The sequence below is a fragment of the Erpetoichthys calabaricus genome, chromosome 3 (assembly GCF_900747795.2).
Source record: "Erpetoichthys calabaricus chromosome 3, fErpCal1.3, whole genome shotgun sequence".
NCBI lineage: Eukaryota > Metazoa > Chordata > Cladistia > Polypteriformes > Polypteridae > Erpetoichthys > Erpetoichthys calabaricus.
In genome coordinates this window covers 79,049,377-79,193,555 of record NC_041396.2, presented here as the reverse complement: position 1 = coordinate 79,193,555, position 144,179 = coordinate 79,049,377, and the positions used below count along the sequence as shown (strand labels likewise).

The 144,179-nt window shown below is 38.2% G+C and overlaps 2 protein-coding genes across 2 annotated transcripts in view; one reads left to right on the top strand and one right to left on the bottom strand.

Moving 5' to 3' along the window:
• The first annotated feature begins 26,810 nt into the window (after window positions 1–26,810).
• slc22a2 (solute carrier family 22 member 2) lies at window positions 26,811–98,802 on the top strand. Its single transcript, XM_028796961.2, has 11 exons — window positions 26,811–27,230; window positions 44,481–44,584; window positions 44,938–45,092; window positions 48,671–48,839; window positions 53,673–53,790; window positions 67,479–67,585; window positions 68,365–68,579; window positions 69,764–69,872; window positions 89,141–89,253; window positions 96,930–97,029; window positions 97,803–98,802. Exons 1-11 carry the CDS (start codon window positions 26,832–26,834, stop codon window positions 97,858–97,860), a joined length of 1,647 nt encoding a protein of 548 aa, XP_028652794.2. The 5' UTR covers window positions 26,811–26,831; the 3' UTR covers window positions 97,861–98,802.
• Window positions 98,803–137,805: 39,003 nt separating this feature from the next.
• plg (plasminogen) overlaps window positions 137,806–144,179 on the bottom strand; it is a 63,498-nt gene continuing 57,124 nt past the window's right edge. Inside the window, exons 18-19 of the mRNA XM_028796960.2 lie at window positions 142,868–143,013; window positions 137,806–138,601 (exon numbers count right to left, since the gene is read on the bottom strand). Coding sequence (XP_028652793.1) covers window positions 138,440–138,601; window positions 142,868–143,013 — 308 coding nt within the window. The 3' untranslated portion in view covers window positions 137,806–138,439. The remainder of the gene's footprint in view (window positions 138,602–142,867; window positions 143,014–144,179) is intronic.

The following is a 144,179-nucleotide window of genomic DNA, read 5'->3' as shown; positions in this document are numbered from 1 at the left end:
GATGGGCGGGTACAGCTGGGCGGATGACAGAAGTAATGTCAGAGATGGAACAGTCGTCAATCTTCCATTCTGCTGGGGAAGGAAGAGAGAATTCATTACCACACAGCACCAGTCCCTGGTTCGACGGGTAACTACCATCACCAGAACTCTTAAGCTGCCTCTCAAATGCCTATATATATAGTATCAGCCATTTCTGGCAACGGCTTGGTCAACTGCTCTCAAGTGTTCTTATACAAAACTAAATGTTTTTTCCAAGGTTGAATCTTACATTCTAACTAACTGGTATTGGCCAATGAGGGGTAAAGGTGTATAGTAAGAAGGCCTACCAGCCTCAATTTCAAACTGGCTTCCTGAACATAACAATGAGTTCACTGTACTCAAATGGCCTCCACAGTCACCAGATCTCAATCCTATTGAGCACCTTTGGGATTTGTGGAATGGGAGATTCACATCATTGATGTGCAGTTGACAAGTCTGCAGCAACTGTGTGATGCTATCAAGTCAATATGGAAATTCCTCGAGGAATATTTGCAGCACCTTGTTGAATCTATGCCACGAAGAATTACCGCAGTTCTGATGGCAAAAGGAAGTCCAACCCTGTACTAGCAAGGTGTACCTAATAAAGTGGCCGGTGAGTGTATATTTGTCATTTATGAAAGGTGCACAGGTGGAAAATGGTTAAGCTTAAATTTCAAACTAAGGTGCTTCAGTGAACAAAGGATACCTAGGTGTATTTGAAAGTAACAGGTTGAGAATTTTTGTAATATTGTCATATTATGAATGTATTAAATGATTAGGAGTGGCCCAGCAGAGTTCCAAGAAAAACACTTAGACATAGAATATTTCTTATGTTTTCCTCAGACAATGGAGAAAGGTTATGCCAATAAGTATTCTCCTTTAAAACGAAATAGAAAACCACTTTCAGCAGGGCCTCATACTATCAGAGGTCTTGGGGTTAAGTCTTTAGAAGTCTGTGAATGCATCACTGCGAGGCCAGCAGTGAACAAACATACAGTAAGTGGAAATTTCAATTAACTCATCTGACATCTCAGTCTATATAGCATTGGCTTTTATCCTGTCAATTTACCCACCACAATAAATAATTAGTCTTGCATAAATCTTTATAGTTTGCTACAAAATTCAGAGCAACTTTATTTACTAGATATTTTCTTTTGTAACAGTACCTGGTTGAAATATATTTCCAATAATATGGACATACAGGGTGAGCCAAAATGAAGTAACACATTTCTCAAGGTCATTGCGTGAGGTAGAGACAGCCAAGTGGGTTGCGATGGGGGTCCTTTGATAGACAATCCCTTGTAGTTTTCAGTTGGCAACATGCCTTGGTCCAGTGCGCATCGTGCTTTGCTGTTGAAGCGTTCTTCAAAAACAACGAATCCATCATCACAATGCAACGCGCCTTCCGAACGCACTTCAGCATTCCTCCTAACGGTGACATCCCAAATTGGAAAACAATTCTTCAGTGGGTGGCTAAATTTAGACAGACGGGTACAACATTGAACAGAAAATCTCCAGAAATCATCTCGAAGAGTGTATCACTAATGATAGCCACCACCTTGAAGACATAATTTTTAAAACACAGTGAAAACAATCTATTTTGTATACCCTTTCTTGTGTTGTAATTGAATTTATTTTATCTTGTAATGTTTTTGTAGAATAAACATGGTGGCTCTGAGGCTAGGGATCGTTAATGCCAATAGTGACTCTGCTCTGTTGAGCCCTTGATTGGGCCTTTAACTTGCAATTCCTCAGTGCTATGAATATATATAAATATATAATCTCTATATAAATGCAAAGAATTATTATTATTAAACGTTTGAAATATGGTACTTCTTTTTCACTCACCCTGTGTTTAGTGTGAAAGCTTTAACATCGCTTAACAGACCTCCTGTCTAATTCCTGAATTACCTGTAAGAAGTGTCCAGCAATCGGAGTATATGAAACAGTGACACAGCCTGCAAACCATTTAAGGAAACGAGTCTGAGCCATTAGCACCAAAAATGTCACCAGCTCACTGTGAAATCACAATCACACTAATCTTTCTGTTTTTATTCTTTCTCAGGATTTCAAAGGCACTGTTTAAAGAAAAACAGAAAAGCTAAACTGTTTCTCAAACTCCAGTCACAGATTACTGCAGTACTGAACTTTGTAATCTCTATCTTATTTTCCCTTTTAGCTACTTTTCCAACTCACTCAGGTCATCACTTTTGTCCTGTTTGGTTTTGCTTTCCTATCCCCATTGCAGCTGCATTTACCCCAAATTAGCAAAGTTCTGCAGCTTTAGTCTGCTTCATGGGATTCTGGCAATAGCTTGACGCATTGAAATTATTCCACAGACAAAGTATCTTCGATTTTAAAAGCTTTGGTAAAAATTCAAAGTAAAGCAATTCACATAAAAATAGAAAAAAAGTTGGCATTGCAAAGTAAAGAAAAGTTCTGGTTTAAGAAAAGTTCTGTTTAAGGCGTATATATCTTGCTTGTTTCTTTAAATTTTCTAAAACAGTTGAACCATTTCTAAATGGTCAGAAAACTGTATGACTATCCCATTTACAAACTGCTGATAGGTCTTACAGTCCATGCAAGTAATGGGACTAATTCCAAAAAAACGATTTAATGAACACACTATATAACAGATATAACTAAGAAGGTTGTATCTCATGTTAACGTACAGGGGGTAAAAGGCAATACCATAATCTATATCTATGAGAGAAAATTATATTCTATTCAAATTAAGCAAGCACTAATATGAGTTTATCTTAAAGCATTAACTTTCTAAGATTGGCTCTTACACCAATCTTCATATTTTATTTGTGTTTTCTTTTTCATGCACAATACTGATGAAGTCTAAATGGGTGAAATATCATATCTCTGACTTGCTTTTTAATTTTTCAGGGTGGAAATAACCTTTTCCTTTCTTTCTCTACAGGAATCCTCCTATATGTTGTTTGCTCTGTATAAACCTTTAAGTCAGCAATGTGCCTATAGACATTTTGAGAAAAATAAAACTTCATGTCACATGGCTAGGATAACCGAGCAGTAGTTCTAAGAACATGATAATGACTGATCTTCAGATCCTAATCTAGTGGAATAAGCTATTTGTAGTTGACATCCAGCACCATTTAACTTACAGTAAACAGCAGTGTGACTAAAAGAGTCGACATAAGTAGCATCTTACGAGAGTCCAAACCAACACAAGCCTTACATGGTTGCTAGTACAACAAATTAAAAGTTCTCTTTAATGCAGGCAGGATTAGCCTATGACCTGATTAATTTGGCTGTTCTGGTGTAAAGTGAAAGAACAGCAGAATAATTTAGGTGAACTAATAAAGCAGCCAGTTAGTGTAAAGTGCCTTGTGACACTGCTCATAGTGAAAGGTGTAATATAAAATAAAGATTGATTGAATAGTTCATTTATTGATTACATGCTGCTTAAGTTAATTAGCAACTCTGAATATGCCTGCTTTGAGTGAACATGGATGTGGCTCCAGTTCTGCAATGGTTTGATTATTGCTTTGTGATCAGGACAGACACTGTCTTCTTGAATCCCCAACTGGAAAAGCAAGGATCAGTGACGTATTGTGGATGCTAGCCAACTGAATTCACTCCAACACAAGCCTTTGCTCTAATCAACGTCTCCAGTGATGCAGATGAGAGACTATGTTATTCAAGCAGGTCAACATTAAAACTGACATTTATTCTCATTGTGTCCTTTATGTAGCCACATAAGTCCACAACAAATGTTGATTGCTTATATGTGTGCCACAGCCACACATTCAAGGTAGTTTATTTATTATTAATTATACCGTAGTTCAGGCGTGTCAGTTACTCTTTGTGAAATGACACTTTCTAAAAATGCAATATAAACTAAAATCTGTAATTTGGTAATTCACTTGAACCTTTGCTTAACAGGCAAAAAGGTCAATGAAAAGATTTTCAGTGTGTTCACTGACAAACTTAATTCTATTTGTTAAACATAAACACATTTGGACACTGTATTTTAATAATCCATCCATCCATTTTCCAACCCGCTGAATCCAAACACAGGGTCACTGGGGTCTGCTGGAGCCTATCCCAGCCAACACAGGGCACAAGGCAGGAACCAATCCCGGGCAGGGTGCCAACCCACCGCAGTATTTTAATAATGTTTTAGGTATATGTTTTGTGGATGCATGTGTCTTTTGTTTTTTGGAAATGCTTGTTTTTATGATGCCCAGGATATAGTTAAACTTCAACATGATAAATGCAAGCAGTGCTATTGGGGTTGGTCGAGACACCTCCTAAAAAGGTTGATCAAATCTATAAAGGTTCCACCTATCTGCTGCACTATAAATTACATTTTACCAGTTTGTTCTACAAAGAATAATAAAAAAATCTGACAAATTGTATTTTCAAGGATTGCAGTCCCTGAGTACTTCTGAACCAGTAATGAGTATTGAATGAAATTATGAGACACCTTTTAGAAAAAAGGATGAAATGTAAATGACCTATACCAGCAGGAAAATGATTAACTTATATCAAACAACATTTATTTATGTACTTGTAGCATATTCTCATACAAAAAGTATAGTGGAAAGTGCTTTTCAACAAGTAAAAACAATTACAATCACAAATAGAAAAAAATAAATGGATGAAATAGGCCGGGGTGGGCAATGTCGGTCCTGTAGAGCCGCAGTGGCTGCAGGTTTTTCTTCCAGCCCAGTTTCTTAATGAGAAGTTAATTATTGCTGATAAAGCACTTATTGCTTAAGTGACATTTTGTTGCTTCATTTCAGTGGTGTTACTTGTTAAGGTTCTCCACCCTTAATTGCTTATTTCAATCTTAAACCGCTGCATTCGCTGTTTTAATGGCTCCTTATTAGCAATAAGATGTAAATGACAAAGCAGTCAGCAGTTCTCCATCTAGCTTTTTTCCAATTACACCTGTGTGTGTTCATCATCTGATTTAACAAAACACTTAATAGGAAAATGTGAAAGACTGAAAATTATCCATTGTAGGCTTCAAATCATTTGGATGATATCCTTGGAAAGAAGAAAAATCTACGATATAAGAGCCTTACACTGCACAGACTAACAAGCCATAAAATTAAATAAAGTCTGAGACGGGCAAGGATTGGGATGGAATAAAAACCTGTAGCCACTGATGCTCTCCAGGACCCACATTGCCCACCCCTAAAATAGGCAATACAAATACTGTAAATAAATAAATAGAAGAGTCCCAGATGAAATTAAGCATAACTTAAATTATTAATTATAAACGGTTTTTAAGCCTATAATAGCATTAATGCCAGTGCTATGGTGAGATGGTCAAGAAGTACAGGAAAGCTAAAACTCCAATATACAGAATGTTGGAGAAAATACATCTGTAGGGTTTCTAAGGTCAAAAGACTACACAGCACCCCAGACAAATAAAATAAATATAAAACAAAGGTCTTATAACTAAAGAATTAAAGAATAAAAAAGAAGTACCATATACAGTCATATGAAAAAGTTTGGGAACCCCTCTCAGCCTGCATAATAATTTACTCTACTTTCAATAAAAAGGATAACAGTGGTATGTCTTTCATTTCCTAGGAACATCTGAGTACTGAGGTGTTTTCCGAACAAAGATTTTTAGTGAAGCAGAATTTAGTTGTATGAAATTAAATCAAATGTGAAAAACTGGCTGTGCAAAAATTTGGGTCCCCTTGTAATTTTGCTGATTTGAATGCATGTAACTGCTCAATACTGATTACTGGCAACACCAAATTGATTGGCTTAGCTCGTTAAGCCTTGAACCTCATAGACAAGTGTGTCCGATCATGAGAAGAGGTATTTAAGCTGGTCAATTGCAAGTTGTGCTTCCCTTTGACTCTCCTCTGAAGAGTGACAGCATGGGATCCTCAAAGCAACTTGCAAAAGATCTGAAAACCAAGATTATTCAGTATCATGGTTTAGGGGAAGGCTACAAAAAGCTATCTCAGAGGTTACGTCAGTCAGTTTCAACTGTAAGGAATGTAATCAGGAAATGGAAGGCCACAGGCACAGTTGCTGTTAAACCCAGCAGGTCTGGCAGGCCAAGAAAAATACAGGAGCGGTATATGCACAGGATTGTGAGAATGGTTACAGACAACCCACAAATCACCTCCAAAGACCTAAAAGAACACCTTACTGCAGATGGTGTACCTGTACATCGTTCTACAATTCAGGCAGAATTTGCACAAAGAACATCTGTATGGCAGGGTAATGAGAAAGAGGCCCTTTCTGCACTCACGCCACAGTGTTGCTTGTTGTATGCAAATGCTCATTTAGACAAGCCAGATTCATTTTGGAACAAAGTGCTTTGGACTGATGAGATAAAAATTGAGTTATTTGGTCATAACAAAAAGCACTTTGAATGGCGGAAGAACAACACCTGCTACCTACTGTCAAATTTAGTGGAGGTTCCATCATGCTGTGGGGCTGTGTGGCTAGCTCAGGGACTGGGGCCCTTGTTAAAGTCGAGGGTCGGATGAATTCAACCCAATATCAACAAATTCTTCAGGATAATGTTCAAGCATCAGTCACAAAGTTGAAGTTACGCAGTGGTTGGATATTCCAACAAGACAATGACCCAAAACACAGTTTGAAATCTACAAAGGCATTCATGCAGAGGGAGAAGAACAATGTTCTGGAATGACTGTCACAGTCCCATGACTTGAATATCATCGAAAATCTATGGGATGATTTGAAGCAGGCTGTCCATGCTCAGCAGCAATCAAATTTAACTGAACTGGAGAGATTTTGTATGAAAGAATATTCAAAAATACCTCCATCCAGAATCCAGACACTAATCAAAGGCTATAGAAGGCGTCTAGAGGCTGTTAGATTTGCAAAAGGAGGCTCAACTAAGTATTGATGTAATATCTCTGTTGGGGTGCCCAAATTTATGCACCTGTCTAATTTTCTTATGATGCATATTGAATATTTTCTGTTAATCCTATAAACTTAATGTCACTGCTGAAATACTACTGTTTGCATAAGGCATGTCATATATTAAAAGGAAGTTGCTACTTTGAAAGGTCACCCAATGATAAACAAAAATCCAAAGAATTAAGAGGGGTTCCCAAACTTTTTCATATGACTGTAAGTTTGACTAGAAACAAGACTCCTGTTAAAGCACAGACTCTTGCCAATGAATGCCCTTTTATATTCACAAATTTTCATAAAGCAGAGAATCTGCAGCGACAGAAGTTAGTTTGCAAAAAGGACAGAAACATCATCAATTCACATTTTGTGAAAGCTTTATTAATTATGAAAGAAAGACGCATTACAGAGAAAGTCGAAACAAAAGTCTAAAATAAGGATACTGAGATCTTTTTCTGTCTTGTAAAGGACAAAAGGAAAATCACAAAAGTTACAGGTATACACTAATTTGCATATCTTTTATAATTACTAACCAAATTAGGAAAAATGTTTGGAATTTTAATGTTACCTGTAAACGGTGGTGTTGAATTTTACTGAAGGCATATTAAGATGTAAATAAGGTCCACACATCCTCATCAGTTTGAAAAAGCAAAGAGACAGGCTGCATGTAGATACAAATTTTGTACAATGGATGACCCTGCGCTCTGACTCCCAGTGCGATCCAGACATTGAAATGTAGTCCGAGTTTGTCCATGTTGCCAACTAGGAGGGGGCTCCATCATCCTTTTGATGCCTATATTTAAACTTGACAACAGAAATGATTCACTCCGTTGTGAACACTCTAAAGAATGTTTGAATGCTGGTGTCTTCAATCAGGCAACTCTGGAACTAACGGTGAGCTTCGTTTATAGACACAGCAAGCCAGACTTGCTGTATACAAATATCAATGCATGCAAAAAGACAGTTTTCACTCAGGGATTAGTAAATTATATCAAAATTAAAAAGAAAAGAATATTAGTTGAAAACTAAATACATTGATGCTCAAGAAGCCTGAGAAGCCAGATGTTTGTTAAGTATAAGAAACATAACTAACAGCAGCTTGCACATAATTCGCAAAATTGTTTTTCTGATCTCCCATCTAAAATTTTACATTCTGTTATGGAACACATCAGAAGTGTATTCATTTTCAGTTGTTGTTGCAACCAAACTTCAACTTTGAAATAATTGCCTGAAGTAAAATTAGAAACTCACCTCATTATTTATAAAAGGACTTAATTCTGTTCTCTACAGTCATAAAGATTTGGGTTACATTTCCTGTGTTTACTAGATAGCATTCCTTTTTTGTTGATACTGTTTCTATTGTTTTAATTTTGACAAACACAAAAGTAATTTTTCAGCCAAGAATTCATTCCCCCTTCATCTGTCCTACTTCCTCTTTTGATTCCACCACCGTAAGATATCTAGAATTATTTGATCAGTTTGTATATTAAACAAAGCTTTACATAAGGCACATCATCACAGTGCACTTTAGAAAACACATACATTTCATACCAGAAGAGTGCAATACAAAATAGTTCCGTTTCATGACAAAGCATGTGGAAAAAATACTTGAATGAGCCTGCAAAACAAACTGAATACACAAAGACATAAACAACAAAGAAGAATGAAAATCAGTATGGTGGACTCCAAGAGTCATTTCAAAAATCTAAACAAACACACAAAACTAAAGCTATGCAAATAATCCACAGAAACTTTCGATCCTGACTCAGTAACAGTACAGTAAACTTGGTAAAACTAGTCAAAAGGGGCCAACAGCAACATCCTAGATTCAGGGCTTGCTTCTGTCTAAAACCTCATGCTCCTGGGATAACCTTTTGTTGTATTAAGCAGCTTTAAAAATGAATGTATTTTGTTGTTCCCTTGTTGCCTATTCATTTTGGTAATACTGTCCCTTTGATTTTTCAGATGAAAATTAAATATCTGAAAGCCCATAAAGTCCTACTCTCTACCACATTACTTGGTAACTTACTCCATGTGTCCATAGTTCTCTGGGTAAGAAAAAAAAATTCTAACATTTGTACAAAACTTACCCTTAACAATTTTCCATTAGAATCTTTATATTCTTGGAGAACTGATTTTAAAGAACGGCCTGGATCCATCATACTAATACCACTGATAATTAAAAACACTCTACTAGCTTAAACTGAAAAGGTTCAGCTCCTCAGCCTAACGTTGAAAATAACTACTTATTTTTGTTATTAATTTTCATAATAATGCAAATTAAAATGTATTATTTTAATTATAAGGCAACATATCTGATATTTAATAAATTTATTTACACAGTATGGCACATTGACCATTTTAAAAAACACTGAGGAAAAGAAATAAAAATAGGCTTATTACCTTGGACTTCATTCTTTTCTTTAACGTGGCACCCAGCAAACAGTAGGCAGCAACAAGAATCTTACGCACTTAGACATTCATCTTTGTTTATAAAGCAGCGCACCCCTGGTTACCCATCTTGGGCAAACAAGTTCCCTCAGCTTACTAAGCAGCACCATTGGATATCTCACGCAGATTTATTATCCAAGCGTTGAACCTTACTGTGCTGTTGAGGTACAACAAGCTTCCTGATGTGCGTGTCACATGGGGATAATATTGAGAGATTCAGTCACTACATCACAGGGTATATTAACTTCTGAGATTATTTGATCTCAAAAACAGACCCTGAAACATTAAGGAGTTAAAAAGTCTGCGGAATGAGAAGAAGATAGCATTCAAATCTGGTAATAAAGAGGCTCTGGATGGCATACAGAAAGTTTACAGAGTTAAAACAGAAAGCAAACTCACTCAGAATAATATTAAAGATTTTTGGAATGTACTGGGTTTAACAATTAGACTAAGGCAGTCCAGGACTCAAACGTTAGAATGAAATTTGGACAAAGCTACCTCCCTGAGCCATTTTTTTTATACAATTTCCCTACTGTCAATGGCCAGTCCTTCCACACGATTCAACTGGTATGGCCAGTAATTAGTCCACCTCTGATGATCATTATATGTTTTTGTCCATAACTAATGAGCAAGTGAAGGGACAACTATGGACAAGAAAAGCAGCAGGTCCAGACTTAATCAGTTCTCAGGCTCTTAAGGCCTTTACTATACAACTTTGTGGTATAATCTGTTACCTGTTTAGTCTACTGTTAAGGTTTCAAAAAGTGTGGAAAACATCTTGCATTGCTCCCGTCTCCAAGAAGACAGGCACCTTCTCTAATGTATACAGACCAGTGGTTCTTACATCCCACATCATGAAGACCTTCAAGAGGTTCATCCTGGGCCATATAAATCATCACTTGCCCCATTGGAGTTTGCCTATCAGAAAAGGGTTGGAGTAAAAGCTGCAATGATCTACTCCAAAAGGTTTATTCTCACCAGGATGAAGCTGACAGCACTATGAGGATTATGTTTTTTGATTTTTCTGGTTCCTTCAAAATCTTCCAGCCAACCCTGAAAACCTGTGGGTTAAGGCTAGTTCTTCAGGTGTGTTCAGTCTAAGTACTTTGATTCAGTGTTGGGGTTTTGAAAAGTAATGTAACCCGGTCAAGAAGAGTTTATCTGGTCACAATGAATTCACATGCATTGCAGCCGGTTGATTCAGGCATTTTGGCTGTCTAGTCATGTGTCTTGGAGGTCCTGGTCTTTGAATGTTCTTTATGAAGGGAGCTCTCAAAAGGCAGTACAAATGAAGAAGTGTATTTTGCAGTTGCTTAAGGGAAATTCTGATCTTGTGACATTGGTATTTGTTGTTTATACCCCTTGGTTGTAAACCTATTTAGAATATTTTTAAAAACATGAAAGTCTGCCAATACACATGCTTGTATATGTGCTGTATTTTGCTTTCCCTGAAGAATTCACTTTCACTTCAATCTGCTTGAACCAACAAACTAGTTGACTCAAGCAGAGGATTCACACCACCAGAGTTACACTGAACAGGATTCAGAAGGCTTAAAATATTCTTAGCTAGATGCTTATTTAATGCTTTTTTGCACATCTGTGGCTAAGGATTTGCATTGGTATCTGGAAGGTTGCTGGTTCAAACCCCGTTACTATCGGAAGGGATCTGCTCTGTTGGACCCTTGAGCAAAGCCCTTAACCTGGAAATTGTCAATGTCAGTGTCAATGTCAATTTATTTATATAGCACATTTAAAACAACATAGTAATGCTGTGGCCAAAGTACTTTACAATAATAGAATAAAAGAAAAACAAAACAATTAACATAAAACAAAAATAGAAATAAAATATATGAACATAAAATAAAATATATAATAAATAGAAGTAATGTTATTTACATAAAAAATAAAAGTAATTTTATATAATCACAAAGAGGAAACCATCAGTATTACTGAAGGTCACAGAATGCAAGTGAATAGAAAGGAGTCTTTAATCTTGTTTTGAACAGTTCAATTGTAGACGACTCCTTTATATGATGCGGTAAAGAGTTCCACAGGCGAGGCGCAGCAACTGCAAAAGCCCTGTCCCCCTTGGTTTTACACTTGGTACGAGGGACAACCAGAGACAGCTGACCAGAAGATCTAAGCACTCTAGATGGCTGATGTAAAACACACAGTTCAGATAAATAGGCAGGAGCAAGCAAATGTAAAGATTTAAAAACTAGCAGCAAGATTTTGCACTCTGACCCCCAAAGATCATGCAAAAAGACAATTTTCCCATCCATCCATCCATCCATCCATCCATCCATCCATCCATCCATCCATCCATCCATCCTCTTCTGCTTATCCGAGGTCGGGTCGCGGGAGCAGCAGCTTGAGCAGAGATGCCCAGACTTCCCTCTCCCCGGCCACTTCTTCTAGCTCTTCCGGGGGAATCCCAAGGCATTCCCAGGCCAGCCGGGAGACATAGTCCCTCCAGCGTGGCCTGGGTCTTCCCCGTAGCCTCCTCCCGGTTGGACGTGCCCGGAACACCTCACCATGGAGGCGTCCAGGAGGCATCCTGATCAGATGCCCGAGCCACCTCATCTGATTCTTCTCGATGCGGAGGAGCAGCGGCTCTACTCTGAGCCCCTCCCGGATGATTGAGCTTCTCACCCTATCTTTAAGGGAGAGCCCAGACACCCTGCGTAGGAAACTCATTTCAGCCGCTTGTATTCGCGATCTCGTTCTTTTGGTCACTACCCATAGCTCATGACCATAGGTGAGGGTAGGAACATAGATCGACTGGTAAATTGAGAGCTTTGCCTTATGGCTCAGCTCCTTTTTCACCACGACAGACCGAGGCAGAGCCCACATCACTGCGGACACCGCACCGATCCGCCTGTCGATCTCACGCACAATTTTCCCCTCAGGGATTAATATAATATATCAGTTAAAATCAAATAAAAAATGCTATTTAAGGCACCCTTAATGGTGTTAGTGAGCGCTGCAGCAGCATACATTTTCCAAGGAAAGAAGGTTAAAGGTTATTTCTATCATTAAAAGGAAAGAAGGTTAAAGACACAACGTTACAGCAGTATAGCTTTCATCAGGTGTGCAACTAAAGGTGAGGAAAAGCTGCAATTACAGTAGATGAACAGAGAAATTAAAAAGTTAGTCAGTCATTAGGAAATTAAGAAATATGTCATCCCAGGGTGAGAATCAGCTTAGTTGATGTCTTCTGTTTTCTTTGAAAAGTATCTTTGAAGCCCTATGAATGAACACAAACAGTAAGATCAGCAATGCTATAATCAGGAGATGTGAAGTGTTCTACAATAGCCTGTGTGAGGTCTTTAATTTTAATGGCTCTAATATGCTCCCTGGAATGGTCCGCTAGCTTTCTCCCTTTAGATGGCTGGACACTTCATACAACAAATGCAGTAAATAAGATTTTTAGATGGGTAATAGGCCTGTTGTTTTATTAAAATTTACCTGAGAGAGCAGGGTATCATTGATGACATATTTGTAAGTCATACAGAGGCTCCTGTTACAGCTTAAAGTGCCTGGTAAGGAATGTGAGTCTTCTCTGTGAATCCATCTGAGGGATGACACAGGCTGGGGCTGTCTATCTATTTATACATCACTGCCATTGATGTCACAGATGTGATGGATGGAACCACGTCATGCAAAATCTGGACGTAAAAACAGGAAAATTAAGAAATAAACATTGTCAAAATTATAAAAGCACTTTAAACCCCCATTGATCTCTTCTTAATGATAAAAAAGTAGACAAACACTAAATAACAATGATTACTATGACATCATCAATTGGATCTTTCAGCACTTATTCTTTATGCTGCATTCTTAAACTTAAAGCATAAGTTTGGTATTTTTCAATCTGAAACAAGTTAGTATACTAAATCGTTACATAGTATACTATAAGCACTTGACAGGAAAAATTGTGTTCTAAAGTTAAACAGTTTCTATAAATTAAAAAAAATATATCTTGCCTGCACTAGTGCTTTACAATGGATTGTATGGGACATGGAGGACAAACTTAAAAACTTTATCAAATACGTCTGCTTTTCAAGCCAAGACAGTTGTTGAGTATTGATTCACACATTCTGTATTTCTGAAAGTATCATTTTATTGCATATTCCTGGTACTATTTTTCTATTTGCTCGTGTGAATTCTCATGTAAATAAGGAAGTAAATCAAAACAAAACCAACCACGTGGCACAAAAAGTTTGCTGTGATTTGATCTTTTGAGAGGAAACCACCTCCTCAATAACGTTGTTGTGCAGAAAGATTAAGTGCTGAGCTATCACACATGGCCAATCTTTTAAATTGGCCGAATCTCTTAATATTGGTGTTTTTTGCTCAAAAATAATAAGTATAAAGTATAAAGTACTTTATGATGTACAGTATGTGTAATTGAAAGATGTGAATCAATACAACTATCTTTGCTTGAAAAATAAAAATATTTAGGAAGTTTTTAAGCTCTTCTTCCATACACCATACACTACAATGAAAGGCATCAGTGCGGCAATATTTTTTTTTTAATTTATAGAAAACAATTAACTTTAGAACACAATTTCACAATTTTCAAGAAAAATACTGAACTTATCCTTCAATGCAAAACATTTTGTTTTCCATGTGTACTGCACTTCACCCTGTTTCTATTTTTGCATGTGTTAAAGTTGTTGAGGGAGGATACTGCATTTGATGAACTACAGTAATTATTGACAGTGTTGAGATATCTGGAATTATACAACTCCAAAACAGCCTTCAAAAACAGCAATTAAAACTCCAAAACAAAACAAAACTCTAGGTAGGTGCCTCAAAAACACAAAGTAGGCTAAAACATGAAGTAGGCCTACCCCAGAAACATAAGCAGGTCTGGACCTACAGCCCCAATAAGGTCAGGCTTATAATTCCTAACTAGGCATTGGAGAACTTTAAATTCCCTGACCTGAAGAACAAAAACAACAATGTTTTAAATAAAGTTTGTTTACAAAAGAATGAGAGAAGGCCACATGCAAAAGGTTGCTTCATAAATGATACTCCAAATGAACAAAGCTTGAAATTCATAATCTAAAAAACTAAACCTTTAATAATAACCGAAGGTCCATAAGCCAGAGAAGCAAAAATTAAACCTTAAAAAATCCAAATATCAAAGGAATCCAAGAAAAGGTGAGCCAGACAACATGAGCAAAAGGTATTGCCTTATCAATATCCCGTCAAAACAGAGCTTTTCTCTGTGTTCGTATGATTTGAAAAGAAGGCAGAAGATAAAGTGGGCAAAATGATGATGGGACATTGTGTTTAACAGCAAGAGATTTTTGAATTGAATGCAGGAAAATAATAACTATGATACAGACTATGAACTACGAAAACAGGACTGGACTGAAAAGGGTTGTGTTTTGCCTTGGTAGAGTCCTATTTGACTTTAGTTTTCCCTTTTGTACTCTTTATTGTATATACTTTATCAGACTTACCACTGTTTAGAAGGTACTGTACTTTAGCACTTCTCCCCACCTTCCCTTCTACATACAGTATATAACCTCAGGCAATTACAAAGAGTAAAAGGACAAGCAGGAGTTAAGATACACATTCTAAAAATGCATTATTGATTATATTCATAAAATAACCATAATGAAGGAAAGTACTATGACACCCCAAATAAGGACACTGTGGTACAAAACCTGATTTGGGGTGCCAGTAGATGAAACCGAGCAACCAGGGGATGTAGTAAGAGAGACTCAGACTAAAAAGACTATTTAAAAACAGGATTATGATTTATTCCAGCTGAGCCCAAACTATTTTACAAACAAATGTCTTGCAAAACAAAAATCTAATTCAAAGACACTTCCAAAAAGAAAAATTAATGCAGGCGTTACTTATTATATTTACAGTGGCTTCCAAATCAACAGTGAAAAGAAAAAGAACAAAACAAAAAAAGCAAACAAAACTCTTCCACTTCCTTCGTCCAGCTGCAAAACAGACTGAAAAAATAATCAAAAAAGAAAAATTAAAAACTAAGGACCTACTATATACACAAAGGATGAAATGTATCTCCAGTACTCAATTAAACAAATCAGTAGTACAGATCTACATTTTAAACCTTAAGACCTGGTCAAAAGATGACTCCTGGTGTTCAGACCATGGTTTTCTACCACAAGCCCTTTTGACCATCCAATCCGCATTTATGTTACCTGCGGACATCCAATAAACAGTAACATCGGGACGTGCACCATTTGTCAAAACCTGCTCAGGTGCAGTCCACCCTATTTAAATGTTCCTGCTCTCGTGCACGTGTACCCATCTGTCTTGGTGACTTGTGGGCTTCCAGTTCAGCCTCTGTTAAGTGAGCACTGTTTTACTTTCTCCTGTTTTCACTTCTATGCTGTACCACATGTGTGAATTACTGTTGCTGGCTACTTTAAAACTGAGCTCTCTATCCTTCTGATCTGTTTCTCTGAATTTAAATATTGCACTTTCGCCCTCTCTCCTATGGTAGCGTGCCTCCGCACTCGGCCACCAGAAACTGTGAACGCACTCGAAAAATGGCCACAGACGCATGTATAAGCGTCGGCTATTTCAGGCCCGATGGCTTGCTCTCGTATCACTTGTAGGCCTCCAGGCAGCCCTTTGAGCATTGTGGCGTTCAAACCACCGGTAAAACTTTGTGCCGCTGCTGTGTTAATTTGTACAGGGGTGCTAAAACAGGTAAAAGAAAATCTTATTTCTTTAACATTTTTTTTTCCAAATGTCTGTGACAAGCCAAGAGGTTGTCTCTATATCTGCATTATTTATAGCCACTTAACTTGGCTTATCACAAATACCTGTGAATAATGGCAACCATACAACCAGATAAATGCTAGATGTGTAGTTTCAGGAGGCACACAGACTTGTAGTTACTCAAATGTCCCTGGTTAAGTCATTACTTCTAGTCAGCTGTCTTCAGGACAGGCCGCATATGGCTGCTGAGTTGTCCCCCTCATTGTGTTCTCTTCATGGCCATGGTGTGACAGAAAGAGAGAGGGGGAGGGGTAAAGCAATTTTTTTTAAATACATTTTTTGTACACTAGGTGGTTTCATTTTTCTCTTAGGCAAAGGAACATGTAAATATTACATTTAAAACACAGTAGATGAGAAGGAAATAGGCACCTATTGTTGGGACTGGGGTGAGAAGTTAAAAGGCAAATGTACTGGGTAATCCTGTTAGTGATTATTGTGATGGCTGTCTACAGGATATAGGTATTTGCTGTCTTGCAAAAGAATCACCGCTTTGAAGTTTTAACTGCTTAAATACAACAATACACAACTGTGATAAAAGAACTGCTCCTTCCTGGCAAAATGTTTGTATTTACCTGACTTAGAAATGAACATGTCTAAGAATATTGGTTTCTAATCAGCATAGGTGTACTCACTGATAGTTGGTAACAATACGTTTTCTTAACTTGTATTTACACTATTTGTTAAACCCAGGAAATTTGGATGTGACACTGTTTAATCCATTGTCCTGTTGATCTAGGCAGGGACTGAAGGACATTTAAACTTCTGGGCAGGAGAAGGCAGAGTGAGGGACAGTCCACTGAGAATGCAGCCAAGACACTCACACAGAGCACAGAAGTTCGCAGGCAGACTCGGGTACGTGGCTGGTAAGACGTGAGGCACGAGGACAGCAAGACTTACCTCCAGGGAGGAAGAGACATTTCCACAAGAAGAGAGAGGGAAGCCACATGAAAGAACCGAGCAAAGCTGGCGGACAAGAAGCTAGGCATGCCTAGGTCACAGCATCACAAGGAGCCCAGAATAGGAAAAAACACTGACAGGGATTCAATGATTTGACAAGACTTCTGTTGGGAAACGAGCGTCTGGTGAAAAGAGTGCATCCGTGGACAGTTGGATGATCAATTGTTGGGGTAACAGAGTGCAAACTGGACTCTGCACCACAAAAGGTTGTATCCTCCAAATCTTGTTTTTAATGGACTTTTAGAATGTGGACTGTGTGCTTTCCTTTTTAAAAAAAGGAATTTCGTTCCTGATATTGTTAGATTTTTTTATGTTCATTTATCTTTTTAATGTACTTTATATTGTCTTGTGTAATAGAAGTTACTGTTGCTTTTCCTGAAATTACTGTTGTGTCTGTCATTGTGTGTTTATTCACCGCCCAATTTAAAGAAACCTGTGTGCTATTATCATTAAGTTTCAAGAGTTCCCAGTCTCTTAATAAAACTGGGTGGTGTAGTCAGATATTTTAACAGTGTCTAGGTTAGATAACCTGTAAGTGTGACCAGACACCTGTCACACATTCCTGTCCAAATCCTTAGACCAATAGGTGTCATGGTACAGAATGGCCTCCGATTCAAAACCATTCCCAAACAGCCATACTTCAGACCAATGGGTGCACACACTGCCTTTTCAGACCTGCCCTCACATAATGAATACCATTTCTTCAGCTGAAGCTTGCCAGCTAGGTAGTTTTATGGCCTTCCTGGCTTATAAGAATGTCCTGCACTGAATCACCCTTGAGAAACCAGTTTGAAGCACCTCTCCTAACCCTGCAATACATTTCACACCCTGAGTCAGTCCGAAAGGCTTGGGGTTTGGTTAGTTAGACATGAAAGTACAACAAACCTACACACAGTTTACAAATAAAGACCTACAAAATATTTATCAACTTATATACAAAATGCCACTCCACCACAGGTGGGGAGAGCTGTAAGGACAGTAAGACTGAGTCAGCCCTGTTTTGCTAATGAAGGCAGTGACTAACACATTGAATTAAACATATAAGTTGTTGGTCTAGTTATTACCATTGACTCATTGTATGAACTCAGGCAAACAAGTTACCTAACCTGCGAGTGCTCCACTTTAAAAAAAAAAAAATTAAATGAATGCACTATGATTTACAGTATATTATGTCTAAAACATGTGCTGTAAATAATATGATAATGTTTGAGCTGTCAAAGAACATTTTAGTGTTTTGGTTGGCAGACATCTATTATTATGCATAGCTTGCTTTGTGGAGGAGTTTATTAGAAAAGGTGGTGCATTGGATGGACTAAAGAATTTTTGATCAGCTAATAGAAACATACTGTAGAATTGAAAGCGTCCCTATCTGCCAGCAGAACTCACCATATATTATTGTCAGAGATATGGGAATGTATTTGGGCAAAGGTGCACAATAGATAGATAGATAGATAGATTCTTTCATTTGCTACTACCTCAAACCACCTACACCTGAACACCAGCAAAACCAAGGAGCTGGTGGTGGATTTTAGGAGGCCCAGACCCCTCATGGACCCCGTGATCATCAGAGATGACTGTGTGCAGATGGTGCAGACCTATAAATACCTGGGAGTGCAGCTGGATGATAAATTAGACTGGACTGCCAATACTGATGCTCTGTGTAAGAAAGGACAGAGCCAGTTATACTTCCTTAGAAGACTGGCGTCCTTCAACATCTGCAATAAGATGCTGCAGATGTTCTATCAGACGGTTGTGGCGAGCGCCCTCTTTTACGCGGTGGTGTGCTGGGGAGGCAGCATTAAAAAGAAAGACGCCTCACGCCTGGACAAACTGGTTAGGAAGGCAGGCTCTATTGTAGGCATGGAGCTAGACAGTTTGACATCTGTGGCAGAGCGACGGGCGCTAAGCAGGCTCCTATCAATTATGGAGAATCCACTGCATCCACTAAACAGTGTCATCTCCAGACAGAGGAGCAGCTTCAGCGACAGACTGCTGTCACTGTCCTGCTCCACTGACAGACTGAGGAAATCGTTCCTCCCCCAAACTATGCGACTCTTCAATTCCACCCGGGGGGGGTAAACATTAACATTATACACAGCTATTGTCTGTTTTTACCTGCATTTTTATCAATCTTTAATTTAATATTGTTTTTTTTTTTTGTATCAGTATGCTGCTGCAGGAGTATGTGAATTTCCCCTTGGGATTATAAAGTATCTATCTATCTATCTATCTATCTATCTATCTATCTATCTATCTATCTATCTATCTATCTATCTATCTATCTATCTATCTATCTATCTATCTACCTCCAGCACGTCCCCTAACTGAACTTTTCCTTTTTAATTAGTTTGTTAATTCAGTGTGCCTCTCTTAAAGTGATGTTACCAGCCCAGTACACTGCAGTGTAGGAAATCTAATCTAATATAATCTAAAATTGTACCGGCCATTAGACAGTTGTTGAAAATATGATGGATGTCACTATTCATATTAAAGAAACATAGTCTGCTCTGCCCTTTTTTATAGTTAGTCTGTGTTATGAGACCAGTCCAACCTGTCATTATTGAACAATCACAAGTATTTGTAGGAGTACACCACCTTTACATCCACTCCCTGAATTCCTTGGTTTTAATGATGTTAAGATGCAGACAGTTCTTTCTGGACCAGGAAACAAAGTTCTCCACTTGACTCTTTATTAAGAATTAACAAAGATATGTAGACGTTGAGCAGAAGAAATCTATGAAACTGAGTGGAGGAGAATTTCACTGCATGCCTCTAGATCTATGAATTGGTGATAGGATGGGCCTTGAGGAATGGGTGGTAGGGTGTTTGTTTGCTTGGTGGGGCTCTGCTTTGGGGGCAAGATGCTTTTAGATATTTACTTGTGACAGAAGGTCAATAACGGAACAATTAAAGGGTATTTGACTATGTGCCTGATGGCACCCTTTGTAGGGCATACTGTAGATTATTTACATCTGTAATATGTGGAATTGTGTTATTTTCAGGACCAGAAAGCCAGTCTAAGGCATAGGCAGTGGCCTTGACTGATTAGTCAATCTAAAAAACAGACCTCTTTTCATTGTGAAATACTGAGGAAGACCCAAAAGCCTTCCATCTCCATCCCCCACTGCCTCCAGCAGTGCTAACATATATATATTGCTAGAACACATATGACACAAACAGTGCTAATAATGAGAACTTTCAGGGAGTGGTCAAAGTTTTCTTTAAACTCTGTGTTTGTGCTGTAGATACAGTATGTACTGTATTGCAAAAAACAGTGTGCACAGAAAAAGAATACAGATACAGTATCCATATTACTAACCGAGAATGGTAAACCGGATGGCATGGACGCAGGTACACGGCGATGGGACCATGAGACATACTGCGCAGGTGCATACAGCGCACGTCTCATAAACCGCAAGTGAAGTCGTATCCACCGCGAACGAAGGAGTCACGGCCCAAAAACGAAAGAGCTCAACTGACGTGAATGAGACATGAAGCAACAATGCGCCCATAGCTAACGACTAACAAACACAAAAAAGAGGATTCTGCGCTGCAGCCCAGATTCAAACGGAAGAGGCTACGGCGGCCCCACAGGTCCACAAAGACAGTACAGAAGGCGCAGGCGTCACCGCCATATTGTGTGTGGCACTACTACGGAAGGCGCAGGCGTCACCGCCATATTGTGAGTGGCACTACTGCGGAGTGAAGTTAGGAATAATGTGCTGCTTGGGATTGTACAAACCGCTGAACGCTTTACACCAAATTCAAACACAATACAGCTCAACGATAGAAACACGAGCCCACCTGGATAACATCAATGAACGCAGGCGCCTACAACGCGCGTCTGAAACTGCGGAAGCAAAGCAGGCACGGGTTCAAAATGAACGAGCTCGACTGACAGATATACGAACACGAGCCCGCCTGGATAAAATCAATGAACGCAGGCGCCTACAACACGCGTCAGAAATGCCGTGAGGGATTTTTGGTTTTAAGTGACTGTTAGGTCCGATTGAGGGAGGGCGGAGTTCAGCACGGAAGGCTGATAGCGGGGTATTGATTGATGCGGTAAAGGGGGGCGTTGGAGAGGGTGCTAGAAAGTTGTGTTTGGGGTTAGGAAGTCGGTGATTGTTCAAGTAAAACTTTTGTGACATTTTATCATGTCAGTTGCTACAGTATCAAAGAAAAGATAGAAAAGATCGCATTACCGCAAGCAAAAGTGATTAATCATCAGAGCCAGGGGTAATTGAAAAAATAGCAGGACAAATCGAGGTCAGAAATAAAAGGCAAAGAGTAAACAACAAAGTCTTTTCGCATTTGCATCATTCAATGCGCAAAACGTGGATTTACACAATAATGGACCATACGCTATGAGAATCTGTGGTCCCGGAACAGTTAAAGGAACTACAGGTTAAATTTTAAAGAATACACAGTTCGGTCAGGTGTATATTGATGATCACGGAGAAGCGATGCAAATTTTAACAGGCAAAAAAGAAAGGTAATGTATATATTCCGCAAATAAGATTACACACCAAAGGAGATCGTGACATGCCATTCATATTAAAATGTTTACAGTTTACCGTGAGAATAGCATTTGCTATGACAATCGATAAATCACTGGGACAAACATTAGAAAAGGTCAGATTATTTATTAGAGAAACAGAAACAATATTCACTTACGGGCATTGTCACAATGTGTCTCCAAAAAAAATTGTTTTTAATGAAGCTTTAAAGTAAAAGTGCAAATAATGAAATTGACACAATTCCAAAGAAAAAAAAATTTAAATTGCGGCCACACAGGTCCACAAAGATAGTACGGAAGGCGCAGGCGTCACCGCCAAATTGTGAGTGGCACTACTGCGGAGTGAAGTTAGGAATAATGTGCTGCTTGGGATTGTACAAACCGCTGAACGCTTTACACCAAATTCAAACACAATACAGCTCAACTAACGGAAATAGCAAATAAAACAAATATGCTGCTTGGGATTGTACAAACCGCTGAACGCTTTACACCAAATTCAAACACAATACAGCTCAACTAACACACGGCCCCAGAGAATGGCCACAGAACAAACAAACACAACAGGATTCGACGCCCCGCCCAAAGTCAAACCGGAGAGAGTACAGATACAGCTCAACGATACAAACATGAGCCCACCTGGATAAGATCAATGGACGCAGGCGCCTACAACGCGTGTCTGAAACTGCGGAAGCGAAGCAGTCACAGGTTCAAAACGAACGAGCTCTACTGACGGATATACAAACACGAGCCCGCCTGGATAAAATCAATGAACGCAGGCGCCTACAACACGCGTCTGAAATGCCGCAGGCAAAGCGGGCACGGCTCCAAAACTCGACTAATGTATTTCAGGATACCCAACGCTGGGGGTAGGCGAGCGAAGCGAGCAGGGGGCGGAGCCCCCTTGTCTACTATATTCTTAAGGGCACAAAGGGTGGAAAAACTCTTTGAATTTGTACTTCCCTATTGAATGCACAGTTAGAGTGCTAGACCCATATATCCACTATTATCAGTGTCCATGTTTCTTTGATTTATATTGTTATGCTGGGCAATGACAGGCAGCACAGACAGTGGTGGGGAAAAGGTAAATTATACATGTGGCAGCAGACCATGGTTGATTACTTAACACTTTTGAAATCAGCAGGAAACTTAAAGGGAGCAATCTAAGCATGAAGATCCTGCCTTGACACAGAAGGACTACAGTATATGTAAGGAGGGAAAAAGGACTCGAAAGAACGAGATTGCGAATACAAGCGGCTGAAATGAGTTTCCTCCGCAGGGTGTCTGGGCTTTCCCTTAAAGATAGGGTGAGAAGCTCAGTCATCCGGGAGGGGCTCAGAGTAGAGCCGCTGCTCCTCCGCATCGAGAGGAGTCAGATGAGGTGGCTCGGGCATCTGATCAGAATGCCTCCTGGACGCCTCCCTGGTGAGGTGTTCCGGGCACGTCTAACCGGGAGGAGGCCCCGGGGAAGACCCAGGACACGCTGGAGGGACTATGTCTCTCGGCTGGCCTGGGAACGCCTTGGGATTCTCCCGGAAGAGCTAGAAGAAGTGGACGGGGAGAGGGAAGTCTGGGCATCTCTGCTCAAGCTGCTGCCCCCGCGACCCGACCTCGGATAAGCGGAAGAGGATGGATGGATGGATGGTTATCGATAATACCAAGTGGAAATAGGGGGTGCTGCAGTTCCACAGTGCCTATACGGGAGCCGCCACTGCTCACCACATCCATAAACCTTCGCTTAGGCCTTCCTCTTTCCTCTTCCCTGGCAGCTCTATCCTTAGCATCCTTCTCCCAATATACCCAGCATCTCTCCTCTGTACACGTCCAAACCAACGCAATCTCGCCTCTCTGACTTTGTCTCCCAACCGTCCAACTTGAGCTAACCCTCTAATGTACTCATTTCTAATCCTGTCCATCCTCGTCACACCCAATGCAAATCTTAGCATCTTTAACTCTGTTACCTCCAGCTCTGTCTCCTGTTTTTTGGTCAGTGCCACCGTCTCCAACCCATATAACATAGCTGGTCTCACTATCATCCTGTAGACCTTCCCTTTCACTCTTGCTGATACCCATCTGTCACAAATCACTCCTGACACTCTTCTCCACCCATTCCACCCTGCCTGAACTCTCTTTTTCACCTCTCTTCCACAATCCCTGTTACTCTGTACTGTTGATCCCAAGCATTTAAACTCATCCACCTTTGCTAACTCTACTCTTTGCATCCTCACCATTCCTCTGACCTCCCTCTCATTTACACACATGTATTTTTTCTTGCTCCTACTGACCTTCATTCTTCTGCTCTCTAGAGCATATCTCCACCTCTCAAGGGTCTAATCAACCTGCTCCCTACTATTGCTACAGATCACAATGTCATCAGCAAACATCATAGCCCTTGGGGAGTCCTGTCTAATCTCGTCTGTCAACCTGTCCATCACTATTGCAAATAAGAAAGGGCTCAGCACCGATCCCTGATGTAATCTCACCTCCACGTTGAACGCATCCGTCACTCCTACGGCAGAACTCACCACTGTCTCACTTCCCTTGTACATATCTTCTACCACTCTTACATACTTCTCTGCCACTCCTGACTTCCTCACACAGTACCACAACTCCTCTTGAGGAATCCTGTCATATGCTTTCTCCAGGTCCACAAAGATGCAGTGCAATTCCTTCTGGCCTTCTCCTTCAGGGTGTCCGGGACTGCAGGGATGCTTGGGGCTGATAAAGGACATTCCTGAAGTACAACTGTTGGAGTTTCACATTGCTAGTTCTATTTCTAGAAAACACTAAGGAACATTAGCAGACTGAGACCTAAAACTCACTTCTGGCCATTGTCCATGTGAACCTGGAGTCGGGAGGTGAGTGGTGACAAGAGCAGATAGACAATGGTGCAATAGCTGTCTTTGTGTCAGACCAAAAGCGGCAGCTAAGTGTTTATTTTTTATCTGATTATGTTTATTTCCTTACTTGTGATAATATTTTGTTGCTAAAACATCCCTTTTTTGCCTTTTTACTCCTTGGTGTTTGTTTTTTTTGAAGGTTTAATGCCCCCTACATGCTAACTGTTTCAAGCCATTGCTGACAAACTCACTACGAAACTGGTTTAAGTCTTCCTGATATGATGTCATTTTCTTATCAAAATGCACAGTTCAGTGATATTAGAAAGTTAATGGAGAGTAGAGGAACATTCCTGGCAACCTGTACAATCTCTGAAAAAAGATTTGGTCTAATGAACAACTTACAGTAATAAACTATGTAATTCTTTACAAAGTTGTCTATTAGAAATGTTCATCTATGTTACAAGATATCACACTCATGGCAGAGTGACAGATCTGGATAGAGTTTACAGGGAGTCAAAGATCACTGAGAAAAACGGTTAGGTGAGAAAAACTGTTGACTATTGATTTGGCAATTTATGAATCTGTAGTTGGTTACGTTTTCTAGTGTTATTTGTTCTTATGGTGTTTGTTTGAATAATCAATAAACATATACATTGACAAAGCAGTGTAATTTAAACTTTCCTTTATTATTTAGCTACTAATATGTATGTATATTGGGCAAAAATATCACTAGCCAGTTCTACTTTTCAAATTTCATTCCTGGAATTAAATTCCTTTGCTTCCTGTTTAATTAAATTTATTGCTGATACCAACAACAAAACATTGATAATGCCAGTATTGTATAATTATGATATGTTGTAAATGTACCTGCATTTGGCTTGTGTTGCACAAATCTGAACTAAGTTTACAAAAGCTTTCAAAAATGAATTACTTTGCACACAAATCCAAACAAATTTTAAAGGTAAAATTTGTAGAGTGTAACAGAAGGCACTGACAAAGTTATCTTTTTATATAATACGCTACAGTGGTTGTTCGTTTGTCTGTCCAGGATTTTAAATCACCTGTAGCTCACAAACCATTTAACCTATTGACCTGAAATTTGGTCCACATATACTACGTGACGTCTACTATCTGCTTTCTGGGTGAGGATTGACCTCCAAGGTTATTCCTCTTTTTATTTTAATTTTTTTTATTGTAGAATCAACTCTCGCCAGTGGCCAGCAGGGCGGCAATGCAGCGCATGCGTACCGGCGCTGTTCTCATTCCCTACCACCTTCGCCGTCACTTCCCCTACCTCTTCATATGTTAAGTCTTCAATCTGCCTCAAGAATGATTTAAGTGCTAGCTTAAGTGAAAAATGAAAGAAAATGTACTAAGTAATTGCAACACAAACACTGACTTAATCAGTTTTAACATGAAAAGATGACGACAAAAGAAGAGAAGAAGCAGGCCGCTAGGGTGGAGAAAAGAAGAGCTGCTCAGGAAGTGGCAAGCGCATCAACTTCTGAGCAAACTAATGCTAAACGTACAGAGAAAGAGTATGAAAACTAGGAATGCTCAAGTCAAGTGTATTCCACCCTTACTGGTTAAAGATAATATAAGATAAAGGTATATATTAGTGATGGGTGCCACTGCAGAGCAGCTTCACAGCCTTGTCACATTCTACATGATTTTTGTATTCTGTGTGAGTTTTTTCTGATGATCTCTGTTTATTTCCAAACAGATCCCAAAGACTTGGGATGTGTGGTTGCTTTGCATGTTGAAAATATCATGGATAGGATTTGTGCATGAGTTTGACTTGCAGTTTATGCATGGCTGGTTGCTGCCTTCCACCTGATAACTGTTTCTCATCTGCCTGGTAATAGAAAAGGACATGCAGAAAGTAACTGGATGGATGATGGAGGTGAGGTTCTTGTTTAGGGAATGGAAGGCACTTTAAGAACACATGACCAAATGTATGTAAGAAAACGTTAAAGCTATGAATAGGTAGTGGGGACTGGGTTTTTGTGGGGGTTAAAGAAGGATATTTCCCATACCAGGCATTTTTGAATAGTTGGTACAAGAAGGACACAAATGACATTGAGAGAGCTATTCAAGAAAACCGGACTGGGTGCTTGCAAAACACCCATGTGACTTAAGAGATGACTGGCCTCTGTTCGGGATGTGTGGTTCTAAGAGAGGCACATGATGGGGTGAAATGGTTCATTTTAAGATTGCTAGCACAGCCAAAATCAGAGATACAATATAACTTTTCTGAAACTGCAGGGGAAACAGGCGTTTTACTGAATTGCAGTAGCACTGCTATGGAGGTGGAGTTGTTGAAATCTCACGCCTCTCCTCTGCTATTTAAATAAAGCGCCCATTGCGCCCCGCTGCACAGCTCTGCAATGATCAACTTTGACGAATTACTCGCAGACATTGGCGAGTTCGGAGCCTATCAAAAATGGATGGCAGTATTGTGTTGCATCCCTGGGATCGTGGCTGCTTTTGTATTCGTGGGCTTTGTCTTTATCGGAGAAAGGCCTCCGTTCTGGTGTCGCGGTCCTGGAGTCGAGACATTCGTGGAGAAGTGTGGCTGGACTCTGGAGGAGGAGAAAAAGTATACGGTACCCACAGGTTCAAATGCTGCCTGTTTCCGCTATGATGTTGAGTGGAACCAGACTGACCTGGAGTGTGCCGCGTGGGAATCGCGCGTGGCAAATGTCTCGGCGATCGACTTGGTGCCAGTGGCTCCATGCGGAGGCGAATGGGTTTATGATTGGAACCGCACCAGCCTCGCAACTGAGGTGAGCGCTGTATGAGTAAGCGTCTATCCAGCTGCCTCTCAAGGCGCTGTTCAGGCAGACACTAGATCACATGAACGTGGAGTTTTTCGATGCGCTATATCTAGCTGTGTTACCGTAGATTAAACACTACACTACACAAAGCTACACAGATGAAATGCGTCATTAATGTAATGAATTATTATTATTATTATTATTCTCTAACAAGCCACATATATTGGCGTTATTGTGCATGTGTTCACACAACAGCTTTTTTCCCGGTATTTCTTTTGTGGCTAATTGTATTTATTTGTTTTAGCTATTCCGGTATACTATTTAAACCTTGTATGTGGAGCGTGAACGTTCGTATTTTTATCATAAATATTCCGTTCAGAGATTAAATGCAAACAAACTGGCTAATTCGAGGAATGCTCCTTGAGTATCTTCCATAGTTGACTTTTACTTTGCACCAATTCCTGCTGGGATCAGTGACTGTCCACTTGGCGCAGAAAATGGACGTATGGATAATACAATTCATAAACAATGAAATAAAAACAAAAAAGTGTTGGGGGCTTCAAAAACTTGTCGAAATAATTTGTATTGTTCCACCAGTAAGTGGCTGACTGAAACAGGTGTAAGTTAACTTTAAGAATATTTAATGCATAATATCTGTAAAATCTGCAAGGATGCATTTTACTGGTCAAGGAAATTAAAAAAAAAACACACATGGCAAATCTGATTTGATTACTCAGGGGTCTGTTCTAAGTTTTACTATATAACTACATACAGTAATCTGCTTGAATTCTTTTTTTTGTTTACTTCAACTTTTAGGTTAGCTAAGTTAGTTACTTAGCTTTCCATGTTGATAACCATTAACCCGTTCTCTGTAGTGCTCTGTAGTTCTCTAAAGTTGATATCCAGCTTGCAGAAAATGTTCCAGTAGTGTATTAAAAGTACAACCTTCTTAGCCTTGGCTGGGGTTAGCTCCAGAAGCTATTTAAACTCCTCCATACTGACAGTGCTGACAAAACAAAGTAGATCAGGCATGACTAATTTATTCTAGTGATTTCTAATATACAGTATAGTTAAGAACATATTCAGACCCCTTATTTTACATTTTGTTATGTTGCATCATATTAACACAAGTATTCAGACCCTTATATCAAATCAAAATAAAAAAAAAATTACTCAGTGCTTCAGTGAAGCGTCTTTGGAAAAACATATAGCCTTGAATCTTCTTGAATATAATGCAACACTTAGATTTGGAGATTTTCTGCCATTCCTCTCTGCAGATCCTCTCGAACTTTGTCAGGTTGAATAGTTACTTTTAAGTCTCTCCAAAGATGTGCTTTTGGGTTCAAGATTGGGCAATGGCCTGGTTACTTTAGGACATTCCTGTCAGGTGTCCTTAAGCCACTCCTGTGTTGTCTTTCCTTTGTCCTGTTAGCCCAGCGTGAGTTCCAGAGTGCTTTAGATAGATAGATAGATAGATAGATAGATAGATAGATAGATAGATAGATAGATATAGCACTATATAATAGATGGATAGACAGACAGATAGATAGATAAAGCACTATATAATAGGTAGATAGATAGATAGATAGATAGATAGATAGATAGATAGATAAGGCACTATATAATAGATAGATAGATAGATAGATAGATAGATAGATAGATAAAGCACTATATAATAGATAGATAGATACTGTAGATAGATAAAGCACTATATAACAGATAGATAGATAAAGCACTATATAATAGATAGACAGATAGATAGATAGATAGATAGATAGATAGATAGATAGATAGATAGATAGATAGATAGATAGATAAAACATCATATAAAAGATAGATAGTTAGATAAAGCACTATATAATAGATAGATAGATAGATAGATAGATAAGGCCCTATATAATAAATAGATACTGTAGATAGATAAAGCACTATATAACAGATAGATAGATAAAGCACTATATAATAGATAGATAGATAGATAGATAGATAGATAGATAGATAGATAGATAGATAGATAGATAGATAGATAGATAGATAGATAAAGCACTATATAATAGATAGATAAATAGATAAAACATATAAAAGATAGATAGATAAAGCACTATATAATAGATAGATAGATAGATAGATAGATAGATAGATAGATAGATAGATAGATAAGGCACTATATAATAGATAGATAGATACTGTAGATAGATAAAGCACTATATAACAGATAGATAGATAAAGCACTATATAATAGATAGATAGACATATAGATAGATAGATAGATAGATAGATAAAGCACTATATAATAGATAGATAAATAGATAAAACATATAAAAGATAGATAGATAAAGCACTATATAATAGATAGATAGATAGATAGATAGATAGATAAGGCACTATATAATAGATAGATAGATAGATAGATAGATAGATAGATAGATAGATAAGGCACAATATAATAGATAGATAAAGCACTATATAATAGATAGATAGATAGATAAGGCACTATATAATAGATAGATAGATACTGTAGATAGATAAAGCACTATATAACAGATAGATAGATAAAGCACTATATAATAGATAGATAGATAGATAGATAGATAGATAGATAGATAGATAGATAGATAGATAGATAGATAAAGCACTATATAATAGATAGATAAATAGATAAAACATCATATAAAAGATAGATAGATAAAGCACTATATAATAGATAGATAGATAGATAAGGCACTATATAACAGATAGATACTGTAGATAGATAAAGCACTATATAACAGATAGATAGATAAAGCACTATATAATAGATAGATAGATAAAGCACTATATAATAGATAGATAGATAGATAGATAGATAGATAGATAGATAGATAGATAGATAGATAGATAGATAGATAGATAGATAGATAGATAGAATAAAAGAACTTTATTTGAAACCAAGAGAAAATTTGGCTTTTTACACAAGATCTTAGTACTAGGGTGTTGTACCGTGTTAGCCATTATGAATGTAGAGAAAAGCCAAGCAAAATGACACCTTGTATTGGCTAACTAAAAAGATTACAATATGCAAGCTTTCGAGGCAACTCAGGCCCCTTCTTCATTACATCTTGCTTGAAGAAGGGGCCTGAGTTGCCTCGAAAGCTTGCATATTGTAATCTTTTTTACTTAGCCAATAAAAGGTGTCATTTTGCTTGGCTTTTCTCTACAGAAGGTCTTTAAATAAATACTTGCATTAATAGATAAATCAACACACACACACACTATCTGAACATACTGGTCTAAACACACACCAGAATAACTAAAAAGGAAGAAAAATTAAAAAGAAAGAAAACCTCTGACATGGCAGTAGCCGTGAGGCATTATGCAGGTGTATTACTATGGGTATGAAGGAGGCCCAGGAGCATTTCTTACTACACTTTTGCTGAATAATTTTTTTGGCTGACATTCCTCAGTGTTAGTGTGTCAGAAGGAGGAAGTAGCATTATTCATAATGCATTCAGTTTTGGAATAATTCCAAGGGGTCCAGAGTGTGTCCCATGGCTGGGCCTACTCTTTTACTTAGCTTGTTAAATGTTTTTATTTGGGATATCTCTATACTTTGCTCCATGCAACTTTCTCTCTGCCCAAACAAATCTCCCCAGTCCTTGCCACTGAAAAACAACCCCAAAAGATGATGCCACCACCATGCTTTACCTTTGAAATGGTATTGCACAGGTGATGAGTGGTGCCTGGATTACTCTTAACATGATGCTTAAAATTGAAATAGTTTAATCTTGGTTTCATTATACTGGAGAATCTTGAGAGTCCTTTGGGTGCCTTTTTGCAAACTCCAAGCGAGATTTTGTGTCTGTGTTTTATTGTAGAGAGGTTACTGTCTGGCCACTCTTCAGTAATGACCGGAACAGTGGATTGTTGCAGTTATGGTTGTCCTTTTGGAAGTTTCTCCCTTTTGGAAGTTTCATGGTGAAAACAATTAGAAGGATATTGGGCTAAGGGAGTAGAGAATAGCAAAGCAGAATCCCCAGCTAACCTGAAAAACATCAACAATTGTCTTTCATTTGCCAGGATGCATTAGGATGATCCCCAACCCTTTTAGCAAAAGCATTCCACAATAAGAACATCATACCAACAATAAAACGTGATAGTAAAGATGTGTTGGTTTAGGAATGCTTATTGTCTTCAGCACCTGCATAACTTGCTAAATTCTGATCTATAGCAGCCAATTTCTTAAAAATGAATTTTGTATCATCTGTTCTGGATAACAGCTTTAATCTGTTAATAGGAACATAGGTTTATAGACTTATAAATGCTTCCTCCTTCATAACTCAAGCTGACAGAACATTAAAAGACAGATAATCAGAATGGGTCATAATTCATAATAAGGCAACAGCTTTGAAAATATTAATACATGAATGCTGTGTGTTGGCTGGAATTCCTTTGTAAAGCAGCATTGCTTTTACTGTTTTTTTGACTAAGACTTAAAGGAGGAACAAGAAAACAGGTGGCTGGTGAAAACCAGAATGTTCATTCAATTGATGTTCCATTCTGATTAAGAAATTAAATGAGAAGAAAATGCCTCTTTGTTGATAAGGCATTCTTTTACCATTGTTTTCTCACCATTATCTTTATTTAACGTATGCACCCAAATGTCAAAAATATCAAGACTGACTTCTTAATGTTCTGTATGTTTCTATACATGTGCACTTAATGGTGAAATTGTGGTAAAGTGGGTAAATTCAGTTCCTTTAGAGCTTTATTGCAGCCCAGTTTTTTTAAATTGTTTAGTATTAATGATATAAGCCACCTAATTAGATGGCTTGTTCCTGTTCTTTTCTTACAGTCTCACAGGAATTACAAATAAAATAGTACTGGTTTTATTTTCAAGTTTGGACAGGTCCGGTGCTACTTCTGTCTCCTCAAATACAGCAGTTGTTTTGCTTCTTATTACATGAACATCTTGTAAAAATTAGATTTTTAATTTTTTTTAAAAGCAGCAGCCAACTAATAATAAATAGGGCTTGAACAACAGAACCCACAGCATTACTGTGTTATCATTGACTGTGATTTATTTGCCTTTCAGATTGTAAGGTTGGAATAGAGGTTAAGAAGATGGAATACTAAAAGTTGTATAAAATGTCTGTAAACACATGACAGAACAGTCACAAGTTCATTTATTCAGGAAATCTGAACATTTGGTTGCTGGCTGTGTTTAATATTACTTCCCAAATTATGCATATTTTCAAAACAACTAACTTTGAGAAGCAAGCAGATATTTTTAAATTATCTGGTTGTATGTTAAAACTGTCAAACTAGCCACACAGTCGTAAACATCACTGCATAAGTATTCTCATGATTAACTCACTCATACTAGGTTTAGTATATCTTAGATAAGGCTGTCATGTCATTTCAACAGTGAACTATCAATTACAGTATGTAGCTGTACTTTTATTTATTACTAGGGGTTTACCCCCTGCTCAATTCGCTCGCCAACCCCCTGGCCTGCGCTACACACCAGCCACTTTGCGTCTCTGTCACTCGCGTTATGAAGAGGGGGGCTAAACGCACCCCAAGGAAATGTGGTTGCTCCTCCGAAACCCCCTCTTAAATGATGTTACAATGGGAAACAAATAGAGTTTTTTTATTACCTCCTCTTTGCTCGATCAGCTGCTGGCTTGCTGCTGCTGCCGTGCCACGTGATCTGCATCTTGCGCGGTGCTTCGAACATTTAAAAGCCTGTACAGCAGCTGTCCTATTCTTTGTCTTTTATTTCCGGCCCCGGGCGTCGTTAAATCTGTTGGCAGAAATTCTCATCTCGCGGGACATGAGTTCTTGGTATTTTTTAGTTTATAATTTAAAAATGGAACAAGAATCTGAAAATCTAACAACATCACATTAAAGTTCGATAAATTCTGAAAAGAGTGATGTCAAACATACAGTATATGTAGGTTATTTTAAAACCTGCATATATGTAGGTTTTAAAATAAGCCCGATTTAAAGCGTAACAAAAAACGTGACATAAAATCGTTGCACTTTTAGGCTTAGGATTTTATATATTTAGAGTAAATTGTTCCTGTAACTGTATATATAAAGTAATAAATGATCAGTTCTTAAAATAGGTTATAAAGCAATTCTATGGTCTAGGAACACTAATCTGCTTTAGTGAAGTTATCTCTCCAAAATGGCTGAGTCGATATTCATAAAATGTTGCTTGCACATTGTTGTTGATAAAACTGAAAACCTACACCTAGGCTTTTTTCAAGGTTCCATCAAGAAACTGGGTTCAATGTGTTGGGGAGACACAAAACCCAAATTGAATTGTGTAATCACTGCCAAATGGTTCTAAAATCCAAAGCAGAAGAGGTAGTGTAGCTGACACATGGGACAATAGCATTTCAGCCAGCAATGACAAAAGGATTACCATTTAAAAAGCACATTACCATGTTGTATCAGTGTTCAATTATTCAACAAGTTATCCAGTTTACTAATGTGTGGTTAAACTTTTTGGAACCCACTAAACCAGGACATGCAAAGAAATAGCATTGATAGTGCCAAATTCTTGGCTTATGAGGTGTGGGAGGTAATGTAGATGGCAGCAGGATCAATCAGCAATGGCAGAAGGGTCAACATTTAAAAAACGCATAAAAATTTATTTTCTTACCTGAACCTTTTATATAAATATCCCCAGGCAGTGCCGGGTATCTTATGATTATTTTTTTGTCTTGCTTATACCCGTTTTTTTCATAGTTATTGAAAATTCTAGCGCAATTGTATTTTATTCAGCCTGGGCTAAAATCTTAGCTCACTGCTGTGTTTAACTTTGTGTGTTCTCCTAATGTCTGTGTATGTTTCTGCATGCATTTTACTTTCTCCTATACCTTAGAGACAAATATTTTAGCTTAACTGCCATCTCTAAATTGGTCCAATGTAGTTGTACGCATGAAAATGTTCTGTGATAGATCTGAGTCCTAGCAAACTGATTGAAGTCATAGACAGCTTTGGTTCTTGACTTTGTCAGCAATTCTACTAGAGTAGGCTTTGGCTTCCTATGACCCAACAACAGAATTAGTCATGTCATTTTTTAACCCACTTAATCCAGACCCGGGTCACAAGAGCCTGTCCCAGCCAGCATAAGGCACGAGGCAGGAACAACACACAAGCCAATTTAGCATTGCAAGCACCTAACCTGCATGACTCTGGAGTATGGGAGAAAACCAGAGCGCTCGGAGGAAACCAATGCAGACACAGAGAGAACATGCAAAGTCCAGGAAGAGAGGACTTGGGAGGCGAATTCTGGCCTTCTTACAGTGAGGCAGCAGCACAACTACTGCATCACTGTGCCACCCTAATAGAATAAGTGTATGTTAGAAATGTAAATGTAATCAATGTCTTTTTTTTCCCAACTTTATACAAATATTTTCAGTCTCTTTAAAAACAAACCTGCTTTTCAACTATTTAAAAATTCCTTAGTAGCTTCCATTTTGCCTTAAATTTTTTAACTCGGAATTGGGATGTAAATATTAATTATTTATTCACTTTGAAATTGAAGTGACATTAAGCAGCCCACAGCTGTTGTTATGTGGCCCCTATGCAAACCAGGGCGGATGCCCTCTTGCGTCCCAGGGAAGATACTGCCTTTCTCCCTGTCCTTCCCTTCTCCAGGCATCCTGGTGGGGCAAGGTCCCTGGTTGTCTGTCACATTGCATAAAAGGGAACCGTGCATACCTGCATGGTGTTACTCAGTTCTACTAGGGGGACAGCTTTGGGCATGACAAGACTGTGCTATACAACTCTTCTTTTCTAGATTATGCCATATAAGTGTATGCTTATAGTGCCAAGCAGCTGCAAATGTACTCAGAAGGCATATGTTTTGCATTAGTATTTATACGGAAAAAGCATCAGCAAGTACATATCACAGCCAGAATGGTGCAAGAGTCTTTTAAACCTGTATTATCTGGCTGCTTGGTGGGTTCTGAGGAAGATGGATGTGGTATAATGGCAGGTCTGCGGCTTAATAGTCAGAAGCCCATTTTAATAAATAAATATTTGAATGGCTGGCCTGATCGCAGTGGTTGTGTGTGCTCGCACAGGTGCGGGAGGTTGGTGGAGTAACTGGGGCGAAAGAAAGAAAGAAACGAAGGTTCAAAGATAGGAAAGAAAAAGAACACAAGAGGTGAAGGGAGCCGGTGCTTGTGAGCGAGTGGATAGGAGAGAAAGTGCAAGAAAAGGCAGACATAATCCCTGAGAGAGCATGGGGAGGACACTCAGGGGCTGTTGACCTCTCCAGTTGAGCAACCTGCAAACTGGAGTGACTTACACATTGCCTGGTTGAAGCTACACTGCATAAGGCTAGGAGAAAGGCAGCTGGAGCCGCAGGGGTAATGGAAGGCTCAGTGCGGAATCCTGCGGGTGGTGGCATGGACCACAAGGATGTGAGCCTTGCCAGAGTCTGGCAACGGGAGTCAGAGGCTCGGGGTGTTGGTCCTGCCAGGAGCCAGAGACAGCTGCTAGTGCCTAAGCCTAGGAACAAGGGTGGAGAACGTTGGCTGAACTGTCAGGTGTCTCTTCAGCTGCAAGACTTTGACTGGGGCTAGGCTGAGGAGACAGCCATTTTTAGGTGATACACTGTACAGTAATCCCTCGCTACTTCGCGGTTCACTTTTCGTGGATTCACGACTTTGCGGATTTTATATGTAAGCATATCTAAATATATAACGCGGATTTTTCGCTGCTTCGCGAGTTTCTGCGGACAATGGGTCTTTTTACTTCTGGTATTTGCTTCCTCAGTTGGTTTACCCAGTTGATTTCATACAAGAGATGCTATTGGCGGATGGCTGAGAAGCTACCCAATCAGAGCACGCAGTTAAGTTCCTGTGTGCTGCTGATTGGTTCAGCGATGGAGTGCTGCATTAACCAGGAAGTCTCATCTCACTCATTCAGCATTAACGTGCTCTTGCTACTGCATTCAGGGGATTATCACCTTCATCGTCATCATTTTTACTGTGCAGTATATTCATCACCATCATCACGTCATATATAGCTACGTGTACTTCGCTATACAGTAAGTGTAAACTTATCTACCGATTTCATATTGCTTAGCAGTTGTCCCTGTTATTAATAGAGTAAAGGGTGGGTTGTAAACAATACAGGGAGGGTTTAAAAAAGTCCAAATACACGTTAAATAATTAAATAAATATGGTGTCCCTACTTCGCGGAAATTCAGTTATCGCGGTCGGCCTTGGAACCTATCTCCCGTGATAAGTGAGGGATTACTGTATACACTGTATTTTTTAAAGATGGATAACCTGGCTGTGTTTTAACCTCACTTTAATAAATTATTTATGGAATTGTTTTTAACCTCCAGTATCGTTGTTTTCTATTGGCTTATTTATTTATTGAACATTTTTACACTGTACTTTTGGATGCTAATTTGTTTTGGTTATTTTAATAAAAGTACTTTTGTACTTTTATGTACCTACCTTTTGCTTTGTGTGAGTGTCTTCATCTGCTGGCTCATTCTCTCGGGTATGTTATCGGCAGTAGTAAGTTCAAGAGGCTCATGCAACCAGTAGCATGGAGCTGACCCGCACCATCACAATGGAGCATACAACATTATGCCACATGACATGGGCACAGCTTGCCCTTCATACTGAATCTTAAACCTTTCCTTTCCTTGTAACCGCACACTTTTTATCTGCTCTTTAATGGTAATTGTCATGGCTCTTTGAACAGCCTTATTATTTATCATTTTGTAAGGGACATCAGACATGTAATGAAGATGTTTATGTTTCTGCCATTATTGGATGACTGATGTCATCTAGGCAATGTCTGCCTCTACACACTACAATAAAAAAGTTTTGTCTTAGTGAAAAATAACAATAACAACAACATTAATTTTTATAGCACAATGTAGCAGAAAATTCTTTACAAGATGACAAAGAGAAAGTTACAAGAAAAGAAAAATAATTAATATTAAAGAATAAGTAACATCAAAACAGCATAAGGTCAGATGGCTGGGAGGACAGAAAAAGTAGTTAGGTTGGAGAAAAAAAAAAAACAAAATCTGCCATGGTTCCAAGGCTAAAAGACCACCCAGCCCCCCTCCTGGGCATTCTACCTAACATAAATGATCCTAAATCAGACCTCTTTGTTTTCATGCTTCACGTGATAGTATTTGATGATGTTGGCCTCGTGGACAGCTGAGACACCTGCCTTCATTCCATCATCTTGGGGGTTGCACGGTGCTTTGATCAGGTGGTAGCAGCACAGATCGTAACCACAGAAGAACCAGAAAAGACAGCTTAGTGCAGTGGGGCTTATTACAGATTGCTGATCTCTGAAGAATATGGTAAGTCTATACACAGGTGGGACTAATGCTTAATTTTTGAAAAAAAAAACCATCTGCTCCCTAACTGAGAAGATTAACACAGAGTACAAGCACAAGCATTCTAATCTAGAAGCTGGAAGTCATTGAATTATGCTATAACACATGTCACAGGACTGAGTTTTTGAAAATTTAAGGAGAACACTTAATGTGGTACTGCTGAAAGATCTGTTAGGTTTATATTCAAAGTACTGTATACCTGTTTGTTAAATTAGTATCCAACTAAAATATAGGAGAAATAGCAAAATGAAAAAAAAAAACACAGAAAATAAATTTGGGTGCATTTTAGGTTGACATTAGCTTGGACAAAAGATATTGAGTTATGTAAACATATTAAAATGTTACAGACAGCAAAATGATAATTCTTGATTTTCGGCGATGAATGATTCAAAGTGCAGTATGCAGATTGAGTAAATATTTGCTGAATCACAGGAAGCAGCAAGTCATAATGTGAGGAACATTTCAAGATTAAGGGGCCTCATTTATATAATTTTGCTTAGATATGAGCAAGAAAAAAATAGAAAAATGTTCACAGCAAAAAAAAAAGAAGTATTTACGCACATTAATACACAATTTACCCTGTATAAATAACAATCACCTTGTAAATATCTGTACATAAATGAGCTTTGAAATGCTCCCTGAAACGTCAAATATACAAAATGCTAATCAATCTCATACATATTCATTCACAATTCTGCAGAATCTTATTGGTTGGTAGAGTAGCTCCCTCTTCACGTATTGAGACCCCACCACATGCATCCAAGAATATCTGACTGTGTAAAATAATGTGCAGCATTATAATGCTTCTCCTCTGTATTTTGGTGTTCTGGGAAAGGCGTACGGCACCAACGTCTGAGTAGATAGCCACTATGACCTGACACATATAATGACATGACTGCTATTACAATGAATAGTACAGGCGACACAAAATACTTAGGGTCAGCTAGTTACCTTATCAACAAACAGTCACAACACACAGCACCATCACATCAAAGCTACTTTGCCTAAAAATAAATGAATCACAAGTTCACATAGGTCACAGAGATAAGACGTTTGCCAGTCACAACTTGGATGAATTGTGTTTTAATGGAGCTTACCTGCTTTAGGTTAGCAAAAGCAGCTTCATTCTCATGCAGTTTATTGTAATATGAGTTCAGTAAAGCACTCTGATTATGTTAGAAGAACTAGACACTGCTGCAAATTTTTCATTTTATGTTGGCAAAAACATACTTTGTGCCTCATCACTCAGTTAAGTGCTTCCAGCACAATGGGCATGACTAATTGAAGCTCGTATGAGATACTGTTGACCTGTTGGCCATTTCCCTGAGAAATGACAACAGGTTGCCAATGAAAAACTCCAAAAGTTCTTTAGTGCAAATACGTAGCATTGGTACTCTTAAAAGGGAACTAAAATATAGTTTATGCATCATATACATTGTTTTTGAGGTGTAATATGTTTGTCACGTCAATATACACTATAGTAATGACCCAGTGATATGACTTATTATGAGTGCGAGTCGTCATTTCCATGCTTCAACAAGGGTGTTGCCATTTCCCACTTTCTCCAAAATGTTATGTACGAATGGGTCAAAGCTACCATAAATATATGCATGTTTCCCGTCATATTTTCTTTTATAAATCCCGATGTTTGCATGGGAAGTTGTGTTTACACATTTCAAGCCTTTTTTTGTGTGTACACAAATGTTATAAATGAGGTTCCAGATGATGTTAGAAAACGGTCCCACAGGGATCAATGTTGGGGTGACTTCTCCTTTTAGAATAAAAATATAACGGTTGGTTCAATTGACTAACGACACTTACAGTAACTAAGAGTAACAGATGGCATGGAACCAGCAAAATTATTATTGGAGGACCATAGCAGAATTCCGATTTAGGCATATTTGTGGTAGTTGAAATTTAAAGTAAACTAATTTAAACATTACACATAGGAAGTAAAAAATAAAAAATATGGAGTTGGTCTCGACCGTTATAGGAGATGGACGTCTGAAGCAGAGCTCCGCTTGCAGCGGCTTTAATTTCCCACGTATTTCACTTTGTTTAGAGGTATCCTGTATTTAACCCGACCAAGGAACTTCCACTACAATATACAAGCATCAGTAACAAGAAGAAAAGTCAGAAAGAACCGGAAAAGAAACATAAAGCTGCTTCAAAGTCTGGACAGACATCCGGCCCGAGTGTAAGGTATGGCCTCTTGGAAACTGACTTGGAACAGGCAGACGAAGGCGCAGATCTCCTGGGACCCCGCTCCATTGTTTCGTCTCCAATCGAGAGTGAAAACGGGAGCGAAGGTGCAAGTGATACAGGTGATACATGTCGCGCTGGATCGCCGATTTCTGAGGTTCATTCGAGACTAGAAAAGGCCCTGCGGGATGTGCTTTCATCTACTCATCGCGAGCCTGCAGCACCTGCCGTAACAGGAGCTACACTTCCACTCGCAGAGCATGAAATCCGAAGCGAACTGTCCGAACTGAAAGAGATGATTGCTACACTGGCTACGGCCATAAATGAGCTTAAGAAAGAAAACAAGAATGATCTTATGAAGTCTAACATTGAGCTTAAGAAGGATGACAAAGACCGGGAAACGCGTCTATTCAAACGTTTTGACGTGAACTTTAAAGGCATGTTTGAGAAATTAGAAGAACACATCGAAGAAAATAGATTCAAACTGAAAATGCTTACCGACCAGATTAAAGACGTTACAGATCAGCTGAATGACGTTAAGCAGGCATTCACGGCTCAAGTTGAAACAGCGGAACAATTGGCGTCTAACGCCGATGAAAAAGCCACAGCTGTGAGTTCCGAATGCAAAAAACTCGGAGACAGACTTACGGCCCTGGAAGAAGGGCACAGAAGAAATAATATAAGAATTGAGGGTATACCTGAGAAACGAGAAAGCTCAAGCCCAATGAAATTTGCCGTAGAATTACTGTCTAAAATAATTGGGGATGATTTTAAACTCGACAGTGAGATAGCAGCTGCTTATCGCACATACAGTTCTAGTACCTCTAAACCCAGGTCTTTTATTGTCCGCTTCGAGCGACTAAGATGTAAGCTTGATGTGATGGCACTTCTCAGACACAAGCAGGAAATTATATTTGAAAATAATCTTATTCGTATTTTCCCCGACTTCTCATCATCAACAGCTGCAAAACGTGCAGCCTACTCTGACATTAAAAAGTTGCTATGGGAAGCCGATATCAAATACAGCCTCTTGTATCCCGCCAAACTGAAAGTGGAAGTTCAAGATCAATATTATATTTTTTCAAGCAAAGAAGAAGCCAAAAAAGAATTAAAGAAGCTGTTTCTGAACTTTTGAAAGTTAATAAGGAGCCGTATTCTATCAAGGCATGGGAAGGACCTGTCATCTGCTCTCTGGATCCATATTTAAAGAGACTGGTATTATAATTATACATCTTTTCTTTATCTGGACATTATATGTTTTGTCTTAATCAGAGTTATAGACATGAGTGTGGAAGTAATTAAAGTAGGATTTGTTTTTTTTATTACCTTAAAGTAGACTGTTTAACATCATACACTTGGTCTATTGCTATTTATACTATTTATACTATTACATTATACTATTACAGTAGGAATTATCATGTTTATCCTAGACTACTTTTTAAAATCATTCCCAGGGTTCATTATTTTTTTATCTTAATATTTTAATTTTTAAAATTGCTGAAGATTATTTTAAGCTTAGATTGTTATTGATTATATTTTTGGCAGATAGTATTAAGAATTCAGCTGCAATAGATATCTCTTTGTTTTAATTCTCTAAGGCCGCTGCGGGGTCGTGTTTGCTTTGTTTTGGACGTGCTCTGTCTCGTTGTATGTCAGAGGACTGGGACATCGCGAAGTGGGATCAAGCCTCATGTGGGGAGGCAAAATGGGGGGGTGGGGGGATAAAGGGGGGAGAGAAGGAGAGCAGGCTATATCTAATCTATTCTTCTAATCCCTATAACTATAAATATCAATGCAACAATAGGCTAAAATGCAATACCTCATGGGGAAATTTTAAACTAAGATTGAAACTGCCTCATTACCAGTTAAGACTATAAAATGGCATTAAAAACTCAGAATCAGTGTCTCCATGATGGGACAGTTAACTTTGTGAGCTGGAATGTTAAAGGCCTGAATCACAAATTAAAGAGAAAGTATGCTCTCACCTAACAGGCTTAAACGCTAAAATAGTATTTTTACAGGAGATCCACTTACTAAGTAAGGATCAGTTCAGACTACAAAAAGACTGGACTGGCCAAATGTTCCATTCTAGCTTTATAAAAAAAAGTAGAGGGGTGGGAATTCTCATACACAGAACAGTTCCATTTGTAGCATCAGATGTAGTATCGGACCCCGAAGGGAGATATGTGATGGTCATGGGCAACTTATATAACAGTAAAATGATTTTGATAAAAAAATAAAAAATATTTATATTGTGAGTAAATGAGAAACTTAAAAAGATATTTTATTAAGGGACTTTAATGCTAATTTAATCTTCTCTTTTATCTGTGGTGAAGAACGAGAAGAATCCATTGAAATGGTGAAGAAAGCTTGGTAAAATATTTCTGTATTTGAGATCAAAAAATGTAGACACAGATTTTGCATGGATGATGGAGTAATGATTATCTACAGGCGAAATATCAGTTGTATTACAGACCCATGAAAATCTCATCAGATTTTCCGAAGCAAACAGCGAGCTTGTCGATGGTTAACATGCATTCAGGACTGATCTTCCTGTAGATCTGGGTATCATCCACGTAGAGTTTGTCTGCAATCTGATCACTTTATTATAATAAAAAAATCTTGGGACAAGACAAGACTTTTTGAAGAGACTTTTTGGGAGGAAGTCCTGCGAGACAGAGACTTTTACCATGAGATTCTTTCAAGTCACGCCATACTTACAAACTTTGGGAGCAAGTGACACGAGACGGAGAGTTTTTCCATGAGATTCTTTCAAGTCATGCCTTAGTTACAACAATTTTCAAACAAGACCACGGTCATCAGGTAAATTCCGGCACTTAACCTGGACAGACACCAATCCATTAAAGGGCTTACTTACGAACACTCGCGCACACACACACACACACACACACACACACACACATACGAAGAGCCAGTTTAGAATCACCCATTCATCTAAATATGGCAGTGAGAAACGATGAAGTCAAATGAATTAATGCGAAAATTGTTGATCGGTTACACGGCAAATTGATTAAATGCGTATCAATAGACTATGCTGAAGCAGTTGGTGTTGATTGTGCGGAAGATGAAAACATCAATTTACAATATAACACAGAATATCTTCAAGCGTTAACACTGTCCGGTCTTCCACCAGCCAAATTACTGTTGAAAGAAAGATGTATCGCAATGTTATTGCGTAATTTATGTATGAGTGATCGACTATGCAATGGAACAATATTAGTTGTATTAAAAATTGGTTGAACAATTCTAACATGTAAAATTTTAACAGGTGACAAGAAAGGTAATGTAGTACATATTCCGCGAATAACATAAAATAACACAAAAGGAGACCTTAATATGCCCTTCCTTTGAGAATAGCTTTTGCTATGACAATTAACAAATCACAAGGACAAAGATTCGAAAAAGTCGGTTTATTTATTGGAGAGAAAGAAACAATATTCACTCACGGGAAGTTATACATTGTGTTGCCACAATGTAAATCCAAACACGGAATCAAAATTCAATGCGATATTGAAGAAAAGTTAATTCCAAATATTGTTTTAACTGAAGTTTTAAAGTAAAAGTGAAAATAATGCATATGCAACAATTCCCAAGAAAATAACAAGCTCCTTAAATTGTATATCCTCTTAACCAAACCCGGGGGCTGGCAAGTGAAGCGAGCAGGGGGCAGAGCCCCCTATTAAATTATATAAGTAAATAAACTATATAAGTCAGAAACAGTCTTCAGACCTTCATGAACAGCATCATCCATTAAAAGTGCAACAAGATAGTAAATTAGGGATTCTGTCCCCATTTCTACCCAAAAATAAAGCATTTCCTGGTGAGACATTTCTTGAGTTGCAGAGTTTAAGGGACATAGGGTGGAATGAAATTTTATAACTTAATCCATTTTCTATTGTAGCATGTCCTGATCAGGGTTGAGGGGAGTTGGGATAAAACAATGAAGCAAACTTTTCACTCTAGTAACCCACCTTCAATGGGATATTAGATTGTTATGTCAAGTGAAATTGAACTGAAAAATATCTAAATGCTTTAATTGTCAATGTAATATAAAATAGGCTAATAATAATCAAATAAGTTGAGATCGAAAGCATCATGATATTCTGAGATGCTGACTAAACCATGAGTTCCGTGAGCGCACTCTTGAATTGTATGTAGTACTGGTTCTTCTCCTAAGACCTCCTAATTTATATTTACACACAGACATATACCATTTAGCAAAATCAAGATACACATAGGGAGGCATGGTGGCGCAGTGGTAGTATTGCTGTCTCGCAGTTAGGAGACCCGGGTTCACTTCCCGGGTCCTCCCTGCATGGAGTTTACATGCTGTCTGCGTGGGTTTCATCCGGGTACTCCGGTTTCCTCCCACAGTCCAAAGACATGCAGGTCAGGTGCATTGGCAATTCTAAATTGTCCCTAGTGTGTGTGTGTGCGCCCTGCGGTGGGCTGGCGCCCTGCCCAGGGTTTGTTTCCTGCCCTGTGTTGGCTAGGATTGGCTCCAACAGACCCCCGTGACCCTGTAGTTAGGATATAGTGGGTTGGATGGATGGAAGGATGAAGATACAGTTAAGATAGACACTTTCTGCTGTCTGCTGGGAAAGTGTTCAGAAGCCTTATGTTGGTGATTGTGGTGGTGTCTCATTTCTTTCTTTTTTTTCCAGTTTAATCTTGTGTGCACAGACTCCTGGAAGTTGGAGTGGACCCAGTCTTCACTGTCAGTAGGATACTTGATAGGGGCCGTTCTCACAGGTTATGTGGCAGACAGGTAAGCAGAGTTTTAACAGTGTTTTACTAATATGAGCTCTAGAACACTATCCGGAGAACAAAGAAGTTACTCCTCTCTGTATTTGTCAATACTGAGACAAGTAGAGTTTATCTTTTGGATGGTGGACATCAAGTAAAACTTTGCTAACAGAAGAGTTATATGCTCAGTAATGAAGCCGCTTCTGTGTGGAAGAGTATAGTTGATTGAAGATGTATCTTCAGTTATAAGGCATATATTTATACAACAGGACCAAAGAGTTTGTTCATGCCTTTTTATTATGAATGCAACCTCAGTGTAGTATGCTTTTAGTTGCACTGACTGTTGTCTCCCTTTTACCCTCACTACTTTTTCAGATATGGAAGGAAATTCTGTTTCCTCATCTCAACTTTTGGACTGGCTGTTTCAAGTGTTATTGTATCTTTTTTACCAAACTACATCTTATTGCAGTTTTTTCGCATTCTTCAGGGCTTTTTTGCAAAAGGAGTATGGATGGCCTCAAATGTACTTGGTAAGGCTTAAAGTATGTGACACATAAATGCAGAGTAAGTGTAATCAAATGAAAAAAGTGCAGAAAATCACTGAGAATTCAGGGTTATACAGTCAACAAGCAGTGATATTACTTATGACCCAGGATTAAAGTCAGAAATATTGATAAATAATATGCTACACCTGTGTGGCTAGGTGATACACTTCCACATGAGTTAAACACAGTATAAGCAAATGGCTGGGATATTAAACATTTGTAATTTATAATGCATTGCTTATTTTCTGAACTAATTAATCTGACAGGATTTCATTGAAATGCGGCAACACATTTAGACTGTACTGCATTGGTGAAAATGGACTGTAAAATGTTACCTGTTGAAACTTAAGATGTACCAGAACAACTTGTTAATACAGCTCATTTAGAGTTTATTCAAACCCTTTCACTTTTTTCACATTTTGTTATGATACAATCTTATGCTGAAATAATATAAATTCATTTTTTCCCTCATCAAGCAACACTCAGTACCTCAGAATGACAAAGTGAAGAGAGAATTTTGTGTTTGTAAGTTTATTAAAATTAAAAAAACTGAAATCTTATGCTATTTCAAGTATTCAGACCATTTACTCAGCCCCCATTTGAAGCACATTTGGCAGCGATTACAACATGGAGTCTTCTTTTCACAGCCTTGGATTTGGGGGGTTTCTGCCATTCTTCTCTGCAGATCCTGTAAAGCTCTTTCAGAATGAAAGAAGGCTATCAATGAACAGCTATTCACAAGTATTTCCAGAGATATTCAGTTGGATTCAAGTCTAGGCTCTAGCCGGGCTACTCAAGGTCATTCATAGAGTTGTCCCTAAAGAACTCCTGTGTTGTAATTGCTTTATGCTTAGGGTCATTGTCCTGTTGGATGGTAAGCCTTCTGAAGTCCAGAGTGCTTTGGAGCAGGTTTCATTAAGGATATCTCTGTACTTTGCTCCATTCAACTCTGTCTCTACCTTGAATTATCTGCCAGTCCCTTGTTGCTGAAAAACAACCTTAAACCATCACCATGCTTCACTGTTGGAATAGCATTACAACGATGACGAACGGTGCCTGGTTTCCTCCAGAAATGACGCTTAGAACTGAGGCCAGATAGTTCAATCTTGGTTTCATTAAACCAGAGAATCTGATTTCTCACAATCTGGTAGTGCTTTAGGCACCTTTTTAATAACCCCAAGTGGGCTTTCATGTATCTTTTACTGAGGAGAGGCTTATATCTGGCAGCTCTGCCATAAAGCTCAGATCAGTGGAGTGTTGCAGTGATTATTGTGCTTCTGGAAGTTTCTGTCATGTCCACACAAATTTTCGGGAGCTCAGTCAGAGTGGCCATCAGGTTCTCAGTCACCTCTCTTAACTTCTCCATCAGTTGTTCAGTCTGATTAGTCTGATCCAACCGTAGGAAAAGTTATGGTTGTTCAAGTTTTCTGTCATTTAAGAATTATGGAGGCTACTGTGCTCTTGGGAAGCTTCAACGCTGCTGGCATTTTTTATTGCCTTCTCCAGATCTGTGCCTTGACACAATCCTTTCTTTACAGACTATTCCTTTCATCTCATGGCTTGGTTTTTGATCTGGTACACATTGTCAGCTGTGGGATTACATCCAGTCAATTGAAATTAGTACAAGTGGACTCCAAACAAGGTATAGAAACATCTCATTGATGGTCAATAGAATGGAATGTAACTGGGCAAGATTTAAAGTGTCAACAAAGGGTCTGAATATTTGTGTCAATGTTATAATTCAGTTTTTATAAAACTCCCTAATATCTTGTTTTTGCTTTGTCACTGTTAGGAATTGAGTGTTTCTTGATGAGGAAAAAAATAATAGTTTAAACAATTTTAACATAACACTGCAACAGTAAAATATGGAAAAAGTGCAGGGGCCTGAATACTTTCTGATTGAGCAGCATACTGAGCTCTACTATGAGAAACTGGGATATGCTGGGTGATGTGGAAAGAGTTACGTTGTTTACTACTTGCATGTAACTGGGATTCTCAATGTTAGACAGACTTCGTAAGTGAAATTTAAGTGCACTGAAATATACTTGACTTAATTGATTAGAACTGTGCCAAAATAGATACATAGATTGACAGTGTGGAGACTGGCTCGGACACAGACAGGCAGACACGCTCATGTCACCCAACACACGTTTATTTACAGTATTTACAAGGTCTTTATTGTGCTCACAAACCCCAAAGACCCCAAAGTCCTGGCCACACCACAATGCCTTCTCTCTCTTCAGGCCGCCTCCTTGCCGTCATCCCGACATCATCTTTCTTCCTCCCGACTCTTGTCAATGACTGGAGGGAGGCGGCCCCTTTTATACACACCCGGATGTGCTCCAGGTGCTCCCCGGCAATCTTCCACTGGCACTCCCCAGTGTGGCGGAAGTGTCGGCTGTGTACCCGGAAGCACTCCGGGTGTCCCTTCTTCTCTTCCCCCCAGCACCTCCGGGTGCCACGGGCCCCTACAGGGTAGAGCTTCCAAGCTCTGTACCCATGGCCCCCAATACAACCAGGGTGGACGCCCCCTCGCGTTCTGGAGGAGGAATGAGCTCTCCTCCTGTCCTCCTGGGCGTCCCTGCCAGGCGTGAACCCCGTCCGGGTGCCACAACAGATAACTAGTAAATTACTATTACATAAGTGCAAGTCCCAGAATTATATATTCAACATAATAAAAATGATGTAATAGTATTTAGGAATATTGTCTCTGTGCCAGTGTGTCTATTATAACTGCCTAGGGTAAAGATTTATGTGATAAAGAGTCATTATATTATCTGATGGCTACTGGTGAAAAAGAGTCCTAGTAGCACCTCATAGCACACTGTGGTGACTAAAGCTGCTCCACTACAATATGTTGTGTAGAGGATAGGGAGCATTAGTCCCAAGCTCCTCTGATTTTGAGGCCAAAGTTAGTCCTATAGTGTAGCTGATCTTCTTGGTCAATATGTTTGGGTGTTTGGCATCCCCTGACCTGGTGTTATTCTCCCAGAAGAAAACAGTTTAGAACAGGTAATATAAAAGGTAGAACAGGAAATTCAACGCTAAACTGGTTCTTACTGGATGATGGTGGACTACACTTGGTTGCTTTCTGTTACACTGGACAGCACAATACTCTTTTGGGTGACAGTGCCTGTAGGTGAAAGTGGACTCATCTCTGGTAAAGTGAACTACTTTAGATGAAACTGAATATCTCTGTGTAAGACTGTGATTCATTTAGTGAAGCAGGATACCAGAAGAGCAAAGCAGACTCCACTAAGCCCTGGTGCTTAAAAGTGACACTTATGCATTACATGAATTTGGTGAAAATATGATTGGCCCTCTTAACTAATATAGCTTGGTATACACTAAACTGAGCTTAGCTTTAGCAGGGAAACATATTTCTTCTGAGGCAGAATAAGTTCCATTTTATATGACTGAGATCTTCTGTGTGAAAGTGGACTCAGTTCTTTAAGAGGTACTCTTTTAGACATCTTGTTACTTGAAGATGAACACCAGTATAATTTTTGCATTGCCATCACAAGATGAGCTAGTTATTAAATTGCTTTTTGTTCATTAACTAGTTGCAGAAATTGTTGGTGCAAACTACAGGAGAATTGTGGGCATCATGGCACAGATACTGTTCACTGTTGGAATCATTATTCTACCTGGAATTGCTTACATCATTCCTTCCTGGAAGATGCTGAATCTTGCCATCAGTTTACCAACGTTCATTTTATTGCTCTACTACTGGTACAGTATATTTTTCTTCCTTCCATTTTCAATCAGAAAATCCCATGGCCAGTAGAAAGGAACATTTCTCACAGCCTTAAGACCTGAAGAGAACTTTTGCTGTAGTTTTTATATAGGTAACGCAAAGCATCCATTTCAAATACTGTAGTTGTTAGTTTTTACAGTCAGTGATCAGTTCCTTTGGTTTTGAACTTTTTTTTAGTTAAGTGAGTGTATCACTAAATGTTAACAATGAGGAAGTAGTCAGTCACTCTTGAGACTGAGAACACATCTAGGAATACATTGTCTTATGTAAACCTCTTTCTTGTAAAAAAGCAGTCCTTTCACTTTATTTCATAATTCATTAGTTACTATTGACAAATCAGTTGTATAAACATTAGTTAAGCAAAAATTGCATCACTCAACAAATCACTGTTTATTTTATATATCAGCTTTTAGAGAAAAAACCACAAAAACACAAATCAAAATGCAAAATGTAATGGTGTTTGAAACATAATATTTTAAATACATAAATTTAGTCAAATTTTTATATTTTGTTCTAAGGAAAAAATGGTTGTGATTGTTATTTTAAAAAGCTCACTTTTTATTAGCCCAGCTCATAATTAAAAATTTGCTTATGTTACTAACATTTTCCTTTGTTTCTATGTTTTTTAAATAATTTCCTTACAGAATTTTTCTGTTGCCTTTATTTCCATAGGCCAATCATTATAACTACTTTTATCTTACTGATTGCATCTTCACTGCTTATGCCTAGTTATGATGCAGTTTTCTCCAAGTATTTTCCATCTGACAGTGTTTTTGCATTATTAGCACAGTGCTTTATATCTCTGTTAAGTTGGTCATCAGATTCTGATCTCAACCTCCATTTTGTGCAATTGCCCTGCATGCTTTAGTTTTGGCACTGTGCTACTGATCTAGTTTCTAAGCAGAGTTCCATAAAGGGTGAATCTCATAATAACAATGTTTTTTTTTTAACATACATTTTGTTGAAAGTTGTTACAATAAACATTAATAGTATATCAAACTATTAGTACTGTCAACATTATTAGTCCAATAGAAAATCCTGTAGCCTTGAACTTTGGACAGTGTTCATACCCTTCAATTTTTTTGTTTTTCTACAATTCAAAATCAGCCAAGTTGACTGTTGGTGATAAGTTGCAATATTTAATTAACTACCGTACATAACATCTCGGTGAGAATGAATTCCTGCTTCCAATGGCTACAGCACCTTTGCAATTTGAAGTTATGCTGCTGTTATAAACTTAATTATTCTTGGGCCTTGTGCTCATCTTAATATGCAAATGTTCTGCAAGTGATGTTGAATAATTTGGAGGCTACAAAGGCAAGGAAAGAAAGACCAGGGGCCTCATGTATAACGCCATGTGTAAAATTCACACTATAACATGGCGTATGGATAAAAGCAGAAATGTGCGTACACATAAAAAAAATCCAGATGAATAAATCTGTGTGAACGCCAGCTTCCACATTCTTCCGCTACATAAATCTCGGTCAGAGTGAAAAGTAATGCACGTGCACGCGCCTGCTGTCCCACCCCAACTCCTCCCAGAATTACACCTCTTTGAATATGGAAATCAATATAAATAGCCCTTAAGCTCAGCCTTCTGTGAAAAGACAATGGCAAAAGCACGGGGGAAAACAGAAGAATTTCAGCGAATACCAAGTGGAGGCAAGGAAAAACTTACTATTTGTTGGTTTAAACAGTGATATTATAAACAAAATGAAGTTGATCGAGTGACAGAGTGTCAAGCTCAAGTTCACAAAGATGCACAGTGCCTGAAATAAAAAAGAAGCGGTCAGATATGAAAGTTGCCGTGAAAAGGCGAGTCGTAGCTTTCCGTCTGACTGTCATATGAAAGCTTATTAGGGTACAGAGAAAAGAAAAAAAAATAGGGACACAGTGAGAAAAAAGCTCAAAATGCCAACTTTAATCTCCAAATTTCCACTTCAATCACATAGTTTATTTTGTCATTAAAGTAGAACATCATAAACTTCATCTTTAAATCGTTTCATTTACTAATTTCTCAAATACCATCGTAGCTAAAGTAGCATGTTAAATGCTTTGTTTTGTATGTGTTCTATGTGCTCTATGTGTGTAAATCACTACGTGCTTCTTAAACGGGCTTTCTCTTCCTCCGACAGGACACAGAATTCATTACATTCGTGATATTACAGCTCTCTGAATAATTAAAATACTGAGATGTATACTTGATATCATTTTCATGATGATAGGAATTAAAACAGGTTATTAAACATGGTAACATGGTAGCGCAGTGATAATGATGAATAGATGCCTCGTCCACAGATTGTTCCTGCCTCCTGCAAAATGCTAGCTTCACCGTGCATGACCTTCGATGAAATAATTTATTGCATCAGTACTGTCTCTTTCAAACATAATAACCCCCAATTCCTGTCCTTCCTTTTCTTTCTCCAAGTAACCAATTGCCACACAATCAGCTCTGTAATACAGTAGCTGTTAAGCCATCTGTAAGCTTAGAACTCTGATTCTTCAAAACTTTTAAGGAACATTGAAATATCTTCGTAGTACATGTTTAATTGTTCTATCCATCTATCCATCCAGTGTTGTGCCAGCCCCAGCAAGAATACAGCGTGAGGCAGGAACAATCCCTGAAGTAGCTAGCGCTGCGCCACTGTTTCCTCACATGTTTAATTATTAACAATACAGATTATTTAAATGACGTTAACATTTTATTTGTATAATGTAATAAACATATTTTGCTGCATTTCATCTTAAAAATGATATCGTCATCATATGTAAATACGTGCTTTATAAAGTGGCGCAGGTTGTGCAATATTATAACTGTATCGCAAGTTTACAGTGAGGTAATTGTACTTATAAGTGCAAAGCGTTCTACAAGGAGCACTTGATGGACTGATTGAGTGCATTTATAGTTCTTGGGATGAAACTGTTTATGAACTGCGAGGTCAGTACAGGAAAGGCTCTGAAGCGTTTGTCGCATGAGAGCAGTTCAAATAGGCAGCGTGGCTGGGGCAGCGTGTGCTTGATGCTGTATACCGATAATTCTCTTTCTGATCAGCTGCTGTAGATCTGTGATTCCACACTCAGATACAGTGATATAAATACTCCGAGTGGTGCAGTGAGAGTAATATGGAAAAAGATGATCCGCTGTGGCAACCCATAATGGGAGCAGCTGAAAGAAGAAAAAGAAGGTGCAGTGAGAGTAACAATGCTAAAGCAGCTATGGTATTTGGAATAGTTTGGGCATTCCGTGGACCATTATATTGTTACAGGTTAATTACAATCAGATGCCTTAAACTAATGAACAATATGCAGTTAATTTCAGTGTATTTGATAAAGCCACATCAGGGATGTGGATCTAAAAAGAAAGGGAAACCACACTGGTGCAAAAGCACTGTTTTGACGCTGGGTGCCGCCAGTTTGCAAAACCGAGCTGAGAACTTGTGCACGCCAGGGTTGGAGTTATCATGAAAATGTGCGTGGCTTTATGCCAAGTTTAGGTTTTATACTGTACATTGCGATTTGAGCGTGGAAACAGGCTTACACAACATTTTTGTGTGTATGCACCGTTTATACATGAGGCTCCTTGAGATTAAGCCAAAACTAAGCAACTCTGTTGAGGATGAAAATCAGGAAGACAAATATTAATGTGACAAAGGACTGAAGTACATCTATTACCAGAGAGTCAATAAAAACAGTACAGACAAAAGGTTTTAAACTTGTACCCACAAACTTGGAACAAACTTGGATAATGACTGACGTCTAATGCCAGCTTAAATACTGTTCTGCTGATGATGTCATGTGATGTGACTTCTTGGAGACGAGACCTTGAAAACAGGCTACTGTGTCTTAGCAACAAAGTCACAAAAAAGAAGATGGCATTATAACAGAACTAAAATATAACAATAAAATAAAACTAAGTCTTAAAAAAACTAGAGAACAAAGTAAAAGTTAAATTAGAGACAGCAATAAAACAAACATTACAAAAAATACAAGATCTCAAAAGAAAGTTAATTAACTCAAGAGGAAATAAAAATATTACAGAAAACAGTGAACATGTGACATCCTCATTTTAAATGTTACTCACAGCAGCCGCAGAACATGTCTGTCATTGTCTTTTAATATAATGCTGCTTTTAATGAACAGTATTACAAATTAAATTCTGGACAAAAGAAGGTAAAACATTACAGTATAATCAATGGTTAAGAGGGAAAGTAGTTTACTTGACTGTCTTTATAAAAGCCATAGAGAAGTGATGCATATGTGTAGACGGAAAGCCAGCTTCAAAGGTTCCATGGAGATTCACAACATTTTCTGGATTACATAATATAGACAGGAACTTCAGTGATTTATGTGCAAGTACCTGCATGTTGATGAATTCTTAGAAACAGACATAGAGCATGTGCTATGCATGAGTCAGGACTGTATCTCTGCCAGGGAAGGCTCACTGACAATGAACTTTTAAACATTTTATCAGAAGTTAGTGAAGGTCTGATAAAATGCATTTGAATCCAGGACAGCAAGGTAAGCATGACCTGTGGAAATGTTACATTATGTGCAGAAAAACATTGCAGCAGGAAGTATTTAAGTACTGTAAGTGCCTTCATGTCCCTGTCAAACAACTGCATGTACAGTAGCTACTGAGGGATGGATGCATCATTAGGAGAGAGATAGCTCCACTCCTTTCAGCACAAGCCTTCTGGGGACTTCGAACTCAGTGGTGTAGAAAGCATAGAACTTGGTGCCTATACTTAAATTAACCATCTTAGAAATTAAACTTTCCAAGCTCAATATTAATGTCATGTGTTTTTAAGGTTTCTTCCAGAATCTCCAAGGTGGTTGCTAATGTGCAAAAAGAACAAAGAAGCAATCAGAATAGCCAAAATAATTGCTAAGCATAATGGAAGACCTTTCCCTACAACGTGCGAAGAGGTAATGAATCATAATATTTTTCCTACCATATTTGTTCAAAACTTTGAAACCCTTTGGAACTGATTTTTTTGTACTAAAGTGGCACTAGTGTAATAAACTGGTTACGAGGTACAGCTAAAACCTTCTAGTTTGTTTGGCTATCTTCTTACCTCACTGGTTGTTGAATTAAGACCTCACCCATTTTGTCTCGGAAACAAAATGTTTCAGTGGAATTTGGTTATTATCTTGCTTTAACTGATCTAAACATGTAAAGTATGATTGTTAAATCAATATTTATTTTAACACAAATGGCAACAAATGATTATTCGTAACACTAAACAAACTGAAGGATGGTTCACAACAACAGTAAAACTAAAACACCAAATCAAAAGAGGCATCAAATCACATAGTAAGAAGATTAGGTTTTATATGTTTAGATTGTATTATTGTAAGTTTTGAAAACTGAAAGTGTAAAGAATTTCTTATTTAAACACAAAATTGTTGTTTACATGTGTACAACTGCAACATATCTTCTGTTTCAGAGAAAAACTTTGTTTAGGCTGCTAGAATATGTTATTCCCTTTGAATTAAATTTTGCATTTGATTCCTTTCTGTTTTAAATGTCATATAAAATAATCTTCAATGTTGCAGTTTTCATGGAATGCAAAATTATAAGCAATATCTGAACAGAAGCCATGATGGTAAAAATAAGGAATAGTTAATGTTTTTTTTATTATTTTGAGCAAGCATTAACACCTCAGTGCTGTTGAAATTCTGTGTTTGTTACCCTGAAAACTTTATTTTGCATTTACTTTATAAAATCACCTGTATCTTCGTCACAAGTTTAATTTAGCACATAAAACATTCTCTGATTGGCTAAATGACAGAGAAGCTACTTACTTTCACATGTAATCCCTGGTGCCATTCAAGTGGGCATTGTATGGCATGTTTTGAAAGTTGTTGTATGAGAAAATATAAATTTTTTTTCTAGAAAAGTGATATTGCAGTACTCATGCATGTAGCAGAAGTTAAAGATTCATTGGTAGATTAAAATTAATTACTGGACGGATATAATGCAGACTGATATAAACCACCAGTCTCAACTCCAAAACACAATAAACTCACATGTTCAAACTCTAGCTCACTTAGTATTTTGAGAGAGAAGCATAAACAAACACTTAAGGCAACAATTTGCTTTTCTCCACCAAATATCTGTATAGTGTTATTTAAATAGACATTCGTCAGGCTAGTACTGTTGAACATTTTAAACACTGCTGAAACACACTTTTAAATTTGTCCTTTTCATAATATACTCTTTGTACATCTGAGTTGCTTGCTGTGTTAAAAGTTAAAAGTGACATAACAGTAGTTGTTTACTTAAGCTTACACCATTTAAGAAATTACTTTGGGAGCAGAAAAGAATCTTTAAAAAACTATTTTGAGGTTTTGACTAAGCTATTACTAAAAGTATTACTACTTGTACTTACTACTTTGAGTTTCTTTTGCCCTTTACATTTTGCTAATTTTGTCTCTTTGGTATTTTGATACTTGCTTAGTCTGACTATTCTTTTCAGTTTTATGTTTCTACCTCTGCTTCTGAGATCTGGCTTCAGCTAAGATAGCATTTACAGTCTTTTAATTAATAATAATAATAATATATATTATACAATATCTATATATATATTTCAGCATGTCTGTCTGTTGGTTGGTTGGTTGGTACGTTTACATCAGTGTTTTGATTGGCTGATATTCTACGAATTTTGAAAATTTGGACCAACCAACAAAAAAAGAAACAAGCTTGCATTTTAATGACGAAGAAACCCAAGAAAAGACCATAAACAATTTGAATATTGCACATTTGCCTCAACAACAAAATAAAACACGAAGCACTGGGAAGCGAGTGACCAATCGGATTAAAAGAAAAGCTGAAGGAAGTCACTCGACTGAAGAAGACGAAAATGCAAAAAGAAATAAGATTTTGGATATTTCAAGTGCTCAAACTACACCTCAAGAATTTTCAAAAACGAAGAAACCAAAAACAATTTTTACTGAAGAACAAAAACTGGAATAAACAGCGACGTGCAGTACGACAAGCAGCAAAGAGTGTTCAAATCTCGCAGCAGAGACAAAATGAACGCCAACGAGTTGCAGCTTACAGAAGCAACCGCACGGAAGAACAAACACAATTGGTTCACGAAATTGAGCGTCTGCAATTGCAACAAAAACGTTCTACTGCCACTGAAATTGAAGTTGCTGAAAGACGTGAACATGAACGGCAACGACAACAAGAAAGTCGGTCAAACGCAACTCAAGTTGAAATTGTTGAGAGAAGAGAACAAGAACGTTTACGACAACGAGAGAATCGTTTAAATGCAACTGAAGGTGAAATTGTCGAAAGAAGAGAGCAAGAGCGACAAAGACTACGAGAAAATAGACTTCATGAAAACGAGGAAGATGCAAATTCAAGGCGTCAACAACATCGCATTCGAACTCGAGAAAGTCGAGCAAATGCATCTGAAATTCAAGCTCAACTTCGAAGAAACACTGACGCACGTTGAAGAGCCTCTGCAAGAGCTGCTTCCAGTAATCAACTTTGTCGTGCTCTAAATACTTGAATAAACATAGTTTACGTATTCGTTAAGTATGCATTGATTGTGTTAATGATTCATAATTTTATTTTGATAAAGATAAGTCGTTCATTTTATGGCATGTAACACTTTCATACATGACTTAAACTAGAAACAACTTTCATTATGTTTATTATAGCCTTGGAACTAAGATCCATACAGCTCAGGTGGTAGAGTGCACAATACCCTTGGTCGGTGGTTCGATCCCGGATACCGGAACAAAGTTAGGACCTAACACCACCTACTGTCCACCTGGGTTCGAATCCCGATTCGTCGTGTGGCACAAATAACAAAAAACATTTTATTACTAAATTTAATCATGGTACAAATAATTTTGCACTTAATGACTTTTACCCTGCAACACTGATAAAAGTCGCCTGCAGCCCGTCCTTGACGGGCACGACTACCTTGTACTGTATAATAATCTTCTTCTTTCGGTTGCTCCCATTAGGGGTTGCCACAATGGATAATCTTCTTCAATATCTTAATGTCTTCTACATCTTGCTCTGTCACACCCATCACCTGCATGTCCTCTCTCATCACATCCATAAACCTCCTCTTAGGCCTTCCTCTTTTCCTCTTACCTGGCAGCTCTATTGTTAACATCCTCTTCTCAATATACTCAGCATCTCTCCTCTGCACATGTCTAAACCAACGCAATATCACCTCTCTGACTTTGTCTCCCAACCGTCCAACTTGAGCTGACCGTCTAATGTACTTATATCTAATCCTATCCATCCTCATTACACCCAGTGCAAATCTTAGCATCTTTAACTCTGCTACCTCCAGCTCCATCTCCTGCTTCCTGGTCAGTGTCACTGTCTCCAACCCATATAACTTAGCTGGTCTCACTACTGTCCTGTAGACCTTCCCTTTCACTCTTGCTGATAACCATCTGTTACAAATACTCCTGACACTCTTCTCCACCCATTCCACACTGCCTGTGCTCTCTTTTTCACCTCTCTTCCATAATCCCTGCTACTCTGAATTGTTGATCCCAAGTATTTAAATTCATCCACCTTCACCAATTCTACTCCCTGCATCCTCACCATTCCTCTGACCTCCCTCTCATTCACACACATGTATTCTGTCTTGTTCCTACTGACCTTCATTCCTCTCCTCTCCAGAGCATATCTCCACTTCTCCAGGGTCTCTTCAACCTGCTCCCTAATCTCGCTACATATCACAATGTCATCAGCAAACATCATAGTCCACGGGGACTCCTGTCTAATCTCGTCTGTCAACTTGTTCATCACCACTGCAAATAAGAAAGTGCACAGAGCCGATCCCTGATGTAATCTCACCTCCATGTTGAATGCATCCGTCAATCCTACTGCAGTTCTCACCACTGTCACACTTCCCTCATACATATCCTGTACAACTCTTACATACTTCTCTGCCACTCCTGACTTCCTCATACAATACCACAACTCCTCTCGAGGCACCCTGTTATATGCTTTCTCCAGGTCCACAAAGACGCAATACAACTCCTTCTGGGCTTCTCTATACTTCTCCATCAACACACTCAGAGCAAACATTGCATCTGTGGTGCTCTTTCCTGGCATGAAACCACACTACTGCTCACTAATCATCACCTCCCCTCTTACCAAGCTTTCACTACTCTTTCCCATAAATTCATACTGTGGCTTATCAATTTTATCCCCCTGTAGTTACTACAGTTGTGCACATCCCCCTTTCCAAGATTCCATTAAACAATCTGCTTAAAAACTCTACTGCCTTCTCTCCTAAACAACTCGATGCTTCCACAAGTATATCATCAGGACCAATGGCTTTTCCATTCTTCATCCTCTTCATAGCTGTCCTTACTTCCTCCTTGCTAATCTGTTGCACTTCCTGATTCACTATCTCCACATCATCCAGCCTTCTCTCTCTCTCTCTCTCATTCTCTTCATTCCTCAACTTCTCAAAGTGCTCTTTCCATCTGCACAACACACCCTCCTCACTTGTGAGTACGTTTCCATCTTAATCCCTTATCACCCTAACCTGTGTGCACATCTTTCCCAGCTTGGTCTTTCGTGTAGCCAATTGGTACAGGTCCTTTTCTCCCACCTTAGTGTTCAGCCTCTCATACAACTCTTCATACACCTTTTCTTTAGCCTTCGCCACCTCTCTCTTCACCTTGTGCCTTATCTCCTTGTACTCTTGTCTACTTTCTGCATCTCTCTGACTATCCCACTTCTTCTTTGCCATCCTCTTCCTCTGTATACTCTCCTCTTCCTTTTCTTCCTTCCTCTGTCCAGATGTCATGCCAAGCACCCTTCTTGCTGTCACCCTTACTACATCTGCTGCAGTTTCCCAGCTGTCTGGCAGTTCTTCCCTGCCACCCAGTGCCTGTCTCACCTCCTCCCTAAACTCAACCTTGCAGTCTTCTTTTTTCAACTTCCACTGTTTGATTCTTTGCTCTGTCCTCCCTCTCCTCCTCTTCTTTGTGATCTCCAACGTCATCCTACAAACCACTATCCTATGCTGCCTAACTACACTTTTCCCCTGCCACCACTTTGCAGTCTTTAATCTCCTTCAGATTGACTCTTCTGCATAGGATATAATCTACCTGTGTGCATCTTCCTCCACTCTTGTACGTCACCCTATATTCCTCCCTCTTCTTAAAATACGTATTCACCACAGCCATGCCCATCCTTTTTGCAAAATCCAAATTCCTCTGACCTTCTTCAGTCCTCTCCTTGAAATCATACCTACCCATCACCTCCTCATCTCCTCTGTTCCCTTCACCAACATGTCCATTGAAATCCGCTCCAATCACCACTTTCTGTCCCTTGGGTACACTGTCCATCACCTCATCCAACTCACTCCAGAAATCTTCTTTCTCATCCATCGAACACCCAACTTGCGGGGCATATGCAGTAGCAACATTCATCATCACACCTTCAGTTTCCAGCTTCATAATCGTTACTCTGTCTGATGCTGTTTTCACCTCCAAAACACTCTTGACATATTTCTCCTTTAGAATAATCCCTACCCCATTTCTCCTCCCATCCATATCATGATAGAATAATTTGAACCCACCTCTGATCCACCTGGCCTTACTCCCCTTCCCTTTAGTCTCTTGCACGCACAATATATGAATCTTACTTCTCTCCATCATATCAGCTAACTCTCTTCCCTTACCAGTCATACTTCCAGCATTAAAGTTCCTTCCCTAAGTTCCACTCTCTTTACCTTCCTCCTGTCCTTCTGCCTCCTGACACGTCTCCCCTATCTTCTTCTCCTTCTTCTGCCAACAGTAGCCCAAATTCCGCCAGCACCCTGTTGGCTAACAGTACTGGTAGTGGCCATTTTTAACCTGGGCCTCGACCAATCCGGTATGGAAATTTGTATCATTGTCTGCATATTGATCTGGCAGACTTTTACACAGGATGCCCTTCCTGACGTAACCCTCCCCATTTATCCGGGCTTGGGACCGGAAAGAAGAAACACACTGGTTTGTGCATCCCCTGTGGCTGGGTTACAATATACAGTATAATAATAATAATAATTAATAGTTAAAGCCATATAAGGAGCTATAGTGGTGTTTGATAATGGTTATCCTAATTGTTTAAACTTATTTTTTGAAAGGGTTTACAGTATATGTTGAGGTAAGATTTTAAGTAATGATTACAAATTTAAAGAAGATGCTCTTATTGCTGTCTTTTGAAATTGTTTGGAGAGCTTAAGATGACAACATATCTAGTCATGAAGAGAGAAAGGATCAGAAGGCAGTTTTGTAATTGCCCTTGAAAATTGGCCCCAGTGGCAAAAAAAGAAAAAAAGAGAAGAAAACAGAGATAACAAATTTTCTAAAACCTCTTTTAGGCAATAGGTGCTTCCCTGTGCTATAAAATTTACTGTTTGACTAGAGGAGACACATTGAGCAATAAAATGAATTATGCTTTTATTGTGGTCATTGTAATAATCAAAGAAACAATTATATTAAGCATTTCAAAAATTAAACCACTAATAGATTGAATGGATTTGACTCCTAAATGGAACACTTGAACTTCACTATTTTAATTACTAGTTTGCAATAAAATGAAGTTCAGCTTTATTGCCTTATGTACATATTACATAGTACAATAAAATTCTTACTTGCATTTCTCCTCAGAACAGTGGCAATAATAGAGTACCAATGGACCAACAGACATATACACGCACAAAAAGTATGCATATAATGCAGCATATATACATGTTCTAATAACATGAAACAAGCAAGATAAAGCGATAGGGCACCTTGAAGGCGAACCCTGTGCAATTGGATGAAAAGAAAGCAAAATCTGACAAGAGAAAATACTGTATATCCTCAGTTCTTGTTGATCTAACAGCAGAGTTTACTACTTGGTTCACTGGTATGTAAGGCCAATAGTAATCGTCATAAGTATAAATGTGGAATTGCATGCTCTGCATTTTATGGTGCTTTCATGACATCAGTATTATAATTCTGATATACATATTTAGAACAGGGAGTTCTTTCAAGATCTGGCATAACATAAATGCCTCATTGTCAAAGCTTATATGACAGGAGTAAAAAAGACATGCTACTGACATAAATTTTTATTATTGCGTCTGAGAGAAATTAAGAATAACATATTGTATAATCTCTTAACATGTTCTGATGCTAATCTGTGCAAGGGAATCTTATTAGCACCTCTGTGCTGAGTCCAGAAGAATCTTCTTTGCATACCTTGACATATGTAGCTACAGCAGCATCCAAAGAATTCAACTTAATTAAATAGATCCACAAAACACATACTCATACAAGAACTGAGACAAACAACTATGTTAGACTTCAGTGAGCAAAAATGATCAACGTGAATAGGCAAAATTAAATTTTAAGAAAAGTGCCACAAAGACTGACTATTACTATACTAATTAGCATCAGTAAAAGCTTACGTTTACTACTTCAGACCTTTTCTAAAAATAGACTCACTCACCAAAGCATCCACAGTTGCACACAACTAGATGCATGTATGATAAAACCCTGCTGCATGTGCAGCCATATCAACTATTGTGGTGGCACCACAGTGGTATTCCTATTTTGTAAAGAAAATAAGCCTGCAAAACGTGAGTAGTGAAGCCACAATCACTAATATCATATTTCAATTAGTATTTTAAATATATTTACTATTTTTTTACATTTTGCATTTCACAAAATTAGTGCCAACATTGTCAACATGGTACATCACATGTTTGCACATACCCCTTAGTGAATTTGGGTTCCTCCTTTAAGGAACAAATGTACTTGGACTTAACTGGAAATCTTAACAGATCTTTTGGAATTCTTTTACATATTATCTCAAAATTATTATTACTACTTCAGCTTATTATTTCAACTTTAAGTTTTGTTTTTCTTTGGTGACTTCTTGGAAAAAAAACAGTGATGTGTCCCTAACTCTGTGAAGATGCATTAAGCCTTATATCTATCATCTAAAAATAAATGAGATAATTTGCTTTGAGCAAAAACGTTAGATTTTAAATAGAATGTAAAATTCACTGGGTTTCTGACTTTTCGTTTTTCAGGGAGGGTTTTACAGTAACAAATTCATGACCCAGTTTTTTCAGGCTTTCATGGTGCAATTTTTAGGCCAGATCTCTTAACCTCAATGTTGATACCCACATCATGATTGAGCAACATTCAGTGATAAAGGCTTCTTCATTTCACAGTCAAAAATAAGGGTTTTGAAATTATGAATCAATTGTGAATTTTATTGTTTTATATTCTTGCTTCTGTGGTGGGCTGGCGCCCTGCCTGGGGTTTGCTTCCTGCCTTGCACCCTGTGTTGGCTGGGATAGGCTCCAGCAGACCCCTGTGACCCTGTAGTTAGGATATAGCGGGTTGGATAATGGATGGATGGATGGATGGATGGATATTCTTGCTTTTTATTTATTTATTTAAATTTTTGTTAGAAGTACATAGCATTCTAAACAATTAGGTCAAACTTAACAAAGCAAACAAACAAAGCAAAATTCAACCACCACCCAAGAGCAAGAGAGGAGAGCCAGCATCCAGAGCTACTCTTTTCCATGAAGTGGAAACTTATTCTAAAATGTTATTGACTAGATCCTGCCATGTTTTTAAAAAGCTATGAACAGATCCTCTAAGTGAGAATTTGATTTTTTGCAATTTCAAGTAGTATAGAACATCAGTTACCAACTGACTTAAAAGAGGTGGGGTGGGATACTTCCAGTTGAGCAAGATACAGTAAGTCTACATGCTAGAATTATAGTAAAGGCAATTACAGTTTGTTTGTCCTTCTCCACTTTAAGCCTGCCTGGGAGTGCACCAAACACAGCTGTTAATAGATTGGGAGTGATTGTGACACTGAGGCTGTCTGATAGGCATGCAAAGATTTTTATCCAAAATGTTGTTCATTTGGTGTATGCCCAGAATATGTGGCCCAGTGAGGCTATAATAATAATAATAATTCTTTGCATTTACATAGCGCTTTTCTCACTACTCAAAGCATTCAGCAATTGCAGGTTAAGGGCCTTGCTCAAGGGCCTAACAGAGCAGAGTCCCTATTGACATTTACGGGATTCGAACCGCCAACCTTCCAAATGCCAGTGCAAATCCCTAGCCTCAGAGCCACCACTCCATTAGATTGCAATGTTCACAGGTTGAATCTTGCCCTGGAAACATTTTGGACAATTTTAAACAAGATAAATGTTCTCTATAAAATATTTTAAGTTGAATGATTGAGTGCTTTGCACATATGGAGCTAGAGTGTATTGTATGCATGACTGCTTTCCACTCCTTTTCTCAAATACTAAGTGACGGATCCTTTCCCCAATGTACTTTAGAGACTTTGAAAGAAAGGGACTTTAAAATATTTTTATAAATTATAGAAGTGCTATCTGAGTAGCTGATCAATAGAACAAGGTGGAAATTGAGAAAAGTTGGGCAGGTTCTCTTTAGTAACGTTTCTAGCTTGAAAGTAGTGGAAGAATTGTGTTGATGAAATGTTGAATTTGAAGCCTAATTGTTTGTACGATGCAAAGATATTATCTGTTTAGTGTTTTAGTCCCAGACATTTTTCAAACTTTAAAAGTATATATTTTTGAGAGGTTGAAAAAGCTGGTTGTCACGGAGAGGTGCAACAGATAAAAGCTTCTCTGTCTTAAAGTGCTTACTACATTGGTTCCATAATCTGAGAGAATGAAGGGCAATTGGATTATTAGTATATTAACGGTAATTTGTATTAACTGAGGCACAGAGCAGGGAATTTAAAGAAGTACTGCAAGAGCTCATTTCTATTGCAGACCAGGCTTGTGTATATTCATTGATTTGTGTCAATGTCCAGCTCATTATAGCTTGTATATTTGCTGCCTAGTTGTAGAACTGCAAGTTAGGTAGTGCCATGCCCCCTTCTGCTTTAGATCGTTGTAGAGTCACCCTTTGGGTGCATGGCTGTTTCGAATTCCAAATAAATGAAGTTATAATTGAGTCGTATTTCTTAAAAAATGATTTGTTAATATATGGGGATGTTTTGAAATAGTAATAGAAGCTTGAGAAGAATGGTCATCGTAACAATGTTGTTTCTCCCTGCTAATGTAAGATGTATTCATGTATTGTTTAATTTTTTCCAAGCAGACAGCAAAATTTTGTTGAAGAAGAGCTTTATATTTGTTTGTGATATTTAAACCGATCTGCTAAAATAAATGGGAAAGTATCCAGTCCAACATTGTGAGCTAGAGAATTCACTGGAAAGAGCACACTTTTATTTAGATTTATTTTATTCTAGATATCTTTTGAAAATCTGCTAATGGTTCTAGAACTGCTGGCATAGAATTTTGTGGGTCAGGGTGAAAAATTTGTCCAGACCACTCTCTTTGCAACTAAAACCGGTCCTTACTTATTAAGTGGTCACCTGTAAAATACTATCTTGGCATTTAGACTTGTTAAGTGTGAGAGTACATCCTTTCTCTTCTTTAATTCATGTTTGAGATCCTTGACATTCCAGCTATACATTCCAGCTATCAAAGTTCACTGTTTGGTCATAGAAATTTTGCTTGTGAACTTTTGTTAACATTTTGTATTCTTTGGTTAAGGTAGTAAATTGTTACATACTGTATATTCTTTCTTTAAAAGTAACTGTCTGTGTGCCAATTGCTTTTTTTACAGATGTACGTTGACCTGACTAAGAAAAACAAAGAAAATAATCTATGATGTTCGTTATACAACATTAGTTTACATATACTAAACATTTACTTCATACCATTTTGGAGAAAATTAGTTGGATTGCATCTAAAAAATAAGACTATAACAATTTATAGAATCCTATAAACACCAGGGTCCCTTAGGTGGATTATAATCATTTATTTGTTAACAGAGTTGCATGGGATTCTCCAAGTACTTTGGTTTCTGCCCACACCATTGATCAAATTCTTTAATTAGCTGGCCATGTTCTTCTTATATTTCACATTCAGAAAAGGGCTCTAATATGATATTTACATTTAGATAAAAATCAGAAATTTGTATTTTTTCAATTGATTTAAATGCATACATTTTACCATTTTCTTTTAATCCATTTTTTCTGTATAGTGTGCTTCTGTAATTGTTTCTAATTATTGACAAACAATGATTACTTGGGCAGACACAGGTACAAATAAAAATGAATGCTAAAGGAGAGCAGCTGCTTCAGTGTCATATTAATGTGTGTGCTAATTACTAAGACGAGGTATAGCAAATGTTGTAGTTTTTAAATGTAATCATATGGCCCACAGTAACTGCAGACATTTATCCCAATCAAGTTTTCCTCTTAACTGTATTGTTGCCTTCAATAATAATCTATTTCTGCCTTTTTTGTGTTAGTCCATTAATTATAAAGTTGGTTTGCTATTTTTTTATTTGAAATTAGCAAGTATTTGTATGTGTTACACTGAGGTGATTCGTTTTTCTTTTTCTTCATTTGATGTTCTGATTATTTTAGCCTTTTTTCATAATTATAACTCTAAAGTTGCTGCTATCCTTTAATATTAATATCCTTTAATATTCAATGTCATTTGCACTTCACTGCTTCACTAATGCATTTTAATGGAGCAAACTCCACAGAAAAAAGTTAATTTAAAAAATTGTAAAATTAAGTTAATATTTGAAGCTAAGTCAAAAATACAAATGTCTGAATTTATTTTACCAATAAATATCATTCTACCAAATTTTGCATTGAATGCAAAATAACAGAAAAATATAGGTATAGCAAATTAAACAATTACATTAATTAAAGGAAAGACTGAGAAATTGATTTGTGAAAATGGTTGTAATGAAAAATGTCCCACACAGTGGCACTCAAGGTTTGATCTCAAGAATCCCTGACTTATAACATTTCAGTATTCATTATCTTCTTGAAAATTATTCTGATGAATATTGTTATCTGTAGAAACTGAAGATAAAATATCCAGCATTGATATTGGTTGCAAAGTTTATTATTTACAAATTCTACTTTCTTTTACTCCTTAACTGTTTATGGCATAGATATTGACAATTCATTTGGCTATGTCAATCAGCCATCACTTTTAATAGCATGCTCCATTACAAGGCACATTTTATAAAGACAACTGCACCCAAATGACGATTAGGGAAGTTCAGAGGCAGGGGAGTTTAGTTGTTATGGTTTTCTTTACATAACGCCAACAAATCGATACTTATTTTTATAGAGCATTTTGATGAGTTACTTCAGAAGCAGCAGTGTGACTTGGCCTTTCAATATCATAATTTCAGGATTAACTCAATTAGTACATAACTATGTTCCCCCTTTAAATGTAGGGAATTTGTTTTTTTTTTTTTGTATGATGCTGAAAGTTGTGTGGGTCACTGGCACAATTAGAAGATGAAAATTTTGCTGACTGGTTTCAAAGTGCTTTATATCCCATTTGCGTTTTTTCACATTCTCATTTACCATCCATGTTACTTTCCAGTTATGTATCACTACACCTCTAAGGCTGCTTTGAGTCACATGGGATGGTCCTTTCCTACAATAACAACTTTTATTACATTGGAATATATGTGATATCTGTAACTTTTTAAGTTTGTCCTATTGCTGTCATACTTTATATCCTCATAGGCATGACAGTTATGCAGAGCAACAGATACTAAGAATGAAGGGGCAGATGAGAAAGGTTAAAGGAAACACAAGAGTCAGACATGACACTGCAACTGATAAAAACAAAAAGACTAATAAATGTTGTAAAAGGCACTATATAGCGCCCAACCCGGCACAGACTGACGCAGAGGCACGTATAAAAACAAGGACACTTTTTATTTTTCTTCACCTGTGGGGCACGTCTTCCCCATGAACCCCACAGGCAATACACAGTCCCAAAAGCACGTAAATACCACACCAACAATTCTCCACCTTGTACCACCACTCCTCCCAGGCAACCTCATCCTCTTCCTCCCGATTCTGGCTCCTGAGTGGTGGATGCTGGCCCTTTTTATAGCCCACCCGGAAGTGCTTCAGGTGCTTGATCACCTGTGGCTAATTGCACTTCCGGGCGGGCCTGTAGAGATGTCCAGGTGGGCTCCGGGATCTGTGCAGCACCCCCTGGCGGCCATCCCAGATCCTCACAGGGTTGTGAAGAACTCCATCTCCCATGAAACCCTGCGGGAAACTGAGGCACCATCGTCAGCCAGGGAGGCTGCCACCAAGCGTCCCGGGGGAGGTAGTGAGGAGCCCATGGCTGCTCCCCCGGACCATATACAACAGGGCCGTCCCAGCTGGGCATGGGACCCGGCCGTCCATTACAATGTATAAATAAAAAGGGATTTGAAATTTGTCGAATCAAGGAGATACTGTAGATAGTGGTGCGGAGGGTACAGCATATATTTGCTTACTATACATGAGAAAATATGAAAGTCATGAAACTATCATACAAACTTAAAAACAAACAAACAAATTAATAAATAAACATTTGTAATTTCCCCAGTGAAGTACATTTTGCCTACAATTGACAAAGAGAGTGTGGCATGTAATTGCTTATTATAAGTGAACAAATATGCAGGTCATGGGCATGTCCCATAAAGTACAACATATTATTATTGGCAAATTACTAATCTGAATTGTCTTCAATTAGGTAGACACTGATGAGTCTGATCCAGAAAACAGGCACACCCCTTCTGTACTTGATGTGTTTAAGACAGCTCAGTTGAAGAAGTACTCTCTCATTTTAATGTATTCTTGGTAAGATAATTCACTCCAGTACTGCTCAAGGCCTTTCCATTTTTTCTATCCCTTTCAATCTTAGGCTACTATTTCATGTTTTAAACATGTATGCATGTTACTAAAAATGTCTGGGTCCTGTCAATGCCATATTTTGTAGCTGGTAAATTGGGGAACTTTAACATTGTCCGTGGTTGTAAGGGTGGTAAAGGTATCATATGGGATTTAGCTTCTCTGTGTTATTGCTTGAAATGCTGAAGCAGTGGGCTGTTCTGGGGACTTTGTTTCTACAGTAGAAGGTGAAGAAATGTGAAGATAATATCTACAGTTAGAATAGGTACTTAAAATCCATAGCTTATTTTACATATAGTGTTTTTCTCAGTAGATGCTGAGCATCCTATAGCTCACAATATTTGTATAATTTGTCTTTTTCATAATTATAAATGTATGTATTTATGTACTCACACATAAATATATATACTAATTTAATTAACAATAAATAAAGTCTTTAGCTGTTGGGATAGGCTGTAGCCTCCCTGCATCTCTGAAATGTGTAAAATGGGTTTTAAGATGTGATGTTATACAATAACACAAACAATGGGGTTAAAACTCAAAGCTCAAGTTTACCATCCCAGGCCAGTCACCATCGACCTATTCTATCAAACTGCCTACAGTTGAGCACTGAAACCTCTAGCAGATAGACTATCGCTGTGCTGACAAGACTAGTAGGAACAGGAATGTTAGTATGGGCTACACACATCAGCTGGATATCTTTCAATAACATGCCTATTTCCATACAGGTTTTCATGTGTTGTGGTGTACCAGGGGCTGGTCATGCGCCTTGGAATTATTGGCAGAAACCTTTATTTCGACTTCTTTTTATCTGGATTGATGGAACTTCCTTCTGCATTTATAATACTAGTGACTGTAGACCGAGTTGGAAGACGACCACCTTTTGCTTTTTTCAGTGTTTTGGCAGGACTGGCCTGCTTGATCACTGCATTTATTCCTGAAAGTAAGCTTTGTTTACTTTTGTAGACATTCTTTATTTCAATAATGATGGTCAGTTTTTCTTCGTATAAATAGCTTGTCAATCCCACCATAAGGTGCAAGAAAGAATGGCAAACAAAAGAAACGTTCGACTACAGAAATGAAAGCCAATCATTTGTACATATTTAGAGAACACCAAGCCATCCAATATAATGTTAGAAGGATTACATATGAAATTGTAATAGAGTATGTAAATTGTGTGGTAAGTTTATCTAGATCTAGTAAGACTTCTGCCATTCAGCGGCTCAAGTCAAGACACTGGAGGAAGATCTGCTGATATCTAGTAGATTATATAGGGAAATAAGTGATAAAAAAGAATCAGAACACTTATGTGATAAACAGCACTGGGGTTCTGGATGAAGAGGTCAGTCTTACTTATGGAAAATGCAATCTTCAAAATAATATACTGTTATGCTGTACATGTATGGAATGATTTTAGGGTCTAGTCCATGTCTTCACTGTTATGTGAGCACCTATTTTTTTGCTTTGCAATACCTATCTACTTGGACTCACTTTTACCTAATCCCTTATTTGTACATGGGAGTGTGACAAAGTCTATATAAGGATTCCTTGTAATTTTCCACAAACAAAAATAACTATTTCTACATGTTATGTCATTTTGATCACATACTTTGAATTAGTGGTTATTATTGTGCTGTAATATATGACTTTTCTTTAAGCAAACCTGTAGAAGAAATAAATAAACTTCAAGCAGTAGGTAAATAATGTATACAAATATATGAAAAACAGATCTCATATTTCATTTTCCATTACACTTAAATGATGCAGGAATCAAATAGCAAAATGTTTGTGGGGTAAAAAAGACAGCTAACCTGTATTTATAGAAGGGAATAAACAGAAATAAAATGTAACTGCTGTTGGTAGACATGAAATCAAATAAACAGACATTTAATTTATGGAACATGTTTTTTCTTACTATACACATATCTGAAAAATGAAGCATTTTGTAGTAAATTAGGTCAATTGTTGTGGTATGACAGATTAGACAGACAGTAACAACATTTAATTAAATTGTAAGACATCTTATTTTGAGATTTGTAGTATGCTTCATGCATGGATGCACAGATTACTATAATGGACATAATTTTTTAAAAATTAAAAATGTATTTTATTTACTTGTTCCCATAGGCTTAAGCTGGCTGAAGACGAGTATTTCTATCATAGGAAGGCTTGCGATAACAACTGTCTTTGAGATACTATATCTTATCAACACTGAGATCTTTCCTACTCCTCTCAGGTATCCCTTTTGTCAACTTGCATGTTGTTGTTGTTTCTGGACGCATTTGCTTTTTCATATTTGTGCAGAGCTTCACCATTTTCCCTCCAGATCATCTCTGTTTGTCTTCACAAATCTGACTTTGTAAAAGTTCAACAGTCATTGGTTCTGGTTCTCTGATGCCCCACAGTTTGGATTTCCCATCTTGAAAATATAAGATTTCCCATCTTGAAAATATATAGCCATATAACTTTTCTGAAGAATTTAGAGAATATTTTGTTTTGTAAGTATGCACAACAGCCAGCCAGCAATGTCCTGACTTTGGAAATTAGTAATTAGATGGGCTTGGTTTCGTCCGTTTATAGGAGATGGACGTCTGAAGCAGAGCTCCGCTAGCTGCGGCTTTATTTTCCCACGTATTTCATATTATTTAGAGGTATCCTGTATTTAACCCGACCAAGGAACTTCCACTACAATATACAAGCATGAGTAACAAGAAGAAAAGTCAGAAAGAACCGGAAAAGAAACTTAAAGCTGCATCGAAGTCCGGACAGACTTCCGGCCTGAGTGCAAGTGTAAGGTATGGCATCACGGAGACTGACCTAGAACAGGCAGAAGAGTGCGCAGAATTCCTGGGACCCCGCTCCATTGTATCGTCTCCAGTCGAGAGTGAAAATGGGAGCGAAGGCGCAAGTGATACAGGTCGCGAGGGATCGCCGATTTCTGAGGATCATTCGAGACTAGAAAGGGCTCTGCAGGACGTGCTCTCATCTACTCATCGCGAGCCTGTAACAGGAGCTGCATTTTCACTTGCGGAGCACGAAAGCAGAAGCGAACTGTCCGAACTGAAAGAGATGATCGCTACACAGAAAGAGATGATCGCTACACAGTCCACTGCCATAGTTATGGCCATGAAGGAGCTTAAGAAAGATAACACAAATGATCTTAAGAAGGTGGCCACTGAGCTCAAGAAGGATAACAAAGATAAGGAAACGCGTCTATTTGAACGTTTCGACGTGAACTTTAAAGGCATGTTGGAGAAATTAGTGGAACACATTGAAGAAACTAACTCCAAACTGAAAAGGCTTGATGATCATATTAATGACGTTTCAGATCAGCTGGAAGACGTTAAGCAGGGACTCACGGCTCGAGTGGAAACAGAGGAACAAATGGCATCTAACGCCGATGAAAAAGCCACAGCTGCGAACTCAGAATACAAAAAACTTGGAGACAGACTTGCAGCCCTGGAGGATGGGTGCAGAAGAAATAATATAAGAATTGAGGGTATACCTGAGAAACGAGAAAGCTCAAGCCCAGTGAAATTTGCAGTAGAATTACTGTCTAAAATAATTGGAGATGACTTTAAACTCGACAATGAGATAGCCACGGCTTATCGCACAAAGATACCAAGCGCCTTTAAATCTAGGTCTTTTATTGTCCGCTTCGAACGACTAAGATGTAAGCTTGATGTGATGGCACTTCTCAGACACAAGCAAGAGATTATATTCGAAAATAATCTTATTCGTATTTTTCCCGACTTCTCACCGTCAACAGCTGCAAAACGCAGATCCTACAACGACATTAAAAGGATGCTACGGGAAGCCGATATCAAATAAAGCCTCTTGTATCCTGCCAAACTGAAAGTGGAAGTTCAAGATGGACATTATATCTTCTTCAGCAAAGAAGAAGCTGAAAAAGAATTAAAGAAGCTGTTTCCGACACTTTTTTGAAAGTTAATTAAAATTAAAGAGCCGTATTCTATCAAGGCACGGGAAAGACCTATGATCTGATCGCTGGATCCATGTTTAAAGAGACTGGTATTATAATTATACATCTTATTTTCTTTTTTTTTTTTCTTTTTTTGTTTTTAGCTGGACTTTATATGTTATATGTTTATGTTTTAATCAGAGTTATAGAGTTATAGATGTGAGTGTGAAAATGTGGAAGTGATTAAAGTAGGATTCGTTTTATTTATTTATTTTTTTATTCCTTTTTTTTTTTTTTTTTTTTTATTTATTTTTTTTATTTTACTATACCTTAAAGTAGACTGTTTAACTTCATACCCTTGGTTTAATGCTTGTTCTACTATTTATACAATTACCATTATACTATTACAGTATGAATTACCAGGTTTATCCTAGACTAGTTTTTAAAATCACTCCCAGGGTTGTTTTTTTTTTTTTTTTTTTTTTTTTTTTTTAATCTTAATATCTTAACTTAAAAGCGCTGAAGATTATTTCAAGCTTAAATATTGTTAATGAGAACATTTTCGGCAGATAGTATTAAGGATTTAACTGTAAAAGATATCTCTGTTTTAATTCTGTAACGCCGCTGCAGGGTGGGGTTTGTTTTGTTTTGGACGTGCTCTGTCTCTTCGTATGTCAGAGGACTGGAACATCGCGAAGTGGGGTCTAGCCTCATGTGGGGAGGCAAAATGGGGGGGTGGGGGGATAAAGGGGGGAGAGAAGGAGAGCAGGTTATATTTAATCTATTCTTATAATCCTTATAATTATAAATATCAATGCAGCAACAGGCTAACATGCAACAACTCCTGGGGAATCTTGAAACTAAGATTAAAACTGCCATATTACTAATTAAAACTATAAAATGACATTAAAAACTCAGAATCAATGTCTCCATGATGGGACAGTTAACTTTGTGAGCTGGAATGTTAAAGGCCTGAATCACGAATTAAAGAGAAAGAAAGTATGCTCTCACCTAACAAGCTTAAACGCTAAAATAGTATTTTTACAGGAGACCCACTTACTAACCAAGGATCAGTTCAGATTACAAAAAGACTGGACTGGCCAAATGTTCCATTCTAGCTTTATAAAGAAAACTAGAGGGGTGGGAATTCTCATACATAGAACAGTTCCATTTGTAGCATCAGAGGTAGTGTCGGACCCTGAAGGGAGATATGTGATGGTCATGGGCAACTTATATAACAGTAAAATGATTTTGATAAATGTTTATGCACCCAATGTTGATGATAAGGAATTCATGCAAAATCTATTTGCATCCATTCCCAATGTGAACACTCATAAAATTATAATGGCTGGGGACTTTAATTGTGTTTTAAATCCACTCTTAGATAGGACTCCCGTGACAGGGGGGACGACATCTAATACTGCAAAGATAATTACACAGTTTTTAAATGATCACAACTTATCAGACCCCTGGAGGTTTCTTAACCCAAACTCAAGAACATATTCGTTCTACTCACCAGTGCATTATAGCTACTCAAGAATTGATTATTTTTTTATAGATAATAATTTCCTGCCTACAATTAAATCATGCAAATATGACACAATTGTTATCTCTGACCATGCCCCTCTAGTCTTGGAGCTAAAATCAATAAGCCCCTCGTACTCACCTCGCAGATGGCGTCTTAACCCTCTTTTATTGGCAGACGAGAACTGCACAGAATTTATATCCAAACAAATCAGCTTCTTCCTAGAGACAAACACGTCTACAGAGGTTTCTGCAGGAACACTCTGGGAAACTCTAAAGGCCTTCCTAAGAGGCCAGATTATTTCATATCTTTCCCATAGAAATAAATTAGAAACCAAGAAAGTGTCAGAGCTAAGAAATGAAATTACTAGAATAGATGAAGAACAAGCCAGGCGTCCAAGTGAAGCTCTTCACAGGAAAAGGCAGGCCCTGCATACAGAACTTAACATCTTAACAACTAAAGAAACTGAACAACTTATTTATAAGTCTAGACAGCATTACTATGAACACGGAGAAAAAGCTAATAAGCTTTTAGCTCAACAAATTCATAAACAAGAAGTTCACAATGCAATACCAGTAATCACCAACAAGAATGGAGAAGAAATCATCGACCATAATAAAATAATGCACACATTTAGAGATTACTATAAGTCTTTATATTCCACTGAGCCCAAAGAAGACAACACGCAATCTAATGCATTTCTGGATAATTCACAAATACCACAAATAGATGCTTTAAGTGCTGAGGAACTAGATAAACCTCTAACGCTAACAGAATTACTAGACGCTATAAAGTCACTACAAAGCGGGAAATCATCAGGCCCTGATGGTTACCCCGTAGAGTTTTATAAGAAATTCTCCACTCAGCTAGCTCCACTCTTATTGGTAACATTTACAGAAGCTAAAGACCACCAAATACTACCTCAAACATTTCGACAAGCATTAATCACCGTCTTTCCTAAACAAAATAAGGACTTGTTACAATGTGCATCATATAGACCAATTTCACTCCTGAATAATGATGTTAAGATACTCTCAAAAATCCTAGCTAGAAGGATGGAGAAAGTGCTGCCCTCGGTAATATCACAAGATCAAACTGGATTTATTAAAGGCCGACATCTATCTTCAAATCTCCGACGCTTGTTTAATGTTATATATTCACCAGCAAAATCAAACACCCCAGAGATATTACTATCATTAGACGCAGAAAAGGCATTTGACATGATCGAATGGAATTACCTTTTCACTGCATTGGAGAAATTTGGGTTTGGCCCGAATATTTGTGCTTGGATTAAACTACTGTATACCAGTCCAGAAGCTTCAGTTTGTATTAATAAAATTTGCTCAGACTACTTTAAACTAGAACGTGGTACCAGACAAGGATGTCCCTTGTCGCCACTGTTGTTTGCAATCGCTATTGAACCACTGGCGGTTCACTGCCGAAATTCTCATCAGATAAAGGGGATTGTCAGAGAAGGACTGGAACAGAAAATTTCTTTATATGCAGATGATATGGTCTTATATATATCGGACCCAGAAAACACTGTCCCTGCTGTTTTAACAGCACTAACAGAATTTCAAAAGATATCTGGTCTTAGAATTAATCTGAATAAAAGTATACTCTTTCCAGTGAACTCACAAGCATATAATAATAAATTAGACACCCTACCTTTTACCATAGCAGATCAGTTTAAATACCTAGGGGTAAATATCACAAGTAAACATAAAGCTCTTTATCAACAAAATTTTGGCGTCTGTATGGAAAAAATTAAGAAGTGTTTTGCTAATGTGTGAAAGACTTATAGCATTATAAGCACAATATTTCAAACTGCAATATAATTTATTTCAGGTTTCAAAAAGAAATGAATGCCCACTCAGTATGTGGGATAATAAAGATTATAACATAATTGACAAACCATAACCCATCTCTAGCCTTACACAGTTTTGAAAAGTTGAAAGTCTATATGTTTAACAAACGCATGTAGGAAAGTAGAAGGCAATGCTATTTGTGTATATATGCACATCTTATATATTTATTTAAATTAAATATTTATGCAAATATGGGTGACACTGTAGCACAGTGGTTAATACTGCTGCTTCAAAGCTTCAACATTTTGTGTTTATGTCTTACAATCGGATAATACCTGTGTGAAGTTAGTGTGTTCTTTTCATGCATCTGTGGGTTTTCTTCCCACATCACTTAGGTCATGCTGGTTAGACTGATTGGCAATTTCAGCCTAGTTCCAGTATGAGTGCAAGTCTGGATGTGTGTGAGACTAGACCGTGTGATGGAGTGGCACTCTGTCTAGGGTTGATTCCTGCTTTATTCCAAGTGCTCCCAGAATATGTTCTGGCCAACAAAACCTTGACTTGGATTAAGCAGGTTTGAAAATGATAATGATTATTTATGTAAATATGAAAACCAGGGGTCTAGGTTTGTGTTACGGCCAAGCTACTGTAAAAATTAGTTTTTCAAATTTTTCCATTTTCTTTGGTAACCCATGTATGTTATTTAAATCTAGAGGAAAGTGTCCTCTCCCACCAATCTTGGACTACGCTGATTAGGAAAATTAATTAATAGATGGGTGACTGTTTACCAGAAAAAAAATAGTTGGCTGGAAACATCAAACCCTTTTTCTTTTAAAGCAACTGATTGTCTGGTATGATTTTATTCTTCAAAATAGTTTCATTAGTAGTTGTATTACTTAGTGTTGCCTGTATCATTTAAAAGATTTGCTGTAAATGTTATTTTATGCTTTGAATAGATTTGAACAGATTAATTTCAGTATATTAAAAAAGTCTTGAGTATCCTAAATTCAGTTTTTCAGAGTATCATGATCTGAGGTATCTTTTACAAATTAATAGGAGGAGGCTAGGTTTTAGTCACTTGTAAGGCAGCATTATGAAAAAGTACAGTCAACAGAAAAAATGATTTAAATAGTACTATTGTGCATACAGAATAATATCCTATAAAGTGGGAAAATATTGTTGTATTTACCAGGGCTATGGAGTCGGAGTCAGAGACAATTTTGAGTACCTGGAGCCGGGGTTGGAGTCTGCAAAAATGTTCCGACTCCGACTCCTAAATTATAATGAAAAAAAATACAGCAAGTTCAAATGTCCCATTTCACAAACAATAGTCATAATTAAGTACTTCTGTGATGTAAGAATAAAGCTCAGTGCATAGTTGTATTACTACTAGTGTGAAGTTCAGCTGAGCTATTATACAACCAGACATTCACATATTGTAATCTGGATTATGGTACATTACAAAAAGTGTTTTCATTTTATTTCAGATATAATGTGTTTAACAAGTTCACTTGATTGAACAAGTGTAATGATGTAGGTGGAGGTGTGTGCTATGGCCTGATGTGTGTTCAGGGGTTCTGTCTGCACTCTCCACATATGCTCCCACCCAGGGCCGAACTTTAGCATAACTTTGCACACCATCTGTTCTTGAAGATTTTGAAATTAAAAAGAAACAGATTCTATGTATTGTGACAGATAATGCTTCTAATATGTTAAGCATAATTGAGAAAATGAATAAAGTAGATGAACAAAGTGACAAACAGATATTAGAGGAAGACAGCTCTGCAAGTATTGGAGAAAGTGAAACCGAAGAGAATAGTGAAATTTTGGATAACATTACTGAAGAAGCATCTAAGCTTACTACTATTCAACATATGCATTGTGTTGTTCATACTCTGCAACTTGCAATAAGAGATGGATTGAAAGATTGTCATGCAGCTGCTCTGATTGGCAAATTGCGGCAAGTAACTATTGCAGCCAGGGCCCCTAAAACAGATGCCATCTTGAAAAGACGTGCAGGAAAAGGAGCCATTTTGGATCAAACAACAAGCTGGGGAAGCACTTATTTGATGGTAAAGCGTTTGCTTGAACTAAAAAACTTTCTTGAAGAACTGGACAATGAAAATGTTTTATTAACTGAAAGCTAGTAGGCACAAGTAAAAGAACTGGAAAGTCTACTTTCTTACCCGTTTACTGTCACCAAGAGGTTGCAATATGAAGATTTAAAACCCGGTAAATTTTTCTTGGAATGGAAGAGCTTGATATATTGCCTGAGCAAAAGTGGAGGGTTAATAGCTGATGGCATCGTATCTTCAATGAAGAAAAGAGTCTCTTACTGGATAATCAAATCTTGTTAGTTGCTATTTATGTTGATCCAATGAACCGAATTTTGTTGAGCAGTGACCAGATTGCTAATGGAAAAAAAGCACTCTGTGATGTAGTGGTTCGCATGAAGTGATTACTGCTACCTGAAACACCACCACTGGATGAAGCTATAAGCACTGGTAACTCAGGATCATCCTCTTCAAATGAAGAATTAGACTTTGATTCCTTCTTGGACAAAATGGAAGTTTCAAAAGCAAAGTGAAGCCGCCTATGCGTGAAAGATAAACAACCAGTAAATGTTCAAATAAAGAGATTCCAGAAGGAGTTTTTTAAAGAATTAAAAGAAGCTGATAAGTATGATCACTCATCGAAACTGACTGTAGAAGAAGCCATCCTTGTTGATCCAGAGATTAGTAGTGATGTGGCTAGAACTGTAACAGCAATGCCACCCACCCAAGTCAGTGGTGAAAGTCTATTTTCAGCTCTAAAAATAATCAAGTCAGATATAAGAGCTTCTATGAAAGAGGATCTGGCAGAAGCAATTCTGTTTCTTAGAACACTGCATTGAGTTAATTTTGGATTGCATTTAACAGCTATTCTACTCTACAAATGTATTCCAAGTTTAATATATAAACTATTTTTTGTTCATGTAGTTAAGCTTTGTTTTTGTTTTAAAACTACCAAAGAATGTGGTTTATATTTTTTGAACTGGTAAAGTTCCTGTTCCTGATTTTTATGCATGCAACTACTTTATAGGCACTTGATAAAAACAATAAATAAAACCTTATTGTTTTCATTTTTTTGTTTAACTGGGCAATACGGTAGAGAGTCGGCTTCCTAGCCAGTAGTTCTGTGGTTAAATGACGTGTATGTCGCCTTCCTTCAATCAACATGGAAAATACATTAACATATTAAATACAGAGGAGTCAGAGTCAGAAGTACCGGAAACTAAGGAGTCATAGTCAGAGTCGAAGAATTTATCTACTGACTCCACAGCCCTGTTATTTACTAATATAATTGGTGATCTCAATGTGTTATGAGATTTAACTCAGTTGTGGAGTTGTGACTCTGTGATCTGGTAAGCTGGGTATGGCTCCAAATACTTCAGAGAAACAGCACTAGAAAGGTTGTGATGATTGTGTGATTGTGTGCATACTTTAAATCAGTTTTAATTCCTGGCCATTGCAATTGCCTTTTCTCAACTAAACATTTCTTTATATATTTTTTTATGGCTCCATGTTACCCCAGGTGGGACATTATTGTCTCCTGGGTCATTTATTGCAATTTAGGGTCAGAAGAATAATAAAAGTTAGATCATACAAAAGTATGAAGTCTATGCAGTGAAGTCTGTACAGTATAAAGTCTATGCAGTGGTCAAGCAGTGGTTGTGAAAAATGGTTGTCTTCCAACTTGGTCTACAGTCACTAGTACTCTAAACTTTCCATTGTATGCACTTGCATTAGTAAGTATGTTTGGTCAGATGTGTACGCTGCAATCAGAAGACAATAAGAAAAAAAAAAACATTTTATAACAGAACAAGAAAATGTCAAAAGAGATAAAAATTAGTTGGAAATATGGTGAGTTTGCTTTGCTTTACTGACAGGTTAAATATATAGCATATAGATATCCTGATGTGACATTTAGTTTGTGGCATTTGCTTCTAAAATAAATTTTTATTGTGATAGAGGAGCAATGCAGACTTTTCTATAGATTTTTCTCCTATTTTAATATGGCATAGGAGCAAAGCTTGTGTTAAACAAGTGAGTTTCTTGCCTTTGTAAGTATATTTTTTGGAGCAGAACTTAGCTGTGCATTTCAGTAAATTTGAGTTTCTGTAACTTTAATTCACTGTGAGATGAGGCCCTCCATAAGTGAAGGCAGCAGCATAGAAGCATAGTCGCACAGAAGGTAATAGACAGGTATAAAAAATGAAATCATAGCACTTAATGAGCCACAAATGGGAAACATTGTGAGCTTGAAAAATACAAAAATTTTAACTTCACCAATGTGATGGATTATATCCTTGTGTGCACCCTACCCCAAAACAAACATTCCAAAACAAGCAGTTTGTTAAATTTATTTATTAGGTAAGGGTAGCTACTCCTTGGTTTTATTTGATTTGATTTAAATGAATATACTTTCTCACACTGCACTATGGTCTCACTAAATTCCTTCTATATTGCACTCTTGTCACAAACACATACACACCCCACCCCCATATCCACTCAGCGGTAAGGTGAGTGGGCCTGAAGTGTTAATAGACATAACCGTCTCAAACCTTGGCCCCTACCCTGGCACCAACCAATTCTGGGCATGGCTCCAATCCATTGCAGGGCCCTTCCTACACATACTCACACTCGTACTCGCACTCGCACTAGGCCAATTTACAAATTGGCTATTAAACTTAAAAAATGAGGCAGCTTTATATCCCATCCTGGTTTCACTTCCAGGATCAGTAAAACTATCAGAAATTTTTTGTGCGTTCGTCCTTGGCCTTCCTCTGCTGACACCAAATCTCCCTGCATATTATAGCTCTTGCACAAGTTTAATTAGCATTTCCATATGAATCTGGAAGGGGACTCTGATATCTCTAGAGTGACAGGCAGCATAAAGGATGGTCAGTGGAACATGTCTAAATCTACCTCCAGACTGAAGAAAACCATGGTAGTAAGTTAATTCAATTAGTAGAAAATTTATACCATGTTTGTACTAGTGAAAGAGTTCTGCTCTGTGTTTTGCCAGGGGAAAGGTACAAGACCTGTGAAGTTCAAGTTTATATGTATCGTCACATGAACATAATATATTGAAATTCTTATTCGCATGTTTCCCACAGACTACTTACAGTACCACAATAGCAACAACAAACAATAAATACAACACCATACATGAAATGCAACCTTAGACAATATATGAAAGACAAAATGATTACATTTGTCAGTATGAGTAGCTTTATGAACTGTGTATAAAAAATGACCCTATATTTAGCAGTGTGAATGTTCATGGCTCTGTACTGTTTACTTGAATGGAGTAGGTAGAAAGGTGCCTGTGCAGAGTGGTGGGGGTGTTTAATAATACAAAAGTTTTAAATATTTTAATACCTAATTTAAATACATTGTAATACCATTAGAATTACCCTAAACAAAACAGTAACCTTTACATTTTTTGAAAATACAGTATATACAGCAACAAAAAAACAGAAAAAGCAAAGGAATTTATTTATTTGGAATTTGTAAGAGGTTTCATTTATTTACCCTTGGGAATATGGATATGGTAGCTGTCAAAACATTTGCTGGTAGTACATGTGATAATTGTTATTACTAATTTAAGTGACTGATAATAAACCATCAAGTCTCCTCCTCCAATTAGCTGTGACCACACAATCTCACTGAGATTGCACAGGTGGTGAACCAGCTGAGGGTGGGGAATGGCTGCAGAGATCTGTGGTATCCGGGGTGAAGTTCTCCAGGCTGGTGGTAAGGCTGTCCTCCTGGCATTGCAAGCAATCTTTGCTTCCATTTGGGAGACTGGCATCATCCCAACTGACTGGAAAAGGGGACTTGTTATCCCTATCTGGAAAGGGAAGGGTGATCACCTGGATTGCAGCAACTACTGGGGGATAACACTGCTCTCGGTGCTGGGTAAGGTCCTTGCTAGGGTCATCCTCAATAAGATCCATGATCACTTGCTCACCTAACAGCGACCGGAGCAGTCTGGTTTTATGCCTAAGAAGTCTACCATCGACCGCATCTTGGCACTGAGGGTTCTCATGGAGCGCAAATGTGAATATCAGCAGTTTCTTTGCAGCCTTTTGTCGATTTTTGGAAAGCGTTCGACTCAGTTGATTGAGCTGCCCTGTGGGACATCCTGAGGATTCGCAGGGTCCCCTCGAGGTTGCTGAATATCATGGCCGGCCTGTACACTGGTACTGTGAGTGCTTGTGCAGAGTGGAGGCAGGACCTCTGCATTTTTCCCAGTTGATTCTGGGGTTCGTCAGGGGTCTGTTCAATGCTTGTATGGGCTGGGTGTTGGGCAAGGTTGTGGGGTCCAGCGGCTGTGGGGCATCTGTTGGTGAAGAAAGGTTCACAAATGCTGATGATGCTGTGATCTTCACGGAGCAATGGAGATTCTAATCGGGGCGCTCGAGCGGCTGAGTGAGGAGTCTGAGTGTCTGGGCTTGCGAGTGTCCTGAATAAAAACCAAGATCCAGGCCTTTAATGACCTCTTGGGCATAACCATCAGCAGTGTGTTGACCTTGTTGAGAGGTGTACTTACCTTGGCAGTGACATTCATGTCTCTGGTGACTCTTCCTATGAAGTCAGTAGACGGATTGGGAGAGCATGGGGGGTCATGAGGTCGCTGGAAAGGGGTGTGTGGTGCTCCTGATATGTATGCAAAAGGACGAAGGTCCAAGTCTTTAGAGTCCTGGTGCTTCCTGTATTGTTATATGGTTGTGAGACATGGACGCTATCCAGTGACCTGAGACGAAGACTGGACTCCTTTGTTACTGTGTCTCTCCGGAAAAACCTTGGGTACCGTTGGTTTGACTTTGTGTCGAATGAGCGATTACTCATGGAGTCCCGAATGAGGCACATAACCTGCATTGTGAGGAAGCACCAGTTACGGCACTACGGCCATGTGGCGCGTTTCCCCGAGGGTGATCCGGCTTGCAAGATCCTCATTGTTGGGGACCCGAGTGGCTGGACCAGACGAAGGGGTCGCCCACGTAACACCTGGTTGCGGCAGATAGACGGTCATTTCCGTAGGGTGGGACTGGACCGCGTGTTTGCCTGGGGGGTTGCAAACTGGGATCCCGAGTTGTTTTCATTGTGTAGTGGGTGCGGCAACGCACTGTACCACTGCAAGCTCCCCAACTTGACTTGACTTGTTCATTGTAACCTGGGGCTCATGTATAAACGGTGCATACTGTACATACAAAAATGTAAACATCGAGATGTATAAAAACTGAAATTTGCATAAAGCTATGCACATTTTCACGGCAACCTCACACAGTGCTTTTGCACTTTTCTACTTGGTTTTGCAAATGGGCAGCACCCAGCATCAAAGCAATGCTACTGTTTCTGTGTTGTTTCCTTTCTTTTTCATATTTGCAACCATGATTTAGGCTTTATTAAATACACCAAAATTAATTTGTATATCATTTACAAATTTAATTCACTTGAACTTTCAAGTGTCTCCGCCACGTTGTATCTCTCCATAAATTTCCTTGTGTTGCTTATACCACTGCTTAAATCAATAAAGAGAATGTTTATCCTTGCCTCCACTTTGCATTCGCTGAAATTCTTCTTTTTCCATGTACTTTTGCCACTGTCTTTTAATAAAACACTGAACGGAAGGGGCTATTTATATTGATTTGTATACTGAAATATGCAAAATTCTTTGAGGAGCCGGGATGGGGCTGTAGGCGCATGCATTAAATTTCATATTCATTGGGATTTATAAAGGGGAAGAATATGGAACTTGACATATGCACTGTTTTATGCATCTGTATTTTTTTTTTTATAATTTAATTGATTTTATTGTAATCACACAACAATCCATACAAATAGATCAATTTTTGCAAAAATAGGATTGAAAACAAATCAACTTCCACCCCTGAGAAAGAGAGCATGGCCAGCAGAGTAAAACTTAAAGCTAGTAAAAATAAGTAAATAGATGAATTAATAAGTAAATAAAGATAAATGCAGAAGAAAAAGAAATGAGGAGAGAACCTGCTTCCTCAATTTAAATGCTTATTCTAAAATGTTATTGATTAGATCCTGCCAGGTTTTGAAAAAGTTCTGCACAGATCCTCTAAGTGCGAATTTGATTTTTTTCTAGTTTCAAATAGTATATAACATCAGTTACCCACTGACTTAACAGAGGAGAGTTAGGATTCTTCCAATTGAGCAAGATAAGTTTACGTGCCAATAGTGTAGTAAAGGCAATCACAGTTGTTTGTCCATCTCCACTTTTAGCCCATCTGGAAGAACACCAAATAAAGTTGTTACTGGATTAGGAGGGATTGTGACACCAAGGCTGTCTGAGTCTGAGAGGAAGTTTGGTCCAGAATGATGTTAATTTGGTGCAGGCCCAAAACATGTGACCCAGTGAGGCTGGAACTTGATTGCAGCATTCACAGGTTAGATCTCACCCTGGAAACATTTTGGACAATTTTAAATGAGACAGATGTGGTCGATATATAATTTTGAGTTGAATAATTGTATGCTTTGCACATGGAGCTCGAGTGAATTCTCTGCATTGCTACCTTCCACTCCTTTTCTGATATGTTGAGTGAGTGATCCTTTTCTTACTGTCCTCTTGGATCTTTGAAAGGGAGGGACTGTAAAATGATTTTATATATTATAGAAATGCTGTCTGAGTCCTCAAGACTGATCAATATTTTTTCTAGCATAGAGGGAAGTGGGAGGTGAGGAAAATTGGACAGGTTCTGTTTAACAGAGTTTCTAATTTGAAGGTAGTGAAAGAAATGTGTTGCTGGAAAGTTAAATTTGGTATATAGTTGTTTGTAGGATGCAAAGACATTGTCTATGTACAGATCTCTAAGTGATTTAATCCCAAATGTTTTCTGAATATTTTAAACGGCATATGTTTGAGAGGGTGGAAAAAGGTGGTTCTCCTGCAGAGGTGTCACAGATAAAAGCTTCTCTATCTTAAAATGCTTCCTACATTGGTTCCATATTCTGAGTGAGTGATGCACCATTGGGTTGTTAGTATGTTGGGGCACAAAGCAAGGAATATAAAGGAGTACTGCAGGATTTTATTTCTATTGCGGACCAAGCCTGTGTATGTTCATCTATTTGTGTCCGTGTCCAGGTTTTTATAGCTTGTATGTTTGCTGCCCAGTAATAAAAGTGAATGTTAGGTAGAGCCATGCCACCTTCTGCCTTAGGTCTTTGTAGGGTCGCTCTTTGGATATGTGGATGTTTTGAATTCCAAATAAATGAGGTTATGGTTGAATCTAATTTCTTAAAAAATGATTTATTAATGAATATTGGAATGTTTTGAAATAAAAAGAGAAGCTTAGGAAGGATATTCATCTTCACAATGTTAATTCTTCCAGCTAAAGTGAGATGAAGGGTTGACCATCTATGCAAGTCTTGTTTAATTTTTTCCATACAGACGGCGAAATTTTGTTGATAAAGAGCTTTATGTTTACTTGTGATGTTTACCCCTTGATATTTAAACTGATCTGCAATGATAAAAGGGAAGGTGTCCAATCGAATATTGTGTGCTTGAGAATTCACTGGAAAGAGCACACTTTTAGTCAAATTAATTCTTAGACTAGAAATCTTTTGAAATTCTGTTAGTGCTGTTAGGACTACAGGCACATTATTTTGTGGGTCTGATATATACAGTACCATAGCATCTGCATATAAAGAAAGTTTTCTATTCAAGTTTTCTATTCAAGTCCTTCTCTGATAATCCCCATCTCATAAGCATTTCGATAGTGAACTGCCAGTGGCTCAATGGCAATTGCAAAAAGTAGCGGTGACAAGGGGTATCCTTTTCTGGTACCACGTTCGAGTTTGAAGTAGTCTGAATTAATGTTGTTAATACACACTGACGCTTCTGGATTGGTATACAGTAGTTTGATCCATGCACAAATGTTCAGGCCAAACCCAAATTTCTCCAATGTAGTGAAAAGGTAGCTCCATTCAATCATATCAAATGCTTTTTTCTGCATCCAAATATAATAATATCTCTGGGGTGTTTGACTTTGCAGGTAAATATATTACATTAAACAGGCATCGAAGATTGGAAGTTAAGTGTCGGCCTTTAATAAATCCAGTTTGATCTTGTGATATTATGGAAGGCAGCACTTTCTCCATCCTTCTAGCTAGGACTTTGGAGAGTATCTTAACATCATTATTCAAAAGTGAAATTGGTCTGTATGATGCACATTGTAATAAGTCCTTATTTTGTTTAGGAAAGATGGTGATTAATGCTTGGCGAAAAGTTTGAGGTAGAATTTTATTGTCTGTAACTTCTGTAAATGTTGCTAATAAAAGGGGAGCTAGCTGAGTGGAGAATTTCTTATAGAATTTGACAGGGTAGCCATCGGGGCCTGCTGCATTCCCACTCTGAAGTGACTTTATAGCATCTAGTAATTCTGATAGTGCCAACGGTTTATCCAATTCCTCTGCACTATGAGTATCTATTTGTGGTATCTGTAATGCATCCAGAAATGCATTAGATTGTGTCTTGTATTCTTTAAACTCAGTAGAATATAAGAACTTGTAGTAGTCTCTAATTTATATTTTTATGGTCAATGATTTTGTCTCCGTTTGTGTTGGTGATTGCTGGGATTGCTTTGCGAGCTTATTAGCTTTCTCTCCATGTTCATAGTAATGATGTCTTGATTTAAAAATGAGTTGTTCAGTTTCTTTAGTTGTCAAGAGGTTGAGCTCTGAATGCAGAGTCTGCCTTTTCCTATGAAGAGCCTCACTTGGATACCTGGCATGTTCTTGATCTATTCTAGTAATTTCGCTGGTTAGCTCTGATACCTTCTTGGTTTCCAATTTATTTCTGTGGGAAAGATATGAGATAATCTGTCCTCTTAAGAAAACCTTCAGGGTTTCCCAGAGTGTTCCTGCAGAGACCTCAGAGGATGTATTTGTCTCTAGAAAAAAACTGATTTGTTTTGATATAAATTCTGTGCAGTTCTCATCTGCTAATAAAACTGGGTTAAGACTCCATCTGCGAGATGGGTATGTGGGGCATAATGATTTTAGCTCCAAGATCAGAGGGGCATGGTCAGAAATAACAATAGTGTCGTACTTGCAAGATTTAATCGTAGACAAGAAATTGTAATAATCAATTTTTGAGTAGCAATGATGCACTGGTGAGTAGAAGGAATATGCTCTTGAGTTTGGTTTTAGAAATCTCCAGGGGTCTGATAGGTTGTAATCAGTTACAAACTGTGTAAAGTGTTAAATATCATCACCCCTGTGGCAGGAGACCTGTCTGGTCTGGATTTAAAACACAATTAAAATCCCTAGCCATTATAATTTTATTAGTGTTCACATTGGGAATGGATACAAATACATTTTGCATAAATTTCCTATCATCCACATTGGGTGCATAAACATTTATCAAAATCACTTTACAGTTAAATAAAGTACCTATTACAATCACATATTTCCCTTCAAATTTAAGATACTACATCTAATACTACAAATGAGACTGTTCTATGTATAAGAATTCCCACACCCCTAGTTTTCTTTGTAAAGCTGGAATGGAACATTTGGCCAGTCCAGTCTTTTTGCAGCCAGACCTGGGGCCTCATGTATAAACGGTGCATATGCACAAAAATGTTACGAAGGAACGTTTCCACGTTCAAATCGTGATGTATTAAACCTAAACATGCCATAAAGCCACGCACATTTCCATGGTAGCTCATACCCTGTTGTACACAAGTTCTCTGCTCGGTTTTGCAGACTGGCGGCACCCAGCGTCAAAGCAGTGCTACTGTTCCTGTGTGGTTATCCTTTCTTTTTCAGATCCACATTCCTGACGCGGATTTATAAATACACTGAAATTAACCGCATATTGTTTATTAGTTTAATGCATCTGATTGTAATTAACCTGTAACAATATAATGGTCCACAGAATGGTCAAACTATTCCAAATACCATAACTGCCTTAGCGTTGTTACTCTCAGTGCACCTTCTTCTTCTTATTTCAGCAGCTCCCATTAGGGGTTGCCACATCGGATCATCTTTTTCCATATTACTCTTACTGCACCACTCAGAGTATTTATATCACTGTATCTGTGATATCAAAATATGTTTATTATATTATACAGATAAAACTTTAACTTTAACTACACGGTACCGCAGCGTTTAGTGAGGAGCTGGAGCTTTGTTTACAGATCGTTCCTGCCTCGCACTGTATTCTTGCTGTGGCTGGCACAACACTGGAAGGATAGATGAATAGAATAATTAAACATTACAAAGATATTTCAATGTTTCTTAAAAGTTTTGAAGAATCTGTGTTCTAAGTTTACAGATGGCTTAACGTCTATTACAGAGCTGATTGTGTGGCGATTGGGTATTTGGGGAAAGAAAAGTAAGGACAGGAATTGGGGGTTAGTACGTTTGAAAGAGACAGTACTTCTGTAATAAAGTATTTCATCGAAGGTCGCAGCAAGCATCTTGCGTGAGACATGAACAGTCACTGCGCCACCGTGTTCCCATGTTTAATAACATGCTTTAACTCCTATCATCATGAAAATGATATCACATATACTTTTCAGTATTTTAATTATTCAGAGAGCTGTAATGTTACGAATGTAATGGATTCTGTGTCCTGTCGGAGGAAGAGAAAGCCCAGAAGCACATAGTGATTCACCCACATAGAAGATCAAATACAATACAAAGCATTTAACATGCTACTTTAGTTACAATGGGATTTGAGAAACTAGTAAATTAAACGATTTTAAGATGAAGTTTATGATGTTTTACTTTAATGACAAAATAAACTACGTGATTAAAGTGGAAATTTCGAGATTAAAGTTGACATTCCGTGCTTTTTTCACACTGTATGCCTTTTTTTTTCTCTGTACCCTAATAAGCTTTCGTATGACACTCAGACGGTGGGCTACGACTCACCTTTTTACGGCGACTTTTATATCTGACAACTTCTTTTTTATTTCGGGTACTTTGTGAACTTGAGCTTTCGAGTTTCTCCGACAAGCTATGTCACTTGATCAACTTCCTTTTGTTGTTTATACCACTGTTTATATCAACAAATAGTACGTTTTTCTTTGCCTCTACTTGGTATTTGCTGAAATTGTTCTATTTTCCTTTGTACTTTTGCCATTGTCTTTTCACAGAATGCTGATCTTAAGGGCTATTTATATTGATTTGCATATTCAAAGAGTAATTCTGGGAGGAGTTGGGGCGGGACAACAGGCGTGTGCACGTGCGTTAATTTTCACACTAACCAGGATTTATGTAGTGGAAGAACGTGGAAGCTGGCGTTCGCACAGATTTATGCATCTGGATTTTTTTGTGCGTAAGCACATTTCTGCTTTTGTGCTTATGTCATGTTATAGTGCGAATTCTACGCACGCCGTTATGCATGATGCCCCTGATCCTTACTTAATAAGTGGGTCTCCTGTAAAAATACTGTTTTAGCATTTAGACCTGTTAGATGAGAGAATACTTTCTTTCTCTTTAATTCGTGATTCAGGCTTTTAACATTCCAGCTCACAAAGGTAACTGTCCCGTCATGGAGACATTGATTCTGAATTTTTGATGTCATTTTGTAGTCTTAACTGAAAGTGAGGCAACTTTGACCTTAATTTCCAATTTTTCCAGATGTTATTGCCATGTAGACTATTGTTACGTTGGCACTTATCATTATAAGGATTTAAAGGATAGATTAGATATAGCTTGCTCTCTTTCTCTCTGGATTTTTTTGAGCATACAGACATTTCCAGTTTTGTCTGTATGCCATGTTTTAATTGTGAATTCTATGCACAGTGTTATACATGAGGCCCCTGGACCATTCCTAAAAAATTACTAAATGTTTAAAATATCTCTTAAAAGAAGTAATTAAAATCAAAGTATGCTATTATAGTGCTGAATAGAAATTGGGCTGCCAAGGGTTTGAGAAAAGGACAGTTTTCTATATGACAGTGTACAGTGCCTCCTTATACAGGACTTTGGCATGGGCCATAAATATTACCTACAAGGTATTTATGTGCATTTCGAGTCCAGAAACCAAGTTTTGTAAGAAAAAAGTATCAGTATCATCTTTGTTTGTGAAGAGATTTTTGTATGCTGAACTCAGAAAATGTTTTAAATCAAATAAAATGGTAATGTAGGAGCACTGTTAGTTAGCTGGAATGAACTGTACTGTCTACTGCTCTTAATATTCTCTAATTGTCTCCTTCTTAGAAACCTTGGGATTTCCATATGCTCAAGTCTCTGTGATATTGGAGGAATTGTGGCACCTCTTTTACTCTATCGGTTAGCTGCAATCTGGGTGGAGCTGCCACTTATTCTCTATGGTGAGTGTATACTACTTGCTAAGGCTTCTAATGGTCTAGAGGGATTATCATTAGCACACTTACACTACACAAGTTGATCAAAACTGATTCATAGAGAAAATGCTAAATGGCATAAAAGAAATAGGATGCTTCTGCTATCTTGATATTTAAATTAGCAGTATCCCACCATTCTTCTCCCACCATTCATCCCATCATAGCCACCAGCCTGAACATACTGATATATGAAGTTCTTATTAAAGTTCATACCATATGAATGAAAACAGTGAAATAGTTTTTATTTATATAATATTTGGGGTAAATTGTGTCAGATTTATTTTTTTACCTGATACATATTGTTTTACTCTTCTCCTGAAGAGCAAATTTTTTGAAGGAGAACCCATGGTGTCATGGATGTGGTTATAGTGTAAAGACAACCTCTAATTTGTTTATATTTGCTGCTGTAGCATTTGATCGATATCCAACATACTGTAGCATTGCCCATCTTTTGTATAGGATTCAAGTTCAATAAATTGCTACTACGTAAATGTGTTAAATGGTGATAATATCCATCCATCCATCCATTTTCCAACCCGCTGAATCCGAACACAGGGTCATGGGGGTCTGCTGGAGCCAATCCCAGCCAACACAGGGCACAAGGCAGGAACCAATCCTGGGCAGGGTGCCAACCCACCGCAGGGTGATAATATTGTTATGTTTATCTGTGGTTGTATGGTAAGGCTGGATTTATACTTCACGCGACGCGATGCATCCTCCAGTGGACACTCCTGCTATGCAAGCATTTTACTGTTTATACTTGCACGTGTACTTTACGTAGATCTGGAGGAATCCACCAGGTGGCAGTGCAAGATATCACAGTGAGAACAGGATTGGCTTCGCTGTGTTGTGAATTGCCTGGAACACTCATTAAATTCCGATGACACCATGCCGCAATATCTCTGAAAAGGATGTTTAATGATTAAATCCATCAAACCAGGGAAGTGCCCATTCCAGCTAGCACTGGGTGCGAGGCAGAAACAATCCCTGGACGGGACATCAGCTCATCGCAAGGTGAATAAAAGCACACACATAACACTGCCATCATTTTAGTGTCACCAAATCTGCATATCTTTGGAAGGAAACCGGAGCACATCGTGCAAACCCAACAAGAAAACATGCAAACTCCAGGCAGGGAACACCAACAACGTGACTCCCTGCGAGACAGCAGCACTGCCCCTCCACCACCGTGTCACCCCCTTGTGCGTAATTATTAACAGTATTCATTATTTAAACAAAATTAACGATTTATCTGTAAAATGTAACATACATACTTTAATACATTTTATCATGAAAGTGTATGTATAAATAAGTATAAATCTAAAGATTCTAATTGTGCAGAGTGTTGGAATATCATACATTTAATGTATTCTGTGTGGTGATCTATTGCTGCTTGCCGCTGCTGTCAGGTCAGGAGGAAGCCCCAAAAGCTTGTAGTGATTAAAAACTGGGATGACGTTTACGACGATCTGCTTTAATGATAAAGTAAACTATGAGGTTAAAGTAGACATTTCGAGATTAAAGCCGAAAGTTCCACTTTAATCACAAAATACACCTTTTTACCATGTCGATCAGGAATATGCGACACTTAAATATAAAAGCACCATGAATGCATTTGTATGTCGGCATTTTGTTTCACCACATCGAACCATTCATCAAACATTGAAGCGCGCATATCAATCCTGTAGGATACTCAAAGCAATTTTCTGTCACATGTAGATAGTAAACAGAGAGTCTGATGTCACATTCCAAATTTTATCACACTGCGCCCCCTGACTTTTTGTTGGTAATGAAACTCGCGCACGCGTCACGTTAATTTCAGAGGACCTGCTCAGAGAATGCGTCAAATGAACGCTGGGAACGCATGGCAGCCGTGATGCGTGTGCGTGCACGTTCTGAGCGTGAAGTATAAATGAGCCCTAATAGTGACCGAAATTATAACTTACAAGACCTACCATTACTGAGGTAAGTGACATAGAAATTGAAAGGCAATGAGAGTTTAGAATGCTCATCATGATCTATTAGTGTACCCATTAATGATATTATATTGGAATTTCTAGGAGTGATAATGTATGGAATTGCAATTCCATCATTTAGATTCTTGTGTCATGAGAATTTGAAATATATGGTGAAAATGCAGAGCTGGAGTTTCCTCACCCACTTGTTTTATGGTGGTGCTTAAGGCAGATTGTGATTTTAAAAAAGCTTTTATCTCATCATGGCTCAATTAATGTAATACTCTGTAACACCCTGTATTCAGGGGTCAGCCAGTCTCCCTTCTCCCGCCTTCAGCTGGTACAGAACGCAGCAGCACATTTACTAACTAGCACTAAGAAAGTGATCATATTACCCCAGTACTCACATCCTTTCTTTGGCTTTGCCTGTAGTTTAGGATAAAATTCAAGGTCCCCAAGCTTATCTTCAAAGCTATATAGGGATTCACCCCCACCTATTTTAGTAACCTGATTCTTCCTTACACCCCAGCAAGGTGTCTCAGGTCTTCTGATCTGTTTTTGTTGATTGCTTGAATGTCTAGGCTAAAACAAAGAGGTGACCGGGCTTTCTCTGTCCTGGGTCCAAAACTTTGGAATGGTTTACCCCTGAATGTTAGGATGGTCCCCTCATTGCCTGTTTTTAAACCCCATCTCCAAACATACTTTATTCCCTGTTTTTTAACTCAGTTTGAGAGCTGTTTGTTTTGTCCTTTGCCTGATTATAAAATTTTTGTCTGCCACAGTTTATTCATTTGTTTTATTTATTGTTATTTAAATTCTTATTTTATTGAGTTACTTGGTATATGGCCTGTACTGCACTTTGGGTTCAACTCTGTTTGTTTTAAACGTGCTCTATACATAAACATGAAATGAAATAAAATGAAATGTGAATTAAAACTCAAATATAACTCCAAGGTTTGAAATGCTGGATTTAGCAGTCATGCAGAAAGATGCAAGTGCTTTAATCTTAGGATAAGTGTCAGGGGAAGTCATAATCATGGTTTCCATTTAGCTGGAATTTAAATGTAAGTTGTTTAATAGCCACTGATTTATCTGTGAAACACAATCAACTAGGGTAGACAACATATTAAGCTGGTGTGGTTTAAAAGAAGTATATAGCTGAATATCAGCATGAGATGAGATGTCTTTAAAAGACTGAATGATCCATGCTAAAGGAGGATGTAAAATGAAAATAACCATGGACCAAGAATTGAGCCTTGGGGAACCCCACAGTTTAGGGAAGCAGTAGAAGATGAAAATTTACTTGTATTAACAGAAAAGCTCCTATTTGATAAGTAAAACAAGTCTAAGGCAAAGCCAAAAATACCAGCCAATTGTCTAAGCCTGTTAAGTACAATGTTATAATCCACAGTATCAAAGGTAGCACTATAGTTGAGTAAAACAAGTATGGAACAATTCTGCATCAGAAGGAATTAGGATATCATTATAAACGTTGAAAAGAGCAGTCTCAGTGGAGTGCTTCTTTTGAAAAACCAGATAGTAAAGGTTCAAAAATCTGCAAATTGTGTAAAAGAGTTTTAAATTGAATTTCAGAAACCTTTTCTAATATTTTACTAATAAACTGTAATTTTGAAATTGGCTGATAATTGCACACAGAGCTAGTATTGAGGTTAGTTTTTCTTAGTAAAGGAATTAGCCCCAAGTAAAACAGAAGGTGGTAATATCTCTAAAGGGAATGATGGAGGTCTCATCCTACCAACTATTATAAATAGATAGTTAAATGAAACCTGAGAGAACAAAGTTAAAGACTCTGGGCACTGAGTGACGTCATAATATGGAGAGGAACGTAAGGAGATTTTGGATCTCAAGTCCATCATCTTATTCACAAAATTTTTAAGACATGTATTGCAGTCATCATCTGAGAGTAGCAAAACATGATGGGGAGAGATTGTAAAAATCTTGTTAATTGTATTGAATAATACCTTGGGATTATTTTTACTACGAGTTATGAGATTAGTAAAATAAGAAGACCTAGTCTCTTTCATTGATTCATTATAAGAGTAAAGTATTTCTTTAAAATGTTCACAGTGGACACCCGAACCTGTAGACCTCCACAGGAACGTCGAAGACCATGAGTAAGATTGTTAAGACAAGATATGTGAGAAACTGCAGAACGGTGACTAATTGTATACTGGGCAACCTTCAAGAATGGTCTTGCAATTATCATTAAAAGAATTAACAAGGAAGCAGAGCCATGGGGAAAAGTTGGCCATAAAAGGAGCTTGGGCAGAGATGTTGGCTTTGAAACCGTGTCAGCAGAGGGAAACAGAAAATCCAAATAGGCAATGGATGAGGAAGAGGAGGGTGAGTTGAGTTGGAAGCAATGGTGAAGTCTCAATGCAGGAACAGCATGAGACAGAGCGGCAGCACCAGGAGTGCATCCAAGGAGGCTCAGGTTATTTTTAAGGGCCATCAATAGATAATGCTGTGTGAATGCTAATCCATTACTCTTCTGTACCCCTAGAACATTACAGTGTCAAGATTGGACATGCAGTATCCCTAACTCACTAGTTTTACTACGCACCATTACTAGTTGTAAAAGGTTACATAAGTAAAGTTTTCAAGTTGTTGCTAGCTACTATTATTTGCACTATTGTGTATACTGTTATTTATTACAACTGGTACAACCTGTAGGTGATATGAGTGTTTTTAAAACTATTTGTCATGAACATGAAATTTACAAGTGTGATTCAAATATATCTCTGGTTACAAATTCAGAAATATTTATTGAATCATCACACTGCCAACATGGCAATTTACTGTATATTATGTAGCTGAGGTGTTTAAAATAAAAAAGAGTTTATGCATACGCTTGAATGGGCTTCTTACTTCTTCACTAAATGCATTAATACTTGTGCATTTCCTCAGAATTTTAGGAACAGTTAGCTTCACTTTAGACCCACTGTTACAAAAACAAATCAGCATTAGATTTAATTGGTAGCAAATGACAAAAATACCTCTAAACTAAACAATTTTGCTGCTTAAAACCCAAGAACTGGTTCAAAGATTGTCCCCAATGTTACACTAATTGTTGTAATAATTGAACATGTATGTATGTTAATATTGCTCTAAAATGTTTACTTTGACACGTTGATTCCATCCAAAGTTATGCTTTTTTTTACTCCTTCTCACTGTGCCACTTCTACAAAGCTGTCGTTTGCAAATTTTGTTGCACAACTGGCCACAGCAAAACTGCTGTAAGCAGGAATGTCAATAGCATTACTACAGCACTCATAAAATAGTTACCAACCATTAAAACATGTAAGTTTCATTGACTTTGTAAAAGGAAATGACAGAGAGAGATGTCAAAGGATTGGGGACCCTTCTAATGCACAAATAAATGAAAAGAACATAAATATGAAAGGTCATCATGGATAAGACGTCTTTCATCCCCTCTGTCAGGCTAAAAATTTGATTTTGCTCTTTCCTGCACATCTCCATTCCATTCTGCCTTTAGTCCAGAAATGAACGCTGATTTTCGGCGACATTGTTCTTTAATTAGCCCACAGGGAGGAAGAGGCGGGAATGCTGGGGCAAAGCTGGAGGTGACATCAGCAGTCATTGTTGGACTTGTCCAATTGTCTGCAGGTGAGAGAAGACAAGCTCTGTTAAGGACAATGCCTCCCCAGTTGCTGGTGCCATTGTGTTTACCTTAATTGCGCTATGTGGATGCTTCTGATGCGTTTGTGTGTAACACTCATAATAAAAATGCATACTCATGAGATATATATATACTTCAGAATTTTTCTTATTTGCTTAACCAATAGCCAATGGCCAGATAACAACGAGAGGCATAAAACAAAGGAAATGGCAGTTCACCATCTGACTCTGTGGTTCTTAAGTTCAGTTCTGGGCCCCCTCCTCTATGTCAGCAGGTTTCCATCTCAATAAACTTTTGCTTTTAGTTGCACTCAACAATTAATTAAGTGGGCTATAATGGTATTTCCCAGTTTCTTTGTTTTGGTGTTAATTAATATACTCGTTATTGAACAATTGTCACATTAGCTATAAGTAGCTGCAGCCTTTAAGTGGCATTTGCCCTTATATCTCCTGTGCTATTATGCCTCATGTGCTCAAAGTTCAACAGAACAAAGGGTGAATTAATAGGACATTAAAAAATAAAGTTCAGCATGGAAAGCTATGGTAAAAATACCTTTAAATGTTAATCAAAGTTTTCTAAATGCAGAAAATGAAGAACACATTTCTATTTCAAGCCTTTGGCTGTCCAGAAAATGTGCAAGGATTTAAAGTATGTAGTAGAATCTGCTGTTAAAGCTTTGAATTTTATCAAGGTCCAAAAAGTGAGGTCAGGATAGTTTAGCATGATATGCAATGAAATGGACAGCATTTGCTTCAAACTAAAGTGAGATGGTTATTGATGGGCATAGTGCTCACCATATTCTATGAACTAAACTTCAATGTCCATCTCTGCACTTTCTAGTGTGGGGAACCACCCCACTTGATGCTGCTTTAGAAGATATGACTGATCCATAAGAATCTCTTGCCATTGAAAGAACAGCTGTCATAATATTTACCAATAGAGGACGCATCAAAACAATAGCACCATTACAGTTGTCATGTGAAAAACCTGACAATCTGACCTGTGCTGATCAGGAAAGGTTGTGCAGAGTATCATCAGATGAGACTTTCATGGCAGAACTGTACTTACTGTCACTGTTGAAGTTCTAAATCCAAAGACAGAGTGGATGTCTAGTCATCTTAATAAAGGCTTTTAGATTTTAATAGCTCTTGATACTAGCTACATTTGTGAAAAAGGCTTCTCTGCTGTAGAACAGATGCTGAGTCAGATCTGAGGTTGAACCTTACTGGCTTTGTCCCAGACATTTCAAGACTATGGCTCACGTTTCTCACTGAAATGGTAAGTCACCAGTAAGATTATGATGTATGTGTATGTTTGTGGCTATGAGTAAAATTCCATGTGCAATTATCCCATTTTTATTATGGCCTGAAATATCATCTTGTTGCAGAAGTGTTTCTATTTGTGGGTAAAGAAATCAAGTTACATGAGTCTTTTTGACTTGTTATGATGTTAGACTGTAACTTGTGGAGGTGTGTGTGCATGCTCGTTCTTGTGTTTATTACTGACATTTTCTGCAGCTTGTGTGAAATGCTAGCTTGCTGGTTGGTACTTTATTGTTAAATAAAACAAAACCACAGAATTTCTTAGTGTGATGATCAGTGTGCAATAGCTAGCTTATCACTTGCTTAAATTACCATTTGAAGAGGGCTGTATGTTAAAGACAGCTTGTAAAAGTTTGCTTAATCTGCACTCAAATAATCCTTCTAAAATCATTTATTAACAGTTCGTATTGTGCTTAAAACTACTTTCAAACTCTTATTTTTGCATTTTATCACTCTTTTTGAAAAAAGAGTGCGGTATGTTTAGTTGGAAATGCTGAAAATCGTAATATTTTTATTGTTTTGGTATTATCAAAGTATAATTTAATTTAAAGTAACTTGGATATATTAGTATTTTTTTAATCAGAAACTTTGTTACTGCTTTTACTTTGTAATTGATTTGGATCCCTCCCTAGTAAAGAACAAGTGCTTCCTTTCCATCTTTGTTATGACGTGAAATATGAAATTCATTACAATTCCTTTTTCTAGCTGTTTTTGCTTTGCTTAATGGTGGACTGATTTTGCTGTTACCTGAAACAAGAGGCATCGATTTACCAGAAACCTTGGAGGACCTAGAAGCTTTAGAACGGTAAATGAGAAGTGGGACACTGGTGGGAGTTAATTCAGTCATAAAACAAATGGATCCCTTTAGTCTCTTAAAGAAATAAAGTGTATTTCCAAATGTACATGGAAGAAGAGAATTTAGGACATTAAGTAGGCGAGGAAGGGAGTGGTTGAGGGCAGGTGTTTCATGAAGAGAACCAAAAAAAAGAGACAAGTACTGGTGGGAGGGAGGAAAGTACAGAAGTATGTGATGGGGATTGAGGGAGAAGACACGAGTGAAATTGATGAACAGGGAGTAAGGTGACGAAAGGAAATCAGAGGTGCTGTCTGTAGTTTAAACATGGATCCAACAGCTTTGTTTTCTAAGGCACCAAATACTTGCTTTTATTAAATTTTAGTTTTTTAATTACTGTAAGATATTATTGCAAATGTGTTATGCAAACAATTCAGCTTTTGATCAGAATAGCCTGCATATTATTGGTACTGTTTAGTTTACTCTTTGTATCTCGTGTCAACATAAGCAGTTTATAGTTTTTTATAATTCAATCGCATTATGAATTATTTGCATGGTTCCGACTTTAAAAATGGTGTATAAATTAAAGAAACAGTGATTGAAGATTGCACCAACTGCTCAACAAAAAACTATATATATATATATATAGCTTGGTTTAAAAATATTATATGATCATTAACAGATTATTTGATGTCTATAAATCAAACAGAATTTTAAAGTAGTGTGCCATATCACAAAACCTACATGTCTGTTCATTTCTGTTTCTTTCTTTGTTTCTTTTGCAGTAAGCAGCACACCAAAACTGAAAAAGGCAATTCCAAATCTTGTTCATCTTACATGTAACTGGGAAGAAACAAAAAACTTACATTTTTAAATGGGCTTTGATGTAGCCGGCCCTTTGAATGCAGTTATAATTTTCTATGTTTTGAGTCTGAATAGTAATTTCTGATGCCATTCTCCCAATTAGAGAATACATAAAAATCATTGCCTAAATATAGCAGTATGATTGGAATAAGACCAGGTTAACTGACCAAAAGCCTAAAATCTTTTGACAGGGACTACAGGATTATATTGCTTCTTTACCTGAAAAATCTGTCTTCACATTCCTTTCCTTCAGCATTTTTGTTTGGTTTGAGTTCATTTGTTTTTTCATTGACTCTGTACCATTATTTCATAAAAAGAAAAAATGAGTGAAATAAATAAGTTGAGTTATTGAGGTAAACCTAACAAAATTAAATACATTAAATCAGTAAATTGAATCAAACTGTTAATTATTACTTCATACACTGTATAAGAATTTGGTCAGGAGGGGCAACAGCCTGCTTTTACTTGATCTGTATTTTCAAACTATTATCATGGGTCATTTACCATCATATGACAATGACACAACAATCTGGCCAAGATCAGGTCATGCTGCTAAAATACTTCTATATTGCTAAAACTATCAATGTAAATATCTGCACTCAGGAACTGAACAGGATTTTTTTTTTTCATAAGTAAACTAATGTTAACTGTTGATATGAAAACAATTCACACCAAAGCAATCTTGTCAGTACCAAATGCTAGCTTAAGCATAAACAAGTTTATCTTCCTTTACCCTGGTACTAATCACTAAAATCTGCTATGTACACCAAAAAAAGAAAACAAATGCTAGCGCTCTGTGGTGTGCCGACGAACACATCAATAAGAGGATACCACTTGAATATCTTTGTATTTATACTTTTGATTATTTAATAAACTGAATTGTGCAGAATTGAGATAAGCCTAAACAAGAATTTTTTTCAGCACAAAGAATAATTGTGGTGTGATATTGTGCCTTAAGTGCACTTTCATGCATGGCATAAAATGTACACAGGTCAGTCACCTTTTATTTGCACTCATTTTATTTGCTCAGGCTTGTGCAATTTTTGCCACTTCAGTGCCAACTGATGACTTTGGTTTTAAGGGAGACAACTGTCTAATTCATGTAACAGCATATCTCAGCTGAGGTTATTGTGTAAGGTTCATTCCCCTATAGATAGATAGATAGATAGATAGATAGATAGATAGATAGATAGATAGATAGATAGATAGATAGATAGATAGATAGATAGATAGTAGAAATTTTGCTAATCCTGAAGGAAATTGCAGAAATGGTGGCAGATTAGGAGGTTTGACCAAGAGGACAACATCATATGGCAGTGATGTCATCCTTATTTTTCCTAACTGCATACACTATTAGCCTTGGCTATATCTTAATGTTCATTCTGTGAAATCATTGAACAGGAGAGGCAACAACAGTTACCATTTTAGGACTCCAGGTTCAAATTGAATGTACTTGAATTAGGGTGAAGTATACAAATGCAGCCCTCACTTGAAAAATTCAGGAACTCAAAAGCACATATCAGTGACTGACAGAGCATCTAATGATCATGCTCCATGGCATTGCAAAACTCCTTTTGTTCTTTACTGCTACTACATAGGTCATGATTTTTTGTTTTGCTGATACCTATCTGTACAATCAATGCAATATTCCACTTGTTTTGCAGAAACTAGTAGACATCCTATATGCTGTACCATGTAACACATTCTATAAATGGTTACTTTTAAATTCAATGTGGAAATATGATCTTCCATCCATATTAATCTATCTTGGAGTACTATTTTAAAAAATACCATACTGTCATCCAAAACTCCTAATCATCGCCATACCCAGTACCAATTAGTGCACTGTGTGTATCTTACTCCCTGTCGGCATTTTACTACAGGTGTTAACTCTATCACTTTTGTAAAGTCTGCTCACTAAATTTTCTCAGCTGGTTTCTCCACCCGTTTTGTAGTTATCTCTTTATGTGTTCTTATTGGTCCTTTATTACTAGTTTTCTGCCTTTGATTTTTATCATTGATTTTCACTTTTTCCCTTCACATGTTTCTTCTCTTAGATAACTTTCTCTTGCCATCATTTAGCAGAGGTTCTTTTTTGTAGCCACTGTTGCTGAAAAGAGTAGCTAAATCCATTGACTTTGAGCACTTGAATATTTATTTACAATGTAGCTCTCCTTGAACTTTCAGCCATAGAAATCAACTGGTATTCCAGTGTTAGTATTAACAAATAGTGATCGACTTGGTACACACTTGTCCCAAGTCAAATGAGAGTGGGACTGTAATTTATTTAAGATCTGTCTATTTGCCCTTTGCAAATAAATTCCCTCTTATTTAACTTGGTTTCACTCTGAACTCTCTGTTATATGACCTCTTCCTGAAATCCATATCACTCACAGCATGGGGGACTGTGAGAGTGGAGCATTGTGAGGATGGGAAGGGGGCTGCTTGGGTGTTTTCTTATTTTGTCTTTTTTTGTATTGTTAGGCGTAATTAGGTTTGACTACAGCAGCTTTGTTTCATTTGACTTTTTCTTCCAATAAAACACAAAAAGAAATACAATCAGTACAGTATAATACCTCACTTGTTAGCACTGAATGGAAGACTTCTTTCTTCAACTTGATGGTTATCTTTAACAATGCTGTTTTTGAACTGTGACCTTTGGGCCAACGTTGCTTTTAGTTGCCTCTGTTAATTAAGCATTTAGTAGATTCTATTTTGATCCCTGGCTTTTTCTGAGATACAACTTAAGCTCTTCCCTAGGTGATGGTTGAACTCATCTCAAACAAATGTCCACTAGTTGGTCCATGCACGCTTTCACTACCCATTTAGGTCTTCCAAGATTGGTCTGCGGACACTTTGTTTGAGAGGGTTCACCATCCACTGGTGACCAATTGACAGCTTTCACCTCTCTTTGGCCTAAATCATTCTGGTACCAGAAAAAATTATGTTCAGACAAGATGTTTTTGACAGACCATGATAAGCACTGACATCCACTAACAATTCATGACAAGAATTCAGATAGGGCCACCAGACAATACTGTCTTAACTCACATGGATATTAAGTCTCCTAGTATGACTTCAGAAAGAGTAGGTGCCAGGTGTCACATTTCCACACATCAAATCAATTGTTCCTAAAGTGGCAGATTATTATAAGAAACTAGCCATGTGCGCCCAACTGCATTGTGCGTGTTAAAGTTGTCTGTGAAGGGCTCCCTGTTTAAACGTGGCTGCCAGTCGTGAACTGGGCCCTTCGTCGCACAGCATTATGATTTTTTATAAGGGAAACAAAATTACAAAACAAAACCCTTGGACATTGATTCGATAGGAACGGCCTACTCGGAATCACTGTCCAAATAGTAATTATGTGGTGGTGGAGGAGCGTTTCTGCTTCTCTCCGTTCACAGTCCATCTCGTTTTCACGACGCTGTCGTTTCCTCTCACGATCTCTTCTCAACCTTTCTCCAATCTTGCAGGTTGCTTTGTGGTAATCCAAAGAGTAAGGCAATATACATGGAGCAATGGTTATACAACCCAAAATCAGAAAAAGTTGGGACAGTGTGGAAAATGTGAATAAAAAAAGAAAAAAGCAAGTTATAAATTCTCCTCAAATTTTATTTCATTGCAGACAGTATGAACACAAAATAATTCATGTTTTGTTTTGTCAACATCGTTTGATTTGTAAATAAATATCCATTCTTGCCATTCAGGCTTGCAACACATTCCAAACAAAGTTGGGATGGGGGCAATTAACACTAGAATTACCAGAGCCTACGAAAAAACTCGTATATCCGGCCCACCTTAAATCGCTTCTTAAATCCGTTCACACCTCTCCGCCAGCATCCTTTGTCCTCTAAATGTGCTGATAAAAGACAAGCTGCCAGCAGCCGGCTATTCCATCCCCCCACCGACTTAGAACGTGAGCGAAGTTTTCCCAGCTCACGCCTTGATTGATTATGTGGGAGTGAAGTGGAGTTTTACAGTGGAAATAAGAGATCATTATTCTAAAGTAATCTGTGTAAACACATTGTTAAAACAGAAACTTTGTCAAAGATCAAATAAACACTTTCACAAAAGCTTCAAGGACAATACAACAGCCTCTGTGGTGTAGCGTGTTAAGATTTGCCTCTTAGAGCACAACAGCTTTGCCGCCTCTCAGACCTGAGTTCGATTCCCCGCTAGGGATAAAATGTTGCTTTTTTTTTTTTTCTTTTTAACCTCAAACGGACATAAAATTTATAAATTGGTATGCACTGTCAGTTAATGAGATCGTTATATTTTCATGTGGGATGCTCCTTTTAAAATATTTTTTTAACAATTGAGACTGCAATTAACAGGAACAACTGTCCTTATAACTGTTATTTTTAAGATCCATAACACACAGACAGACGAGCACTGCGTAATAGGGAGACAGACAGGCAGAGATATATAAATAAACAGGGAAGGCACATGTACTGAAAGAAGAAAAAAGATCAACATGCGTTGTTCCTGTAGCACTGAATGAGCTTCACCCGCTCTAACATCACCCCTCCCCCCATCTGACTCTCTAAGTAACAACAACGCACGTTGATCTTTTTTCTTCTTTCAGTACATGTGCCTTCCCTGTTTATTTATATATCTCTGCCTGTCTGTCTCCCTATTACGCAGTGATCGTCTGCCTGTGTGTTATGGATCTTAAAAATAACAGTTATAAGGACAGTTGTTCCTGTTAATTGCAGTCTCAATTGTTAAAAAAATATTTTAAAAGGAGCATCCCACATGAAAATATAACGATCTCATTAACTGACAGTGCATACCAATTTATAAATTTTATGTCCGTTTGAGGTTAAAAAGAAAAAAAAAAAGCAACATTTTATCCCTAGCTGGGAATCGAACTCAGGTTTGAGATACGGCAGAGCTGTTGTGCTCTAAAAGGCAAATCTTAACACGCTACGACACGGAGGCTGTTGTATTGTTTATTTGATCTTTGGAGCTCGGGCTTTACACATTCTATAGTTTATGCCTACTACATTTTGTAACATTTATTACTAAAATATGACAAAGTTTCTGTTTTAACAATGTGTTTACACAGATTACTTTAGAATAATGATCTCTTATTTCCACTGTAAAACTCCACTTCACTCCCACATAATCAATCAAGGCGTGAGCTGGGAAAACTTCGCTCACGTTCTAAGTCGGTGGGGGGATGGAATAGCCGGCTGCTGGCAGCTTGTCTTTTATCAGCACATTTAGAGGACAAAGGATGCTGGCGGAGAGGTGTGAATGGATTTAAGAAGCGATTTAAGGTGGGCCGGATATATGAGTTTTTTCGTAGGCTCTGGTAATTCTAGTGTTAAGGGGTAGTAATGAGGTATAATAACTAAATAATGATGTGATTTGAAACTGGTGATGTTAACAGGTGATTGCAATCATGATTCGGTACAAAAGCAGCATCGAGGAAAGGCCTACTCCTTTAGGAGCAAAGATGGGCAGAGGATCGCCAGTTTGCCACCAAGTGCATGCAAAAATCTTTGAAATGATGAAGAAAAACGTTTCTCAAAGACAGATAGGAAGAGATTTGGGCATTTCTCCCTCTACAGTGCATAACATAGTGAAAAGAATCAGGGAATCTGGAGAAATTACCGTGCGCAAAGGCCAAGGGCGCAAGCCTAAACTGAATGGCCGTGATATCCGAGCCCTCAGACGGCACTGCATTAAAAACCGTCATTCATCAATAAATGATATAACTGCGTGGGCTCAGGACTACTTCAGGAAGTCACTCTCAAGCACTACAGTACGTAGTTACATTAGGAAATGCCAGCTAAAACTGTACTGTGCCAAAAGGAAGCCCTACATAAATAGTGTCCAGAAGCGCCGTCGACTTCTCTGGGCTCGGAGGCATCTGGGATGGTCCATTGTGCAGTGGAAACATGTATTGTGGTCAGACGAATCAGTTTTTCACATCTTTTTTGGAAGAAATGGACGCCGTGTGCTGCAGACCAAAGAGGAAAAGGACCATCCAGAGTGTTACCAGATACAAGTCCAAAAGCCAGGGTCTGTTATGGTATGGGGTTGTGTCAGTGCCTTCGGCAAAGGTAACTTGCACTTCTGCGATGGCACCATCAATGCTGAGAAGTATATCTCAGTTTTGGAGGAACAAATGCTGCCTTCAAGACGACGTCTTTTCCAGGGACGCCCATGCTTATTTCAGCAAGACAATGCCAAACCACATACTTCGTGCATAACAAAGGCATGGCTGCGTAAGAAGAGGGTGTGGATGCTTGACTGGCCTGCCTGCAGCCCTGATTTGTCTCCTATAGAGAATGTTTGGCGCATTTTGAAACGAAAAATGCGTCAACGAAGACCCCGTACTGTTGTGCACCTAAAACGTTGTTTGCAGGAAGAATGGGACAAACTAACACCTGCAACACTTAGTCACTTGATTTCTTCAATGCCTAAATGTCTTTTAAGTGTTGTTAAAAGACAGGGGAACTGTACTAAGTGGTAAATGCTGTACTGTCCCAACTTTTTTTGAAATGTGTTGCAAGCCTGAATGGCAAGAATGGATATTTATTTACAAATCAAATGATGTTGACAAAAAAAAATATGAATTATTTTGTGTTCATACTGTCTGCAATGAAATACAATTTGAGGAGAATTTATAACTTGCTTTTTTCTTTTTTTATTCACATTTTCCACACTGTCCCAACTTTTTCTGATTTGGGGTTGTAAAAGGGGGACACATAGGTATCCAGGCTCTTTAAAGCATAAATAGGGATCACTTCACTGACATGTGAGCAAGCCAGGGTACAACTGTGAGACACGCAGCACTCACCGGCTACAACGTAACAATAATAATTTCCGGAACGTGCTGTTACGTTGTCATTCATTTTACCCACTGTCTTTCTTTCATTCATATGTTACGTAGGCACGTACCTTTTATCTTCGGCAATCTCATTCTTTAACCAGGCCTCAGGAGTTAACCAGCATAACACTGTCCACCACCACTTTCGTTATTCTGGCACATTGTTGACATCCGTGAGTAACAACAATGTACTAAACTGGACGGTGGTTTACGCATGCGTGGAATTCGCGGACAAACAAAGATCAAGATCCAAATGAAGATTATATATAAAGAAGATTAGTTAATTTAAAGCACAACAATTTGTTTAGATTGAATGTCTGTGTTTTGAGGTGTGACTGGAGTACTACAGTCTTCAGTAGTATAAGCCTGGAGGAGATTCTTAATGCAATGCCTATGTTTTAACTGTCTCTCTACTGCCATCTAGTGCTTCTTCTTCTAATTCATTCGCGGACAAACAAAGATCAAGATCCAAATGAAGATTATATATAGAGATATATCAGTATATAAAGTACAAGCAAATGTTTTTTTCCTTTCTGTAACTCAGATTCATTGGTCATATTGAGGAGTCTCTCTTGTCCATCAGGGAAAATTCCATCTGTATAGGACCCCAGCTGAAGATTTATGAGAATTTCAACACATTCCCAGAGTCGCTTCTTGGTGACTCCAAAATGAAAGAGAAACTATCCCCAATTGAGAAGTCTGGTTTCAGAGGCAATGCTGTGCAAAGAAGTGAGTTTGACTCGTAAATTGCTGGTATTTTTTTAAAAAAAGAAAAAAAAAATTGCTCTAATTATTACCAATATCTGCGTACTTTAGAACACAGAGAACCATAGATGTGTGGAATAAATTAACAGATAATTGTAGTAGACAATACGGCTTTAGGGACATTCAAAACTTGACATGATGTTGCTTTAACGGAATTAAGTGGATAGGACTGGTGGGTTTTGTTGGGCTGAATGCCTTGTTCTCATCAAAAATGTTTCTAATGTTCTAAATATAAGGGTTCTGTTAACATTATTAACCTTTAAACCAACATCTTTTCAACAAATACAAACGCTTGTTCAATTGAAATCAATGGTAACGCTCCTAAAACGCTGGTAAACAGAAAACAATAGAGCGTTATGGAAGCGATTTTTACAGAAAGTCAATGTCTCTTCCAAAGGTCGCTGTTGTCATGCATGCGCGTGCATCAGTCTTCTAGTGACAGCTAATGAGAGACAGATTAAGGTATGTAGCTTTCAATCATGTGACAAGAATTCAACAAATGTCATAGGTATACCTTACGTTTAATCAGATTAAGCAAACCGGCAGAGTTGCAGCATCAGTACTCTTCTTCACAATGTCATATGGGATTTTCATGTGCCTGTGCATTTCTGCATTGATCGGTATTATTACATGTTTTAACAATGAACACTTAAAACGTGTCAGTGATATTTCTCAATTAAGAAAATGCGTCCTTTTTATAAAATAAATAACATCCATCTCCTTTTTCATCTCCAGTCCGTGTCTCCGGGTGAACACGAGCCGATGCGCCACCAGATTGCAGTGTTTCAAAATAGCTTTAGGTAGCAAACAACTGAATTAAAACTAATCTGATATTTTATTAATATGTTTTTGTTACGTTGATTGCACAGCCCACACTTCTCTGCTTGGTTGTGTGACAAAGCCCTGAAGTGATTGGCACACCACTATGAGTGGCCAAACAGGCCATAAATCATATATGTTTGTGCGTAATCTATTGGTTCACATGTGAACACTACTTATTTATAAATATTTACTATCAGTTTGCGTGTGTACTATACGGGTTTCATTTATATGAACTGTATTGCCACTGGTTTCCATATGAACTATATTGATTTGCATGTTTATATCACTGGTTCCAGTACGTTTGTTATTGGTTTGTGAGTGAAATGCATCAGTTTACGTTTGTGTCTGAACTATATTGGCCTGACTTCTGTGCCGGTCTAACAATGGATTTGTGTGTGTGCTATATTGGTTTCATGCACATCTCATACTGATTTCATGTGGGTAACATATCAGTTTTGCGCTTGAACTCTGTTGGATTTATGTGTGTACTATGTCAGTTTCTTATACGAAACATATTGGTTACATATGCAAACCCTATTGCAGCTTTGTGTATGAACTATATCGGTTCTGCGTGCGAACTATATTGGTTGTTCACATGATCTTTGGCAGCAATGGGTGGGGCAAGAAACAGGAACTCAAGGGCCGGTAATAATAATAATAATAATAATACATTTATATACTGCATTTCCCATGCTTAAAGCACTTCACAGAGTTTAAGAAAGAATGGCAGGGTATACAGTGTATAGCATTGTACTAAACCAAATTAATAAATAAAGAAGAGTAAGATAGTAAATTCAGAGAAAAAGCCTAACAGACAACATAATTGATGGTCTCACACACACACACAGGTTACATGAGCATCTTGACATAGAGGTAAACTGAAAGAAAGGTAATAAAGTCAGGTAGAGCTAAAAGCCTTCCTGAACAGATGAGTTTTGAGTTGTTTTTTAAAAGAATTCATGGAGTCAGCTGACCTGATTAATTTCGGTAGGTCATTCCAGAGTCAGGGTGCTATACAGCTGAAGGCCCTGTCACCCATGGAGTGTAGATTAGTGTGGGGCACAACAAGATTGCCAGAATCAGAGGACCTTAGTGGGCGGACAGGCACATAGTGATGGAGAAGGTCACTGATGTAGTTTGGCGCAAGGTTGTTTAAGGCTTTGTAGGTTATTAGTAGAATTTTATATTCAATTCTGTAAGACACAGGGAGCCAGTGAAGGTGAAGCAGGATGGGTGTGATGTGCACACTGTTGCTGGTTCGAGTAAGGACTCTTGCAGCCGAGTTTTGAATAAGCTGGAGCTGTGATATAAGATTAGAAGGGGCACCTGCCAGTAGGGAATTACAATAATCGATGTGGGATGTGATAAAAGTATGGACAAGTTTCTCAGCATTAGAAAAGGAGAGGATGGAGCGAACACGGGATATGTTACAGAGGTGAAAGTAAGAATGTTTCTTAATGTGATTTATGTGGGCGGAATAAGAAAGGAAGGAATCAAAAATGACACCAAGATTCTTTGCAGTAGAGGCAGGTCTGATGAGATCACTGCCAAGACTGGGAAGAAGCTCATTTTATTAAGTATACTTAAGTCACAATTTGCAGGAGTTCAGTTTTGTTGCAATTTAAATTTAAAGAGTTCTGCTCCATTCAGGTTTTAATTTCACTGAGGCAAGTTGTGAGCTGAGAAAGCTCTGATGAAGTTCCACTTTTAACATTCAAATAGAATTGAGTATCATCTGCATAAAAATGATAACCCAATCCAAAGCTACGAATAATATGGCCAAGGGGAAGCATATAAATACAGAAAAGCAGAGGACCGAGGACAGAGCCCTGTGGAACCCCTTGTATGACTGGCGCTGTGCTGGACCTGCTGTTGCCAAGACTAACAAACTCTTGCCTATCAGTCAGATAGGACTTGAACCACTGGAGACCAGTGCCAGAGATACCCAGCATGTTCTCCATTCTGGACAGTAGAATGTCATGTCTGACAGTGTCAAATGCTGCACTGAGGTCTAACAGAATTAATATGCTTGTTTGTCCAGAGTCTGCTGCCATAAGCAAATCATTGGTTACCCGTAGCAGAGTAGTTTCACAGCTGTGCTGTGCCCTGAAACCAGATTGAAAAAGGGTTCCATCAAATTATTAGAAGTTAAGTAGTTGGTGAGTTGGGAAGCTACAACACGCTCAAGAACTTTTGACAGAAAAGGTAAGTGGGAAATAGGCCGAAAATTGTTAACATTGTTAGCATCAAGACCAGATTTTTTTAACATTGGGATTACAGAAGCGGTTTTAAAAGTGAGCGGCACAAAGCCAGTGTCAAGGGATGTGTTGATTATTGTTGTAATAGTCGGGATTATGGCATGAAGGCAGGATTTAAATAGTTTGGTGGGGATGGGGTCCAGTACACAAGTAGTCTGCCTCAATCTTACAAAGCAGGTCATTAACAAAAGCAGATGTGACTGGTGAGAACTTAGAGAAGGAGCTGGATGGAGTGGGAAAACAGGGAGAGATATAAACAGATGATATATTTATGTTAGTTGAATTATTTAGATCTTTAATTTTGTTACGGAAAAAGTGGAGGAATTTCTCACATACTTCAGTAGAAGAGGTAGTTGGGCCAGATGCAGGTTGGAGTAGTAGCCACCTTCTATTATTCTGCTATAATGGGTGCTCTTGGAAGCAGTTAGTGCTTCTCTGTAAGCTCTTTGGTAGTCAGAGAAAGCCAGGATGTGAACAGTGAGGCCAGTCTTATGTTCCATTCTCTCAAGGCGTCGGCCAGCTGCTTTCTTAGATCGCAATTCTGAATTACACCAAGGAGCTGAACGCTTAAAGGAAACCTCCTTATGTTTTAAAGGAGTTGTTTTATATAATGCTGAAAGAAGGGCTGTGTTGTAGTGGTCAACAAGACTATCTAGTGTTGATGGAATAGTTGAAGACAGTAAAAGATCAGAAATGGATCCAGAAAGGATAGAGGGACAGATATTTTTAAGGTTTCTGTAAGAAATTTGTCATTTACATGTAAGAGGAGGGACAGGTAATAAGACAGTGAAAAGTACTGCTTTATGATCAGAGAGTTGCTGTTAGTGTTGGCAACAGATAGTCTAGATGTACAAATCAGATCCAATATATGGCCAGCAGAGTGGGTGGGAAAATCAACATGTTGTGTCAAGTCAAAACAGTCCAGCAAGGATAGGAATTCATTTCTCAGCTTAGATGTTTGGATGTCAATATGGATGTTGAAATCACCAAGAAGAATGACTTTCTGGGAAAAGAAACTTAAGTGGGTTAATAGTTCAGTCAGATCAGATAAGAAGGAAGCATTGTATTTTGGAGGATGATAAAGAACAATAAGTAAGACAGGACCTGATTCCGTTATTAGTTTAAGAGCCAGACACTCGAAAGACAATGGACAGTCAATTGGGATTCTTTTGATGTTTAAATCCACTCTGACAATTACTGCAAGTCCTCCGCCTTGTCTTAAGCTATGAGGCTCTGTGAGGAAAGTGTAATCAGATGGCATCGCCTCCGTGAGAGATGTAAATTCATTCGGTTTTTGCCAGGTCTCCGTTAAACACAGCATATCAAGTTTGGTGTCAATGATGAATTCTGACATCACCAATGCTTTGCCATTAAGAGATCTTGAATTAAACAATGTAATATTAGTTGATGAGACTTCTTTTTGCACAGAGCCGTGACCGGAGTTTATTTTCACATACTGTAAATTTGGCACACTGACACTTCTATTTCCAGGGCCATGAGTAGGACGGCGTATTCTTGAACAAATTCGTCTGGTGATCTTTTCATTCACAGCCCGGCGGTGACGGTGACCTGACCTGTGATGTACATATTTTCGGCGCCGCAAAATACTGGTGTCTTTTGGAATATTCCAGTCAGACCATTTGCTCTGGACAAACTGTTTAATATGAAGGAGTTTGTCACAAGAGTATTTTAGCATGATACTGAGCAATACTTATCTGATAGCAGTGGAGAAGCAGCACAGCGGAGCCAGTGAGACGGGCGGGTGAGGTGGCACAGATGAGTGGCGATAGCAAAGCAGCAGAAGGCATAGCAGGAAGAGGTAGCAGGATTTGGAAGTTCCAACATACAGCCACAAACAAGTAACGCTGGGTATTACAAGCGTGATCACCCCAGAGCCACAAGCCAGGTGGGTGTGAACATCAGATCAGTTCTTAGTCATAAAGCACAATAAAATGAATCGAGAGCAGACCAGCATAGCAACTATAATCAAAGAGATAGATCATTCCAGGCTCCTAGATCGCCAAGGTACAAAGAAATGTTCATAGGTCTTGTCCCATGATCCACAGATTCAGTTGTTCCCAGTCAAGGTAGAGTCCATAAAGTCCGTAAAAATTAATCCAAATCCATACAATTCGAGTCAGCTGCATCTATGAACTATACATACAATAAAGAAATAAAACAAGTGTAACAAAGTGCAGGATTGAGGCAAAATTTTACGAAAAGTGTTGTTAACAGGGAGGAGCGGCAACAGCATGCGTGTGCCAGTGTCCCCTTCGCTGGTTTATTCCAGGAGACAGATCTGCATTAAAACAGTGCAGTGTTTGCTTTTTCGCGCAATATGTTTGCGAAAGGACTTGGTGGTAATTATTACTATTTAACAGATCTACCCTTGCATCAGAAATGAACACAAGGCTGAAGTTAGGTATGTATTTGGCCATCTTCTTATTTGCTACCAGCTCCATGTTTGCTCACAACCAGCGACTGAACTTTTTCACACAACTTTTGAAACCAGTTACGTACTCTAAAGGCAAAATATTTTACATTTATAACTTTTATATACATTTATATCCATCATACAACATTTAGATACTACTGGTTACATTTCTTTTGCCCAGTGCCCACCGCATCGCACAGACAGGTGAAGTGACTTGCTCATGGTCAGTCTCAGGACTTGACCCACAAACTCATGGCTTAAAAGTGCAAAGTCTTAAGCACCATGCCACAATACTTGCACATTTACAAAGTGTATATTAATTGGCATAATATAAACTGCTCTAGGACAAATTCCTTTGTTAAAGTTGAGTTTAACTTTTTTCAACCTGTGAAGGTCCAAAATCTGGAATATTTATTTTTTCAAACAATCGATTAGTTTGTAATGATTCCAATTAATGTACAATATAGAATGTAGAATATATATAGAATATTTTGCCTTGCTGTTAACATAGAAGAAGAAGCTGGTTTGTGAATAAGTAGCCGATTGCAAGCATCTATGTAGCTAGTAGAGAATAAAAAGCCAGCTGAATTCATAACTAACTTCAGTCTCGTGATCATTTCAGATGTTAAAAATAATTACCACCAAGCCCTTTCACAAACATATGGTGGCATGCAAAAGTATTCAATCCCCATGAAAGTTCATCATAATTTAATGCAAGACAAAATATTTGTACACATATTAATTCATTTAGTATTTTTCTTATGCTGTAAAAAAAAATCCAAAGTCAAAATAAACCATTTTCTGTAGACATTTAACTAAAGAAGAAAATCTGTAATGTTAGTGTCTACATATGTATTTAAACCTTTGTGCTTTGGAAGCTCCAGATTTACACAAATGACAAATTAATCACAAAAGACAGAAAGGTGACAGTCATAATTAAACTTAATTAAGTGTTACTTGTGAGTCATTTATATCTCTCTGGATATAGAAAGCCAGCTTTGCAAGGGCCATAGTCTTTGTCGGACTATCACTGCAATAATGAAGACAAAGGAGCATTCTACTGATGTGAGAAACAAAGTTTTTGAAATGCACAAGGCAGGAAATGGCTAAAGAAAATATCAAAGAGTTGGAATGTCCTGTCCTATTAAGCACTGTTGGATCAATGATCAGAAAGTGGAAGGTTCATCACAATACCCTGACAGTTACTAGAACAGATTGTCCCTCAAAACTAAACATCACAGCAAGATATCGACTGGTGAGAGAGGTGACTAGAAATCCAACCGTTGCTCTCATGTCTGTGACGCTTTTTGGCTGAAACTGGAGTAAAGGTGCAGGGGTCTGCAATTTCAGGAGCTCTCCATAAAACAGGCCTCTACGAGAGGGTAGCAAGAAAGAAGCCATTCCTTAAGAAAGTTCACATAAAAGCATGTACGGCATTTGCCACAAAGCATGAGAAAGACACAGTTAAGATGTGGGAGAAGGTTTTGTGGTCAGATGAGCTCAAAATAGAACTTTTTGGCCAGATTTCAAAGAGGTGTGTGTTGCATAAAACAAACATTGCTCATGCCTCAAGAAACAACATACCTACACTGGAATATTGTGGTGTCAGCATCAGGCTTTTCATGTGCTGGGACTGGGAGTCTTGTCAGAGTTGAAGTGACAATGGATGGACACAAATACCACACAATGTTGGAGAACATTTTCCAGTCTGCTATGAATCTAAAGCTCGGGAGAAGATTCATCTTTCAACATGACAATGACCCTAAGCATTAGGCCAAAGTGACACTGGGATGACTCAAAAACAGAAAGGTGAATGTTTTGGCCAAGTCAAAGCCCTGATCTTAACCCTGTTGAGAATCTGTGGCACTATTTGAAAACTGCGGTCCACAGGCACCATCCCACCAACACAGAGCATCTCTAGAAATCCTGCCAAGAAGAATGAGGAAAAATCCTTCCTGGTCAATGTGCAAAACTGGGGCATACTTGCATACCCCAAAAGAATGAAGGCTACTACTGCAGCAAAAGGATTCTCAACAAAGTATGAATGTGTAGGGTGTGAATGCTTATGTAAACACTAACTTTAGAGGGTTTTTTTTTCCTTCAGTTAATTACCTACAGAACAGGGTTTATTTAGACTTTGGAAATGTATTGTTACAGCACAAGAGTTCACATTAAAAATTATGAATGGATAAATATGTGGACAAATCTTTTATCATGCAGAAAATTAGGATGACTTTTAAAGAGACTGAATACTTTTGCACGTCACTGTATGCTTGTGAAAGGGCTTGGTGGTAATTATTTCTACCAGGATTTTCCCTTAATTCTGAAATGATCACAGGGCTGAAGTTAGATATGCATTCAGCTGGCTTGCAGTCAGCTACTTATTCACACAGCTTTTGCAAACCAGCTTCTTATTCTATTTTAACAAGGCAAAATATTATACAGTGTGTACGTTAATTGGCATCATTACAGACTGATCCATTATGTGAAAAAATAAATATTCCACATTTTAGTCCTAAACGGGTTGAAAATGTTAAATTCAGATTTAATTTAACAAAGGAATCTGTCTTGTCACAAAACTGTGAAAATGAAGATGGTCCAGTGTAATTTAACCTTTACAGTGCCCATTAAATATCACAGTACTGTAAATCCCATTTATCTGATATTGGAGTGAAAATACTCAAAGCTCGGCTGCACCCTAACAAAGGCGTCCACCTTGTCACAAAACCAGAAAGGCAAGATGGCACAATATGTGGAATATATAGCTTTTCAAAGAAAGGACCAGTTTATATTATGTCAACTAATATACACGTTGTACATGCACAAGCACTTTGGCATGGTGGTTGGAGCTTTGCACTGCGTTTGTGGGTTCAAGTCCTGATGCTGATACTCTGTGGCCATGAGCAAGTCACTTCACCTGAATGTCCTGTATACTGGATAAAGGCGTCAGTCGTAAATGTAGCATATTTTGCCTTTAGAATAAGTAACTGGTTTCAAAAGTTGTGTGAAAAAGTAAATTAGCGGGTTGCTAGCAAGCATGTAGCTGGATGCGAATAAGAAGACGGCCGAATACGTAGCTAACTTCAGCCTTGTGATCATTACATACTCAAGGGTAGATTCTGTTAAATAGTAATAACTACCACCAAGTACTTTCGCAAATGTATTGTGCGGAAAAAATATTACGCTGTTTTAATGGCCATCGGTCTCCTATCCACTTCTCTTCACACTCCATAACTCTACCAGCCCCTGACTTCATGTTTCTTGCCTCTCCCATTTCCGCTGAAGATCACGTGAACAACCAAAATAGTTCTCACGCAGAACCATTAAGAGTTTATATACAAAGTTGCGATAGGGTGCGTAAGCGTAACCAGTATGTTTCGTACGAGAAGCCGACATAGTACACACATACAAGAAATAGAGTTCAAACGCAAAATCGACATGTTACCCACAAAAAACTAGAATAAGATGTGCATGAAACCAATATACCGTAGTCCATACGCAAATCCATTGTTAGACCGGTACAGAACACAAGCCAATAAAGTCCATACGCAAACAGATAATCAGAGCAGTTCACTCACAAACCAATAACAAACGTACTTGAACCAGTGATATACAGAAGCAAATCAATATAGTTCATATGCAAACCAGTGATATGCATATACAAATGGATATAGTTCACGCACAAACCGATAATATACGGACACGAACCAATGTAGTTCATATGAATGTAACCGGTATTGTACGCAGGCAAACCATTTAAGTTTGCATGCAAACCTATAGAAAATATTCATAAACCAAAAGTGTTCACATGTGAACCAGTAGACGCAAAAAAAAAATATGATTTATGGCCTGTTTGGCCCCTCATATAACCACGTGTGCTTCCTGCCATAACACCCATTGCTGCTGCAGTAATCACTGGTTGATTAAATTTACCCCTCAGTCCACGGAGGATTAAATGTAAATTAATACAACGTACAGTCAGTTCTTTTGAGTTACTGCCATGCACGATAACTTCTTCCTCACTAGCTTTTACAAGATGATTGGTCCACGAGCAGTTTGTTTCATTTTTTAAGCATATTGTTATTTACACGCTTATCGACACGCATGTGTAAACCAGGAATTTTTCAGGATGTCGCCTGCTTCAGAGACTCCAGAATTTTCCTCTCGCCTCAGATGCAGAAAAGGGTGAACTCAATATGTGCGCTCACAATGCTGACAACACCTGGGGCCTCATGTATAAACGGTGCATACGCACAGAAATGTTGCGTACGAACCTTTCCACGCTCAAATCGCGATGTATAAAACCTAAACTTGGCGTAAAGCCACGCACATTTCCACGGTAACTCATTCCTTGGCGTACGAAATTTATCCGCCCGGTTTTGCAGACTGGCGGCACCCAGTGTCAAAGCAGTGCTACTGTTCCTGTGTGATCACTCTTTCTTTCTTAAATCCACATTCCTGGCGCGGCTTTATAAATACACTGAAATTAACTGCATATTGTTTATTAGTGTAATGCATCTGATTGTAATTAACCTGTAGCAATATAATGGTCCAGGGAATAGCCATAGTATTCCAAATACCATAACTGCTTTAGCGTTGTAACTCTCACTGCATCTTCTTTCAGCTGATCCCGTTAAGGGTTGCCACAGCAGATCATCTTTTTCCACATTACTCTCACTGCACCACTCAGAGTATTTATATCACTGTATCAGAGTGGGAAATCACAGCAGCAGCTGATTGGAAAGAGAATTATCGGTACACAGCATGAAGCAGATGCTGCCTGAGCCACAGCAAACGCTTTAGTCCCTGTACAGACTTCGCGGTTTAGAAACAGTTTCATCCCAAGAACTCTAAACACACTAAATCAGTCAATCAAGTGCTCCTTGTAGAAATATTTGGACTTATAAGTACAATTACCCCACTGTAAACTTGCACTACAGTTATAATATTGCACAACCTGCGCCACTTTATAAAGCGCGTATTTACATGTGATGACGGTATTCATTTCTAAGACGAAATGCAGCAAAACATGTTGATTATATTATACAGATAAAACTTTAACTTCATTTAAATAATCTGTATTGTTAATAATTAAACATGTGAGGACACGGTGCCGCAGCGCTAGCTAGTTCAGTAATTGTTCCTGCCTTGCGCTGTATTATTGCTGGTGCTGACGCGACACTGGAAAGATAGACGGATATAATAATTAAACACGTACTACTAAGATATTTCAATGTTCCTTAAAAGTTTTGAAGAATCGAAGTTCTAAGCTTACAGATGGCTTCACGTCTATTACATAGCTTATTGTGTGGCGATTGAGTTTTTGGAGAAAGAAAAGTAAGGACAGGAATTGGAGGTTAGTACATTTGAAAGAGACAGTACTGCTGTGATAAATTATTTAATTGAAGGTTGCGCATGGCGCAGCAAGCCTCTTGCGTGAGACATGAACAAGCACTGCGCCACCGTGTTCCCATGTTTAATAACATGCTTTCATTCCTATCATCATGAAAAAGATATCATGTATACATCTCAGTATTTTAATTATTCAGAGAGCTGTAATATCAAGAATGTAATGGATTATGTGTCCTGTCGGAGAAAGAGAAAGCCCGTTTAAAAAGCAGGTAGTGATTCATACACACAGAGCACATAGAAGATCAAATACAGAACAAAGCATTTAACATGCCACTTTAGTTACAATAGGATTTGAGAAACTAGTAAATTAAACGATTTTAAGATGAAGTTTATGATGTTCTACTTTAATGGCAAAATAAACTACGTGATTAAAGTGGAAATTTCGAGATTAAAGTTGACATTTCGTGCTTTTTTCCCCACTGTGTGCCTTTTTTTTGTCTGTACCCTAATAAGCTTTCATATGACACTCAGACGGTGGGCTACGACTCGCTTTTTCACGGCGACTTTGATATGTGATTTCTTTTTTATTTCGGGCACTGTGCGACTTTGTGAAGTTGAGCCTTCGAGTTTCTCCGACACTCTGTCACTCGATCAGCTTCCTTTTGTTGATTATACCACTGTTTAAACCAACAAATAGTACGTTTTTCATTTGCCTCCACTTGGTATTCGCTGAAATTCTTATATTTTCTCCCGTGCTTTTCCCATTGTCTTTTCACAGAAGGCTATTTATATTGATTTGCATATTGAAAGAGGCGTAATTCTGGGAGGAGTTGGGGCGGGACAGAAGGCACGTGCACGTGCGTTACTTTTCACGCAAATCGGGATTTATGTAGTAGAAGAACGTGAAAGTATGCGTGCGCACAGATTCCTGCATCTGGATTTTTCTGTGCGTACGCACAATCTCGCTTTTGTGCTTACGCCATGTTATAGTGTGAGTTCTACGCACGGCGTTATACATGAGGCCCCTGCTCTTCCGTACTGTGATCGGCAGGATTAAAAGTTCTAAAGTCAAATAGGACGTTCTGGAAACACAACAATCACTTCATAACACGTCAACACCACACAACCTATAAAATGGAAATGATAACAATCATGTTTTACATGCAAAACGCTTGTTAAAACGCTGGAAAAATGCTTGAAAACCGCTACAAAAACACCTGAAAAGGGCATGAAAAACGCCCCAAAATGCCTAAAAGCATTTGAAAAACGCTTGCCAAAAGTCATTAAAAGGCTTGAGAAAAGCTAAATAAATGTTGGAAATTTACAATGCACTAGTGTGAACAGGCACAAAGAATAAATGCTAGGGTTAAAGGCGCAGGCAGCATAAAACTGACAACCAACGCTTATGTTGTGATCATTTGGCAAGCAGCATCTATCCTGCAAAGCAAACTCAGACCTTTCACGTTTTTGAATAAAAATTTGTAATAAAAATGCAGTATTCACACAACAATACCTTATAAAAATGAACACTTACTGGAAAGACTTCGTTAAGAGCCATTCTAGGAGTGTTAATGGAAAGCAGGCAAACCAACTGAACCAACAACCAGCTGCTCCCGAGTCGGACTTCCCGCCTAAATTCACAAGCGTAGTAGTTTGCGCTTTGGGCGCATTGGCAAGTAAAAGCTGAGGCTCAACACTCGATTCATGAAAATGACCACTAGAGGTCGCCAAAACACTCATATATTAAAACTGCTTTAAATGTAGTAGAAACTGCTTTCATTTCAATAAAGCAGAGCCCTTGACTTGACCAGGTAATAAAAACATTTCTAAATAACACAATTTTATTCAAAAATGCACTAAAAAGTAAAAAATGTATTTTTTAAATGTACTAAGAATTTTTTGGTCGTATGGGACTAAAAATAAAATTGTGGGGTTTCCATAAAAGAATTAATTTAATTCAATTAAAATACATAGGGTTCGTTAAAGTGAAAATTCTAACCAGTTTAACGATGGAAAGAAAATGACACATCATATAAAAGTTGATTGACGCATGTAGGATAATGGTTATAACTGGAGATATTTTCAAATTGTAAAAGTTATTTACTTATTTATTTTTTTTAAATTATTTACATCCAACATCCTAACCACTAGAACAACACAACTCATTTTTCATATATATGTGTGTTGGCTAGAAGCACTACATATACTGTATGTGTATTTGCTAAAAGTATAATATAAAGAAATAAAAAATTTAAATTTGACGTAATTAACATACAGATCTTGGGTCAAAATTTATGAAATATTGCATTCTTACCGGAGATCAGCATGTATGCAAAGAAATCTGTTTGGTAAAAATGGGTATAAAACTGCAAACCTGGACCCAGACAAACAGAGAGGGCAAGTGGAATAAAATAATGTAATAATAATAAAAAAATCATGTAATAATAAAAACACACTCCAGTTCTAGCCAGAGAGCTTAGCAGTACAACCTTTTACATTCAGTTCTTCTTATTCTTACTTTTTGAGTCATTTAATTGCTTACTATTACTTATTTGTTGAGGCTGATTATAGTAAAATAAATTATCTTAATTCTTAGTCAGTTTTTTATATACTGACATTTAATGGGTCCAACTCACTGAACTTTATTTATTCCATTAATCGAATTAGAAAGCACATTTAAATAAAATACAGTACTTACTAATCTAAATAATTTCAGATAAAAAAATAAATTACTATTTTGGAGATGACAGAAGATGGCAAACTGGATTTAACCACGATCCATAAAAAAGGGGAAGGCCTAGATGCAAAACTGCATAATAAGATAAGGATTCATGACCGAGATGAGCTGAGCAGATGAGGACACCCCATAAAGCAAGGGGAAGGTGTAAAGTGGTTTACTGCTTTTATTAAAATAAACAAACCAAAACAGTTTTCAAAAAGTGTAGCGCAGCTACATGTTCAATAAATTAATGATCCAATTAAAAGAGGGTGTCTATGTGGAGTTTAAAATCCAATCAAATAAATATTTCTTTAAAAATCGAGGTTAAAATCAACAGTGCAGGAAACTGTCCCTTGAAACAAGTGCCCTAGTGCAGTCCATTAAAATCACCGTCTCCCCAGCTTATCCTTACGGACCTTACAGCTGAGGAGTCGCCTACCCAACAGACTCAGCCTTCTTTCTTCTGCAGTCTACAGTTCTGGGTCCCTGCTACTTCCATGGCCCCACAGTAGGGCTCCGAATCTGAACCTAGGCTCGGGTCCTTCCCTCCCACGGACAAAGAAAAGGCGCACTGTCTGAGCCTGTCAGTACTCCTGTTACCTTCCTGGACTTAAGCGAAGCCACACTTCTCCTGGTCACTCCTGTTCCCTTAAGTCAGTCAGTGGAGTTTACCGTCACTGCAACCTCAAGTGGGGCACTCCTCCTCCTGGCAGTCTGCCTCCTCGCTCCTGTAACTGTGTTTCCTGCGTGCTTCACACTCTCTATTTTAACGTCCATTTGTTTCTTGTTCTTTTCCTTAGTTTCTTTTTTTTTTGTCTAACACTGAACACTTCCCTTTTTAAAGCGGGATGAGGCGCAGCTGTGGCAATCACAGCTTCAGCACTAATTTGGGTGTCAGCTGATCCTGCACACGTTCACAAAGTGCAAGACTGTCCACTCCCGCATCACGCGCTGAAACCACTTCTGACATGCTACCACGTCCCACCCGAAGTGTCATTGTTATTTATTTAAAAACCTGCCCTGCACACATGCCTTTCATCACAATTCCTTGCAATTTTAAATTATAATTTAAGTGTTAGTATATCTTGTGCCTTAAGGAAGGCCGATAGTTCATGAGTACACTGTAACTTATAATAATTATTAAATGCTTTTTTTTGTCTGTGATGGACTGTCACCATGTCCAGGGTTGGTTCCTGCTTCTTCTCAGCCCTCTCAGGATTGGCTCCAGCTTTTGACTCTGAATTGGAATAAGATGGTTTGAAAATGTAATTTTATGTCAATCTATTTATTTCATTTTTTAATATTTAAGATATATCAGCTACGTTAAGTTCAGAATGAGTCCACAAACTTCCCTGCTACCTGAAATAAGTGCTATCCCATTTAGTTTGTAGTATGGGTTGTATCTTAAAAAAATCAGATGTGTGAATGTGTGTGTAGTTGTCACGATTTTTCTCAATGAGGTCACTATTGCAGAAAATACATGGTAAATAAAGAAGAGCCTTGGGCCACCGTTATACATCCAAACATGGATGTCCTTTATTTACACCTACAGGTGGAGTCCCACATGCTCTTTTAATGCAACATTGAAGACTTGTGCTGTGATATAACAAGGTCTGGTCATATGCCTTGTAGATATCTATATCTTGACTTCTTTGTATTTGGATTGGTGGAGAGACCTTCTACATTTATCATTTTAGTGACAGCTGATTGCATCAGGAGATAACTTAGTTTACTTTCTTATTTTTTGTAGCAGCATTGGCTTGCTTGATCAATGTATTGGCAATGTAATGAAAAAAAAGACAGTCATAAAGCTCTGGGGCACCCGAAGGTCAATCCAATAATATATAAATAAAACACAAGTTATAAACAAATCAAAAATGAAAATAAATGTGTCGATGTGAGTCTTCAAACAGATAATCATATTCTCAATTTCACTGAATGTTGTCATTATGTTAAGTTTTAAATGTATTGTACTAATTTAAATGACATGTATATTGTGGCACCCGAACGGGGCTCACGCCCGGCTGGGACGCCCAGGAGGACAGGAGGAGGGCTCATTCCTCCTCCAGAACGCGAGGGGGTGTCCGCTCTGGTTGTATTGGGGGCCGTGGCCACCACCAGGGGGTGCCCTGATGCCTTGGGGACCCTGGACCCCAGTGCTTCCGCCACACCCGGAAGTGCTGGGGAGAAGAGAAGAAGGGACACCCGGAGTGCTTCCGGGTACACAGCCGACACTTCCGCCACACTGGGGAGTGCCAGTGGAAGATTGCCAGGGAGCACCTGGAGCACATCCGGGTGTGTATAAAAGGGGCCGCCTCCCTCCAGTCATTGACAAGAGTCGGGAGGAAGAAAAATGATGTCGGGATGACGGCAAGGAGGCGGCCTGAAGAGAGAGAAGGCATTGTGGTGTGGCCAGGACTTTGGGGTCTTTGGGGTTTGTGAGCACAATATGGACTTTGTAAATACTGTAAATAAACGTGTGTTGGGTGACATGAGCGTGTCTGCCTGTCTGTGTCCGAGCCAGTCTCCACAATATGTTACAGTAATGTTTTAGTTAAATATATATATATATATATATATATATATATATATATATATATATATATATTTTAAACATCAACATCATCAAAAGGCACATATTAGCTGCTGGTTTAAATAGATGACTACAGAAACAAAACTTTAGCTTTTAGTATTTCTTTCTTTATTTTCTTTAGAGAAACATTAAAAGCAATGAATAAAGACAACTAATACAATTCCGATTCCCACTTATTTTCTGAAATGGCTCCCCTCAAGAGCGTATTTTTTTGAGACTGCCTTGTTAGCAGATATTGCTATAACTCAACATTCTCAAATTGTGAATATTAGGTCCTAAATACTTTGGTGACCCCAGTCTTTTCTCCAGGTCTCAATGTACAGGTCTGGCAGTGATGATTCCTCTCTGAGTAAAGGGGGGTGTCAGGGTGCCATTTACCACTTCCACTAGGGCAGCAAAAATACAAGAATTGGCCCTGGCTGGGTCCATCGGTAAAGTGTGCAGATGTTGTTCCACTTACAAACTGCCAACAGTGCAAAAGGTGGTTGATATTTTCATGAAAGGAGTGTTCCATTTATATGCATTTCTTGCGTCCATTATTTTTGATAGGGAGCTCAGTTTCTTTCTTGATTTTAGTGATTTTTATGTAATAAAATTGGTTGCAAATGTAATTAACATCCTGTTATTATTTAAAAACAAATGGACAACCTGAGTAAGTCAACTCAGATGTTGAGAAGTTCCTTCATGGTACAGTAGATTCATGCTAAACGAAATGGAGTGATGTATCAGTTGTCAAAAATTGCCAGGAATACATTATATCTTTATCCCACAAGAATGTCTTTATTTGAGAGTCTATATGAATTCAAGTCTCCTTTGCTGAATTCTTTTTTGTTTACCTGGTCTGTACCAGGCATGGCAGGGTTCCTTGTTAGGTTATGTTATGTATGGCCGCTAGTCAGGGAGAATCTGAAGAAAGCGGAGACTTCAGTGAAACAGTGTGCAGACTGTAAGCATGAGTAGCATAAGCTACTGGGTCATGCAGAATGTGTGGCTTGTGACATGAGATATTCACATGAGGGTCTCATCCAGTAAGCATGTTTTATTGATTTGTATGAGTTTTGTGGGAAATTTGGTCCAGATTTCTAAAGTTTGACTCTCCTGGCTCATTTTAAAATTCACTCCAAATTTTGTGTCTAGACGTAAACCATTTCCTTACCGACCTTATTATACTCAATCTATTTCTCTGCTTTCTGTTTGAAAGGGTACAGGAGAATAATTCAATCTGTATTAAACAAATTATTAGGTTTAATGACACTACAGAGTGCTCATGGGTACGCTTTAAGGATATTGATGTCCCTCACTCTCACAAACCTGATGGACATACTCGGGGATTACACCTTAAGGGGAGGCTTATATTATGATTCTGTTTTTTATTTAATTTTGCATGGATTTATTTCTATTTATTTCATGTTCCTTATGTCTCTTTGGGGCTATTGGAATACATATTTAGACCTTTAAATCCTGCATTCTGCAGCACTCTCACAGTATAACCTGAGCTTCCCCTACAATCTTCAGCAATTTTGAAAATCACAAACTTTGATTTATAAAAGTAAAATTTGATTATATGATGATAATATGATGATAAGCCACACTGTTATAATGACAGATTGATACTATAGAATTATCATTACAGACTCACAGTTTTCCTCACTTTCTGCTGTACATTGTACAGTTCTAATGCCAAAACTGTGCCTTTGAGTAATATGCTTCAAAACAGATTTTAGTGCCAGAAGCAATGCACAAGAATACTTCATATGATTCTCACCAGTTTGCAATCAATTGCCCTGTGTCATCACTTCTCCACGAGGCTCTCGAATCTGGCGTCAAGTTCCTGAACTCCCTCGGGCATGGTGCAGCCCGTCCCAGGGACAGTGGCAGATAAGGAGTTCAACTAGAGTGGTACACATGTTAACACTGTAACACAGTTGTCCTAAGGCGAGCTCAAAGAAGAAAGAAACCTCCTGTGGAGCAGAAGGACAATGGCTCTTTTTTCCTGGTTGTATTTATCTGTGCAAACTAAGCATCAATTGTTTTGAGTTGCTCCCATGCTAAAGTACAACTGAAGTCCTTTCTGTTTTCCTCTTCAAACCTATGAGAAAAAACAAAACTGACCTGTGGCTATAAAAAACAGCATCATAACTTATGTATGTAGCATAACTGTGTAACTAGAGAGCAGCATAATATGCACATACTGTATTCTAAAATAGTGAAGGTCGGAATGCTGGCAGAGAAGTGTACTGGTTCAAAGAAATCATTGAAAACCCACAATTACCATGACATTCATGTAAACTTCTGACCACAACTGTATGCGTATGCCATTATTCAGGCCAGTAGGATTATGACAGTAGATCGTCGGTCTATTACACTAGCCTTTTGGGTATACAGTAATCCCTCACTTATCGCGGGAGATAGGTTCCAAGGCCGACCGCGATAACTGAATTTCCGCGAAGTAGGGACACCATATTTATTTAATTATTTAACATGTATTTGGACGTTTTTAAACCCTCCCTGTATTGTTTACAACCCACCCTTTACTCTATTAATAACAGGGACAACTGCTAAGCAATATGAAATCGGTAGATAAGTTTACACTTACTGTATAGCGAAGTACACGTAGCTATATATGACGTGATGAATATGCTGCGCAGTAAAAATGATGACGATGAAGGTGATAATCCCCTGAATGCAGTAGCAAGAGCACGTTAATGCTGGATGAGTGAGATGAGACTTCCTGGTTAATGCAGCACTCCGTCGCTGAGCCAATCAGCAGCACACAGGAACTTAACTGCGTGCTCTGATTGGGTAGCTTCTCAGCCATCCGCCAATAGCATCTCTTGTATGAAATCAACTGGGCAAACCAACTGAGGAAGCAAGTACCAGAATTAAAAAGACCCATTGTCCGCAGAAACCAGCGAAGCAGCGAAAAATCCGCGTTATATATTTAGATATGCTTACATATAAAATCCGCGAAGTCGTGAATCCGCGAAAAGTGAACCGCGAAGTAGCGAGGGATTACTGTATACTGCTTTGTGGCTTTTTCAAAAATTAGCCTGCTGAGTTCAAAGGGTTACATTTTATTCAGTACTGAAGACAATCATTAAAGTAATTAGACTATTTAACACCAGAATCCCTGAAGGCTACGAAAAAGTCATAATGCAGAGCCACCTTAAATTCCTTCACACCTCATCATTAGCGTCTTTTGTTTTATAAATGTGTCAATCAGCAGAAGCCTCAAGCAGCCTGCTATCACATCCCCCACCAACTCAGCTGAAGTCAGTCGCAAAGTTCTCCCAGCTCAAGTCTGTTTATTTGGTGTGAGGTGTTTGGAATTGTATAGGGTAAATAATATATTGTTATTTGGAATACATACATTTCATGTGTGTTCCGTGTCTACAACGATCTGTTTAAATGTAGGATGACAGGAAATGTGAGGCAAGAAATGTTGAACAAATAACATGTTATAGTAATAATGACAAAACGCTGATGTGAAGTTTATAATGTGTGAAGACTGAAGTCCAAATATAAAATAAACATGTTTCCAAAAGGTATAACAAAACAAGTGGGCGGCACGGTGGCGCAGTGGGTAGCGCTGCTGCCTCGCAGTTGGGAGATCTGGGGACCTGGGTTCGATTCCCGGGTCCTCCCTGCGTGGAGTTTGCATGTTCTCCTCCGGGCGCTCCGGTTTCCTCCCACAGTCCAAAGACATGCAGGTTAGGTGGATTGGCGATTCTAAATTGGCCCTAGTGTGTGCTTGATGTGTGGGTGTGTTTGTGTGTGTTCTGCAGTAGGTTGGCACCCTGCCCAGGATTGTTTCCTGCCTTGTGCCCTGTGTTGGCTGGGATTGGCTCCAGCAGACCCCCGTGACCCTGTGTTCGGATTTAGCGGGTTGGAAAATGGATGGATGGATAACAAAACAAGTGCACTTTTATTTAAGAATATAACCAAAGAAAAAGAAAATCATTCAATTTACATGTTGTTTCGGGTGGCATGGTGGTGCAGTGGGTAGCGCTGCTGCCTCGCAGTTGGGAGATCTGGGGACCTGGGTTCACTTCCCGGGTCCTCCCTGCGTGGAGTTTGCATGTTCTCCCCGTGTCTGTGTGGGTTTCCTCCGGGCGCTCCGGTTTCCTCCCACAGTCCAAAGACATGCAGGTTAGGTGGATTGGTGATTCTAAAGTGGCCCTAGTGTGTGCTTGGTGTTTGGGTGTGTTTGTGTGTGTCCTGCGGTGGGTTGGCACCCTGCCCGGGATTGCTTCCTGCCTTGTGCCCCCGTGCCCCTGTGTTCGGATTCAGCGGGTTGGAAAATGGATTGATGGATGTTGTTTCAAGTAGTATAGGAAATTGGTTACCCACTGACTTAAGAGTAGTAGGGTGGGATTCTTCCAGTTGAGCAAGATAAGTCTATGTGCTAGTAGTGTAATAAAGGAAATTATAGTTTGTCCTTCTCCACTTTAAGGCCTTCTGGGATTACACCAAAACACAGCTGTTAATGGGCTAGGAGTAATTGTGACGCCAAGGCTGATTGATAGGCATGGAAAGATTTTTATCCAAAATGTTATTTGGTGCATGCCCAGAAAATATAGCAGAGTGAGGCTGGAGCTAGATTGCAATGTTCACAGGTTTAATCTTGCTCTGGAAACATTTTGGACAATTTTAAACAAGATAAATGCACTTGATTAAAGATTTTAAGTTGAATGACTGAATGCTTTACACATATAGAGTTCGAGTATATTCTGCGCATGGCTGCTTTCCACTCCTTTTCAGAAATATTGAGTAACAGATTCTTTTCCCAATGTACTCTGGGGTCTTTGAAAGGAATAGACTTTAACATATTTTTATAAATTGTAGAGATGATATCTGACTCTGATCAATAATTCGTCTGGATTAGAACAAGAGGGAAGATGAGGAAAATTGTTTAGCAAAGTTTCTGGCTTGAAAGTAGTGGAGGAATTGTGTTGATAAGAAGTTGTATTTGAAGCGTAATTGTTCGTAGGATGCAAAGATATTATCTATGTATTATCTATGCACAAGTCTCCAGTGTTTTAATCCTGGACATTTTTCAGACATTGAATAGTGCATATGTTTCAGAAGGTGGAAAAAATTGGTTGTTATGTAGAGGTGCAAAAGATAAAAGCTTTTCTGTGTTAAAGTGCTTCCTACATTGGTTCCATATACTGAGAGAATAAAGGATAATTGGATTTTTAGTGTAATAATGCTAGTTTGTATTAACTGCGGCAAAGAACAGGGAATATAAAGAACTACTGCAAGATTTTATTTCTATTGCAGACCAGACTTGTGAATATTCAGTAATTTGTGTCATACTCCAGGGGCCTCATGTATAAATGCTTCGTACACACAAAAATGTTGTGTAAGCCCGCTTTCACACTCACATCACACTGTATAAAAACTAAACTTGCCGTAAAGCCACGCACATTTTCATGCCAGCTCAATCCCTTGAATACGCAACTTCTCTGCTTAGTTTTGCAAACTGGCAGCACCCAGCATCAAAGCAGTGCTACTATTCCTGTGTGGTTTCCCTTTCTTTTTTAGATCCACATCCACAATGCAGATGCACTGAAATACACTGAAATTAACCGCATATCGTTTATAAATTTATGGAACCTGATTGTAATCAATCTGTAACAATATAATGGTGCACAGAATGGCCAAACTAGAGGACATTGCAAATGGAAGGATCAGAAGAGAATGCATATTCAGAGATTATACTGATTTCTTGGCACATAATGATGACTGGCTACTTAGTCGGTTTAGATTTCCAAGAGCGATCCTCTTGGAGCTGTGTGCTGAAGTGGTGCCAGCTTTACAAAGTCAGACTTTGAGGAAAAGGAGCTCTACCTGCTCCTTTGCAAGTTCTGTCCACTCTCGGGTGTTTAGCCACAGGAGCTTTTCAGCGTGAACTGTCTGACCAATCCAGTATTTCTCAGTCATCACTGAGTCGTGCCATAACAGTTTTCACTCTATTGTGCAAAATCATCAGTGATGCGAAAATACACCTCACTAATGTTGTCGCAAGTTGGCCTGGATCAACTCATGATTCATTCATCCTGAGAAACAGTAGTGTGAGGAACAAACTTGAAAATGGTGCTGTGCATGATGGCTGGCTTCTCTGTAAGATAAGACATTTAATATTACCCTTTGGGTCAAAATCGTACGATATCTGAATGATGCAACCATTTAACAAGATTACTTGGGCGACAGTGGGTACACGCTGAAGACATGGCTTCTCACCCTGCTTGCCAACCCACTGACTGAACAAGAGCGACATTATAATGACCTCCATTTTCGGGCTTGCATAGCAATGCTGTAGTAACTTACTCACCATACGAAAAACATAAAAAACAAAATGTGAAATAATAATAAATGATATAGAGATTAGAAACAAATTAATGAATTCTACTTGATTTTCTTCATATTTAATATTGATATCTGGTTAAAATGTTGTCATTAATTTGACTAGTTTCACTCAGTTTACATCTTGGATCTGTTCATGACGTACTTTAACGTTTTTTGACTTTCTTGCTATGCCCTTAAGTACGATTTGGGTTTCTTGTTCTGAAATTGTTTCCTTGACTCTCAATCTCCTGCTTTTAACCTTGGCTAGTTTATATTACCAACTCCTGACTCCTGCTTCCGTTCTTATTTCAGACTGCTGCTATTTATTGCAGTCTTGCACAGGGTTATTGATGGAACCTATGAAGGTCACCGCCATTGTTGCTTCGAAACCATCAGAAAGTGTTACATGGGTACAATGGTTCATGGGGTTTGGAACCTATTATTGATGTTTTATTAAGAACTTTGTTGCAGTCATTTCACCCATCACTTCATTAAGTAAAAAGTCTCATAAAATGTTCTTATGGTCTGCAAAACTCACACTGTGTTTGATACATTGAAATCTTTGTTTCCAACTGCTTCTGTTTTGAGAAAACCTAATAAGTCCTTATAATACATTTTGGAACTTGACACAGTTTAGGGATGAGAACAGTACTATCTCATTAATTTCCTAATCCTGATGCTTGTGTGTTATTTTCAGAAAAATTGAGTACTGAAGAACAAAGAAATGATACAGGTGGCTGAGAAATATTGCTGATGAAATCAAAACCAGAAGAATGGAGACACTTTTTAGAGAGTGCCAAATAACTTAATAAGATTTTTACTGACCAAAAAATTGACAGTTAAAAGACTGAATGCTGGACAAAACTGGCAGGTCCTGTTTTAGTTGATTTAATTTCACAATAACTTATAGGGCAGGAAAGAAAATGCAAAGGCAGATGCCCTTTCCCAGACTTTATGATACAAATGAGACTACTGGAGTACATGAAAATATTATACCATTGATAAAGTATTTTATATTGTTCAGAGAATTTAGTTAATGAACTTATGCTTCTTTAGTCTCAAATCCCTAATCCAGAAAGAGAACTGGAGGGAAAATATTGCAGTACACGCAACCTGAATTAACTCCAGACTTGTTGTACTCAACTTGCAAATATATTAATTAAAGATACTAGCTCTTCTACCCATCTAACACTGTCTGAAATGTAAGTAATCAATGTAGACCTTAGCGTTATTGTTTGCAGTGCACCATGCAATGCGTAAATAATTCTGTGTTATATGCCATGATATTTGTGAAAACAGTGGTAATATTTGTGATGCACCATCTATTGGAATGACAGAGGAATAGAAACTGGACGGTCAAATACTTATGCTACTTTATGGTGGATTTTTTTTTTTTAATTTTATTTATTAATTTTATTGTAATCATTCCATACAAATAGATAAATTTATAACAAAAAAAAATTGAAGACAAATCAAACCCCACCCCTGAGAAGGAGAGCTTAGCCAAAGGAGAATTGCTTAGGGCTTTTTAATAAGGCAACAATAAACAAAAGAAAGGAAGAAATATATATAGGTAAATAAAAAATTTTAAAAAAAAAGGAGAAGGGAATTAAATGCAGTAATAGTTATTTCTCTTATTCTAAAATAATATTGATTAGATCCTGCCAGGTTTTAAAAAAATTCTGTACAGATCCTCTAACTGAGAATTTGATTTTTTCCAATTTCATATAATATAAAACATCGGTTTCCCACTGACTTATCAGAGGAGAGTTGGGATTCTTCCATTTCAACAAAATAAGTCTGCGTGCCACAAGTGTAGTGAATGCAATCACTGTTTGCTTGTCCTTCTCCACTTCAAGTCCATCTGGAAGAACAATTTACGGTGGATTTTTGAGTTGCATGGCCTCCCCGTCTTTTATAATTTCTGGTCATGGAACCCAGTCTGTGTCACAGTTTTGGCATTTGTTTTAAGAAGCATGGGCTGTGTGGTGAATTTGACTTCAGGATATCATCTGCAGGCCAATGGTCAAACTGAGAGTCAAACAAGATTTAGAGATGTTTTTTCATTGAGCCCAAAAAGTCATGATAGTCTAATTGGATGATTCATTGCCTATGATGAAATTCACATGGAATGTGCTATATCATTTTGTAATTAAAATGTCTGTTTTTAAATGCATTTATGGGTACAAAGTGCTAGAGTACCTTGAGCTTTTCAATGTCCATCTTAAGATACATAAGTCTGTCTGGAACAACTTAAAGATGGTGGAAATCTGTAACATGCAGTTTGCACACCGAAAACATAAGGTGGAACCAAAGTTTAAAGTTGGTCAGGGGGTGTGCATTTTGACTTGGCACATCTGCCTGTGAGTTCCATGCTGGAAAATTGCTTCTAAATACATTGGACTGATTCACTATTGAGGAGGATGGGTCCAGTGTCATATATCGTCTCACACTTCCACCCAATGTTTCATGTCTCCCAAACTGAAACCACTTTAATGTAGCCCATATTTCAAATTAGAGTCTTCTTTTTCCCCAATTAAGTTAAGCGGAGGTGAGATACAGTATATGGAGTTGCAAATGTGGAATATCTGGTGGTTTGGCTTGAAGTATTGCAATTGGATAAAGGAAATCATGTACACACCCTACTGCTGTTGAATAACTCCCATCATAGACGCCCAGATAAACCTGATGGTTGTGCCCAGAGGTTGTGTCTTAGGATGAGGGATATGTCATGGTTTTGGTTTTTAATTTTTCTAAAAAGTTTGTTGGTGGTTAAAAATACAATTTGAGTGCACAGGAGGCCCAGGAATTAAGTAGTTATGTGAATTTTCTAGTTTCACAATATTTTTAACAGTGAAATAAAATGCATTCTCCCGTGGCACCATGTTGTTATTGTTATAAGCACCACTTTGAGACCTTTCTGTTAGCAGTTGCTATGCTTTTGTTAGGTAAAGTCAACCAGGAGGTATAAAGGTCAGCATCATTTACTTTCTGGTTGACCAGGTTTTCGGATACAACTTAAAACTCGCTTGATTCTCTTAGGGATTATTGATTTCTGGTGTGACGGATGACTAGTGCCCTTACATGGCCGGGACGTCTTCTTAACTCTTTTAGAACAGATGTCTACTTTTGTTGACACAAGGGGTTGAGGGCAGTAAAAGCTATAAATGTCAATAAATCTCACTGTTACATTATAGGTAGACCCTCTTTGCTGGAAGGACTGTTAGACTCATTGATTTGATGTTGAATGCCGGCATGTGCTTGAGTAGTGTCATATAAACAATGTCTAGAATGGCAGCGACATCAGGTGAAGTGAATGCGCAAAGCAAAATATTCCATGCATTTTACTTATTTATTTATTGGTTGTGTATTATTGCTGAATCAGACTCTGAGTTATCGAACTCTGATTTTGATGGAAGTGATTTGGAGATCGAAAATGAAAGTCAGGTACCTGCATCAGGTGATTGATCCCCAGCTGATAGCACAGCTGATGCGCCTATGGTAACATTCACCTCAGAGGACTACACAGACAGAGACCCATGGGAGGCAAGCTGGCTACAGGACTTCACCAAATGACACAGCATGCTAGTGGACACTACGGATTACCAGCCACTTGACTACTTCAGACTTTTTTTTCCAGAAAAGCTCATGAGTGATGAGAAAGCAGGTATGTAATAAGAATGTAATAAGTATGTGAGTTTACATACTGTAGAAGCTCATGAGCACAAAACAGAGTGATATTTGTCATAGATAAGTATTTTATGTTTATTTATGTGTGAAACCACTGCTTTGAGTGCTTTGAGTGTTTTGGGAAAATATTCAGCCCTGGGACAAAAGGAAAAAAAATAATTAGCCCTAAAAGAGTTAAAGGAAGGAATGGGGGAGCAGATATGCCCTGGGCACTGCCTTCCCTGGAGCGCTAGATGGCAGCCCCACTGGGTTGCAGAGATCCCTCGGATTCCCACAGGGCTCCATGGGAGTCGAAGTTTGGCATAGCCCTGTTGGGTTCTGTGGGAGCCTTCAGGGGGAGTTGCAGAGCCCTACTTTGGGTTTCCGCCACATCTGGGAGTACTTCCAGATAATGCTGATGAGGTACAGCATAAAATGAACCGTCTGCCTTCATTCAGAGATCTAGAGTCTGGAGGAAGAGGGATGAAGCTTGCTGAAGGAGGAGTGGAGGCAAAAAAGAAGGAGGACAAAACACAAGAAGAACGACAAGTAGTGCTGTTTTGTTGCTTTGCTTTGTACCGTGCTTGGTGATGTTGGGAAATGAAAGGAAAAGAATTTCCCACTGAAATAAAGACTTGTGTGTTGCTGGACGTGCGCCTAGTGTCTGTCTGTGTCAGGTCTGGGAAGCTGATGTGCCCCCAGGTGGCCACACTAACTACAAACCTTTTCTGTATTTGGACTTGGTGTATATCTTGGATCAATTCACTACTTACTTGACTGGCTTTCAATGCTCATCTCACAGCCCTTAACTATGATTTTGGTTTACTGTCCTCTTTTCTCAACTCTGGACCTCCCAGGTTTGACTTTGACTAGTATATATTACAAACTCCATTCTTATTTCAGACTATGCACTGAAATGTAAATGCTATTGTCAGTTTGGGTTTGAACTGACTTTTGTGTCAATAAAACCAATAACCTCTTGCATTATAAGGATTTCTGAGCATTTGGAGAGCTTGAAAAGAATCTGGTGCTCAGTGTTTTTAGAAACTGTTGAGTAGTGATGAGTGAACCCCATCGAGTTCAGTAAAGTCACAGAAATATTTATCAACTTTAACTTTGCTAAACTTTTCAAAATTCATTTAAGTCAATGAGTGAGAAAAACAACTAGTTTTGAGTGGATTATAATGGTGCAATTGTCTTTTAAGTATTCCTGAGGTCTAGGGAAGCATCGGCCAACTATACCACCCTGATTATTGTCGACAAAATATGTGATCAGAGCTGTGAGGTAGCAGATGGATATGCAGATGGAACGATAACTACAAACAAAATACAACAAATGGACCCAAACTAGCAAATGTAAATATATATATATATATATATATATATATATATATATATATATATATATATATATATATATATATATATATATATATATATATACTAGCAAAATACCTGCGCTTCACAGCGGAGAAGTAGTGTGTTAAAGAGGTTATGTAACCATATATATACATAAACATATATACATATATATACATATCTACATATACACATATCTACATATACATATATATATATACATATACAAATTTACATATCTACATATATATATATATATATACATATAAATATAGACATACATATATACATGCATACATACATTCACATATATATATATATATATATACTGTATATATACATATCTACTTATTGGCTCCTGTATTTAGGATATAGCGGGTTGGATAATGGATGGATGGACATCTGTATGCATAGCTCTATTTGCCCGTTTTCATTTTTTTTCTTTGTTCAGTAATATTTCAGTAAACCCGGAGCTTGTCAGTTCAAATCCTGGTACTGACACCACTGTGTGACCCTGAGGAAGTCACTTCACCTGCCTGTGCTGCAAAAAACAAAAGTAATGTAACAAATTGTACCTCAGATGTTGCAAGTTGCTGGAATAAAGGCATAAGTAAAATAGATAAATATGTATTATACACATAGGAACTATTAATTTATTTTCAGTCAAGTCATCTGCAGCAAACCTTTATAAATGAGGGTTTCTCATTTTTAGATAGTGCAAACTGTTTCTTCTTCATTGACGTTTTCTTTTGGAGAGGTTTTTTCATTTCATTGAAAATTAAAGCAGCAGCTGCCAAAATATGTAGCTTTCTTATTCATTTTTCAACATTGTGTAAAATAAATTTATAAAGTAACATAAAAGGTTTAAATACTGGTTATCCTTTTACACTAAAATATTACTAAAGAGATACAAAAAAAGTAAAATGCATATGTTCTTTTTCTTTAAGGAGATTAAATATTACTGAAGAAAGAAAAAAAAAAGTAAAACAGCCAAATGGGGCTATGCATACAAACTTAAAAGGTTTAAATAAAACAAATATATATTTTATTTTTACTTGCTTAACTTGTGGAGGGTGTATCCTGTAGCAAAGCCCTAACTTTTTTCGTGAAAGCCCGTTTCAGTCAATAAGTCTTAAAAAAACGTGTAAAGATATTGACAATAAGCTAAGCAAACCCAGCAAGACATGGAATCATTTAAATCAAGTATCATTACATCTTCCTTTCTTAAAGAGAAGTAAGGCAGTACTTATAAGCTTACATATATATATATAGACATACATACATACATATATATATATATCTATATCCGAAGCCGTGCAAGCACACTCTTGAGAATGCAACGTATAGTTGTACAGGAGAAAAGCAATCTTGCCTCAAATCAATGGCAACCTTTTGTAGGTCTATGAACTTAATTTAAACTTTAGGTTTACACGGTGCTTTCTTTCTGAAGTACCTGCACTCATGAATATGTCTGTATGTGTCAGTCGGTCAAATCCACGCGCTTCGCACCGGCGAAGTACCGCTTTTAAATTTTTATTAAGAAGAAAAGAAAACCTTTTTAAATTGAGGGAAAATATACTAATAACAGTTTGTTAAGGATCTGTTTTTTTGTGAAGCTGCCTTCACTCGAGTGATCACTTCGAGCTGACTTGCTGGCCAACTATAAGCGTTACCTGGTAGGTAACCACCCATACAATCAGATTGTGAATCAGACTACGAATGCCGTGAATGTAATTACCCCGATCTACATGTTGTCAAATAAACGAACCACACGCCGTGGCGCAATTTTAGGGGCTCCGCCTCTAGCGCTGACGTCCGAGGTTCGATTCCCGTAAGGGAGTGAAGTGAGTGGCTGGTTACCTACCAGGTAACGCTTATGGTTGGCCAGCAAGTGAGGTAACATCAGCCACAGTGCCTTCAGTTGTGAGAAGCAGATCATAGAATGGTTGAAAATAGTTTACTGTCAAATAATGCAAAGAGTACGCGACACGTCTTTCCCCCTTATTCTTGGCTCATCAGGCGTACACACTCACTGCACTCGCTTACGGTAATCGAACCTCGGACGTCAGCGCTAGAGGGGCTTCGCAGCGGTGAAGTATTGCTTTTAAATTTTAATTAAGAAGAAAAGAAAAGCTTTTTAAATTAAGTCTTAAAAAGAGGTGTAAAGATATTGACAATAAACTACGCAAACCCACCAAGAAATGCAATCGTTTAAATCAAGGCGCGAGTCGAAAAACACCACCCCATAATATTAGTTAACGATTAACACATTTCTATATGTATTGTAAGCATAATAATAATAATAATAATTCATTACATTTATATAGCGCTTTTCTCAGTACTCAAAGCGCTATCCACACAGGGAGGAACCGGGAAGCGAACCCACAATCTTCCACAGTCTCCTTACTGCAAAGCAGCAGCACTACCATTGCGCATACAATACAACTGATAATATGTTGCGCTTATTTATCTGGTGTACCGACATTTTTGCGCGTTTAACGTCTGAAATCTAACGTGGTTTGTGCCCTTCAGAATGAAAAGAGTTTGCATTTACCTTTTTAATAAAAGGCGAGCTTTTAAGCCTGAGAAATCACCCCGTAAATGCACACGTTTAATTGCACATGTGTTAATATGTATGCTTACACAGTATTAAAAGACACTCAACAACGTCATTTACCTTTGTTCCCGTGTTTGATAAAAGGCGAGCTTTTAAGCCTGAGAAATCACCTCGTAAATGTACACGTTTAATTGCACATGTGTTAATATGTATGCTTACACAGTATTAAAAGACACTCAAAAATTAACGTCATTTACCTTCGTTCCCGCGTTTGACTCGTGCTGTAAATCTCTTCCTTGTTTTTAGTTCACGTGATTACGTAGGAGGCGTGATGATGCGATATGTGACTCCGCCTCCTCCATTAGAGTATATGGACAAAAAACAGGTTCCAGTTATGACCATTACGCGTAGAATTTCGAAATGAAACCTGACTAACTTTTGTAAGTAAGCTGTAAGGAATGAGCCTGCCAAATTTCAGCCTTCCACCTACACGGGAAGTTGGAGAATTAGTGATGAGTCAGTCAGTCAGTCAGTCAGTCAGTGAGTCAGTGAGGGCTTTGCCTTTTATTAATTAGTATATATATATATATATATATATATATATATATATATATATATATATATATATATATATATATATATATAAAATTGGACTCAGCTGTAGTTTGGGACTGGCTAGTTCCTTTGATTGAAGGTGAGGCTCCAGACAAAGCTGAAATATCTTTTTTCATTTCTGATTTACCTGTGTAAATACTTTTTTTCTTACATCAAGTAAAAATACTTTGTAAATAGTAATACATATTTTGTTATTATTTCACAGGGTCTCGTGTGTTTTCTGACTGTGCAGGGAGAGGGCTCCTTTAAGTCTTATTTTGTCTGTGGCACATGGCTAATTATGCATACATTCATAATAAACCACATGGTGCTGTGTGAGAGACTGCACAAGCACAAAGCAATCAGCGTTATATATCTGGTGGCAATACTCATAACATTTTCATTATGTTCATCTACTGTACCCCTCAAAATACTTTTTTTAAAAATGAATGTGGGGTGCAAAATCTGGCTGGATTGGGGTGTAACATCATGCATGGGTAAAGCAGAATGGGCAGTGATCTTAATGCGCATTAAGTGAAAATTCTGTGCATGGCTGCTAATGCTCTGTGATGTCACACTGGCCTTATAAAACATCAAGGGGAGCTAGGAAAACATGTTTGTCTTAGCTGGATGCAAGGTGAATTTCCAGAAAAATATTTGGCAAACAAGGTCATCAGAGAACACAGAATATTCTTTATGAAAATGCTTTGACGAATTTGGAGATGATCAGCGCTACTCCAAAGACATACAGCTTAGGTGGATTGGCAATGCTAAATTGGCTGTGATGTGTGCATGTACAATCGCATGATGGCAGTGCACACGATTCTTGGTGGAACAGGCACCAGCTTCACCATGACCCTGCTGTGGACGTCGAGGCCAAGTTAGCATTGCCAATATATCTAAGGTGTATGTCTTTGGAGTATGGATGGAAATCTGAGCACCCAGTGGAAACCCACAGAGTCACAGAGAAAACATGCAAACTCCATGCAGGGTGCACCCAAGAGTTAAACTCTGGTCCCCTTGTTACGAGGCACTGCACCATGGTGCTTTCCCGGTTTAACACATATGCTATTGATATTTCCATCAGATAAGGTAATCCTTTGAAACTTACTTTGTTAGGTTTGGTAACTTAAGATTTTTTGACACATGATCTAGAAAACATCATCAAATGCTGCAACAAAATTTACTGAAATCTGCAGCCAAGGCTGGTCCTGATTGCTGGCTAAATTTCATTAAGAATTTCTTTTGAAACCAGACTGGAGCTTAAGAAATTTGCTAGGTTCGCTTGGGAACTCATTTTTAAAAATTTTTGGCAGAATTATTATTTTGGCATATATATCCTATTATTTTGGTGACATCATTGATTTGCCATACCACCTGTGAAATCCACTTTGGTCTCTGCTTCTGGTTTTGGGTGAACATTTTAGCAAGTCATTTCACAGACTACAAGTCCTAGTTAGCTCTGAATATTCTGCTGTCTGATCCTTTAAATTTGATTCTGTCTTGCTTACTATGACCTAATAACAAACCTAACAATATGTATTACACAAGTGACAAATTACCTGATAAAAACTTACATAATTAATAAATAAATTATAACATTTAACAGCTTATTTCTTAGTATGTCTTTATTCATTGAGAGGTCCAAAGAACTAAATGGTTGATATAAAACAGATTGTGGCCTCAAAAATGTAATGAAAATTTTACTATTTTCATTAAAGATAAAAATGTGTGCTGTATATGTAGTGCAAAAAGAGTCACTGAAATCAATTAATTTGTATGATAACATACTGAACACAGAAACATAGTCAAACATGGCAACAATATTAACAGCTATGTATTAACAATAAGTAGGACAATATTTCTTTGCTTAATCAATTTCCAGTTTCTTGTGCTTTGTTTGATTTTTAGTTTATAGTCATTTTATCTGCCTCTTTATTTATTATGTGTGGGTCCTCTTTTTGTTTGCTTTTGTTTTACATTTCAGATGCTCACCATAACTAAATAAGTAAAAAAACATTCCAGTAATTTGTGTCTGGAAAAAGACACATTTCTACACAGAAAGGCCTTTCTACTTCAAAAAGAAAAACAAGAAGGGACAACAACACCATGGAAGTTACTGCCAAGGTCTCTGTGACTCTTTCAATGGTGCTCTTAAACAAAATGGACCTTATTTACAATGTACAATTTATAATGTAATTAGGGCCTTGGACTTGCATCCTTGAATTTTAAGCTACTTTTTTGCTAGTTCTTTTTAATGGTTGCATCAATCCAGTCAACAAAGTTAGATACTCGCACATAGACTCCTGGCTTCATGGCATTTGCGCAGCCTATGCCCCAGGATGTCACTCCCTGAAGAACAAAGGCAGTGTTCATGTTGCAAACCAGTGGACCACCGCTGTCACCCTAAGGAGAAAAGATAAATAAATAATGTTAAAAGAGTTACAAGCTTTAAAAAATACAGTTAAATGTTGTTCATGATTGAAATATATCTTTACACACTACTAAATTCTTGTCATAATGACCTTGGTGATCTTCCTCAGTAATTAATTCACTCTCTTTACTCACCACTTTACTTGGCTATAAAATGCAAGTGTGATAAAAGTCTGACTAATTGGATATCAGATGTTGCTGTAACTGGAATGTTAAAAAAAGTATGAAGACAAGATGTTTCCCTTTGAGTATCCTTCTTATAATAAACTATTAATATAAATACCATTAAAATTTACACTATAGTTTACTTCCAGTATTGATGCAGAGATCAATAAGAAGTAATGGAGTTGATTTAAAATTGTACTTGTATACAGTGGATAATGCATTGTACTTGAGTACCAAAAATTGAGAAGCCATTATAAACATAAGTGAGATAAAAAGATTTTACTACAGAAATTGCAGTTCTGTAAAAAACAGAAAAGCAGGCCTTACCATATGACGTATGAGCACAGAAGAGGAATAGTTAAAAAGGAAATCATTAATACCAAGAGAAAGAGACATGTTCACCAACATATTACATTTAAAACAGAAAAAAATGTACAGCACTCTCTGGGGAATGCTCGTTATTTACTCATTTTAAAGACAAAGCATACATACAATAAACGGTATATTACCACAAAAATGACAGAACTAATTCATCACTTTAATTATAAGTATATCCACTGAACATGCTGTAGCTTATTTTTGCAGGATCAAGAGGAGCCAGAGCTCACATAAACAACCATGCTCATTCACACTTTTAGTTAGAATTGACATTCAACCTAATCTATGTGTTTGAATGTATCATGCTGTTTGGAATTGTGAATGGCTGGAGCATGCACAAAAATGAGCATCTGCTAATACAGGCTATGACAGAGAAAGATTTTAACCTATTCTTGTGTATTTTGAGCCACCTTGCTGCCTCTCTTACTTTTATAATAAACTTTGATTAATAATTCCTGAACCCAGGATAAACTGCCAATATCGCAGCACACCAGCTGAGACCAACCACAAAAAGCAGCAGTGCAAAGTGGACATATAAAAGCTGATGTGAGTATAGTTTTTTTTTTATTTTGCTTGGCACAGGTTCAAGTAGGGCTTAATCAGAATTTTGTAATAGTATACTTTACTATTATTTGTTAACCTAGCCATAGGGGATGCACAAACCAGTGTGTTTCTTCGTGCCGGTCCCAAGCCCGGATAAATGTGGAGGGTTACGTCAGGAAGGGCATCCAGTGTTAAAATTTTGCCAAATCAATATGCGGACAACAATACAAATTTCCATTCCGGATTGGTCAAGCCCTGGGTTAACAACGACCGCCACCAGTACTGTTAGCCAACAGGGTACTGGTGGAAATTGGGCTACTGTTGGCCAAAGAAGAAGGAGAAGAAGAGGGGGGAGACGTGTCCGGAGGCAGGAGGAGAGGAGGAAGGTAAAGAGAGTGGAACTGAGGGTAGGAACTTTGAATGTTGGCAGTATGACTGGTAAGGGGAGAGAGTTAGCAGATATGATGGAGAGAAGGAATGTTGATATATTGTGCGTGCAAGAGACTAAATGGAAGGGGAGTAAGGTCAGGTGGATCGGAGGTAGATTCAAATTGTTCTATCATGGTGTGGATAGGAGGAGAAATGGAGTAGGTGTTATTCTGAAGGAACAGTATGTCAAGAGTGTTTTGGAGGTGAAAAGAGTGTCAGACAGAGTAATGATTATGAAGCTGGAAATTGGAGGTGTGACAATGAATGTTGTTAGTGCATATGCCCCGCAAGTTGGGTGTGCAATGGATGAGAAAGAAGATTTTTGGAGTGAGTTTGATGAAGTGATGAACAATGTACCCAAGGGACAGAAAGTGGTGATTGGAGTGGATTTCAATGGACATGTTGGTGAAGGGAACAGAGGAGACAAGGAGGGGATGGGTAGGTATGGTGTCAAGGAGAGGAATGAAGAAGGTCAGAGGGTAGTGGATTTTGCCAAAAGGATTGGCATGGCAGTGGTGAATACGTATTTTAAGTAGAGGGCGGAACATAGGGTTACGTACAGGAGTGAAGGAAGATGCACACAGAGTCAATCTGAAGGAGATTGAAGACTGCAAAGTGGTGGCAGGGGAAAATGTAGTTAAGCAGCACAGGATGGTGGTCCGTAGGATGATGTTGGAGATCAAAAAGAGGAAGAGAGTGATGGCTGAGCCAAGGATCAAATGGTGGAAATTGAAAAAGAAAGACTGCAAGGTTGAGTTTAGGGAGAAGGTGAGACAGGCACTGGGTTGTAATAAAGAGTTACCAGACAGTTGGGAAACTACAGCAGATGTAGTAAGGGTGACAACAAGAAAGGTGCTTGGCGTGACATCTGGACAGAGGAAGGAGGAAAATGAAACCTGGTGGTGGAATGGGGAAGTACAGGAGAGTATACAGAGGAAGAGGATGTCAAAGAAGAAGTTGGATAGTCAGAGAGATGCAGAAAGTAGACAAGAGTACAAAGAGATAAGGTGCAAGGTGAAGAGAAAGATGGCGAAAGCTGAAGAAAAGACACAGGGACTGAGCTGGGAAAGATGTGCAGCAGGTTAGGGTGATAAAGGATAAAGATGGAAACGTACTCACAAGCGAGGAGAGTGTGTTGAGCAAATGGAAAGAGTACTTTGAGAGGCTGATGAATCAAGAGAACAAGAGAGAGAAGAGGTTAGATGATGTGGAGATAGTGAATCAGGAAGTGCAATGGATTAGCAAGGAGGAAGTAAGGACAGCTATGAAAAGGATAAAGAATGGAAAAGCCATTGGTCCAGATGATATACCTGTGGAAGCATGGAGGTGTTTAGGAGAGATGGCAGTAGAGTTTTTAAGCAGATTGTGTAAAGGAATCTTGGAAAGTGATAGGATGCCTGAGGAGTGGAGAAGAAGTGTAATGGTAACGATATTTAAGAATAAGGGGGATGTGAAGAACTGTAGTAACTACAGGGGGATAAAATTGATAAGCCACAGCATGAAGTTATGGGAAAGAGTAGTGGAAGCTTGGTTAAGAAGGGAGGTAATTAGATTAGTGAGCAGCAGTGTGGTTTCATGCCAAGAAAAAGCACCACAGATGCAATGTTTGCTCTGAGTGTGTTGATGGAGAAGTATAGAGAAGCCCAGAAGGAGTTGCATTGTGCCGTTTTGGACCTGGAGAAAGCATATAACAGGGTGCCTCGAGAGGAGTTGTGGTTTTGTATGAGGAAGTCGGGAGTGGCAGAGAAGTATATAAGAGTGGTACAGGATATGTACGAGGGAAGTGTGACTTTGGTGAGGTCTGCGGCATGAGTGACGGATGCATTCAAGGTGGAAGTGGGATTACATCAGGGATCGGCTCTGAGCCCTTTCTTATTTGCAATGGTGATGGACAGGTTGACAGACGAGATTAGACAGGAGTCCCCGAGGACTATGATGTTTGCTGATGACATTGTGATCTGTAGTGATAGAAGGGAGCAGGTTGAGGAGACCCTGGAGAGGTGGATATATGCTCTACAGAGGAGAGGAATTAAGGTCAGTAGGAACAAGACATAATACATGTGTGTAAATGAGAGGGAAGTCAGTGGAATGGTGAGGATGCAGGGAGTAGAGTTGGCGAAGGTGGATGAGTTTAAATACTTGGGATCAACAGTACAGAGTAACAGGGATTGTGGAAGAGAGGTGAAAAAGAGAGTGCAGGCAGTGTGGAATGGGTGGAGAAGAGTGTCAGGAGTAATTTGTGACAGACAGGTATCAGCAAGACTGAAAGGGAAGGTCTACAGGACAATAGTGAGACCAGCTAAGTTATATGGATTGGAGACAGTGACACTGATCAGAAAGCAGGAGATGGAGCTGGGTGTAGCAGAGTTAAAGATGCTAAGATTTGCACTGGGTGTAATGAGGATCGACAGGATTAGAAATGAGTACATTAGAGGGTCAGCTCAAGTTGGAGTCAGAGAGGCGAGATTGCGTTGGTTTGGACATGTGCAGAGGAGAGATGCAGGGTATATTGGGAGAAGGATATTAAAGATAGAGCTGCCAGGAAAGAGGAAAAGAGGAAGGCCTAAGCGAAGGTTTATGGATGTGGCGAGAGAGGACATGCAGGTGATGGGTGTAACAGAACAAGATGCAGAGGACAGAAAGATATGGAAGAAGATGATCCACTGTGGCAACCCCTAATGGAAGCAGCCGAAAGAAGAAAATGAATTTACTATTATTTGTTACCTGGCAACTGTCAGTACCACCTTCAATGGTCCCAGCACACATTTCATAAGACTTCACACGACCTGCAAGATATTCTGGCCGATTGCATACTTTATTCTCAATAACTGGGAATCCTGTTTCTTTAAGGAAACCGTCACCACCAGTACCTAAAAGGAGAAGTTAAAAAAAAAACACCTTAGTTAAATGCAATGTATAGACATCAATCTAAGCAAATGGTAGACACAATACACCTTCAATAGGGAATAGCACGGTGAACAAACACCAGCTTTAGTGACTGGCACAGGTGTAGCTCAGGTCTGAAGACAACCATGTGGTCTGCTAATGCTGAACTAGTAAGCCTCTTTGCTTGAAGCAGCTATCCATGTGGGGCCCTATAAATAAGAGATACCTAACACTCAAACAAACAACAAAGTTGACAGTAGGTGTATTGTAGATGAAGCAAAATTACAAACACAAGACTTCCATGATAATTTACTTAAGGTGTAGTATCAAGAGTACCTGGTGTGGGTGATTGCCACATTCCCACAGGGTTTAGTGGCTAAGGAAAGAGGAATTTTAAAAAAAACAGCACAGCAAATTCTGCACCTTGCTTTGGTGAGAGACACATGTGTAGCTCAGGTCTGAAGACAACCATTTGATCTGCTTGTACCATGAGAGTAAGTCAAGCTGTACACATGCTGGTAAAGCTGTACATGTGGAGCGCTGTAAAGCAGCTGTATTAAAGTATAGGTAAATTTCCATGATAATGCAGCATGCCTTTTTCCCTGGTACAGAAAACCACGTTTTCATTCTAATACATCTAGAAAAACCACTACAATGAAAACTCTTGGCAAGCATTGCCTGGTGCTCTTTCATCTTTAACGTTTTCTTAATAGCTTTTTCAAGGAGCTTATTTAAGAACTCCAATAAGAGTTTAACTGGATTTCCATCTTCTTTTTCCCAAGGAATCTAATAATTCTTAGACTTTTATTTCAACTACAATTTTAATAAATACAAGTTTTTCTTACTAAATGTAATGTTACCATATTTTTAACTTCATTCAGTTGGATGGTCATCATACTCACTTTACTCTCTGTGTAATCACTTGTCTTAAGTACACAGGTACTTAAGATTCTGCTGCATGAATCCTGCATTGCTTCTGTGCCAACTAGTTAAGTGCCATGTGATGACAAATTAGCCTTAACCAAATCCTATTGTCTCATTATTTCCTCTTTAAATTACTGAATCACCCCAATCAGAAAATGTGTATGCTCTACATTATATTGTATATCAAATTATGTAGTTTTCTATGTTTTACTGTATGTCCAGGAAG

Excerpts from the sequence above, each read along its gene's own strand:
- slc22a2 (XM_028796961.2), top strand. The coding sequence starts at position 26,832 with ATGATCAACTTTGACGAATTACTCGCAGACATTGGCGAGTTCGGAGCC. Across the intron at positions 45,093-48,670 it reads GATGGCCTCAAATGTACTTG|TTGCAGAAATTGTTGGTGCA; the intron begins GTAAGGCTTAAA and ends TTCATTAACTAG. Across the intron at positions 69,873-89,140 it reads ATCTTTCCTACTCCTCTCAG|AAACCTTGGGATTTCCATAT; the intron begins GTATCCCTTTTG and ends TCTCCTTCTTAG.